The 134,017-nt window shown below is 43.3% G+C and overlaps 3 protein-coding genes across 3 annotated transcripts; all 3 read right to left on the reverse strand.

Annotated features, from left to right (window-relative positions):
- Window positions 1-53,496: 53,496 nt before the first annotated feature.
- asb1 (ankyrin repeat and SOCS box containing 1) lies at window positions 53,497-60,620 on the reverse strand. Its single transcript, XM_056289678.1, has 5 exons — window positions 60,315-60,620; window positions 59,542-59,680; window positions 56,667-56,969; window positions 55,867-56,249; window positions 53,497-54,844 (listed from the first exon to the last, which is right to left on the reverse strand). Exons 1-5 carry the CDS (start codon window positions 60,412-60,414, stop codon window positions 54,714-54,716), a joined length of 1,056 nt encoding a protein of 351 aa, XP_056145653.1. The 5' UTR covers window positions 60,415-60,620; the 3' UTR covers window positions 53,497-54,713.
- Window positions 60,621-66,002: 5,382 nt separating this feature from the next.
- Window positions 66,003-121,434, reverse strand: traf3ip1 (TNF receptor-associated factor 3 interacting protein 1). Its single transcript, XM_056289970.1, has 15 exons — window positions 121,223-121,434; window positions 117,783-117,851; window positions 104,321-104,482; window positions 102,834-102,962; window positions 97,828-98,271; window positions 97,662-97,736; window positions 93,016-93,091; window positions 91,552-91,572; window positions 86,347-86,434; window positions 84,247-84,339; window positions 83,626-83,761; window positions 83,490-83,526; window positions 83,329-83,405; window positions 67,387-67,604; window positions 66,003-66,500 (listed from the first exon to the last, which is right to left on the reverse strand). Exons 1-15 carry the CDS (start codon window positions 121,343-121,345, stop codon window positions 66,335-66,337), a joined length of 1,914 nt encoding a protein of 637 aa, XP_056145945.1. The 5' UTR covers window positions 121,346-121,434; the 3' UTR covers window positions 66,003-66,334.
- Window positions 121,435-132,105: 10,671 nt separating this feature from the next.
- On the reverse strand, window positions 132,106-133,977 carry LOC130120891 (trace amine-associated receptor 13c-like). The gene is made up of 2 exons (XM_056289700.1): window positions 133,805-133,977; window positions 132,106-132,925 (listed from the first exon to the last, which is right to left on the reverse strand). The coding sequence occupies exons 1-2, from the start codon at window positions 133,975-133,977 to the stop codon at window positions 132,106-132,108; spliced, it is 993 nt and encodes a 330-aa protein (XP_056145675.1).
- Window positions 133,978-134,017: the final 40 nt, after the last annotated feature.

Genomic DNA, 134,017 nt, shown 5'->3' on the forward strand with positions numbered 1-134,017 from the left:
TGCACAAGATGTTATAGCCAAAGCAGCCATCAAATTGAGAGCAGACATTAAAAGTCAAGATGTTCCTCAAACCTGGCCGCCTGAAGTCAAACCAGAAGCAGAATGTCCTACCATTCCAGAGTCGCTCATTATCTTCCTGTACTCTCTACTCACAGGCTCAAATGATCCTGATCATGCATCCCAGAGAGTGCAGTGCCTTCTGCAGTCATTTGGCCATGACATAGTATATGCAGTGACATGTGGAAATACCAAGCCTTCCAAGCACATTGTTCTGCCATTCAGTGTCAAATCGTTGACAGGAAATGTAGAGTTGATAAACATCCTCAACCGACTTGGTCACAGTGTGTCCTATTCACAGATGGAAGAGATCAACACTGCCCTGTGTCTCCAGAAACTCTCATCATCAGGGAGTGGCATTGCCCTTCCAGCTAACATCCATCCTGGCATATTCACAACTTTAGCCTGGGACAATATCGACCGTCTTGAAGAAACTGTCAGTGGTGAGGGAACATCTCACAGAGTCAATGGGATTGCTGTGCAAGCAAAGCCAGTCAACCCACTTCCTGTCCAACCCATGCCCACTGTTCCCAAAACAAAGAAGAGAAGCATTGATGGACCCCCACCAATGTTACCAACTTACAATGCTGGACAACGGGTAGGGCCACCACAAAGCAAAAAGTCAGATGCCGATACTGCAGCCAATACTAAGCTTGCCAGAGAGAAAAACCTTCTTTGGGTCCTAGCACGCATGTCACAACAAGAAGAACAGTCAGTCAGCAGCTGGGCAGGCTTCAACATCCTGACTCGAGGAGAGATGACGGTCATCCTCGACAATATAGGCTATCTGCCTACCATCAATGCTCCAGCGACACAAATGTCTACTGTCAACGAGGTGCTTAACCAGTCACTGAGCATCATGCAGTGCTTAGGCCTGAGGAAGATTGTCTGTGTCTTTGACCAAGCCCTGTATGCGGAGGCTGTCGAGATCACATGGAAACACCATGACAAGTTCCATGATATCATCGTTAGGCTTGGGGTATTCCACACCATCTGCACACTGCTGGCAATAATAGGAAAGCGTTTCCAAGATGCTGGACTCAAAGACCTCTGCATTGAGTCTGGCATGATTGCAGAAGGCTCAATTGCTGGTGTTATGGATGGCTGCAAGTACAACAGGGCAGTGCGACTACACAAGCTCCTGTATGAGGCTCTCATGCGACTGACCTTGAATGGTTTCCTGTCCTGGTTGGAAGAAACTCACAGGAATGACATGGTTCACCTGAATGAGACACTGAAGACCATTGACAGCCTTGGGAAAGAAGTCTCACAACATGCTTTGAAGGAGGTCCTCGAGAACAGCTCTTGTACACGCATCATGGATCTATTTGAAGTCTACCGTGAGTTCCTTAGAGGTGGAAACGGCAGCCTCTCGAACCTCTGGATGTCCTATTTGGACATGGTTGAAATCTTGTTGGGGCTCATCCGAGCATCCAGAGAGGGAGACTGGATGCTACAGTTGGCTAGCATTCAAGCAATGATCCCATGGTGCTTTGCTTATGACAGGATGAATTATGCACGCTACCTCCCCTACTACTACGCCCAGATGTCTGAGCTGCCCATCACACACCCAGATGTGTACACAGAATTCATGGAAGGAGGCTTCTCAGTCCAACTGGGCTCCACCAATCCCTTTGGCCGAATCCCTGTTGACCAAGCTATAGAAGAAACGGTGAACAAAGACACCCAAACAGCTGGAGGGACAAAGGGATTCAGCTTGAAGCCAGGAGCTGTGACCAAATATTATCTCACAGCTGAGTATAGAAGCATGTACCTCAGACAGCTGAGAGACCTGACAGGTCAAGGCAGGTGCAAATGGTCTCATCCAGATCTACAGAGTCCAAGGATCAAGAGAGATGAAGCAGATGTCCAGTCTCTCATGGACCTTATGGAGAATAACTGGCTCAATCCTATGTCCCCTGATGAGATTGATTTGGTTAGCCTCTCCACTGGCAACATGGCTCCACCTGATGTGACCATAGATCTCTTGAGAGCTCTTGAGAAAGGAGAAGAGGCCTACCAAGCATTCCAGCAAACAAGGTTAGATGCAGACCCACCACCTGTGAAATTCCACGACAAGATGACCAAGCAAAGTCTGAAAACATTCTCCAATGTCAGCACAAAACAAGCTCATGGAAAGAAAGCACAGGATGTGGTTCTGAAGGCAGATAGAAACCTTTTCAGTCACATGATCCTGGTGGCTGAAAGCAGGAAGGTGAATCCGAAGGATGTCCTTGCCTACCCATTGGGCCCACTACCATGGGCACTGGCAAATGCTGATGGGTCCTTACGAAAAACAAACAAGGCTGCACTTGCCAGAGAGCTTGAAAAGAATGTATCTCCTGCAGAAGACATCCCAATCCCATCTACTTCCATCATTGATGGGATGAGCCTGGTCCAAAAAATGAATGGCAACAACAAAACCTTTGCACAGGTGGCAGAGTCAGCCTTGACCCAGGTCCTCCATGAGGGAGCACAGAGTGGGAGGATTGATGTTGTTTTTGATGTCTATCACCAGACTTCGATCAAAGATGCTGAACGACTGAACCGGGTTGGAGACATCACTCTCCAGTACAAGAATCTTGCAGGGGGACACCACGTCCAGCAGTGGAGAAAATTTCTGTGCAGTTCCTCCAACAAGACCAGTCTCATCAAGTTTCTGGTGGAAGAGTGGAAACTCCCACGATACAGAGCTATGCTGCATGGCAAGGTGTTGTACATGACCTGTGAGGAAACCTGCTACAAGTTGACAGAAGATGGGTGTGAGGAAGCAGCAGAACTGCACTCCACACATGAAGAAGCTGACACCCGTCTGCTCCTGCATGCATTGCATGCAGCAAATGCGGGCTCAAAGTCAGTTATCATCACAGCTGAGGACACTGATGTCATGGTGCTTTGTCTTGGCTTCCAGAAGGACATCACCTGTCCCATCTACCAGAAGTGTGGGACTCAGAACCGCACACGGTTTGTCGACATCACCAAACTGGCAAGTTCACTTGGAGACAGCATCTGTGACAGCCTAATTGGCTTACATGCCTTCACAGGCTGCGACACTGTCAGTGCATTCGCTGGTCGAGGGAAGCTGAATGCCCTGAAGATAGTGAGAAAGCACACTTCCTGCCAAGAGACTTTTAGTCAACTGGGACAGACATGGAATGTGAGTGATGAGCTGTTCCAGAAAATTGAGCAGTTCACCTGTCGGATGTATGTTGCTAATAGCAGCACTGCTGAGGTGAACAAACTGCGTTACCAGCTCTTCTGCACCAAAAGGGGAGAGGTTGAGTCCAGCCAGCTGCCACCATGTAGAGACTGTCTCTTTATGCATGTTCAACGAGCCAACTATCAGGCAACAATATGGAAGTGCTGTCTGCAGGCTAACCCTGTGGTGCCAAGCCCTACTGAGTATGGATGGACAGACGATGAAGGCAAGCTGGCCATTTACTGGATGCGCTCCCCACCTGCACCAGATGTGGTCTTGGAAATGATAACATGCAAGTGTGTGCATTCATGCAAAATGCCAAGCTGCATGTGCCTGTCAAATGGACTTCCATGCACAGACATGTGCAGGTTACAGACCTGCAGTAACCAAAAACAGCAGGATGGTCCAGAACTGGACTTTGAACTTGGGGAGTCAGATGATGAGAGAAACGAGCAGTTTGATGAATGACAGTGTGATGATTCTGATGGTATTACTGTGGTAGTAGTCTATTGATGCACAGGATGTTGATTCTGGACTTGGTTACCCAGAGCTTGATAACAATAATGTAACCATATTCACATATACCCATTACCCTACCCATTACCATTACATATACCCACTAATGATATGGGATTACATGTATCATTGACTAAGTATATGTAAATGTCAATGTTGTTTAAAATATTAAAATAGTTCATTACCTCACTATGGTATTCCTTTTTATCATGTATTTTGATTGTGTATTTAGACAAATGTATAGAGACCAGTTTGTGACCTAACTGGCTTTGGTCTAGTTCTCATTTAAGGCTCACAATCACCTCACACAATGAAATAGTATGGGTATATTATACATTTTCTGAATCTTTACAGCCCTGTGAGTATTCCAGTTTTTGTGTTTTGTGTCCCTGATATTCCTAGATGCCACAGGGCTAAAAGAAATATATAGTTTAGGCGAAAATTGCAGAAAGATGTGTGTTATTGACGGGTTGAAGAGCTCAAGTGACCTCTATATTTGTGAGAAATATCCACAACAGGGCTTGAATGAAAGCTAAGAAGGTCCCCTTTAAAATGATACCAAAGACAATATTATAGAACATTGAAAAATGTCCTGACCATGAGGCTAAACCAGGATATGCACCAGCGTCTAAAATGCAATTTAGTTTAGCGGGTGGTTAACTTCATGAGCTGATAACTGTGATACAGCTGCCACTCAGGAATGGTTATCATAACAAAATATCATCTACAGACATGGATCCTTTCAAAAATTATAAGTAAGTTTTGCCACCTTGAGTGTACCGAAATATCGTCTGGCCCATGGACTATGTTGAGATATGACACCAGTGTATTTGTATGACTATGTGTTACTGTGTACTATTATTTTGTTTACGACTTTGTCCACAAGTGGGCGGTGTTGCGCTTGCATGCGCGGATTGATTACGTCACTGAGACGCCGTTCATTTTCTTCTTCTACAAAAACTACCGAATAAACGAAGGCTGCATTTTTTCCCTCCAGCAGAAGTTCGGTAGTCAGTACGATTCTTTATAACGATTTAATAATCCACTTCATCTGCGCGGAGATAGACATAAAGTATTAGTCTAGTCTTCTAACAGGTTATGGGCCCAGATAACGTTGGATTATTTAGTGATTTGATAAAAGAAGTACACGAAGTGTGATAACCTCGGATGGCGGGATGCGCGCAGGTTAGCACGGAGTAGCAAGTTAGCAAGTGTGAAGCTAGTTAGCATCGAGAGAGGCTATTGGGAAGCTAACGGAACGCTAAGCTAAGCTAACGCTACCTAGGGAGATGGAGCGAAAGAAGAGCAGGTGGCCCACATTCAACGGACAGGCCGATGAGTATGAACTGTGGGAAGAGCGAATGCTCTGTTGCATTCATGGTGTGGGGCTGAAAACCACCATTCTTACCGAGCCCGTGGGACCTTTGACAGTGGAAGAGCAGGCCCTAGACGAGGAGCGGAACGCGGTCGCCTACTGCGCATTGGCGCCTTTATTGGACAACCCAAGCTTGGGACTGATCTTCAGAGAAACGAAGGACAAAGGTAGAGAGAGTCTACGGGTTTTTCGGGAACATTACATTGGTAAGGGCAGACCCCGGATTGTCACTCTGTATGTAACATTGACTGGGCTAAAGAAAGCTGATAATGAGACGATAACCGAATACATTATCCGAGCTGAACAAATCATTACGGCTCTCAAAGGGGCGGGAGAAGCACCGAGTGAGGGACTAATGATGGCCATGGTGATGAGGGGGTTACCTGAGAGATATAAGCCATTCACTCTAATGGTGACACATGGCGACAGTGTGTTGACATTGGGACAATTTAAGGCCAAATTGAGAAACTTTGAGGCGGCAGAAGATGTAGCTAATGCTACAGCATCGGACGAGACGTCCGAGAGGGTGATGAAGGCCCACGCAGCGCCTAAGAAAAAGCCAGTGAAACGCTGTGAGGGACATGATGAACAAACGGTGTGCTGGCGATGCGGTGACAAAGGCCATCGGAAATCGGACTCTTCACACAGCCTGTGGTGCTGCTTCTGCCGGGTCAAGGGTCACACGGACAAAGTGTGCAAGAAGAAGGACCGCGCTGATGGAGCCAGGTGTGCACGCGAGCAAGGTGGCGGCGGCGGCGGTGGTCACGGAGCAGGTCAAGGTCAGGGACCGGGGAATGCTGCGGAAGAAGAGAACTACATCTTCAGAGTGCAGGCTGGAGAGACCAGCTCAGCAGGACCAGGACGACGGCAACAGTTCAAACCAGGATTGATTGTGGACTGTGGGGCTTCTTCCCACATAGTCAATGATAAGAAGAAGTTCAAGAGCTTTGACAGCTCGTTCGAGCCAGAGAAACACTGCATGGAGCTGGCGGACGGTAAGCGCACCTTTGGTGTGGTGCAGGGCAGGGGAGATGCTACGGTATGTCTGCTCGACAGTGAGGGGCGACGGTGTAGAGTGACACTGCGGAACGCACTATATATTCCATCGTACCCCCAGGAGCTCTTCTCTGTGAAGTCTGCGACAGCACACGGAGCCAGTGTGTTCTTCGAAGAGGGCAGAGGTGCCCTGATGTCACCGGATGGTACCGGGTTTGACATTTTTGTACAGGGGAAAATGTACTATTTGCAAACTGAATGTGTTGTTGAAAAGTGCCATGTGAGCCATGATATAGAAACTTGGCATGAGATAATGGGCCACTGCAACTATGACGATATCATAAGGCTACAGGATATCACTGATGGTATGCATATAAAGGGTAAAGTGTGTAAACCTGACGAAGAGTGTGCAGTATGCATAGAAGGGAAGTTTACCCAAAACAGGAACAGGAAATCTACAGACAAAGCCAAGACACCACTGGAGTTGGTAAACACTGATTTAGCCGGTCCTGTGGCAAACGAGTCCATTAATGGTTTCAGGTACATGCAATCATTTACAGATGTGTGCACAGGGGCTGTGTGTGTTTATTTCTTAAAAACAAAGAGTGACACAGTGCAAGCGACCGAGAAATTTCTGGCAGATGTAGCTCCCTATGGGACAGTGAAATGCATAAGGTCGGATAATGGAACTGAGTTTACAGGCAAGGAGTTTCAAACCCTGTTGAGAGGGAACAAAATAAGACATGAGACGTCCTGCCCATACTCTCCCCAAGAAAATGGTGTTGCAGAGAGAGAAGGACGCACACTATTCGAGATGGCAAGGTGTATGCTAATAGATAGTGGTCTACCAAAGAGCCTCTGGCATTATGCCGTACAGGAGGCAGCCCACACCAGAAACAGATGCTTCAACAAGCACACAGGCACTACGCCATACACGGCAATGACAGGAAAAAAGTGCAACATGGCTAGAATGCAAAAGTTCGGGACAGAATGCTATAATTACCAGCAGGACAAGGGAAAGTTAGATTCTAGATGTGAGAGGGGGCGTTTTGTAGGACACGACAAGAACAGCCCGGCCTACCTAGTCTACTACCCTGACCAAGAGAAAGTACAGAAACACAGACTAGTTAAATTTGTACACAAGGCAACTAGTGAAAATGAGACTCAAACACCAGGTCTGCACCCAGAAGACTGGGTAAGAGAGAGAAAGTCTGTTGAGACAGCTGCAACTCAGCCTAGAGTACAGAAAAATGTACAGACTGACGGTACACAGTCAACACCCGAGGATGATGACGAGGAGCACCCAAGGGTGACGTCACAAGCCTCAGCCAGTGGGAGGTACCCCCAAAGGGAACGCAACCCTCCGAGATACCTGATTGACTATAGTCAGGGTGACAGTGATGACAGCTCACTCACTACTATAGATTATGCATACAGGGCAGTGTGCGGTGTCCCTCTGACCTTTAAAGAGGCTATGGAATCGCCAGAATCAGAAAAGTGGTCCAGGGCAATGGACGAGGAAATGGAGTCTCTAAGAGACAACAAAACATTCACCCTTACGAAATTGCCAGAGGGCAAGAAAACAGTGGGAGGAAGGTGGGTGTATCCGATAAAGACAGATATAGATGGACACGACAAGTACAAGGCTAGATTTGTAGCAAAGGGATATAGCCAAAGAGCTGGGGTGGATTATGGGGAGACATTTTCGCCGACAGCCAACCTAACAAGTGTTCGAGTGCTTCTACAGAAGGCGGCTCAATATGACTTGATTTTACACCAGATGGATGTAATGACGAAGCCCGCATCCAAGGTAAAACTGAAGACATTTGCTAAAGCAATGTTTGGTGTGTGAAATGTTAGTGGTATGGGTTATACCAAGTTTTTTTTTGTTCTATGAATATGAAAATGTATACAGTAAGCTCATGATTCATAAGTGGGAGTGTTGAGATATGACACCAGTGTATTTGTATGACTATGTGTTACTGTGTACTATTATTTTGTTTACGACTTTATCCACAAGTGGGCGGTGTTGCGCTCGCATGCGCGGATTGATTACGTCACTGAGACGCCGTTCATTTTCTTCTTCTCCCAAAACTACCGAATAAACGAAGGCTGCATTTTTTCCCCCCAGCAGAAGTTCGGTAGTCAGTACGATTGTTTATAACGATTTAATAATCCACTTCATCTGCGCGGAGATAGACATAAAGTATTAGTCTAGTCTTCTAACACACAGTATACACAGCCGAGACTGTCCTCCACCAAAAAAACGACCCACAGGTCGTTTGTACAAGCAGCTTATTACGACCTACGTACACTTACGTTTTAAGCTACTTCCTCGCGGTCATCTGTAATTATAACACTGTAACGTGCACGAATAAATAAACTCGTTAGCCCTAACGGGCCAGACTCTTTAGTCGACTGGTTAACGTAGTCGCCCGTGGTGCGGGAGATCCGGATGGTGGCCCGTGGTGCGGGAGATCCCGGGAACTTCCGGCTGCGGCAGTTCCCGGGCTGCCCCCCGAATTCGCCACAATGCAATACGTTACTTTCGCTGTATCAATAAGCTATCTCCTTCCATAAGCTATCGTGAGAACGAATATTAATAAAAGCAAAGTTCATTGTCACACAGCGGATAAAATGTCCACGCTAGCTGCCCTTCTAACTTTTGGCTAACGTTTAAGTTAGTTCTTATAACGTTATTCATAGGTAAACATACTGCCAATAGCAATCTTAGTTAGTATACTAGACGGCGAAACAACACAAAAACGCACTGACTACATATTCTATTGTTCTCAAATTGTTTTAAAAACTCGCAGTGCAGAGGTGAAAAGTATCTGTGGCATATCTCCTGCCGCCGGTAGGGGCGCTAATGTAGGAAACGCTCCTGTGGGTCGTATTAGAGGACAAACGACCTATGTGGTCGTATGGGTTGGGGGACTTGTTATAACAGCCAGATGGCGATTTGTTTAAAAAAAAAATCAGCGGGCATGGTGGGGGACAACTTGCCCTGCTGGCAGGTGGGGTTGGGGTAGGGGGTGTGTGCTTAAAAAAATCTCAATCACCTTTTAAACTGTAGCCACAGGGCTACATATCCCGAACCATGATATATATAAAAGAGAAATCCCGAGGGCAAAGCTATTAGCGTGCAAATCTCTGTGGATAGAATTTATGTATGGATAATATATTTCTTCATATCTTCCAACATTTGGACATGTGCGGAGAAGGGATGCTGCATGGGAATATTGGGAGAAGGATGCTGAATATGGAGCTGCCAGGGAAGAGGAAAAGAGGAAGGCCAAAGAGGAAGTTTATGGATGTGACGAGAGAGGACATGCAGGTGGCTGGTGTGACAGAGGAAAATGCAGAGGACAGGAAGAAATGGAAACGGATGATCCGCTGTGGCGACCTCTAATGGGAGCAGCCAAAAGTAGTGATAGTAGTAATATCTACCAACATTCCTTGATTAAGATATATCACATAGCGCCATTAACCCAAAGGGGTTGGAGGGGGGTAATGGCAGTTTTACAAAGGGCATGTTTAACAGGTGAGATAGTTTCCCCCTGCACCTCCCCTCAAATTGACCCCTGATGACTGCAACTCCATGCAGAACTGCTGACTTAAGGGCCTCCTGACACCCTGGGCCTCTGGGCCTGGTAGGCCTATTCAGTAATCCATCCATCTTTACAGCTGTACATTGACAAGAAAGTGGACTGATGTGTGAAGGTTGTTACACGCTTTGGCTGGATATTGGCTTTGCAAGAAGACGGGCAGAGTGTGCTCAAATGATGAACACTGAATGCTATTTCCTGATTGCAAAGTGTAACAACAAAAGTTTTTTCATTCAGCGCAATCCATTGATTGACACGCCATGTTTCTTTGTGGAAAAATTAAACAAACTCATAAGGCCTTAGCAGCTATGGTCCTATCTAAGAGGCATTGAAAAGTCAAGTGCGTTTTGGAAGCGCATGAGGCCACATGCTCGCAATTAACAACCTGGTTTTTGAAGTCATCTCCCACCTGGGAGTTACAGTGAAGAAAACAAAGGGAGTCAATGCAACTGCGAATCAAAAACTTGTCCTGGAGTTGATCCACACCTGTTCTCTAAAGTTCCTTGTAATATTATTTCATATTTAATTAATGGCACATTTTTTACTGTATAATTTTTCCTCACAGTGCGTGTGTGTCATTTCCTACAATTTATTATGTATAAAGTGCCAAACCGACAAACTATTTTTCTTTCATTTTCTGTGTCTGTGTCTCTCTTTACTCACTCACATCGAGAGACACACACCGAGGCCTGCCCAAGTCATTTTGGGGCCCCTAGCAAAATTTTGATTTGGACACCCCCACCCCTTTATATACATATATATATATATATTGCTTTTACTCATGTGACTGCTTGCAGCCTGACTGCTTGTGGCCACGGGGGCATGTGCACATGGCTACAGAGCCCTAAGCCAACATATAGTTAGTTCGCTTGTTCCTCCAGCCAGCCCTGACGCATGCCCACACCAGTACAGAGAGACTCCCCAAATATACAGTGAATTTGTCAACAATGGACTTGGGGAAGTTCACATGATTTCTGATGGAAATGTAAACAGAAACATTAACGTATAAGCATTCTGTTCTGTAGTGCAAATGCTGTGTGTTTGGACTGCTTGGGTAACAGGGCTGATAAACATCTTGGTACTTAATGCCTCTGGGATCCACTTGGCTGCTAGGAGAATGGCATGGCAGCCAAGTGTAATCTTCAGAGTCAGCCACAAACAGCTCTTTCATCTGGGCTGAGGCCGGGTCATTACAGTGTCACGGCACAGTGAAGTGATAGCTCACAGCAGAGGTTAACCTTGACCATAGATTAGGGCTCAGATTACTCCAGGCCTTTACCTTTAAAGGTAACGTACAATCAACAGTAATCCCATGTATGCACCTAGCATCAAAGACGAGGCTGGTCAAACGGGATGAAAATAATGCAGGAAATGCCATGACTGATTGCATGCAAGTCGTTCTTATATATGTGAATTATCTAAGGGTTGGGGGTACAGTTACGATACATAAATCGCTATTACATACCTGACAGTTAAAGGGTATGTTGTCCCTCTCTTGTGTGTCTATATGCATTGTGCTATGATATAGTTTCATAATATAATCTATGCACCACTGCCACAAACACAAATTCCTGTCTTTTTATTGTAGTTGGCCAATAACGTGAATCCTTTTTTTTTTACATTTGGAAGCAGCTTCCTGGCTCCATGCCCATTCCTGTCTGCATTTCTAACCCAGGTCTCGTCTGGAAAAGGCATCACAGTCGTAAAGTGGGCCTTAAGCAAACACCCCTTCTGAGGGGGGCACCACCCCTCTCCACAGAATCGCAAGACCCTTTAACTGGCTCTTGCCCCATAGTTTGGTGAAAACACAGGGCTGTCACTGCTTGGGTGAAGCAGAATTTAGTAAATAATGTGACAATATATTTGGGCATTTGTGTATATAGTTTACAAATTCTAGTTCAATTTATTCAAGCTACAAATCAATCCAATTTGCACAAGATTCCCATTCTGCAACTGTCACTTACCAATCTTAATTTCATTCCCCTTGCATCATGATTTATCATGGGACTTTTTGTGTGAGGTCTCTGTGGTTTTTGAGTATATGTTAAAAGATACTGAAATTCAGGAGAGGAAGCCATTTCCAAGCGAGTTTGTAGCCTATCACAGTCTAGCCTGTCATGAGGACACCTGCCAAGTACCAGATGTGAATACAACTCCCTTGTCACCATTGTCAGACAGAAACTGCTAATCTGCAAAGAGTATGTTTTGTTTTTTGTTATTTTCAGGAATGCAGAATGCATAATTTTTCCTGTTTGTTTTCTAATATACATTTGGTTTTGCTTTGAGTTTGAAGTAGCCGTCAGTCATGGAAGTTACCCGACAGACAAATGGATGTTTAAGAATTTAAATTATATTGAGAAAAAACAAGAACTGTTAACATTTGTGGTTGTGTGATTTCATTTGTTTTCAACAGCAGCAACACTCTACTGGAGACATAAGAGGGGATCAGTAGACCATTTCCAACACAGTAAGCAGCCTGTGGGCATCATCGAACCAGACACTTGTTGAGACCAGATGTGAATATAACTACCATATAGTAGTACACTGACTCCACCTCAGTGGATCACAGCACTAACGGGGTTGGGACCGAGTTGAAGCACACAGGTGCACCCGTGACACTCAGGAGATGGCCTTAACAGCTATGAGGGCTTCTAAGGTCACAGCGGAGACATGCCGGTGGACACATTATCACTAATGACCATCTGCTAGCTTTATTGGAGGACAGTTGTTTTTTTTTCCTTCTCTTTGTCCTGCCTCTGTTTTTTATGGAGATGGAATGTTGCACCAATTCCCCATTCTAATAAATAGAGAATTGCTGAAAGTAAAAGAAACACGTCTGCTCAATCTCCTCTAGAAGCAGTTTGAGCAGCGTTTATAGCTTCTGTTGTGAAAACAATCATAGCCGAAAAGAAATGCCGTCATTTATAAGGACGAGCCTCTGTATTCACAGGATGAGTGGTGTATAGGATACTGTGTCCTCCGAGGGCTGATGAAAGAAAATAGCTGTTTTAATTCATGCAACAATGCCGAGTGGAAGAGGAAAGGGTGAATACATCATTGAATGCTTAGAGACTGCTGGGACAATACAAAGTATGTGACCAGAGAGCATCTCTAACCCAGGTCTGTGGCAAACTGGGCGATTATCTGATAATTAAATTACCTCTATTTTCCCTCGGTTCAAAAAATGTTCTCCTTTAGGTGACAGATGCTATTGGGCTCTAATGGATTGATCCTTATGAAGTGAGAAAGTGACATATAGCTATCCTCCTGGTTGGATCTATTCCTGTTTCACCCTTATCAAAGATCACAACTGATCTTTCTATTAACAAATGCAGAATAATTTCACAGGACCACAGGACAACATAATATGATGCCCTCCCCATATCTATTCAAGGCATAACCCCCTTAGGATTACCATATAAACAAACATGGCTGTTCTGGTATTTAACGGACCCAGCTAACTTTGCTAGTAATTAATTTAGTATGTCTTTATCCTGGTTATAAGGCAATACTAAATGTTTACACAGAAGTCAATAATAAGCTGTGGTTAAACCTCTCCTTAAAAAAACACATCACAATCCAGGGTCTTTTAATAACTATTGACCAGTCTCTAATCTTCCATTCTTTTCTAAAGTCAACAATTTTTGACCCATATAGAAGAAAACCATCTATACTTAGCACAAAAAGTAAGGAAATTTGTGTTTGGTAGATTATTTCTTTGTTGTAACAATGCTTCTTGGCAATAAATCTTATACCATTGGAAAGCCCGTTTATTTCCCTTTTAAATGGTGCCACATTTGTAAGGAACATTCATTTGTGGGATGAGCAGCAGGGCTGAGTATGTGGGTTGCGCCCATGAAAAATTTGCCAAATCTTCTCTGCCAATGTCAAACAGCTTATTTTGCTGTTGCTATTGACTCTTGTTTTGAGCTTCTGGTACCCCAGGTGCTGACAATCAGGTGTCTGATATAAGATTTATTGCCAAGAAGCATTGTTACAACAAAGAAATAATTTACCGAACACAAATTTGTGCTAAGTTTATATGAACCTTTTCAATCAGCTTTCAGGGCCTGTCACTCCACTGAAACTGCTCTGACCAGAGTGGTGAATGATCTTTTACTAGCTGTGGACTATGATTCCACTTCTGTGCTTCTACCACTGGACCTCAGTGCAGCCTTTGACACCATTGATCACTGTATACTATTAGACAGATTAAATTGTATTTTGGTGTCTCTGGCTTGGCTCTCTCTTGGCTTAAGTTCTACTTATCCGGAAGAACACATTGTGTCTGTTATACCAATATTAAATAAAAATTGTCTGAAGGTAAATATGGTGTACCTCAGGGCTCAGTTCTTGGCTTTCTACTTTTCTCTCTTTATAGTTGACCTCTTGGCCAATATGCCGTTATGGAATAAACTCCGATTGCTATGCTGATGATACTCAGCTGTATGTTCCTATAAAGGCTGATGATCATACTCAAATGACTAATTTAGAGGCCTACTTGGCTGCTGTGAAAAATTGGATGTCACTTAACTTTCTGCATTTAAATTCAGATATAACAGAGTGGCTGGTCATTGGCCCTGCTAGACACAGACACCGATTCCATCAAGTAACGATATAAACCGATAACTCTGTGATTTCACAAGGTGTGGCAGCCAAAAATCTTGGTGTTATGTTTGATCCCAGCCTTTCCTTTGATTACCACATAAAAGAAATCATCAAGACTGCCGTTTTTCACATACGTAACATAGCTAAAATTAAGTCTTTCCTGTCCATGGTTGACGCAGAGACTCAAATACATGCATTTGTTTCATCCAGACTTGATTACTGTAGTGTTCTGTTTTCAGGTCTGCCACATGCTAGTACTAAAAGTCTTCAGATGGTTCAGAATGATGCAGCTAGAATCTTAACTAAAACTAGAAAAGTTGAGTATATTACACCAATACTTGCCTCTCTTTATTGGCTTCCTATCCATGTTCATTCAGACTTCAAGGTGCTTCTGCTGATGTATAAAATCGTAAATGGGCTTGCCCCATCTTACCCTTAAATCGTACATTCCATCTCGAGCTCTTCGCTCTCAAAATACATGGCTCATGTGTGTACCCAGTTAAACAGAAGTAAGCTGGTGGCAGGGCCTTTTCCTATCGGGCCCCGTTCTTGTGGAATAATCTGCCTGCTGCTGTCAGACAATCAGAGTCTGTCAAATCCTTTAAATCCAAAATTAAAACTCATCTTTTTGCCTTAGCCTACAATTAGTTGCCTTTAAGTTGAGTGCTTCACAAACTGTACTGCATGGCGGGCTGGTTTCTATCTGAATTAATTTACCAACCACTGTTCTGCCAATGAGATTATAGCGTATAGATTATTGACTATTGCAAATTGGTCTCTTCTCTCACATGTATTTTTTCTCTCTTTGAATGATGTCTTCCCCTTTCTCTTCTTCTGTGTGTGAATGGTGTGATGTGAGTCTCCCTTATGTGCATGCGCAGTCTGTCCTCCTGTCATGTCTCCATGGTGATGGTGGTCGCCACCTGGACACTGCTTGGCATCCCCCCATCACATTTTCGTTTTATGTATCTTATAAATCCATATATTTTGTTATCCTGTTTTACTGTTATATCCTCCTCTCACCAAGATGTGTGACTATTTATTTTATTTTTTTACATGGTGATGCTGGTCGCATGGCTCGGGTCCTGGGCTGTTCCAGTGGAATCTGAACACTGCTTGGCATCCTCCTCATCATATTCTTCATATATTTTATAATTCCATTATAATTCTGTTATCCTCCTTCAGCGTTGTACTCTGTAAATTGTGTAAACACAACATCCATTGCATGTTGTCCATCTTGGGAGAGAGATCCCGCCTCTGTTGCTCTCCCTGAGGTTTCTTCCTATTTTTTTTCCCTATTAAAGCATTTTTTTTTAGGGAGTAGTTCCTTATCCGATGTGAGGGTCTAAGAACAGGATGTTGTGTTGCTGTAAAGCCCCCTGAGGCAAATTTGTAATTTGTGGTATTGGGCTATACAAATAAAATTGACTTGACTTGACTATGGGAAGTAATCAGTCAAAGGCCATGTTTCAAATAAAGATTTACATTGGTTAAAATAATGGGATTTTTTTTAACCTGGGTTTACATAGATTGTTTTAGATAACTGGACCAAAGTATGACAGCTCTTCCAATAGGCTACTTCCTGTTGTATCTGCCCTATCATGGTATTAACAGTCCCCCAACAAAGAATGCCCAATCAATTTTCCCCACCTGTCTTTGTATGCCCTTTGTTTATTTTATGTGTATTGCAGAATATCGTAATGTGAGTGTTCCTACTTGCCATCCTGGGTCTGTGTATATAGTAGCAGACAGTAAGCCATAGCAAACTGAGTGTGGCAGGACTTGTGCCATGGGAGGATTTAGAGATGGAGGGACGGACACAAGTTTGACGGTTTAACACAGGCGGTTTTATTTAATAGAGTCTCTGTCTCTTTTCCTCCCACTCCGCATGGGCCGGTGCACTCTGGTGCTGGAGGAGCCGCTGTCTCGCTTTCTTCTTTCAAAGCCCCAGAGTCTCTCTCTCTTGCTCTCTCTCTCTTTGTCATATGTTGTTCGCTCTGCCTGTGAGTGTCAGTGTCCATCAGTGTCAGTGCAGGACCCAGCTTCACTGCAGAATATAAAGGGACAGTTTCTTAGTTGGCATGCCTGAGGCTGATCACTAAGCCTTGCTTGCATGTCAGCTCTCCCAAAACCCAGGCCCCCTCTCTCTCCGCTTGCAGGCAAGGCTAAATCCCACTACCCCATACCCCCCAGCACCCAACGTAGACTGGAGCCACATCCTGACAACAGCAAACTCCCCTCGCTCCCCCGAGCAAGAGAGGACATCGGCCACAACCATCTGTGTCCCCAGCCTATTGACCACCTTGAACTTGTCACTCTTGTGGCCCCACTGTCTCCCTAACCACCTTATCAAACCCTGGCCAATCCTAGCCTAATAAAAGGGGCCGGGACAGGTGGGAACTGACTGCGGCCTGCACATTATGCTTTTTACCTTGATATCTAATTTCAATGGTCTCCACTGGATACTTGTGAATATCCCCATGCACACACCAAATTTCCACCCACAATGCCTCTACTAATGCTCAGGGTCGAACTAGGCTTTGGTGGATCAGTGTCTGCATGCTGCCTGTCAAGAACTCGAACCACCTGGCCAACCTCCACTAGCGGACACTTCTTCCACCAGTGATCTGGCTTCCTGGACTGCTAGCACTCCTGGCTTGCTATTCGAGGCGCCCCCTGTGGACCTGTGAGAGCTGAGGCTGAAGTTGGGCCCTATGGTGTAGGGAAGAGGGAGGGGTTAAAGTGGGGACAAGGTGTCAGGGTTATGGGCTGCCGTATGGAGGTGTGTATGAGTGTGTGTGTGTCTGTGTATGTGGGTGTGTCCCGCGCCGGTCTATTCTGCTGGCACCGGGATTGGATGGACCACCAGTGCGAGCTGGCCATCTCTGACTGGAAGGGCGAGGTGGTCATCTGCCAGGGTTACAGTATTGCCTAGGCCCTCTGGACGGTAGCACTGGACCTGGTCAGCAGCTGCAGGGGGCAGGCAGGTGATGAACTGCTCCAGTGCCATTAACTGGATGATGTCATCACTTTCGTCTGGGCCTGGTTGCACCCACCGTCTTGCGGCGTTGTGGAGCTGCCATGCTAGAATGAAGGGACATCCACCAGTGTCCTCCAAGGCGAGAGTCCTGAACCGGCACCAATGTCCTTTGGGCGTGAGCCCCCCCCCCCGTCTAGGGTGTCTCGCCAGACAGAATATTAGCTCCCCTGGGAGGACGTCAACAGACTGTGTGCGGCGGCTTGTGCCTCCCCGGTGAGCAGGGGAGCACCCATTCCTCTGGCCTCCCACACGCCAACGCTGTGCTCTCAAAGATGTCTAGAAAAGCTCCTGGGTCGTCGGTGGATGTCATCTTGGGGAGGGTGATCTGAGGCCAATAAGACAGGGAAGTGGCCAGATCATCCCTCACAGGCAGCTGGAGGGAGCAGCAGCTCCCGCAGACCCTTGACTTCTACCTGCTGGGCAGCCAGCCCCTACAGGACTTAGGTTTGTTGTTGCTGCAGTTTGGTGATACGGTGGAGGGCTCGCCCCATCGGAGACTCCCGTGGCTCCATCTCTGCATCCATATGGGCCACCACTGTGGCAGGACTCATGCCACCGGAGGGTTTTGCGATAGAGGGACAGACACAGGTTTGACGGACAACACAGGCCATTTTATTTAATAAAGTCTTTGTCTCTTTCCTCCCACTCTGCACAGGCTGGTGCGGTCTGGTGCTGGAGGAGCCGCTGTCTCGCGTTCTTCTTTCAAAGCCTCAAAGGGGTGTGTGTGTGTGTGTGTGTGTGTGTGTCTCTCTCTCTCTCTCTCTCTCTCTCTATGTCATATGTTGTTCGCTCCACCTGTGAATGTCAGTGTCCATCAGTGTCAGTGCAGGACCCAGCTTCACTGTAGAATATAAAGGGGCAGTTTGCTAGTTGGCACACCTGAGGTTCGCTATCACGTTGGCTCTCCTGTGACCCACGCCCCGCTTGCAGCTGAGGCTAAACAACACCTCACTACCACACTGAGCATCGGCTTTCTAATCACCTGTTATCACCATATACCATAAACCATTTACATGACTGTTTCTAAAGTGAGGGTGAAATTGGGCTTCATCAGTTCTTGATCAGTTTATTGGTTTGCATGTGAATATCCTCATTAACCCTGGTTTCACCTGCAACTGGGTTTGTTGATGCAGAATTTGACTAGGAAGACACCAAAAGAAGACAAAGAATTTGTTTTCGAGACCAAAAGCCATATTTTACCATCAAGCATATCCTGTGTGCATTTGTGCATGTGTGTTTTCATTGATCACTGTGTGACTCATTCTGATGTTTACTGATAGCAGTTGAATCATCTGTCCTTGCAACACTGTGTCCACTGTGTTCCATTGTCCAAAAAAGGAAGTTCTACATCAACTTAAAAGAAAAAGGATCAGTGCACATTTAGGTAACAAGTTCAACATACATGCCAAGCTTTGGTCTAGCTGGCTCTTATCAGGGCCATGCCATAAACATGTAGTTAACTTGTCAAGAATTTGTGATTGTGGTCCAAAGACTTGGTGACGCGCATTGTGGCAAGTCAACAAGCTCTATTTCAGTTAATTTTTCTATTTTTATTGTCTCTACCATCACAGTATCCCCTTTGTGATGAAACCTGTGATTTTTTTTTCTCCATGATTTTCTATTGAACCAAATCACCACCAAAGAAAAATGAGTTGGAAACGCAAAGTAATTCACTTTATCTCTGTTTTTGCACCTCAGCCAAACCATGCTTGAAGTAACTCCATCATGAAAAGCACAATTCTTTTGTGGTACACTGAAGCTCAAATTTATTGAGGTGTCTCAGAACTTGGCTGTGTCTCTCAACACTGCCTTCAATTCTTCTTTTCACTCATGAGATTTTATTCATTCGTTTAATGGATATTACAACATAATCCCTTGGTCAAAAGGGGGGAATACATAAAAGAGGATTTTATCCTTCTAAGCTGTCATATGGTTTCATATATGACAAATAATAGCACGGCATATATTATTAAAATATATAGTCTGGAAAAGCCTATTCAAGAGCAAGACAAAAAAAATTCGACGTCTTGTGCTTATGACAGTTGGCATATGAAGAAACCTCTCTCCCAGGGCAGATAGCCATGCATAAACGAGAAAGAAGGAGTCAGTGGGCAAGTAAAAGGAGTAAGTTCAGGCTGTGAAACGAATAGGAATTTATTTTTTTTCAACCAGGTCCCAGCTGAAAGAATGATCGCTCCATCACTTTTCCCCTTAGTTGCTGTTGGCACACTGAAGCCAAACCTGCATACCAGAGAGGAGTCACAACTGCACAGACTTCCTCTGAAGGAAATAAAAAAAAAGTTGACACTCAGTGGTCAGTGTTTGTCAAATTGTGTAACGTAAGAAGTTCTTGGCGATGTGATCACAGCAGGCTCCCTCAAGGCGAGTTTCCGTAAAACTAGAAAACATTCAGGTTAATAGCCAAGCAGTGGTTGACCAATGCTTCTGAGTGATCTGCCAAATGCCGGTAAGACACTGGACAGGTTATAGGATTTCACATGACAGTAGACAACGAGGTGGTTGATTTTCCTCAAACCTACATTAAAAACAACTTTGCTTTCAGGTGAAGTGCATATTGTCCAGTTGGCCGTGTAAAACACAAGGACATTCCACAATTCATTACAGATAAACTCTTGTTACATAATGACTATTGATCTATTCTGCAGAATACTGTATGCAAAAGGTTATTAATCTATTAAAAAGAGACTGTTTCAATATTTCCTCTCCAAATCAATGAACACCTAATTTTAGGGGGAGAAAAATCCTAATATTCCTCATTCGTTGTGTCTGAAATATTTAGGTATAAGTCTTAATTGCTATATCAAGTAATGAAATTTTGGGGTGTCCGGGTGGCATGGCAGTCTATTCTGTTGCCTACCAACATGGGGATCACTGGTTCGAATCCCAGTGTTACCTCCAGCTTGGTCGGGCATCCCTACAGACACAATTGGCCGTGTCTGCAGGAGGGAAGCCGGATGTGGGTGTGTGTCCTGGTCGCTGCACTAGCGCCTCCTCTGGTCGGTCGGGGCGACTGTTCGGATGGGAGGGGGAACTAGGGGGAATAGCGTGATCCTCCCACATGCTACGTCCCCCTGGTGAAACTCTTCACTGTCAGGTGAAAAGAAGCAGCTGGCGACTCCACATGTATCAGAGGAGACATGTGGTAGTCAGCAGCCCTTCCCGGATCGGCAGAGGAGGTGGAGCAGTGACCAGGACGGCTTGGAAAATAGGGCAATTGGCCAAGTACAACTGGGGAGAAAAACGGGGGGGAGGGGGAGTAATTAAATGTCTTACTGTCCTTTAAAGATACAACAACGGGTCTCTAATTTCATGGTCAGTTTGTAATAACAGGTGTCACACATGGTCTGAAATATATTTTGGATAAAAAAAAACTCTTTTTTCTTATTTGTCAAACAACTTCACTGAATTTCCTTCCTTTTCCAAAATCAATCAGTTCTACACAATTCAGATATTTGCAGTGATCCTTCACAACAGACCAAGCCACATAATGAATGCAAGAACCGGTATATGGTTTGTTCGAACATACCCTATATGAGCTTCACATGGACGTTTTCTTTAAGACAATACAATTAATGTTGGGCAGTTTGGACTTCCAATGGAAAATGATTGGAAGACATTTGAATATAACTGTGTGTGTTTTTCAGACTGAAATTGTCACATGTTTATTGCCCTGGTATGGCAAATCCCAACCAATGGGTACTCCTTGCAGCTTAAAACAAATAGCAAGTACTCCTTTGTTGATGCAATGTGACCCAGACCTGAGCTTCCCCCACATCCAGTTGAATACTCGAACCTCAAGCCTGCGAGGCACGCGAGCGTTTTAATCAACAGCAGTGAATTAATTCAACCTTTGAACACAGCAAAGTCACACATTGCGGCACACACCAAAGCCCGAACATCTGAGAACAATTAAACGTCTGGTTTCCATGAAAGGCTGATTTGCCGCATGACAGTTCCAGGAGGGCGGGAAGGGGGTGGGGGTGTAGGGGTGGGGGTGGGCAATGACCCCAAGAGTGCTCCTGTGCCTGTGCCAAATCATACCACCAGAGACAACATTAGCATTGAGGCTGGAGCGATCCATGAAACAAAGTGTGAAAGCAATGCTGAAAACAAAAGAGCCGGGAATGCAAACACGCCGGACCACGTGAAAAAGCGTGGGGGCTGAATTTCTTCCCGGTACACCATGCTGCTTCCTTCACGGCGCCACCTCAAAGACCTCATGATTACTCCAACATGGCACACGAAGAATTAAACTATGCCATTGAGCAAGAGGCTGGCCACTTGCACAAGTCTGGCCTCAAAATGCAATGTTAATTCATTTATTCATTTGGCTATACTTTAGGGAGAGCGAGCCGCATGGACGGAGCTTTTCATGTTGTAAGGTTCCTTTAAGAACCATTTCATCACACATTGACACAAACTCTCACCTGTCAAATATAATAACTAAAAAAACGTGATCTGCCTTTGTTGATCTGATTGTAGCCAAAGCTCTTGCTGGCTCCACATAGGTCCTCTTCCAACACCTCCCACAGAGGACCTTTACTCTCATGGTAGAACAAAGGCTAGTCTCCCATAGAGGCCATACAACCATAATTGCTGAACGCAAAGCCCCCAGAGACCTCTAACAAAAGGTCACGGTCCTTGTGGCGATGGTCTAATTTTACACTGTGAGAGAGAGGAGAGAGAAGAAAGTCCACCAAGAACTGATGATGGTTATGAGATGGTTACATATCTGGAACGTGTGCCAGGTTGGGATGAGACAACATTTCAACGTTCTCAAGTCAAGTCAAATTTATTTGCAAAGCCCTTTTAACAAACAGATGAACCCCCCCTGTGTGAACCATAAATCCACCAACAAAAGGAAACAAGTATCAGTTAAAGATTTTTTTTTTTACTCTAAATGAACAACAGTTCATTTATACAGGCTTATAAGTTCCACTGTGGGGGAGTATTAAAAGAAAGAAAGAAAAAAATGTTCACTCGGTCTCTGTGCAATGTGCTTTTTCCATTTCAAGCACCCCCTACTTCATCCCACTCCCAACATGCACATCAACACACATGCAAACACACACACACACACACACAAACATACACACATGCACCAACAGGAACATGTGTGCCTCCATCAACATGGAGGTATTTTTAATAGCGTGGATTAAATGGATCAGGTTGTAGGTGTTGCCGTTTCCTGACTGTTTTAACTACAGCCAAGGCCGACTCCCTCCCACCCATCCCACCCCTGCCTCTAAGGAGGCCTAATATTGTAACATTTCATATAAACAAGAGAGTGGGAAGGAGGGTTAGGAACCCAGAGAAAGAGAAAAAAACTGGGAAAGAGAAGAGTGGGGGCCCAAGGGAAAAAAGGATAAAAAAAAAAGATTATAAGAAACAGATCACTAAACATAAACACCAATCAGTTGACGGGAGCAGAAACAGGAAATCAGATTCCCAGGAGCTGGAAAATGCATCCATGAGAGAAAAATGAGATCAATGAATCATTGTGTTTCGCCTGCTGCAGTTGGGAGGGAAGGAAAGGAGAGTTTGGAGAAAAAGAGAGAGGGAGAGAATGAAAAAGGATGCAGAGAAAGAGAGGAATAAGACAGGGGGGAAAAAAAGACCAGAATAAAGGGCGGGACAGACACCAGACAGCCCAAGGCCTTTCCTAGCTCTTCTAGCTCGACCCCCCCACCCCAGCGGGAGCATTTGTCTTGGCTCGGCAGAAGCTGCTCCACCACCATGCCCTCCTGTCTTCTCCTCCGTCTCCTCCCCCTCACTATCTATCTTCTCGTCCCTCTCCCGGGGCATTGACAAGGAGATGGAGGATGGAGCAGAGAGGCACAGCTTGCCAGGCCAAAGTCTTCCAAGGACTGGAGGTCCTGCGGGGCTGCTGGATGATTTGGCATGGCAGAGCATCCTGTGAAGATGTTTCAAACACCCGTAGCCATGTTGTTTGCTGGATAACAAACTGTCAAGAATGCAAACACTTTGAAAGTGTCTCGCCCTTATAACCTGTCCAGCGAAGGCACAAAAAAAAATCAACACAAGGAATAATTTGAATGCTATGGCTGGTTTTCTGCTACTGTAAAACTCATTACAGCTTATAAATGGATTGCTTCTTGCAGTTTAACTGTTGCCTGGATCGCCAGACTACTTGCGATCCGACCACCTGTTTATGTGTTCATTTGCTTGTTAATCATATGTTCCATTTTGAATTTAAAGCCATAAATTGGCCTGGTTTGGGACTCCTTTGGGGAGGCGAGAGAAGTGATGTGATGCTTCTTAAAGCATGTAGGTTCCCTCAACCAAGGCACCATCTTCTTCAATCAAAATATTTGGAGTGTATCCTTTCCAGAGACAACTTAGAATTGTTTGTGATAATAAATTAAGTTGAGATTTGCCTCCTTATGATATGATGAATAATTACACTGTGACACACATCCATATTTCAGAGTACATCTATTGGCAAAAGGTTGCTACCACCATAGCTACTGTAGCCTACCTATTTCCAACCCATGTATGCTAGTGAGGTGTAGAAACTTCACCCATTTTACTCCTCTTACCTCTTCTACCTTCTTCTCGTCCTTCCCTTGTCTCCAGCATGCTTTTTCCTGGTAAGCGATGAGTTAAATAACTGATTAAAGGATGGGCGTAGAACCGGAGTGATGGATGGAGCCATTGCCACCCATCCTCTTGAGTGATTCCTGCTGAATCACCTGAAATACTGGAGCCACCTAGTGATGTGGATGATTCATGGCATTCATCCCTGAAGCCAAAGTCATCATGTGACGCACCAAGAATGAATGTGGCTAATCTAGCCTTCCAATTACCGGATTTACATGGAGAACAATTGGACTAAAGCAAAAAGAGAACAAAAACAAACCCTTTAAATGCTATGTCTAAGTTGTAAGAGGAAAACCACAACAAGTAAATGCACTGGTGGACAGTTGTGAATATTTGAAGTGAAATACTTTTGGTGAAAAATTCCCAGTCTTAAAAGCTAGGCACCAAAAAGACAAAGTGCAAGACCACAACACAAGACCCTCATTTCATGACAAAACCCCAGTGTCCTCTGCTTCAAATAAAACAAAACTAACATCAGACTTGACAAGAGTTCAAGCAGTGACCCGTTGTGGATGGATTGAACATTCCCACTGTTCCAGAGAAGTCAGGTTAGTACATTTAAGATAATATACAACCCGGATTTGCTCTATGGGGTGAACAAAGGTACATAGTATAGCAGTCGTAGGGTGGCCTGGGGGCCGGTGACCCCCCCCCACCCCCCCCTGAAGACCTGACACCACAACTACCTACTCCTGGGTAAGAAAAAGGAAGCTCTGGTTGACAATCTTGGGGTTAGCATGAGGAGAACTTGGCCAAGCTGGCGCGAGTCATAGTGTTTTTGGAGGTAATGAAAAATAATTTCCTCCTGAAGATGGGCCTCATGGGAGCCAGTTTGGCCCCGAGCAGAGGAGTGTGAGCCACGCAGGAGGAATTCTGAGGAAGGGTGACTGGGAATGTCAGAGGGAAAATGTCAAAGACAGACAGTGGCGTTAGGCCGCTGTGTGTGCCCCAGACCTGTTTATCCAAAGGCTTGATTACACTGCAGTATGAAGGAATTTTATATCTGCATCCAGTCACCCTGAAGCAGAGTGGAAAATAAGAGTCAAGCAAACAGACATCAAGTCACAAATGTGCGGTGCAGAAATGTCAAGTTGGAGAAATTCGCTTGAAATCCAGATTTTTTTTTTAGTTGATGGTATTATGTAATAAGCACATTTTTTGTAATACTGTAAGCGTTTGATAGAAACTGGAGTTTTGTTCGTGACTAGCGTTAGTCTCCAGAGGTTATGGGAAGGGAAGTATAAAAGCATCATGTTTGAGTGAAACAATTATCAATCAGCTTGACTCCATGGCAGAAAAATGCAGCAACTTTGAACGGGAATACTGTTTAGGTATTAACATGTATCCTCTGTTGCATTGGGTAACCCAATCAGGGCTTTGTGAAATCTCTTCTTGTCTTTGAAGTCTCAGCCATTTTAGCAAGACCCTTTGAGAAATGTCATGCCTAAGGAGACCTGTGTATTTTTGTAATACTCTCTGTTTTTACCCAGCAAAAGTACACTTCCTCTCCAAAAATCATCCTGCTTACTGTTCCAGTCACCACCTCTCCCATGTGCTTCTGTTCATTTTCCATGATGTGACACATTCATACGGCATCACACTTAACTTAAATCCTAACTTTTCCCACAGCCATGGAGATAAGACATTAGACTCCTCATAGTTGATGGTTTGGATGGTTTTCTTTTGTCACCCGATACAGTCTGTCTATTGAAGGGCAACCCTCAGTAGAAAAACCTCACCACCTGCATTTGTCATCTGGGGTCAACTAATGTGCACCCCATCTGCCTTTGTCTTTATCCATCTCTCTCTCTCTCTCTCTCCCTTTCTTTCTGCCCCTCTCTCTCGCTCCCTATCTGTTTCTCTCTCCCCTCCCTCTCTTCCTCTCTCCCCCTCTTTCTGCCTCTCTCTCTCCCTGTTTCTCTCTCCCACTCTGTCTCTCTCTCCCCTTCTCTTTCTGCCTCTCTCTCTCTCCCCCCCTCTGTCGCTCTCTCTCTCGCTCCCCTCTCTTTCTGCCCCTCTGTCCCCCCCCCCCCATCTCTCTCTCTTTGAATCAATATTGGTTCTATGATGGACGTTGCACTCTTTTTGTGCATGTTAATGTAAAGGAGCGACTATATTTGATGATGTCATTTGTTTTGTTTTTTCTTGTTCAATAAAGTGCTGTTGTAAAATTCAAATTCAAATTCTCTCTCTCTCTCTCTCTCTCTCTCTCTCTCTCTCTCTCTCTCTCTCTCTCTCTCTCTCTCTCTCTCTCTCTCTCTCTCTCTCTCTCTCTCTCTCTCTCTCTCTCTCTCTCTCTCTCTCTCTCTCTCTCTCTCTCTCTCTCTCTCTCTCTCTCTCTCTCTCTCTCTCTCTCTCTCTCTCTCTCTCTCTCTCTCTCTCTCTCTCTCTCTCTCTCTCTCTCTCTCTCTCTCTCTCTCTCTCTCTCTCTCTCTCTCTCTCACCAACATTGTATTACCAAAGGGGGAAAAATAAATCTGTTCAACTTAGACTACCTCACCCTTCGCCATCCTCATCTCTCTAACTGCATCCTCCTCTTGTTTACATCAACACCACAGATAGCACTACGTGTGCCAGTATTTTGATGGGTATTCCTAAACTCCTTTGGTCAACATGGAGATTTGTTAGCATACTGCCGCTCAAAAGTTGACACTCCATATTAAACACTTCAAGTATGTTGCTCAAAAATAAAGAAAATTACGTTTATTTTCTCTGTGATGTTTATATAGTTCTGCATTAAGGTTGTAAAGGGTTTTGGCGGGCAGACCATCATGAAGGTCGCTCATTAGATACTCTGCCATGTAGATATTCAGTTTAAATGAGAAATCTTGATTAAAAACAACACAAAAAAAAATCCCACCACAAATACAGCAAAGCGGTCTTTCTACGGCAATATGAAGCTGAGGGAATTTGGCAGATCCCAACTTCTGCACTGATGTGCCGTTCCGCTATTCGCCTCTTGTTAAATCAGCTGGACCCTGGAAGCTTGGAAAAAGACCATTGTGGAAAATCCCCCTCCCACTGAATGTCCATCTCTTTGTCTTATGAAAGAAAAATGCTAAATATTCTAACCGGGTCTCAACAGGGTGAGTAACTCTGACAAAAGTCTTGTTTGGGACAGTTTCAGAGTACTAGCTGAGAAACCTGTGGACTGTTTTTATGAAAAACAATGAATAAAGATTGACATTATGTATTCCTAATTTGGTGTATTTTGATAATCACAACTTTTCTTTCATGATTTGATATAGCTATAGACCCACAACCAATGTTCAATTCAGTATTTGTTAAGCTTGTTACTGGTGTACTATACTCTATATACCTACAATATGTCATTAAGGCCTCCCGCTTCAAAAGGACTTTGCAACGTTATGGGACTAACAAACTAAATTTGACTTCTCCATTGAAAAAGGTTCTCGGCTGTTTGCCCAGAATAATTTAGTGACTTATTTCAGGCTTCCTATGGCCCAACCTTGAGTTGTGACTCGGTCCTTGAGAAACATGGCTGTAATCTAATATGACTTCAATATATGGAAGCTATTTTAAGTTGAAGACATGGCTAGGTAAAGGAAGGAAAAAAAGAAGTGCCTCTAGAAAGATGATAACACTTTGAAGTCTGTTAATCTTATTCAAATAGCCATCAATTTAAACGTAAAATGAATAAATAGATAAATAAGTAACAGATGGACACTGCAGTCATCCATAATTTCATAAACCATTCATTCACTTCCATAACTCACAGCAGTTATTGACAAGTCTGACTTGTCTATTTCTAATAAAAATAGGAGTCAATGACAATATATGTTGAATAGTACACATGGCCAGCCATTGAAACTCTAGTTAATGTTAAACTCTTAGTTAACTAGAGTTTCGATGGCCATGTGTACTATTCAACGTATCTGTCAATACATGCTGTATCCAGATGAGCTGATTCAACCTTCATTGATTTTCTTACCTGGATTAATGAGCATGCATCAAGACGAGTCAGTGATATGCTATGTGACTTTCAACTCGTTATATTAATTAACCAAGCACAATAAAAATGTTACATACAGGGCCATCTCATGCATGAATTTGATGATTGTTTGCCACTTTTAAAACATTGCATAACTATCATTGGGGGACCATGAGACCGTTTTTTCCCCCTTGCATATAAAAACACCGAGACACGGCAAACCCATGACCTTTGGAGAGGCCAAGCGAGCTGTGCTGCTCGCGTATAAAGTGTTTGGCTTTCCCAGGCGCGTGTTTCGAGGCCAGACTTCAAAGAGCACTTGAAAAGGTAGAGATATCTACCCCGACCCCAAAGCCACTACCCGTTTCCACAGGGAGAAAGCAGAGCAATGTGGTTCTTATTATTTGATAAGCATCCCATATTTTCAAAGGTATTTTAATGACCTGCGGCTTGTGCTTTCATGGTGCGGGCCGTGGGACTCTCCAACGACCCTCTGAGAGCTTGTTCACGTCAGGGCTCTGATCAGAAAAGGGGTAGCGAGGTCTTTATTACGATATGACACCAAGCGCTTAGACATCACACAAGCGGGATGATGATCATTTTTCCTTTCTTCCACTCCACTGGTATTCATTATCTAACTTCTTTTTCCATCTGTCTGTTTATTTCTCGCTGTCTGGAGATGTCAGAGCAACCGCCTGTTCTTTCCCCGCTGTGACAGGACCAGTGTGTACTAATGGCCGTCAGAGGGAATGGATTGTGTATTGTTTTAGGCTGTGTGGCGCACTGGCTGTCATGGATGGCCTTGGACAAAGCCTCCTCAGGCCCCCGTGTCTCGCTGATCTCACAGGAACCGTCTGTGAGGTCTTTGTCAGCCACGTCAAACCGTGCACTGATAAGTTTATGCTGAAGAAATTGGCTACGCCACACCAGTTATTCCGCCACATCAGTGTGGAGATCCATATCAACCCTGACTCCAACCACCCAGGCACTGCAGTCAGTGTACGCGAGTGAAAAGAAAAAAAAAGCCTTTATAAGTATGTCAAATATACAATTTTTAGAGGCTCTCTATAAATGTTATACATTTTCATGCTAAGGATTTCACGCAAATTATAGAATTGAACTGATTAAGCGCACACCTTACAACAAATAGAGCACATGGGTTAATTCCAGAAATCAGATTAGATCAGATTGGATGATCCTTGCAAGGAAATTGAAATGTGCATCACTATATAAGATCTTTTGACTTAATATAGGGTTACTGAGCTGTGCCCTGTGATGAAGCCAAGTGATTTAAAATGAACACTCAGCAGCTGCAAATCTGTGAACAACCGTTTCACAATTTACAGCCTCGTTGATTCACATGCTATGTGGTAGGAGCGTTACTGTCTGGCTACTTTGAACTGACCGCGCAAATAAATATAAAAAATGGAATGCCACCAGTAAAATCACCGCAAAGCAAATTTCTCAAGATATTTGTTGTGTATGTAGCATCGGGATGCCTCACTTCAGTATTGTCAGGTTCTTTCAAAACTTCCTGACAAGTTCCAGTCTCCAGTGCCGTTACCATTGTCAGCATACAGCCGCATTGTTTGCCTCCGTCAAGCCAGACCGCAAAAGCCAAGTCTCACCCTTCAGGGGTTGGAGTTCGCCTCATTTACCGACATCAGAGTTTGTTTGTGTGGATGAGTTATGGACTTACTCCACTGGTATGTTCTTTTGTGGCGATCACAAAGGCCCTCACAGTGACTTGGAAGCCTGTGCAAAAAAGACACACAGCAATATCTTTGTTTTAGCAGGACTTTCAGGAGGTGGCTCTGTACACAGCAAACACCCCTATCTCCCAACAACACCCCCCCTCCACTTCCACTTCCACCCCCACCCCACCTCACACACACGTGCTGTAAACATGCTTCTCTTTGGATCTCCCCACCCTCCTGCACCCAGCCCCCCCCTCCTGCACCCCTACCCTCCTGCACCCCCCCCCCGACCCCCATCCCACTGCCGCCTTTGTCAGACTCAAAGTCAAACAATGAGCCTGCATCCTATTACAGTGTTAGGCCTCTAATAATGAATCTGGAATATGTATCGCTCACCCTTGAGGCCTTTGTGCACAGTGCGTATGTTTTCTGGGAGAATACTTCTGAGAATATGTCATTTTACTTTACCCTGTTGAGTTAGGGGGCTAGGGCGGGTAGGGGTGGGTAGCAACTGGGGGCGATTGAGTCATATTGCGGTTTTTCATGCAAAATCCTGACTCTTTGATGTGTTGCAAAATAGACAGAACAGTCAGAGTGACACTGCTTTACACTGTTTGATTCTGCCTCATGTCCGCCCGAGTTTTCTTTTTCTTTTTTTTTCTGTGACTGTGAAAATGTGTTGTGGATTCTCAAGCTGTAACGTATTGTAAATTCTGTCTAAAGCGACAGCCATGTGTATTATGGGGATGCATCCTGTTCTAGTGCATCATGCTCTAAATATGTGGTGTGTGCAAAGTAGTTTTTTTTTTTTAACCAAAACTACCCTGGCCTGAGGGAAATGAAACCAGGAGACCACGAGGGTGAGGCTATCGGTGCTGGACTGTATGTGTAACAGCCATTGATCATTATATCATAAAATGATCAATATGCTACTGCCAGATTAAATAGATACAGCTATATTCTGTGAAGGAGCGCCAGATTTTCAGGACAATTGATAGGAAAGAATGAACAAGCATGAGTGACTGACCAGTAAGCAGCAGACAGTCACTTCTTCCAGGAAAAAGGCCTGCTGAAGGGTGGGAAGTTGCGATTAACTTGTGCAAATTTCAAATAAATCAAGCGGCAAAGACACAACAACAGGAAAGGCAGATGCGATACCATATAGAAAAGCAATCAATGGCACAAGGAGACAGTGGGCAGATGTTGGACACACGACCTGACAAGGGAAATGAATTAGAAATGGTGCGTAACATATGAAGTCCCTGCCATTCTGGGTCTCTGGGCTCCTGGCACAGTGGCCTGGCCATCAACATCCTTATCCAATCCCAACCAGACCTGGGTCAAATGCTATTTGCAAATACTTTTCATGGTTCGTGTACGCCTCCGTTTGTACCAGATGTGCGGGGTTTGCCAGAAAGTTCCGAAAATCCAAGGAAAGTATTTGAATGCCTATTTAGCCTGTGTCTTTGTGAGTCACATCGTAGCCAACATCATCTGTGTCGAACCTGCGTGTGCTACTGCCTCTAATAATTGCTTGAAATTGTTTTTTGACCGACTTGAACAGGTCTGCTTCCAACAGCTCCTTCATAAACACACACCTGTGTCTGTGTACGTTTGCACACACATGTAAAGACACACAAGCCACATTCAACTACCGCACAGGGATCATTAAAGTTCTCATGTATCTATCAACCTATATGTGCACGGCAAAACTCTTGTGGAAATACAGCTGTACACACAAATCACATTGAAAAATACACGCAGTCATGTACTTATCCGCACAAGTGAAATGCAGGGGTGCTCAGTGTGTTGGTGCGCAGCTCAGAACTCGCAGCGCTCCGAGCTCGAGTCCAGCTGGTTTTCTCCTTTCTCCCTTATTTTTTTTCCCTCCCTCTCTCAGACATAGCAGTCCATCAAGAAGAAATGCCAGTACACTGATGTGTATGGCATGAAGATCAAATATGAATGCACTGTGAGTAGCCCGAGTTATGAATGAGATCTGACACATCTTTTTGATCAGACTCAACAAAAGGGCGGGAGGCAATAGACAGATGGGACGAGACTGGGAGACAGAAGGAGAAACACTGGGCGTCGGGAAGAGGGTGTGTGTGTGTGTGTGTGTGTGTGCGTGTCTGTCGAGGCCAATCCATCAAACAGCAGCACGCGCTGCCGCTGAGCCATTCCATGAGATACAGGGTTCAGGATGTGGGATTCAGTCTTTTGATTCCTCATCTCTTCATTACTCTTTCCTTCTCCTTTTCTCCTTCTCGCTCTTCTCCTTTCTACCCTTCCTTCCTTTTTCTTCTCTTCTTTATTTTCATTTCTTTTGTCATTTTTTTTTCTTTTTCTTTTTTTTTTTGGGTTTCATCTAAAATGCTGCTGCAGCCAGAAGGAACAGATTTGCAGAACCGCTTTGATCCTGTCATTGTGATTCTTTTTATTTGCCTCAGCCACATCCTTCTCTCCGCAGCGCTTGCCCCAAGATGCTTTGAATTAGGCCGGAGGATAGGATGAGAAAGGAGATGGGGGTGGGGGGTGAGGGTGGGGGGCATCCTTGCTGACTCCGCAGGAGGCGACACTGCGGTCCCAAGTGTGACCTGGGACAGCGGGGTGAGGAGTGAGATGTGGAGGAAACCAGTCAATCTTTAGTAAAAAAAAAGAAAAAAGAAGTAGCTTCTCTTTCTCATTCCTAACTCTTTACTGATGGACTTCTCTCGTGGTACACCATCATTGCAGGGACACATGAGTAACTGTTTCATCTATTGGCCAGGACTGATGGATTTGACCCTTGAACTCTCAGCCATCGGTTGCTTGATAAGTTGGAATTTAAGTGGATTTTACTGTAGCGCTCACGTCAGGTCTCTCTGGACACGAGTGACGGTTAAACGCATGCAAAAAGTGCATTTGCCCATTTTGTTCAGCCTTTGATGTAGTTGGTTTGTGGTTTAACTTAAATCTTGATTTTTGTTTGTTTGTTTGTTTTTTGTGGAAGTGCAGCAGTCAGTGCAGTGAAGGTGGAATTGGTTTTCCATTTCACAATCAGAGTTACAGATTAAGCCTAAATGCTTTGTTTCTTTTTTGTTTTTGTTTTTTAATGCGATGACAATTTTTCATCTTGATTTTTTTCTTTTCTCTCCTGAACTTGTTGAGCTAGCTAGAGTCTCCTGGATAGATTCTAGCGGTTCACTTATTTTCAACCCCTATAACAATTTGGTGTTTCTTTTCTTTCTTTCTTTTTCTTTAGTGATACATTTGCATTATGAGGGACTCTATCTTAGATGAAGAAATAGCGGGTTTTTTTGTTTTTAATTTTCTTTCTTCTTTTGTGATGTTTTTCCAATTTCATGTGCAATTTAGTAAAACTGAGCTGACTGAACTTGATGTGGATGGCACTTAGTCATACCACTGGGCTGGATCAAACACACCAGAAGCCAGTGGTATGAGTCAGAGGAGTATGTCAGTCATTGTGGTGGATAATGTTCTACTCTTTCGTGGTCTGTCTTTGGTTTGTATTTTGGTCGATGCTGCAGTCTACCCACCCACTGGCCATCGGCCTCATCCCGAAGAGGATGCATCTTAGCTTTGTGTGTGTGTGTGTGTGTGTGTGGTGTGTGTGTGTGTGTGTGTGTGTGTGTGTGTGTGTGTGTGTGTGTGTGTTTGTGTGTGTGTGTTAAAGCAGGGGAGTAAACCGCACGTTAAAGCATGCGTGGGTTTGGTCAGGTATGGCATAAGCAGCTTGTACAACTGTTTGTGAGTCTGTTTTAATGTAGCCCATAAGATTGTGCACTGTGTGTTGGTGCCACTGCCAGGTGTGTTTATTTGTCCGTCCATCTTCATATGTGTATATCATTATGTGGTTCTAATTAACTATGTCTGAATTTGTGATGGTGCACTGCATGTGTGTGTGTGTGTGTGTGTGTGTGTGTGTGTGTGTATGTGTGTGTGTGTGTGTGTGTGAGAGAGAGAGAGAGCGAGAGAGAGAGGGGAGAGCATGCATGTGCACCATAATAATCAGAACAAATCTTAAAATAGCCAAAGGCATAAGTCTTGCAGAAATTAACAGATTTCAGCTTCACTGCAAACACACCGTGTGTCTGTGAATCCAGGCCATAAATGGAGCCTCCTTACATGCAGACGTTACGTCTCACACAGTGCTATTTGCTTGCTTGAGATCTGGCTAAGAACAACAGGGTATTTTGTAAGAGAGAGAGAGCAACAACCAAAAAACATTTCACAAGAAAAAAATAATTAGAGAAGTCTGGAAAAAGAGGAAAAGGAATGGTTTTCAGCTTTAACAAAGCACTTCCAGTCAGGTTCATCTTCTTTGAAACCAACAACTATTTCCTTTTTCTTTTTTTTTTCTTTTTTTTACTTCTCATGAGTGGGCACTTCTAAACATTTTGTGTTTTTCTGCAAGCTATTCCGTCCAGATGTGTTCTTTACTTTTGCATTTTCCAAGAGAGCTCCATTAAAATTAAGCATCATTCAAAGATAAACCATGTAAATAAAGCGTGTCCAAGGAACCTGTGGTCTCGAGATTTTCCACATTATACAAATCGACAAATATTCAAATATAAAGCAAATGCACATCCTTTTAAAACTCATCTGCTCTGCAGTCAGGCTTTCATGAGCCCGGGTTTTACAACACCGTCAAGAAATTGCAGGTACAGTACTGTAGTCCAGCTTCTCTGCCAAAGGAGAATGATTTAGCTGTGCCTGATTACACATGCCCCGCTTACTTTTACAGTAAAGACATGAGATATATGGCTCTAGGCGTGCACAAAACCTGACAGTGAGAAGTGTGTGTGTGTGTGTGTGTGTGTGTGTGTGTGTGTGTGTGTGTGTGTGTGTGTGTGTGTGTGTGTGTGTGTGTGTGTGTGGGGCAGTCTATGACGTAGTGAACACCGTTATCTGTAAGTTATGGTGTGGAGGTCTTCAGAAAGGCTGCAGACATGGACTGCATTGAGAGCAGAGTGCAAAGCCTACATCAAACGGAAAAGGAGCCATACATCTTCAGAGTGTACTAAACATATGTTTTAGCATCTAAAGATACACAGACCACGACAATATCATGCATAAATTAAAGATTTCAAATTTTCAATTTGCTTCACTGCCAAAGTTACCTTACACTTCCACATCTGACAAGTAAGTGGAATGCTTAAAAATCTGGTCTTGGTGAACTGGGAGATCTTTAAGGCATGTTTAACTTGGGGTTCATGGGATAAAAGGCCTCAGCTGGCTGAAGATTTATGCTCGTTTCGAGTGGTGATGAGGATTTTTGAAATGGAGGAGTTATTTGGATGTCGGGATAACTTAACTGCCCGGAGTGGTGTAAATCAAATCCATCTTTTTCTGAGCTGCCTTTACAAGCCAATATGTACGTTCGCTTTGAGCTATGCCAGTTATTTGTCCATTTGCAACGTGTCAGCATCTACATATCACACACGTCTACTAGCTAACTGCCAGTAGGAGCAGGTATGCAGTTAGTAGAGGCTGTAGTTATGTGTATTGCTTTTGAAGCTGCCTGAAGGAGCTACAGTGTGAGCAGCACTCTGTAAGATATCCAATGTCTCTAACAATTATATTAAATTCGTTCAAACTGCAGACCACTTCTCTTCCATATGGTTTGTCTCCCGCCAGGGATCAACTTACAAACCTGCAAACGGCATCTGAACTTTGCAGCCTCCTGCTCCAATTATACATTTCTACAAAAAGTTTATTCTTCTGTCAGCAGTAAGAACTTTAAACTCATGGTGGTGAGATTCAAACCAGCACCGCGTGGTGCATCACTGCTGTCTTTCTGTTGCATTGATCTCAGCTGGTCTACGCAACAACTAACAACAAACATGAGTGTCTGTGCAGCAGAGACTGGTGTCAGATCAGTAACTCTGAGCTTGGAAAAGCCTCCATCTTTAGGACAGTTACACATCTGAACCGTAGAACTGTTGTCCTAAGTGGATATCGATGAGATCGATTTAATATGTTTTGTCGAACACGTCAGCATCTGTTTCTGTCCGTCTTAAAAGAAAAAAGACGTGTGGGCATCTGGGTAGCATGGGCGGTCTATTCTGTTGCCTACCAACACGGGGATCGCCGGTTCGAAACCCCGTGATACCTCTGGCTTGGTCAGGCGTCCCTACAGACACAATTGGCTGTGTCTGTGGGTGAGAAGCCGGATCTGGGTATGTGTCCTGGTCGTTGCACTAGCGCCTCCTCTGTTTGGTCGGGGTGCCTGTTCGGTGGGGGGGGGGCTGGGGGGAATAGTGTGATCCTCTCATGCGCTATGTCCCCCTGGCGAAACTCCTCACTGTCAGGTGAAAAGAAGCGGCTGGCGACTCCACATGTATCAGAACAGGCATGTGGTAGTCTGCAGCCCTCCCTGGGTCAGCATAGGGGGTGGGGCAGCAACTGGGATGGCTCAGAAGAGTGGGGTAATTGGCTGGATACAACTGGGGGGGGGGGGGGGACCCTTAAAAAAAGACTTGTAAACAGTGTCAACAATGATCAAAACCAACAAAAGAACTTCAGGGGTAAAAACCACATGAAATTTAGTTGTGTACATTTGCAAGTGTTTTCACACACACACGCACACACACACGTGATAATAATGCCTGGTTGCATTATAATTCATATTCTCATACCGGCACAGCAGCATGTACACATACTTACACAAACGCACCTCTTTTCATAGGTGTGTGAGCATGCTACATTAGTGTTGGGCTTGATTTTATATTGCCCCCATATAATTCTGTTATGGGGTGCTGAGTAAACATAAGCTATTACATGTTGAAGGAAAGAAGTATGCTAATTTTTTTCCCCAACATATCTCACACCCATGCATGGTCATGCATCATCAGATTCATAAATTCACAGCACGGCAAAGAGTTTTTGTTGCAACTGAAAAGAGAAAAACTAGCAAAAACGAAAAAAGAAACAGAATAAAAAAAAAGGGAAAATACGTTTTGCACATGTGCAGCCACTGACATAAAATCTAATCCCACACTCTCAAAACGTTGAAATCTTTTTCAATCTTGTGATAAATAATGAATTACTGGCACATTGATGAGGTTTTGCTGCTAGTGAATAGAGAAAAATGTGAAATAAAAAGGATATAATTGAACAAATACAGGAAAATAATAACCAAGGCCATAAATCATCCACATAAAATCTAAAACTATGCAAATCCAAATTTGGAAATGCTGCAATATTATCAACTCAGGGTTTTTACACAGCTTGCATGGGGAGGTACATTTCCAGTAAAACGAGCTGATCTTGTCCAGTTTTGCATAAAAACAAAAGCCCCCAAAAAACAGGACATTTGGTTTTACAAATAACTTTTATAATTTCTATTTTACTTGCTCAGAGTACCACAACAGTGGCGTTATCACATTAGATAGGACGGGTTAAGTTTTCTATCGAAGAGAAAGTACACAAGATTAACTTTCAGATATCTTGCTGGGGTTCTTTCTCTCTGGCACCTGTAACACAGCTCTTACACACTCCTTTGCCTTTAGGAGACACCAGGCTGAAAGGACAGTGAAGGAACTAACATGGGTTAGAGAGAGAGAGGGAAGACATACAAAACGGTCCTGGGCCACATTTGAACCAAGGATGGGACATTTTGGCCTGAGCCAGCGAGGTCTGCATCCGCTGGGTAAACCACAGGACACCGCTGGGACGACTGTTCTTAATGGGAAACCTCACCCAGCTGGCACATATGTAGTAACTACATATATAAAACACACTATAAAAAGCAAATACTACTTGATCCATGTCTGGTGAGAATAGTGGAGGAGGTGGTGGCGTTTGGTCCTGCTGGCGGTGAGTGAGCACGGAGAAGAGCGGGGAAGACGTGTGTATGGACCCAGACCAAGCACCCACATGTGGGACACATTTGACACACAAATACTCTCTCACACAATGACTCATTCACTCTCTCACTCATTTACCAAATGACTCATTCACTCACTCACTTGTTTACCAATTCAGTGACTTGTTGACTCACTCACTCACCCACCAACACCCACCCACCCATCCACTCACTCACTCACTGACTCACCTACCCACCCATTCACTCACTCACCCACTCACCAACCCACACACTCACTCACTCACTCACTCACTGATTCATTGACTCACTCACTCACTCACTCACTCACTCACTCACTCACACAAACGTACACACCTACACATACTTGGCAAAACTCCTGCCCATCAAACAATGGGAGAGGACAAACTGCAAACTGTATGCCACATTGCATGTGAAGACCCCCCCACACACACACACACACACCACCCACATTTCTATGCACACATAAGTGCATGTGCACACATGGGCATCTGCATCCACAGACATCATCTATATTTCTGTGTATATACATGTGCCCACACATACACTCATCAGCAGAACACACAACCCCATCAACAACTTCCTGGCATATGCACAAACACACATGCACACACATGCACGTGCACACACACACATACATACACACAAACAAACGCGCACACACACATCCTTTATTCTTGAAATGTGGTGGCCATTATCATAGGATGTGGATGTGTGCTGTGATAAATATAAAGGCATCAGAAGTTGAAATGTTTATGTGGCCCATGTTATAAAAGAGAATTAGAGCAGGCCAGTTTCCTACCTCCTGCTTCCAACACAAACCAAACTGAATACACAAAGTCAATCTGCAGCAACACAGCCTACACCAGGCCAACTATGCACAAATGCACCTACTGGCATTCACACTCTAACACACACACTTGCCCCCCCACACACACAGACATACATAAATACACACACCTGCAACAGACCAAATTAGGCACCTTGTCCTTTTCAACTAGCTTGATTTACTGTTGGAAGTTTGGAATCAGTTCAGTCACTTGAATCATCACGTGCAGAACATGGACATGGTGTCTGGGGGACATTAGTGCAAAGGTAAGTCGACAATTTAGACATTACACAGTGAAACTGTCACTTGGCACGAGGGTACCACATCACAGACAATGGATTTTAAAATGGCTGAAGGGTCAGCTCTGCACTTTGAGTGTGTGTTGGTTGTCAGGAGAGGTAAGACAGCTTTAGGACCCATGTGTCCCTCTGCTGATGTTAGCTTGTAAGGGGGTAACACAACACTGACAGGACAGTAGTAGGAACTGCAGCCTGCATGCAAGCTCACTTAATGTACTGTTCTGTTTTGTTTTCCCCCCTTCCTTTTCTCTTTGTTCTCTCTCCATCTTAATCTTACTCAACATGTTTTTCTTGGTGTATGCTTTCTTTCCTTCATCCTGAGAGTTCTCCCTTTTTTATTTCTGACTTGCTCAACTTTATCCCCCATCCTCATTTCTCTCTCTCTGACTCTATTTCTCTCTCACTCTTGTTTTCTCTCTCTCTCTCTCTCTCTCTCTCTCTCTCTCTCTCTCTCTCTCTCTCTCTCTCTCTCTCTCTCTCTCTCTCTCTCTCTCTCTCTCTCTCTCTCTCTCTCTCTCTCTCTCTCTCTCTCTCTCTCTCTCTCTCTCTCTCTCTCTCTCTCTCTCTCTCTCTCTCTCTCTCTCTCTCCTCGAGGGTGTGGATGTCTTGATCCTTCTCTTCTTCTGTGAATAAGTGTTTTTTTTCTTAAACACATTCTCACATTCAGTGGGTGGAGGCCAGCCTGGCAAATAAGTGAACAGGAATAGATCCAAAAGAGGAAGTGCTGTTTATCACAGGGCTTTCACATTGACTGGCCTGCTGATGGCTTGCTGATCATCTGTCTTCCATTGAAATCAGCAGACAGAGTTGGAATAGACATTTAGTGCTTAGCTATAAATACGTAGCGGCCCCCATAATACTATAGGTTTGGTAAATAATAATATTTGTACTAGTTTGGTAACTAATATTTGTGCTGGTTTTTGGTTTCGTGTCCAGTACACGTGTCAATGACTCTGTGTGTGTGTGTGTGTGTGTGTGTGTGTGTGTGTGTGTGTGTGTGTGTGTGATTTGTAAGCGGGCGTAGATAATCATGTTCACAGGGTGTAATTGACTTCACCACTTCTGTAATTTGTGTTTGTCTCATGTGTGTGTCTGTTTTTTCTCTCTTTCTTTTTGGGATCTGACACTTGGCTGTGACACGTCATAAGAAATGCACTTGAAAGTCGTTAAACTTGAAACTTGCGCCAGTGATTACGCTCACATCCATCATCTATGATAATGACTTTCCAACCGTGAAGGGTGTGGAGAAGAGCGAGAAGGGGTTTTCCAAACAGGCAGAGGACTAGAAACACGTCAAGAGGGGAATTAGCGCCGTCACAAAACAAACAAAAAAACATGCCAGTAGTTGTAACTGGTGCCAGAGAAAATACATACCTGCTGAAAAATAACTGCTTAAAGTGTTCATGTTAAGTACTGTACAACCATATTTACCACTAGACAACCCAGAACGAGATTCCATCTTTGCAGGGGTTAGCTTGACAAAACAATTTTCTCTTTGCATCTGCAGGGATTTGCCTTTCTTCACTCGTGTCTGCAGAACAGCCACGAACCCCACAGATTCATCTCCTCCTCTGCTTTCTCTGCATCGACGGTGCCACCGAGCCGCCACCTGTCCACCTGTCGCTGAGGGTTTAGGGAACCACGCTCCCGCAGAGTGGGCGGGCGTGTGGAGGAGAAAATGAAAGAGCAGGCCTAGCGCGGTAAACAGGGCGTCCTTCAGTACCTCCTCTGATGGGCTGATTACAGAGGGCTGCAGGGGAGGCCGCAGATCAGAGATAATACAGCACAGGAAAGAGGGAGCAGCTGCACTATCAAAAAAAACATGTTTTTAAGGATTTCCCTTTACTTGGCTTTGCCAAGGTCAGATATAGCCAAAGATCAAAATTTGGGGTTTGCTCATTTTCAATTCTATCAGCTCAGGGAAGGAATTTCCCTCGACTCAAAAATGTTTTCGTTTCATCCCTGCCCGAAAATCTTATTCTGACTCCATTTGTCAAATAAAACAAAACAAAACAAAAAAAACAAAAAAAACAGAGATGCTCTGCTATCATTTAGATTTCAGTTACAATTTTGAAAATTCACTGCAACCCTGTTATGCATCGCAGGTTAGGCACCTGTCATCTCCTCACCGTTTCTAACATGGATCTGTTCGCAGAAATGACATGAAAGCCCAGAGACAACATGCCAAATGTGGATCAAGAAACATCTCTCAAATGCAGAAATCAGGGAGAATGCTTGAAGACATCACACCTTAACGCTGCAGGGTAAATGTTGAAGGGCCATGGACGCAACAATTAGGCTGCCCTGCACACACACAATCCACTACTACTTTCAGTTGCTCCCGTTAGGGGTCGCCGCAGCGGATCATCCATTTCCATTTCTTCCTGTCTTCTGCATCTTCCTCTGTCACACCAGCCACCTGCATGTCCTCCCTCACCACATCCATAAACCTCCTCTTTGGCCTTCCTCTTTCCTGGCAGCTCCATATTCAGCATCCTTCTCCCAATATACCCAGCATCTCTCCTCCACACATGTCCAAGCCATTTCAATCTTGCCTCTCTTGCTTTGTCATGCACACACACAATAACAACACAAATACTGAGTCACAATCTCACCGAAAAGGTGAGATCGTGGATACAAGTGGCTGAAATTAGTTTCCTCCATAGGGTGTCTTGGCTCAGCCTTACAGATAGGGTGAGGAGCTCCGACATCCGGAGGGAGCTCGGAGTAGAGCTGCTGCTCCTTCGCGTCGAAAGGAGCCAGTTGAGGTGGCTCGGGCATCTGATTAAGATGTCTCCTAGGTGCCTTCCTTTGGAGATTTTCTGGGCATGTGCGACTGGGCAGAGACCCTGGGGTAGACCCAGAACTCGCTGGGGGGACTACATGTCCAATCTGGCCTGGGAACGCCTTGGGATCCCCCAGCAGGAGCTGGAGGGCATTGCTGGGGAGAAGAATATCTGGAGTACCCTACTTAGCTCGCTGCCACTGCGACCCGACCCCGGAGAAGTGGCTGATGATGAGATGAGATGAGATGTTGAGTCAAAATAGTTTACTATGTGTAGTGTAGGTTTGATCACTGCTGAGAGTGGCTTCATTCTATAGATTTGGTCATTGTGTGACATCTGAATTACTCTTTACCTTTCTGAGGTCTTGGGCCTAACTTGATATAACACACGTGGCAATATCTATGACATAACCACTCTCATCCTTTCCTCCAGCACCCGAGCCAGGTTTCTATGTAGGTACTAACCCTAGTTAAATGAACAACTACAACAAACAAATGGACAAACAAACATACAAACAAACAAACAAACAAACAAATCAACCAGAAATAGTCACATCATGTCCCATGACTTGGTACAACATTTTAGCCAAGCCAAGAAAACCAAAACCCAGGGTTTCTCCCATCTCCCATGTCGAGCACCATGTTCTCTCACGTTAGTCTCAGCAGAGTGTCACTGAGCCAGAGATGTCATCTGAAAACGTAAATCAAGTGCCCCCCTCCCACACAAAACCTCCACCCCCTCACCCCCTACCCCCAACTCTCTAGGAGTTCAGAAAAGCGTCGGAAACCACAAGAGCCGCATACGCCTCCATGGAATTCGCTGAGGACAGGATGTTGGCTTCACAGTCACGCAAGACTGCACACATCCCAGGCTAAAATCCCTTCCCATTAAACACTGTATGATCATAGTGCATCCAGTCATGCCCAGAAAACATATGAAATGAAACACTACCTTGTTATAGCCATCTGTATAGGCAGCTCACAGAGGCAAGAGGCTAAAACAGTGACTTTAAAGTTTATTAGAGAATATCAACTTGTTAATATGAAATTGTAATGAGTAACCTTTACTGGGTTAGACTACTTTTCATTAGATGAGGTGTTTTTTCTTCAAAACTACCACAATCTGGATTTCGAAGAGTTAATTTTGTCGTTATCAACTAATATATCATAACAGGCTCATCTATATTGGTCTCTATGATCTTGCTATGTAAATGCTTTTTTCCTTTCACCCCTTAGAGGGATGCTGCAGGAATGCATTGATAAGACAGCAGGACAATTCCTGATAGAATAGAATACACTTTATTTGTCATTGTACATATGTACAATGAAATTAATTCTCTGCATTTAATCCATCCTAGCTGTGTAGCTAGCAGCAGTGGGCAGCTGCAGCACCCGGGGAACAACTCCAGTTCATCTTTCCATTGCCTTGGTCAGGGGCACAGACAGGAGTATGAACCCTAACATGCATATCTAAATTGTCCTTAGGTGTGAATGTGTGTGTCGGCCCTGTGATGGCCTGGTGGCCTGTCCAGGGTGTCTCCCTGCCTGCCGCCCAATGACTGTTGGGATAGGCTCCAATATTCTGTGACCCTGAGCAGGATAAGCAGTTTGGATAATGGATGGATGCATGTCTTTTTGATGGTAGGAGGAAACCAGAGCGCCCGGAGGAAACCCACACAGACACAGGGAGAGCATACAAACTCACACAGAAAGGCCCTGGGACGGCCTGAGGTTCGAACCCAGGACCTTCTTGCTGTGAGGTAACAGTGCTTGTGTTGTGTGTACCTGTACATTGTGAAGGGTAAGCATTGAGTGTAAGGCTATTCTTGAAACAACATGGTGACACACATACACACACAGACACACACACACACACGTGAACATTCCTGTCCTATATGCCAACTACTGTAACAGAAGAATAATGATTATTGCACTCACTCAGACTCCTGACAATATGTCAGTCTCACCTCCAAGTTTTCTTTTTCAAAGCGTAGTGCAAATGGCTGTAGACTAACCATGGGGCTCAGCTGAATGAATCACACAGACGCAGATACTCTGAATTTCAAGTACATGCAGACCAAATGGTGCCCATGCACTATGTAAGCATCAAAAAGATCTACATCCCATTAAGAATCAGAATAAATCCAATCAGAGACAATAAACGCACAGGAATTTGACCTGTGCATTAAATCAAATTCCTTTGGTTTAACAGTACGTTAAACATTATCTCCTCAGTTCCTGGATTTTAGATCTTTGGATTTTCTGTTCCTGAGGTGGTAGTAGTGGGAGGATTACCTGACGCAATCAGATACGTTTTTGCTAGCCCTTGACATGGCAACAGAAAACGGAGAAGACTTAGAGTAAGGACTGGAGAGTCCAGCCAAATGTGGCCGTTGCCAGAACCGGTCCCCTGAATGTCTCCTCCAATCCTCTCTCTCTCCTCTCTGAGCCGATCTGGGAAGCCGCTTATCAGGGGAGGAAATGACTGATTTGAAGTAGCGGTCCACTGCGGCCTTGGAGCTGATGCTGCACAGGACAAGCACACATTTGTGTACATTCAGACACACACACACACACACACACACACACACACACACACACACATCGATGTGCATGCATGGAAACACACACTGTATAATTGGATGCAATTTTAAGTGAGTATTTGTAAACTAGAAAATTGAATCAGAGGCCATCTTTCTGTTACGACAATAATAACTTCACTATAACAGGTTTCTTACTGAAGGAACAGCGACTTCCTGAATTTTTCCTTGAATAGTTCTCTGGTTAACAGCTTAAGGGCAGCTTACAATAGAAGGACTATATTCCATAATATTATGTTTTCACTTTGGAAAAAAAAAAAAGGTTTCCTAGCGGTCAATGCTTAATGTTGGAAAAAAAGAAAGAAATGCTATCATAAGTGTTGTTTGAAAGGTTCAAATTGAACAAAAAATTCAACATCTGTAGTGATGATTTTTGTGTTTCATGACAGTTATCATTTTGCCAAAGCAGGTTGTCGCATTTATTAATGGTAGACATTCATAGTCACAGTGGACTGGAGCTGTGAAGGCTAAGAGTATTTCATCAGTGGATTGTGGACATAAAGAAGCTTGTCTGTTGGTTTGGGCGGTCATTGGGAGAACTCTGTAGGAATTGCAAAAATGATTTGTATAGTTGCAGAAAGCAGACATCTTTATGTCCATTAGTGATTAAGAGATGTGTGCAAGTGCATGATGGGTAGCTATGTACATGCATGTGTGTGTGTGTGTATGTGTGTGTGGTCGGGCTAACTGGGATTGTGGGATTTAAAATGTGGATGATTTGTGAGAACGAGAGAGACAGAAAGAGCTTAGGGGCTGTGGGCACCGTATGGGAGAGAGGGTCCAGGTGGGGATTTAGACCCGGGCCAGGATGGTGATTATATGACTTCATAACCAACAGCTGGGATTCAGGAGAAGGTTTGGCTTTAAAGATTGGATCTAATATCAATATCATTATTTTTAGGCCAGTAGGTCTCAGAAAGAGCATAATAAACTGGGAAAAACTCAAACTGTCAAAATACAAAGATATACGTTTTTTCGGATGTGAGATCTCAGGTACAAAGTATTACAGCAAATGTTTTTGTCAAGAGATTTAATTCAGTTCACTGTTTGCACTTCAGAGTACGATGTGTACGACATGGTACACAAGACATGCTTGTCTTCACTATCGGCTAGAGTTTGTGTGTGTGCATCTATCTATCTATCTATCTATCTATCTATCTATCTATCTATCTATCTATCTATCTATCTATCTATCTATCTATCTATCTATCTAACTGTCTGTCTGTCTGTCTGTCTGTCTGTCTAACTGTATATGTACTTATCCAAAAATTTTACATTAGGGAAAGTGTACCGTTGCCAATCTCACGAAACGGGACCTCCGTGATGTTGCTCTGGAGCTGTCATCTCTTCTCTCAGGGGATGCAGGCCTTTTCCATGCCTGCAGGTTCCAGCTCGGGTGTGGGATTCCCAAGGCCTCAGGAAAACACAGTTTATAACATTCCCACACTGATGGTCACTGAATGACTCTCTTCCTCCTCTCCCCTCTTCTGTTTTCCTGGGGTCTTTGCCTGCCTATGCTGTTGTCGGGCAGTGGTTTTGGGAAGCGGCCCAATAGTTCCTGGGGTTGATTCGTGTGGAGAGGGACGAGGAGGAGGAGGAAGAGGATGAGGAGGCGAAAGGAGGGGGGGGGGGACTCCCCCTACCACTGCCCTCAACCCCTCCAATGTTGCTGGCTGTGACAGCTCCAGAGCTTTGTTCCCCATCCAAGATCACCCTCTCAGCCACGGGATCTTCTCAGTGGCGGAAAATCCTTCCCATGAGCCGAGCAGCTCCGCGGAAGTAATTAAGCATGGGTAGTTTGCTGTAATGGACATTGTCACGCTGCCACTGCTTCATTCCCTGCCACCACGCCATAGATACAGGGCTATCACGCTCCACTGATAAACTCACAACAACGTGTGTTCCCACTGTTGGTTTCTGTTATGACATAGTGGTTGAGCTCAACTACAGATGAAACATACAATCAATTTTTTTATGTTTTACTTTTTTTTTCCTTCGGATGGAGGGAAGAAAACATTGAGAGTTTTGCTAATTCATGGCAGCATTTTCTGTAGAAGGAGATGGGACTTCACTCTACTGGTTTAATATTTTATAGAGAAATGTGTAATGGCCTTTAAAGCGCATTAGAATTAGACTATAAGCAAGTCAACTTTCATTATCATGCCACAAAATGTACACTCACCCCGTGTTTAAGTCCTGTTTTATTTGCACACTGGGGATAATGTGGCAAGTTCCGATTATGAGAGGTTTAAGGAACTCATAATAAGTACATTACAAATGGTTTTGCAGCCTTAAAAGCCCTTATCCAGCATACTTAGAAACTGAAACAAGACAAAGAACATCCCAGGATGGGGGATATGAACCCAGTAGGCTGATGGTCTTCTAGGTATGATGAGCAGTCCGCTCAGTCTCTCCTGCAATTATGAGGCCATTTTCTTTCCAATTTAGCTCTTTTTTTAAAGCTCTTCCATTGTGTTTTAATGGCACTGACTGCAGCTGTCTTCACACTTGAAAGAACAAATCCTCCTCAGTTTCAGAAATATCATCGCTTGTGGAAGGCCAACAGCGCTTGGCAAGTTACGGTGCATGTGCGTTAACTAAACATCACACAAATGCAAGGGAACTAATTAAGCGTGAGAGCCGAGTAAAAGACTGTGACAATAATTACAGAAGCAATCACATCCTTCCTTCCTTCGCCGCAGTTCATGACTGCCGGTTCCTTTGGAAAACAGTCAAATTACGACTCATTAAGCCCCTCTGTGGTTTTTAATTAGAAGAGACTTGGTTTTTTTAATAAGTAAATAAGATTCTTTCAAAATTTCCAACCCTATACGTCTTCATTATATCAGTAAAAATCAAGGACTTCCCTGTGTTTTTAATACTGGAACACTGAGTCTTTTATAGTGCCAGACAACCTTAATTGAGGAAAAATGCTTCCGGAAGTGCATTTGTAATCCATGTGTTAGGTTACAGTATGACACAAAAACGAAACGCAATCAATATTTTCATACGGTGTTCGCTCACATTTTTCTGTTGAATTGACCTGACACGACTACTATGGGAACAAAGTGCTTTTCTTCAGTGGGGTGTTATATTATTCAGTAATAAATGTCCGTTTCAGTGTGTCATGTAGAGCCACTTTGTGTAAGGCTAGCTCTACTAGTCACGCAGTATGTCATAATAAACAAAAAGTAACTTTATGGAATATGATGAATGTAAGTTGTTCCGTAGCAATGCCAGAATATGTACATGTGTGTCTGTGGATTGTCTGTGTGTATGTGTGTGTGTGTGTGTGTGTGTGTGTGTGTGTGTGTGTGTGTGTGTGTGTGTGTGTGTACATATGTGTTTGTGTGTGTGTGTATGCGTATGTAGTATGTGTTTGTGTGTGTATGTACGTGTGTGTATTTGTGTGCGTGTGCGTGCATGCATGTGTGTATATGTTTATGTGCATGTGTATGTATGTGTTTGTGTGTGTGGGTGTGTATGTGTTTGTGTGTGTGTATGTGTATGTGTATGTATGTGTGTGTGTGTGTGCGTGCATGTGTGTGTGGGGGGGTTGGTGGGTGTGTCCATGTGTGGCAAACAATACACAGCGGTGTGGTCATTGAATGAAAAGTAAGAGTTCCTGAATGCCTGTGGAATGAAATCACTCAAATAAAGTGCGTGGCTATTGGTAATACTTGCCAGTACACTTGCAAGTGCGAGGAAACAGGCAGTCAGATAAATAGGTAGACCACAGTGATTGTGTTGGAACTGCCTAATAACTTACAGGTGAGTGTCGCTCTAAACAAGCCCGAGTGGTACTCTTTCTCTCTCTCTCTCTCTCTCACACACACACACACACACACACACACACACACACACACACACACACACACACACACACACACACACACACACACACACACACACACAAACAAACAATCCCAAGTACACTCAATCCATGGAAACAACTTTAAACCATGTTTCCTACTTAACTAAATGTTGTGGTCGCATCATGAAGAGAATGCCCTTCTTAAAATAAGACTTATGGAACTATTAACATCCGTTGCATGTTGGCCTTAAACGTAAGCGGAACACTGCGGTGATATTAGCAGAGCCTGTTGAAATGTTGATTGCCGTTTGTGGCAAAATAAACTTAGGAATGAACAACAGAGCACACAACTTGGTGTGTGTTTTTTTTTCCAGACTCTCCCAAAACTATTTAAGGGAATAAACAAGCTTTGGGGGCATTTCCGTTGTCTTTACATGGGCATGGCTAAAGATTTGTAGTGTTTGGCATAATTTTATTGTATAACCAAGAGTAGAAATGACATGTTCAAATGCTCGCCATGTTATTTAGGAAAGACACAGTTCATTTGAACACTTATGATCCTGTACATTGATTATGTCAGTCACGGCACATGAGCAAATCCTGAAACGTACTATGTATATGTGACACTTCATTAACTCCTGTGCATTTGTGCTGAGGGGGGACAAGCATAGTCCTGCACATATAGCACAGGATCTGGACTAGGCTTGAAAGAGAAACCCCTCGCAATGGAAACTCCCCACAGGAAGATAGTGGTTTACCATCTATCCAGTTTCTGCTTCATTTTACATTGGGGCAGAGGAGTTTATTCTGGTTTGTGTGTGTTCTGTTAATGAAAGACTTCCCTTAATGAGATGTGAAGGGATGAGGCTCTTGAGGACAGATGCTGAGGTCTCCAGCTGAATTCCCAACACAGGACCAGGGGTTTGATAGAGAGAAAAACAGGGTGAGAAACAGATAGAGACAGAATGGGGGGGGGGGGTGTAGCAAAAGAAATACAAAGAAAAGATGGTACAGACGAGAAGGATGACTTGCATGCTCAAAAGGAAGACAGTGCCATCTAGAGACCTCATGGAGACAGTATTTTTGCAAACAACGGCGCAAACGGGCTTGTTTCCTCCCACTGACACTCACAAGCACACATGCACGCACGCGCGCGCGCACACACACACACACACATGCACACACACCACTACTGTTAATTATACTCTAAAATTTGCAACACGTTGTCAATCTCCTTTAAACCATTACTCTTTCAGAAAGCAACTAAGTACATCTTTTCTTCTCTTTGCCAGAAACATTTGGACCCAGAGCTCGCGCTCACTCGCGCACTCTCTCTCTCTGGTAGTCTTGTGGTAAATGCATTTGTGAAAATTTTAAATCTCACAATCCCAAAAGGGGGTCCTTTTTGTAATATGTTTGAAACTGTTTTCCCTGAAAATATGTAAATAAAGGTCTTTTTAAAATTTAACAACACTCACTCTCTCTCTCTCTCTCTCTCTCTCTCTCTCTCTCTCTCTCTCGCACTCATACCCCGGCTGGTTCCACTGGCAAAGTCCAACAGTTCCCAGGCCTCTGGTTTTCCATCGGGCGGTTGGGCTTTAACCAAGATGTGGTTTTCTCAACCGTCAAGACATCCAGGCTCATTCACTAGCTCCACAGTGATTAACACTCTCAGCCAGAATTCAGTTAGCTATCATTCCTGTGTTCAGTTTTATTTTCTTATTCTTTATGGGGCAATTCTCTTTCACAGGCAAACAGAGAGAATTGCAACAGGCACAATGAGAGACACAAAAAGAGCAAGAGGATGAAAACGTGAGTGACAGATATAGAGGGAGCTGTATGGTACTTTTCAACTCTTGAGATATCATTATGCCTCAGCATCAACTGCGCCAACATGACGTTTTGTATGTGTAATGTCACTAACCAGACTCTTCTCTTCTGTAGTTCCCCGGTGGTGGAATGAGTTATCAAGCTCCATTTGACCCGCTGAGTCCCTCTCCATCTTTAAGAGGAAGCTAAAGACCCAGCTCTTTCTCCAATACCTGTACACCTGATGGTAGCAATATAGAAAAATAAAAATGAAAAAAATCGCTATGCACCCTTTGCATTGTCTTTGTGCACTGCCTGTTGACACCTACGTCCCTTTGGACTGCAACCTGTTTTTTTTGGCATTTACTTGCATTGTTGTCTCCTGACTAGATACTTGCTTGAGTCGTATTAACTCTCAGATGTACGTCGCTTTGGATAAAAGTCTGCTAAATTACACTGTAACTGTAATGTACGTGGCAATTTAAGTGATTCTGGATCTTTAAAATAATGTAAATTAGAGTGGTTACATAGCCCTAAATCAGTTACGGTCTCAGAGGGCCTCAGAGCCATTTACATGACATTCTTCTAAAATATGTAAATATGACAAAATAGGTAAAAGACAATGCATGCCACGTCCTATCCTTTCTGATTATTGTTGTGTTATTGTTCGGGTGTTTGACTCGGACTGACTTGTAGGACCATGACTTGTAAATTCAAAATTTACCTTGTAACGTGAAGCCATTGTTCGGCAACCATTGGGGAGGGGCAGAATAAAGGAGCTCCCCTGGGGTTGTGCGGTGTACGGGACACCGGAGCAAACTGAATCCTTGCCTCTTGCCTCTTCTTTCCCGTCAGTTCCATTCGGTTCTGGCGGTGCGCTAAAATTGAACAGTGGCCGACTCGCCACATTGGTGTCAGAAGTCGGATTGAGCGAAAGAATGGAGAGCGATCCAGAGACTGGAGCGGGACATCGAGCAGACCCTTTGGCGCCTGGGAACCCTGGCGTGGCAAAAGACTGAGCCCGCCAGAGACGGAAGTTTTCCAGCCCAACCTGACCTGCACCGGAGAACAGCTTCCCGCCAGCGCCGTGGACCGTCGATCGCCCCCGGAGGCCAAGAGGACCAGCCCCGGAGAGCAAACGCCACCCGACGCCACCGATCGCCCCCTGGGGGATAGGAGTACCAGCGCCGGGGAACGCACGCTGCCTGCCGCCGCCGATCGGCCCCCAGTGGAGCGAGTGGTTGAATCATAGAGTCAGAAATAGTGGATTCAAGATCAGCCTGCATTGTCCGTGTTGTACGTTTGTACCATCAAACAACCACATCATTCCCAACAAGAGTGAGGAGCTGGAGGCACGATTTGCAGGTATCGACGACAGTTTTGGCCGAGAGCTGAAGGTGTTTAAGAGGCGACCATTCTACCACGCCGGCTCGCCACAATAATTTTGTTTCTGCTACTTACACTTCAAAGCAGGAAAAGCAGTTTGGATAATGGATGGATGGATGGACTTACTGTTATGTCTGCACACATCGACAGTGCTGCATTTGATTTGGTGCTGTTCTATTGTGCTGGGATCGATTGGTGATGCCTGCGGGCTCTGGGTTGTTTGATCGGGTCTGCCTTTGATGCTGTGTCAGTCTAAATAAAGAATGCCACGGAGAGGTTGTGTCGAGCGACAGCGCTGTGTCCTGAAGTGATTTAAAAATACAATACTTACAGTTCAAAAGTTATAGGCCAAAACGTAAAGTTTGTTATTAAAGCGCCGCCAACTGGCCAATCAGTGTATATTATATACTTTTCTCAGTAGTGGATGAGATTTCCAACCTATTGCCAAGTCTTCTTCAATTTTCCCGCTTTTTCTCCCCAATTTGTATCTGGCCAATTACCCCGCTCTTTCTGCGCCGTCCCGTTCGCTGCTCCACCCCCTCTCTGCCGATCCGGGGGCGCCACGGTCGACCAGAGGAGGCGCTAGTGCAGCGACCAGGACACATACCCACATCCGACTTCCCAACCGCAGACACGGCCAATTGTGTCTATAGGGACGCCCGGAAGTAACACGGGGATTCGACCCAGCGATCCCGTGTTGGTAGGCAATGGAATAGACCGCTACGCAACCCGGACGCCCCTGAAACCGTAGCTTTTACGGTTTTTTGAGACGCAGATACCTTAAGGGTAGAAGAAGCCTTAAGGGCGGATGAAGAATCAATAAGCCTCACCCACTTTAATCAACCATTACCAAATATTATGTATCAACTGCGTCATGACCCAATATCGGGCAAACCGAATTTCCACGAATCCATGCAACCAATTATGATAGAAACTTTTTGGATTTGTGGCTCCCCCTAGAGGTTATGAGCGATACACTTTAATACGTCAGTTTAGTGAAAACGGAACGTGTCTCAAATTTCAGGTTGATATCACAACGCGTTCATGAGTTATTGCAATTTTTTTTGAAATGAGCTATTTTGATAAAATGTGATTGGCTTGTATAATTAAATGGACATGAGATTTCCAACCTATCTGCCAAGTTTGGGAACTGTGGCTGTTCCGGTTTCTGAGACCCAGATACTTGTAGGACAGAATAATAATAATAATAATAATAATAATAATAATAAGCCTAACAGATACAATAGGGTTCCTGCAACTTCGCTGCACCCCTAACAAAATACACAACTGGAATTTCAGCATTCTCAGATGTATGTGCCAATCTTTAACAGTGTAATCATGTTGTCAACCAAATACACGTAACTGAGAAATATTTTTAGAAACTGGGTAATATTTTTATCGTTTTTGCGATCGTACATCAGTTAAGATATTTTACTCACCAGTGTTATTGTGGAGATCTCAGACACGGGACCACCGCTGGACTCGGCTTTACAGTGGAGTCTTACAGGGCCATAGATTGTCAGACATGCTTCAACAGGTCTGATTCAACCCACTTATCGTAGAATAAACCTATTTTCACAACAATTATCTAATTTTTCTACAGAAAAACATGAAGGTGATGACAAGATATTAGAGGGTGATAAAATCATGTAGAAATTCTACACATAGAATCTTTAAGAAACACCATCATGTGTTTACATTTTATGCCGTCAAGTATTTTGCAGTCGGACTTTTGGTGACTACATCTAGACTATAAGTAGCCTGATCAACTATGTGAGTTGAAACTTTTCAGTCAATTAAGATGAGGAAACTTCATGATCCTTGGACCTGAACGACTTGTACAAAATATGTTGCATTATTTAAAAAATGAAAGACCATTGGTGGGGTGAGCAGTCTAAACTCCTGGACTTTTTCCTCAAAGATGTGGATTTTATCTGACAACAGCGATGTTCTGCTTTTTTGAGCCAGGTTAGAGGTAGACAGAGGATATATGTAAGCCTGATCCACAGAGGAGCCATATTAATAATGGCTTTTCTCCGGAGATCCCAGGCTCAGATAATCAGCAGCTCAATCAAACCCAGTATTAGGTTGGCAATGATACAATGAGGCAGGTCCAAAGTATGTATATGTGAGTGGGATTGCCCTGTAGGATTGAGTTGGCTAAATAAAGTGTGCTGATGCTTGGCTGGATCTGAGGTTCCAACTGTGGAGTTACATTTTTGTTACATTTGTCATGTTTGTGGAGGTGTGTTTTCATTCACTAGCATTGAGGCTCACGAGAGTTTTAGTCCATGACAAAGGCTGAGACAATTTAGACTGAAATAGACCTTGGAAGAGGTTGTGAGAAAAACTGAGTGAGTAATTCTCTTATGGTCAATTCAGGAGATGGGTAACAGACACAGGAAGAAAGAGAAGGGATCCTACTTTGAGACAATTTCTATTTTCAGCTTACATCTCACTGAGTTCTCACTGCGACGAAGCTCCACGATGTTAATTAATAAACACCCCACACACTGGTGAATGTAGAATTATTGCACATTTATGCAAAATAAAACTAATACATCCAAAACAGAGTTTATGGACACTTCAAAACATCAAATGGTAAAAAAAAAAAAATATGAGGGGGAATGGCTTTGTCAGCAATAGCTCACAGAGAAGGCAGCTGTCTGGGTAATAAGTATGTAGCAATTCCCTTCTTGAGAAAAAGTTCTCATTCACATTTTAAAAACAATTGTTAGAGGGTGTTTCATTTACTGTACAGTAGAGAGAAATTTCTAGTCTTACATTTCTAAAATGGTCTCTGTCAAAAAACTTTTCTCCACTTTTTTGGTATCACCAGCATCCCCATGTTTGACACACAGTCACTTTTTTTTTCTTAAATCAGGATCCAGGCCCTTGAACTTATGAACCACCCCTTTCGTTTTGAATTTCACACTAGTGTGGCCATACACAGTATTTAGCTATATTTTAAGCACTTGACCTTCTCTGCTTCGAGGAAACCCTGGTGTCACAAGCAACAACACTGCAAGCATGGATAATCACTCTGAATGGGAGGGCAAGCAAAACACCTAAAATTCAACTGTGGAACACAAATAATGTGTAATTAGGTGATATGCTTCAGCTGAAATGATGCATAGTTATGTTTCAGCCATTGCTTTGAAATAAAGTGTTCTTTCTGTGATACATATGTGAAAAGTGCAAGCAAAACACTTCTAAGTGATGGTGGGCAATGAAGTTCAAATTAAGATAACTGGGACCGGATTTCCATGGTCCAGATTATAAGGACAAATTGACAGTCAAACTACAGTCTTTCCGATAGCATGGTCTGCAATTGTAGGAAGACGAGTATTTGACATTTACGAACCCAAAGGCCTGAAGGTGTCCGGTACAATAAAATTTCTTAGAAACTTTTGGGAATTTGGTTTTACTACAAAGATTGTTGAAGATTTACCATTATAAAACATGATTTTGGTAAGAAAATCATTACTATTTTTAGGCTTTAGTTAGTTTGGGGCTCTTAAAATGCCTTACCTTGAAGGTTTGGTTGGAAGATTCTGATTTATTTTTTGTTTCTCAGATTTAGCTGGGCTGAGTTCATATTGTCAAGCCTGTTTCGAGCTCTAATGAGAAGGTGGAAGAAGTTTGTAGCCTGTTAGTTTTGGTGATGCAGGAAGTTCTTGACTGGCTCAGGAAGTGGTAGCGAGGGTATGTGGTTCAGACGATTCTTGCCCATAGCTCTGCGAATCCTGATCCGACACAGGTGGGTAAGTCTACGAGGACATCCTTGGAAAAAGTAGAGAGATAGCCAATAAACATCAGCAATATATCTAAAACTGTATAAAAGGCTACACAACGGATCAGGACTATTCACAATTTTTTTTCTCAATGACGTAACAAAATTATTTTTTTGCACTTCTTGCATCTTATATGGACATTTTTATTATTGACTATTTTCAACTACAGCAGTGGCTTATTCTGTCTGTTTGCATGTCACGCTGTTAGCTATGTCAAATTCAGACTATTTCCTCACCTCGCCCCAAAAGGCTGGAATGAACTTCCAACTTATAATCAAGGCTGCAGACTTGCTTACTTTATTCAAGAAAGGCCCAAACCACGTTTTTCGAGGCCTACCTTGATCCCTTAAAGGCCCTAAGCATGACTGTGAAACTGTGACATTGTCCAGTTAATTTTCATATTATTGGCATAACTATTCGTAATTTACCTTTTGCACACTTAGACGATGATGATTACTATGCAGTGATCTAAGATTCCTGCAGGTTGACACATTATATGTGTTAATTGCTTACTCTCTTGTAAGCCGCTTAGTTCCTAGATGGGTCATGTGTTTCCCTATAGAATCTGAAAAGATAAGACAAGCTGGTCTAAAGCACAAAGGTTTAAATCCTTGGACCAGCTGTAAATATCTAAGCAGAGGAAATTAATATTAAACTCCCCTACCACAGCCTCTACTGTCAAGGTGCCCAAAAGTAAGTCAATGCATTTCCACTTGCCATGGTGGTGCTACTCAGTATACTCAGTGTCTAGCAGTAGACGACTGTGGGTGCACTGGGCAAGTGTGAATGTGTATAACTCTGTACTACATTGAAAAAGGACATGTGGCAAATGACATCTTAAAAGAGAAAGAGAGAGAGCGACAGAGCGAGAGAGAGACGGAGAGACAGAGCGAGAGAGAGGTGGATAGATAGATAAGCAAGCAAATACACAAATCAGCCTGCACAGACAAACTCCGTATTCGTTACTGACATCAGCTTTCAAGATGCTTTGTATTTGAATTAATAACTTACTCCTGGCCTCCAGATAGACTCTGAGAGCCTCTGGATCCACCTTTCCCCGGCTGGCAGCTTCCAGCTCAGCTTCCTCCCAGGGCACAAGGGCCGGGTTAGCACCATGGTCCAGAAGAAGCTCGACAAAGGCCGCCTCACAGCTGTGGCGCAGCACTGCATCCAGCAGGCAGGAGGCAAGGCCGCGTACCAAAGCCTCATGGCAGACTGGTCCCGTGTAGTTGTAATCGGGTTGGGCGCCGGCCTGGAGCAGCAGGCGGAAGCAGTGGAGGTGGTGGTAGGCGGCACTGATATAGAGAGGACACACCACCAGGGTGTTAAGGGTGCGGGCGCTGAAGAGCGGCCGAGGACCCAGCTGGTGGTCCACGTCAACATCCGCATGGAACCTGTAGCAAGGTAACCAGGAGCACATTTCTAACTTTGGCTAATATGGTGACTTGCTGATGGCAAAGGCATCAGCAAATAACCAGTTTTTGCATTGCAATGACAATTTAAGTTCTTTCCAGGATAAAGAAAGAAAATTAACTTATTTTTGTAGACTGGCCTTTTTGTAATCCTGTTTCATGATGTTGTTCTTATTCCTTTCCTTATTTTTATTCTTATTAACTATTTTTATTTTTTCCTTGTTTAATGATTAATTACTACATTTATTGTACTTTGTAACGCATATACAAAGTGTTTTTATTTTTTTAAATCTCGAAGTTGACATTGATTGAATTATTATTGCAGACCACTAAGCTGCCAGGACATTCCTTTCTATTCAGTTAATCTCTTCATCAGTTCAGTTAATCTCTTCATCTAACCTGATGAGTTCCTGCAGTATGTCCAGCCTTCCAACCCGTGCTGCGTGGTAGAGTGGGGTGCTGCGGTGGTGTCGGCTCCCGTTAGGGTTGGCCCCAGCTTCCAGCAGGATCCGCACACAGTCCAGGTGTCCATTCACCACAGCTACGTACAGGGCTGTTTGACCTTTGACGTCTACCAGGTCCACCTGGGCTCCCTGGGCAATCAGATAGGCTACACAGGCACTGTGACCAGCTGTGGCTGCGATCCGCAGTGGAGTACAAGGCAGGCAGCCACAACACCACACTGATTTCTCGTTGATTCGTCTGACAGGTAATGGGGAGAAGAGGCCGGTTATGCTACCTTAAGTACTGTACTGGATGAACAAGTGATGGGTTAGGAATTAACATATTGTCAGTCTTGTGAGTTATGAGCCATTAAGTACACATTTATGGAATAAAAGCAGACCCCACTTCTACCTAATCACACAGAGAAACAAGAGTTACTTATGGCTAGGGATGGGTACTGATATTTTGTAAGGTACTGGTAACAACGTGGAAGGCAGTGATGTGCAGTCAGGGGAGGCAGGGTAGGCACTACCTCACCCAGGCTAATAATAATAATTAAAAAAAAGAAATATCATGATAGTTACAAAAAATATTTCTTTTATATATTGATTTTTTTAACTTTAATTTGTTAAGATTGTTGCAAAAAATATTTTAAAAAAATCAGGTAAAACTTGTTGTTTTATCAATAAAAGGCATGCCCTATTCAGGATGGCTTGCTCCCAAAGCTAGCATTCGTGAATGCAGGCTGTTGGGGCAGAGTCTGCTCGTGCCTCTCTCTGGCGTGTGGCATGAAAGCAAACGGTTTAGGAGTTTTACAGTGTCTTACAGTCTTACAGTGTCTCTCAGTATCAACGATGAGGCACATTGCTAACCTGCCTCGCGTTTTGTGAACGGATGTATTTTGACTCCCTCCCACCCCCTGGCTTGCCGTCTTCTGCCTACCCAGCCATGGACCTCACTGCACGTTACTGGCGGGAGGTACCGCCCGGACCAATAAGGTCTGTACTTATGGTGCTTCTTATTGGTGCCACAGGTCACATAAACATACGTAAGTCATTTTCCACTTAAGGCAATACAATCAGAATAGAGGGGTCACATATTCTATCAGAAAGGGCTGATATACCTTTTTTTTAACATAAAAACTGCTTTGTCAACCAGTAATTGCAATGCTTGAGAACTATTACATGTTCCAGTACATTATTCAGTATGCTGCTGTTGTGCACATCATGTTGAAGTCTGGCTGTTGCCAACAATAAAAACAATCTCCATATCAAATGTGATGGCATTGTTGATATTTAGCAATTACCAGCAATAATAAACCTTTTTTTTTTTTTTTTACACCATGACAATAAAAGTCACCATTAAGAGGTAATGTCAAACACCAGTATTGATAACGGATACTGTAGTAATACCAATACTAGTGCTACTACAATCCCCCCCCCCAACACACACACACACTTATGGCCTAAAAAAATCCTAGTCTTGCTGTGCAGGGTCACACAATAACTTAAACATCTTAGTAAAGGAGATCCTATTCAATTTTGCTGTTATAATTACAGGAAGTTTAAAACTCGCATGTGGAGTGGGTGTTGAACAAGCATAAACCAGAGCAAATGGGATGGCTGCGCATGGACATAGGAGCAAGTACGAGCTGAGTTTCTTTTGTGATGAAAAAGAACTAGAATTAAAACAATGCTGGTCAACGATCAGAGCTATGCAAGGTCATAGTAGCTTTGACTGACGAGGCCATGGGTTCAATTCTCTGTGTAACTTGAAGGGATACAGCCTGGCACTGACACTGCCAGGGGTGTTGATTCCATTCTCTGTTTAGCAAAGTGCAGAGGGCATGCCCAGGTAAACGGTTTCATTTCCCCCAGGGTCACTCATTTAAAATGAGCAGCCAACCATCACGAGAGGATATTTTCACTTGTGGTACTGTAAGGAGATTTGGATGAAAACACCCACTGTATGGCATATATTATGTGTCCCATCGGTCAGAAGTGGTTTGTGGTGGGGAGGTGTAAGGACTTATACATGGCAATATGCATCTGTACTTCCAAGCTGCCAGTCAGTACCATCTCAAACCAAAGTCACAGAGCAGAGAAACCACAAGCCACCTAGTGCCACATATGAACAACCTCTGCATATCCAAAGCCATCTGGACTACGTTCTGCTAAATCTGTGGTATGCGGGTGGATACAGCAACCTGGTGAGGGAGAGCAATCAGTCTACATTCCTGAAGCAAAAGACAAATTTGGACGCAAATGGACAAAGTTTTAGTGCAGACTAACAGTCAAATTTCTTTTGACTGAACAAGTCTGAACATAGATAATGCTTATAAAATCTAACTTTTGCTTGAATACTATATAGGCTTATTCCTTAATGTTAAATAGAGCTGCCTGCACAATCTCTTTCCTGGAGCCAGACAAAAGCAATATTTATCACAGAGAAAGCAGAATACTCTATCATTTGGTTAAAACCTTATTGTCCAGAGTTAATTCAAAGGGGGGAAAAATTTTGCTCCTTGACTCTCGTTTCTTTAGCTAATTCTCTATCAAACCAATTGTTCAAAAGACAGAAAAAACATTTTGTTACATTGTTTGTCCTGGAACTGTGGTTTTGATGTATTTATTTCCCTGCGGAGTGTTTTCGTTAATACTGATTGAATTGGATTTAATTTCATTTGGTGGCACTGAGTTTAGGTCACTACGAAATCTAATAAGAATGTCAGTTGAATGTGTTGAAGGTAAACTGTCTAAAATGTAAATAAAATGGCTGCTGTGGTTCATTGCAACTGTAAAGTGGACATCTATGCAGGGGTCTCTCTCACTGTCTGAAGCTGTCTTCCTTTAGCAGGTTCCTCAAGGTGTCCAGATCTCCTACATAGGCTGCGTTGTGGAGCCGCATGTCTTCTTGCTCTAAAGGCTTGTCGCAGAACTGTTCCTGGAGCCATTCCTTCAGGTTACGGCCTACGTAGACAGGCAGATTCAGAGAACCCCAGTCACACATAAGAGCTGTTCATTCACCAAAGCTAATATGACACATACTGTCTTGATACATGCTCAATAATCCACGACGGGAATCAGAACACATTTATTGAGAGAAACATTTCATCACTCATCTCAGTGATCTCTTCAGTCCCAACTGACTGCAGGTATCCCCACCCTTATAAACAACACAGTTGCATAACCACAGGAACACCCATACATAACTCAGCACTATCAATTATACATAGTCCCGAACAAGCAAGAACCTTGCCCTAAAATGGACCAGGCAGTTTTTTTTTTTTTGTATCATCATTAACTATAGTTCAACGTTTTGTATGACTGCAAGGTTAATGTTTGTGATGGTGGCAAGTTTAAGGCTTTCATGCATGGCCTTTATTCCAAACATGAATTCTGACTGATCCGTGGAGCTCAGCTAAATCAGGCATCCACCCACCACCATGTCTGCTATTTCACTGATGTTACTGAAGCCTGACAACGCACTTTTTTTTCTTCTTCTTCTTCCAACCACTTTGCTCGACACTATTTGTGCTTGGGCCATATAAAACATCTCAGTAAGAAACAATTAATCATCATCCAAGCACCTTATACGTATTACCTGCAGCTGTGGCGCTGGGCAGATCACAAACAGTGATTAGCGGTGGAAAACTGACACTGGGTGGGTCGCCAACATCACCATCTGAACTGTCAGCAGCCATATGCTCCCGTTTTATTACACCTTCACCTTGAACGAGTGGTTCGATAATTCATCGGAACTGGTTGAGGATATCGGAGCAATGTTCAAAACATAAACTAAGGCTGTGAACATTAGCGACAGGTTACCATCGCAATAATAAAAACAAACGTGCCCGGTGACGCTTTCTGTGGGACCGTCTCCACAGAGATGCTCTCGGAAACCACGTGATTCAACGACGCACACCGAACACTATGATGTCGATCTAAAAAAAAAAACCCTAACCCTCCTTTACATCAACCACTCCCAAAACCATAACACTAAACTTAATCACTGTAGGTGCAGTTGCCGTCAATACTGAACGAAAATCGATTTTGCATGTATATTGAGCAACATCTGCAAGTCGTGTTGCGTGTTACTTGTGTTGTGTGTGACTCGGCAGGTCTCGCCAGTCATGTGGTTTCCTACAGAATGTCTGTTTAGGCTTTCCGGGAAGGATTTAAAGGTAAACGTCTTCAACATCAGCACCATCGTTTGAACGAACACTAATTATGCCGAAGTTCTCTCTTTAATTACCATACGGTTCTACAAGAGGAATTATACGGGCAAAAATGTGATGCCTGTGACATATACATACACGAAAAGCCCAGCATTTACTGTAAAAGGAAGAATTATGAGACAATTTAACCGATGTTTTTTTTTCTATGTTCATTACAGTCTAACTTGAGGACTTGCTCTGTTGAATTAATTTGAATGGAGAGTAATGCCCTATTATTACAAGGCATGGGTCGAAAGATACACGAGTTTGAGACTGCAGATGGATTCAGTGACTGGGAATAGCTCAAATTAAACTTGTGATATTTGTTATGCAATTTATGTCTTTAAGCCCTACTTCAGTGGCATAAATTGTTTGGTCTGCATTGTTTGGTCTGTAATTCACAACAGAACGAGATTATTTCCACAATTTCAAGAAGACTAAATTGACATCTCAGTTACTAAAGCACGTTAGATGTGTGCATTTTTTGGGGCCCAGGTGTAGATCAGGTATAAGACAGTCTGGATATTTGGTTTCAGTGTGTCTAATAAGACATTTTGCATAAGAGTATCAGCTGAATGCCTTAAATGCAACATAAATATAAGCCAACTATAAGCCACGAGGAAGCAGCCAGGAAGAAAAAAGATTCAAGAAGTAAGGGAGAACAAATTAGGTCTGCTTACAAGGACTCTTTTTTCTTTTTTCTTTTTTTACTTGTCTGCATGTTCCCTATTTTTACAATCATCAAAAAGGCCCAGCAGAGGATGTACTTTCTCTGCCGGCTCAAGAAGTTCAACCTGCCTCAGGGACCACTGATTCAGCTCTACACTGCAATAATCCAGTCTGTCCTCTGCACATCCATCACTGCCTGGTTTGATTCAGCCACCAAACAGGACAGGTACAGACCACAATGGACAGTTAAGTCTGCAAAGAAAATCGGTGGTGCCAACCTGCCCTCCATTCAGGACTTATACACCTCCAGACTCAAGAAATGGGCAGACAACATCACTGCAGTGCAGACCCATCACACCTTGGTCACAACCTGTTCCAACTCCTCTCCTCAGGTAGGCGCTACAGAGCACTATACCCTAAAACAACCAGGTGTTTTAAAAACAGTTTCTTTCCGTGGGCTGTCATTCAAATGAACGCTTAACGCTGTCAAATGAATCCTGCCATTTTGTATATACTGTACTGTACAGTGTACATATACTGGTACACTGTCATGTCCATCTACCTCAGGCATGTAGATAAGTAACCTGCTAACATTATTTCAGCATCTCTGATATATTATCTCCACCATTACACTTCATCACCTCTTATTTTCTCTGTATAAGTCAATCCTTGTGTATATATCTGAAGATTGTTGTGTTGTAGTGTTGTTATTCTATGTTAAGTACACTGTGAGAGCCACGAAACCAGTCAAATTCCATGTAGTGCAAACCTACATGGCCAATAAACATGATTCTGATTCTGATAAATTCAGCCTTTTCAACGTTCATCTGTGGTGGGTAACTGTCTTTGCTGCACCAGGGAATCATACAGCAATGGCTTTACTGCTGCCTGCTGACAGTTGAACCATGTACACTGGGGTTCTGGTGGTGGTCTAAAAATAAACAGACCGGTCACTAGTGCCATGTGTCACTCTCAGCGGACAGTGCTATGGAGACCCTCCAGCTCTGAAAACACATGGGGTGGCGCCACGATGGAAAAAGGAATACATCAATAAATGGCACTGGTTCTTTGTAAAAATGCAGCACTTTACTTTATACAAAGAAGGCAAATTCAGCTGATGTCAAGTATCCATAGTCCACGATGGCATAAAGTGTCTACCATGTTCTGTAAGTTTAAACAGACATTTCTACTTTCTGAGAATGCTGGGTGCAAAGTTAGCATATGTAGACAATCACAGTAGTCATTTAAATTGATTGATACATCTAAAACCATGAGTAGTTTTTGAATGCAGTATTTCCATACTCAGAGTATATATTTTGATGGAGTTGCTTCACTCCCACAATGGCCCCAAAGTGTGGCCATGCACTTTTTCAATAAAGTGTCAAGAGATTACTCACAAAATAATGACTGGGCCTTTCAACATGACCAACTGTAAGGATTAGTGGGCAAGTGTAGCGCAGCGCTGAGAAAAGGGTGACGTGTATTTTAGGGGCCACACACTGCACTCATTAGTAGTACAAATGATTCTAAAAATTGAAAGGCTAAAATTGACTGCCTTTCTTTTTTTTTTCTTTCTTTTTTTTCTAAGTGCAGGGGCCACTGTGTCCCAACCCATTTGTCACTTCTTGGGCTCGTTGGAGGAAGTTGGGGTATTTAGGCTTTCTTTGTAGAACTCCACAGTGAAAAGGTAAACGCAGATGGACAAAGTAGCTATGGGTGGATTGTATGGTGGTCTCCTTTAATCCCACTGTTGAGACTGAGTCAAGCGTCTTTGCTTAAAGCAGGTGTCTACGTCTTCGGCACAGAGCCTTCAGTCTAATCTCTGACTTGTATCACAAATACTCGGTCTAAATCTTGCCTAATAACCGTTTAAGGGCGCCCTAATACTTTCTGAGCGAGTTGCAGCTGTTTCATAGCTTGCCAGAGAGAAGTCACCACTGATGTTATATGAGGGTCTTTAAGGAAAATTGAAATGTTTTGCTCATGTCATGTCGGGCTGGGATTCAAAGGAAACAGGTCTCCCTATGAGTGTGACTTGGCCGTGCCAAATGCCACAAAAACTTTGCGTGAACTCACCGAAATCACAAACGGAGCCATTAATCATTTTGTTCATAACACAACTTTAACCATCCAGACCACTCATTAAATTGCCATTTATAAGTTTTACTTCACATTAACTTGGAGTTTTTGATATTCTCCTGACACTACTCAGTCAACACTTTGACTTTTCTCCATTTTGTTTTAAAAGGAGAGGCGACAAATATTTATTCAAATGTGGCAATTTATTTCACTCCACTACAAAAATCATATAATTATTTGAACTATGATACAGACTCTGGATATACATAATATACAGTTCAAAGGGCAACAGTGGAAATGGTACAAATAGTTTAGAGTGTAAATGGTCCTTTCATACAAAACATATGGAAAATCTCATTTTAAGAACACAGTTCAAAAATGAGCACCCACTTTCCAGGATACCCACTTTAAGTGTTTAAACTGTACATTTTTTAATATGTATGCTCACATTTACATTCAGTGGGCTAACTATAATACTGATCTGAAAAATCCAGTATAACCAGCAACACAATACTACAATTAAGACTGTTAAAACGGTTACTACAGAAAATAGCTCTCAATGAGCTCAAATTAACCTTACATAAATGTTGCCTATTTCAATGGTTCAATGTCTCACCTGCTATTTATTGGTGCAATTATCTTTTCCATCAAGTTGTAGTATAGGCCACAATAGATGGAGCCATGGCTGACTAGCTATCTCTTCTACTGATAAATTTCATTGCTGGGGGATTTTTGGGAAAACGGGGACATGGATTAGTTTCTTTCACATTTTCACTCCCAAAATAAAATCCATTCCCTTGTTCAACTGCGAGACGTGTATTGCTTCATCGAATGAAAACAGCGTTTGTGCAGCACTTTTCTATACAATCATCAAAAAGCGCGACACAACTTTTGTTATCTTTTACTTGATACTGTAAGCAGAATCATTATCAAACGTTAAAAAGCAGGCACTGAAAACACCACAGGAGCTTCTTTTATAACTGCTTGCTCTACTGACGCTACGTTACTACTTTTTTGGCAAATCAACCAATACAAATGCTGGACAGAGGGACCTCTACAGTGGCTTCTGTTTAAGTGGAATATAAATTGGTATTTCCTTTGATTGTTGTTGGAACTGTTGTAATTATGAATTGAGTGCACGTGAATGCCCCGACAAAGTGGTAAATGTGACAGTGAACGTTGTAAATTCCTCTTACATCCAAATTCCTGAGATTTCCCAAAAAGAAAAAAGAAAAAAAGAAAACATTTAAAAAAAAAAAGGGGGGGCTCCAAGTCACATTTCAAACACCAAAGACATCATGACAGAACTGGAGATAATTACTTGTCCCCATGTAATTACTTGTCACCTTGTAAGCTCATATAGCTTATGTCCAATTCTGTCTTTTTTCTGTCCTCTGGGAGGGAAATGCAGTTAAGCTTTTTTTTTTTCTCCAAGAGCAAATTTACTTTCAAGTACCTACATTATTTTTTGAAAGGTAGAGATAAAAAAAAAAAATCTGCCATTTTGCCATTTCAAATTGTTTCAGGTTTTCTTTCTAACATTGTGCTCTTGCAAAAACTTCCTTCTTTTTTTTTTTTTTTACAAAAGCATAGCATTCCTACCTCTCTTCCCAAATCACCATATGAAAAGTGCAGTAGTACTCTTGAAGAAGAACAGTTTGGGAAACACTACTTGACAGTTTGGTGGACATTAAGTGCATTGGTTTTTTACCGTCACAGAAGAAGTGTGCAGTCAACAGAGAAATGTGTTCCCGGTAAAACTCAACATAAAATTGTCCACAGAGTTTGTAGAACAAGCCCAGGACTTTTTCAAAGGTAATTCTGGCAATCTAAGCGGAAGTTTTCTCCAGTTTTTAACCAATTCAGTGTGTGTCATCTTAAAATAAATTTGACTGGTGTTTTACAGCTAGACTCCAAGGCTACCATTGCAGATGGATTTATCATCTTAAAATAGAGCAAATGAAACAAGACACGTGTCTGCTTACTAGTCCGATGAGAATCTCAGGGTCCTGTACTCAACAGTGATTAAGTTTCAAAGTTCTAGGAAACACAAGGAAAGAACTTTGAATAATGTGTGTGTGTGTGTGTGTGTGTGTGTGTGTGTGTGTGTGTGTGTGTGTGTGTGTGTGTGTGTGTGAGTGAGTGTGTGTGTGTGTGTGTTTCACTCTGTTCATAAAAATGATATAGAATTATATGAGAATTGAGAGTAGTCTGATCATCACCTTGCAGGTGGCAAACCCAATTTTCATCAGCATATTTGTTCACCTTTAAATGTCCCCAGGAATTCTCAAGCAGCATAACGTATAATGAACCATTTCTGAGTACGTGTCCAACTCTAGGTTTGTACAATGGCTCATTCCACAAAGGCACCATAAATTGAAAAATAGATGGTAAAAGATTGGGTTAGTGTAGTTCGCAGGGCAGGAAAATGTTGTCCGCCAGCCACAGTGGCTGATGTGTCTCAAAATTTACCCCTAGCTATGAGCTTTTGATAAGTCAAATGTCTTTTCTTTTTATTAGAGGATAGGTTCTCCAAATCAGGTTTATTTACACTCTAAATGGCTGGTAATATGTATATTAATGGGGGCCATCTCCTTTTCCCGAAGCCTTCAGAAAGTGCAGTTTTTGATCCCACTCCATTGGGCCTTATTTGTGTCCCTCAGGTTCCACCGGAGAAGCTAATCCCCGTCACCATCTTCTGGATCTTGTCTTCGTTCTTTAGGATGTTGGACTTGACAGCACAGATCTTGTCCTGCTGGTCTTTCATCAACTGCTCAAGCTCAGCAAGTTCGGCTTTAAGGGGCTCCACTGCCCAATCTGTAGCTCTATAACACACACACACACACACAAACACAAACACACACACACATAGATCAACTCACAAAACATTCGGACAACAAGGTGCCAGATTAACTACTACCAAATGCTATCAATTGTTTTCCTGTGGTCGGTAAATTTTCACAGCACTGTTCATGAAAATGATATAGGTACATTTTCAGCCAGTTCAGGACTCCAGCAGAGTACAGCATTCATTTCCATTTCATAAAAAGAACGTAATTTTTCTGGAACTCATTTTGTTTTTACTTTGAATATTTTGGTCATGACAGGATATGGCAATAGAAGCTAAAGACCTTTACAAAACATCACACCATATGAAATGATGGGATTTAGATGTACATTTTTGATCTGCTAGGACTGTTTAACAATGTTTTAGTCTTTTAATGACATTCCAAAAGTTTCAATCTCTGGAAAAACAAAATGTCATTAGATGAGCAAGAAAGAATGTGTGGGGCTGGATGATGAAAAATTATAACCTTCAGCAATGTGCCAAATCTTTCTAAAAATAAATCTATAAAATTTTTAAACATCAAAATGTGGTATTTTTAATGTTTAAATGTTTTAAACGTCATAATATAGTGTATAACTTATAACGTTTCCAATATCCAGGGCATACGCACAATGAAACTCATAGTACCAGAGATAAACTGCTATATGCAAATTTAACACAGTAAATTATTTTCGTTTCATATGCGATCATATTTCTTCGCCATAGAAAGGTAGCAAAAGTATTGATTTAGAAACCAGTGTTCAATGTTAGGCAGTGGAATCAGTGGAGTAGGTCAAAACATTATAAACAAAACCAAACAAGAAGCATTAAAGACTATTGGTGCTGAGGCTGTGTGTGTGTGTGTGTGCGTGTGTCCCACCCACCTCTGCTCCTCAAGCAGGGCTTGAGCGTGCTCCTTGTTCTCCCGTCGCCAGTTTAGCAGCTCAGCTTGCATGGCGTCCATGTCCTCCTGGAAATAGTCCATGATTTTACCCAGGGGCAGAGCGCTGCGGCACACCATCTGAATGGATGAGCGCAGCCGCTCAAGCTCCCGCGACACCAGGTCCCGCTCCTTCTTTCGTGCCGCCTCAGACACCACACTCTGGAAGTTAGGTGGTGGTAGGGGGTAGAGATATTGGAGACAAGGGGTCAACTGTAGATTTAATCAGGGCTCTAAAATTCACTGTTGCACTCAGTAGCAGTGATTCTCTCAACCTGCAAAAGGTTGGCAGCACTGTTGCCATTTGATGAGCGATTTAAAAATAATGTGATTGTGAGTGTGTATTGTGTAACAATTGTGTATTAAAACAAGGTCTATCCATCATATTGTGAAGCAAAAACCTTCTGTTATAGTTAAAAGTGTAGCATAGAAGATTAATTGTTCATCTTAACGCTCTGTACTGCAGCAAACAAGTGCAAAAATGCACACACAAACACAAGCACGCACGCAAAATCCCTTGTGTGTGTCTCCCTTGACCAAAAAATAATAAACCCTCTTTAGGAATTCTCCCCTTGCCAGCAAAGCATCAAGTGCTCAGAGCCAGAGCAGGGTTGTATTTAGTGGTTTAGGATTTCAAGGCTAAAAATGTTAGGCAGGAATTCTACCAACCTAGTTGTATATATATAAAGATCAAACGTGTGGCTGAATTGTGTTGGCTAATGTTGGGGGACTGGCTGACTGGCTGTAGAGGGCCTCCAGTGTATAGTGTGTGGTTGGAGGGGGTTCTGCTACATCCCAGTTACTGTCAGCCCCTTGATGGTGGGGGGAGGTATAAGGAGAGAGCCTCCATTGGCATAGCAAGACCCAGTCATATTTGCTCAGCTGGGCTCAACAAGGATTCTGAGTGTGTATGTATGTATGTGTCTGTGTGTGAGTGAGTCAGTGAGAGAGAGAGAGAGAGAGAGAGAGAGAGAGAGAGAGAGAGAGAGAGAGAGAGAGAGAACTAAGGCAGCACTAGTGCTCTCTATCCTAAAGCCACACGCATACAAGCACTTGCATGGACAGCCTACTACCTACCAGAGGCTTAAGCACTTGCATATACAGTTGACATACACACAGCACCCACCCACACTCCTGGTCCGAAAGCTTTGTTTATTTTAGTAACAGGCTGTGGCAGGGAGGTTATTTTACTACAGTACTGAGTAACAACTGCTACACTTATGGCCTCTTTCAAGTTCAACTCTTAGTCCAATTTATGTCATTCGGCCCAACTGATGGGAGCACCTGCCCTTGCAAAGCAGCAGAAATCACACTCACGACAGTGCATAAACTAACTGACAACTTCATCTTCAAAGCACACCAACTTCAATATAACCCACTAGGATAAGGGGCAAATATCACGTTTGGTGTAGCTGCCCCTGCCTTATCAATTCATCTCTTACAACAAACCCAACAGCTTGGTAATTACAAGGTTGAAAGGTGATTTAACTAAACAGGGCCCCACTATGCAGAATACACATCAAACATCACTATTTGGGCCTCTTTCCCTTCAGGAAGCTGACAGAAATTTCAGACAAGCTCTCTCTTTTTCACCCTTTTGCGGTTGCCCAAGGGTGTTAGGGTCAAAATGCCTTGGCCCATTGGTCCCCTATCGAGGTGGGTGGCTTTCCACTGAGCGCCCCTGAGCCCAGCAGCTAGACAAACACTCCCCAGCTCGTTCAGTCTGCCTGGCTATGGACTGGCCTGCATAATCCAGACAGGACCCGCCGCTTCACTCTGTTTGACGTCCCCTCGATGCCTCAGCCCCTTGTCCCTCTTGCTTGGAAAATGGGGGGGAAAATATATAAGGCCGGAGTGAAAACACGACCCCCAGTTCGTGTGCTCTCTGTCCGGGTGGACATAAATCACTGCTTTATAGAGGCCTCTGTCAGGGTCTACAAGTCTACGGCCACTCCTAGTTCCCTTCTTCTCACCGGGATCCCAGAACAATATTTGTTTAAAATGTGGTGGCTGAGGAGCAAGAGGGGGATACACTGCGAAAACGAAGAAGGCTAGCAGGTTTTCCCATTATCTCAGAGAGCAATGGAAGCACGGGGCAATAGGGGAAAAATGAAGGGCTTCAGGCCAATGTTCCTAAGAACAGGTGGCACATTCTGAAGATGCTACAGAGGAAGTCTTAAAGCCAGATATGTAAGTGGATGGCACCAGATATTTCTATCTACTTGAGGCACTTGGTTTAATACTATATTTCAATCTAATTTTCCTTGCAAGTTTAACTGGGCCCATATCTGAACATTATTATTTTTTCCTTAATTCTCTATATTCTTGTTTTCATCAGCATCGATGTCCTATGTTGCTCTGTTACGCACATGTTATAAGTTCTTTATGAATACAATTGCCTCAACTTTATAGGGTTCAGAAAAATTCAGTTCCCTAACATCTCCAGTGTCCTACAAAGTTCAGATCTGAGTAAAATGCTCATAGATCCATTTGCAAGGCTGCAAGCTACTAATTTGGAATTCATTTTGTAGTCACACACCCAATCAGCCTAATTAAGAGATTTATTCAGGGGGAAAAAAAGAGAGGGAGAAAAACATTCTTCAAAGTAATATTTGAAAAGAAAAATGACCAGCATGCATGAAACTGTCAGAAGCCTAGCAACCCCTTGTGGGTTGTTAACTGAAGAAAGTTTAATTTAGAAACTACTGGATGCTGACAAAGGATTAGCTTCCATCATGATTTACCAAGCTTGTTCATCCATCAACTTCCCTTTGGCAGAGTTCACTTTTTCACCAATGGTTTTCAATGACGTTTCAATGATCCCTCCGTAACTTTTATCTTAATTTCCATGAGCAAGAGAAACTAATTTTAAGAGTTGCTATTGAAAAGATGTTTTTAACACTATATGATGTGAAAGTCAGTCTATATTTCAAATACTGTAAATGAGCTATGCTATAGACCAGTGGTTCCCAACCTTTTTTCCTTGGAGCCCCCCCCCCCCCCCCAACTTGTTTCTAAGAAAAGCTGAGCCCCCCCTGGCCCACACACAAAGAGAAAAGTTATTCATTCCAAATATCTATTTGTAAAAATTATCATCAATTTTAGTTTTTTTCCCACCTTTATCTTCAATAAATATCTTGTTTCCAATCTCAGAACATCTGTGTTTAAATGTCTCTTGTCTTGTATAAGCTTAACATTTTTATTTTCTTTTAACAACCCAACAGAGTAGGCCTGTTGTCATCTGACTTGGGCTCATTGAAACAACAACATATTGGTACTGTTGTAATCTGACATGTGACGCCACATGCACATCATGTAAAGTTGTGGACACTGTTTTTTGACAGACAGTAGGCCTATGTGTTATTTTGGCTCTAACAGTAACATTTTTTACTGAGTCTGTACCATCCTGTTCATTCATATACTAATAACACTGTTGTTTTTTTGGGGGAGTTTTTTTGACAGGCAGTATGTGTTATTTGGCTCACACAGTCACAACAACAATAACTTTCTCCTTACATTTTTTACTGAGTCTGTACCATACTGTTCATTCATAAACCAATAACACTGTTTGTTTGTTTGTTTGTTTGTTTGTTTGTTTGTTTGTTTGTTTTTTGACAGGCAGTGTGTGTTGTTTTGGCACACACAATAACAATAACTTCTTCCTTACATTTTTTTTTTTTACTGAGTCTGTGCCATCCTGTTCATTCAGAAACTAATGGCCACCTTGGGCTTGCATGCCTTTGCCCAGGGATGGAAAGTCAGGTGCGGTGCTTGTGACAGCCAGCCTAAAGTCCTGGTGTATATCGAGTCTGTTGCGGGCTTCTGTTTTTATTGTTACAAGGGCGCTGAAGGCTGTCTCAAACACATATGTAGTGCTGAATGGGAGAATAACCCTTGTAAATAACTGTGTGTTTGGCTAGTCTGGGTACAACAGCGTGTCCTTTGACTATCCAAAACTTTTTGTATTCGTTCTCCTGGAAATATTTCCTTGACACCGAGTCAGCTTGAAGGTCAGCAAGCTCATCATAGCTGCAGTCCCACCCGTGCAGCATGCAACAAGTTTCTTGTAGGGCAGATTGTTGGATGAGAGATAGGAGTCCACAGCTATAAAAATATCCTGGTCTGTTGTTGTTGTGGTTAGACTGGTAGACATAAGAACGTCTTGTTTCAAGTCATCTCCGTCCGTCAACATATTGAACATAAATGATGAGCACAGACTCGTCTGACACTGTTGTCGTTTCATCCAACTGAATGGCAAAGGGAACATTCCTAAGCTTCTCGTGCAGCTGGTTCTGACAATCTCCAGCCATTTTATCAATTCTGTCTTTGACGGTGTTGTCAGAGAGTGGGACAGTTTTCACTTTATCAACCGCGTGTGGGCCACACAGCCTCTCTACAATGTTCAGACAGGCGGGTTTGATAAGCTGCTCTCCAATAGTGTGTGGCTTTTTAGCCTTGGCAGTTAATAGCCAACACTCAAATGACGCCTCCGTGGCTCTGTGCAAATCACTTCCTGCTCGTTCAAATGCTTTTCTGATGTCGGCGGATCTTCTTGATAGTGTGACACTCACAATTGTGTTGTCACAATTTAAGTTATTGTATTTGATATATTGTTAGTAGGAGCCAGATTTATTTCATTGTTGTGTAGACTAAGTATTTCTAATGTATTGCAGCTGCAATATGTCTCCACGCCACAAGGGGGCGCGCTGGTCTGGCAGAGTATTGTGTTTCTATAAGTGTGTTGCAGTGGGCTCGTGCCTTCAGACGTCACCAGCCTGCTCAACAAGTCAACCACGTCTCCTGTTTTATACTTTCTTTCTGTTTAAAACAGACCCACTTTCCTGTTACTGGCCCCGCCCTTACCTGGGACCTGTAACATTTCTTGGCGCCCAACGTGGGGCGAGCATCTGATGACCGGGGATGCTCGTCCGTGCAACAGAACCCAAGTGACCAGACCGGCTGATGATCACCTCAAAGACGTCAGGGACTGTGGACTGTGAAAGATGGCCGACACTGACAAGGTATCCGTAGGTGACGACGAAAGAAAGAGACTGATTTGGCAGATAAAGAAAGGACTTCACAAGCTGACTGGTGAGATCTTCCAAATCGTCGAAAACATCCCACGATCTGATGAGTATGCCAATGCCAAGAAGGGTGATGAGGAGAGTTTTTTTGATTATATATGTACTTACCTCCACAGTCAAGCGCTGTCTGAATTAGAGGATCAGGGGTTTGCTCAGTTACTCCAACTGAATGATATGATGAAAGAGTTAGTTGTTCTATGTCAGCCTACTACTGTAATATCTGAACCTATGAGTAATGTAAAGGAGGTTTTTGTGTCTGTGCCCGCACCCATAATCACCTCACCAGTAGTAACTCCTGTAGGAGCAGAACACAGTAGTGCTGTGACATCAACACCTGTTCATGTTGCACCAGTAACTCACCCTGTAAGAGCAGAACACAGCAGTGCAGACACATCTCAAGTTGAGTTGCTTGACAGACAAACACTGGAGTACCAGACTCTAATGGCTAACTATGAGGCTTTAGGCAGAAGGTTAGCTGAGCTTAAGGTGACACAGCCCACAACCGAAACACCTACTAGCCAACCCTCTCTTCACCAAGAGTCAGGTGCAGTTAGTGATAGTTACACGCCCACCCGCATCATGATTGACAATGTCGTCTCCATGAAAGACTTACTGTTACTACGCAGAGAATTTAAGATTCAAGGTGGTCAGGTTGGCGACAGTACGTCAGACATAGGGTTTAACAGTCTATGCAAACAGATTGATGAGGGGGTCGGAGCCAAACATACAGAGAATGAAATCATTCAAGGGGTGCTCCGTATTGTTAAGCCAGGGCAGTTTAAAGATATGCTCATAAGCAAAGACCCCCTGACCATCAATGAGCTTAAAGGCTTCCTGCGGTGGCATATGAGCGAGAAGAGTGGCAGTGAGCTCTTTCAAGAGTTAATGAGCACGAAGCAGAATGAGCAGGAGAGCTCCCAACAGTTCCTATACAGAATGATGGGCCTGAAGCAAAAGGTTCTCTTCGCGTTAAAACAGGCCAACACAGATATCCAGTATGAGCCTCGCACAGTGCAGAATGTGTTTCTACGCACGGTTCACCAAGGTCTTCTCCCGAAGTACAGTAATGTTCGTACTGAACTCAAGCCATTCCTGTCTGACTGTACCGTAACAGATGAGACTCTCATGAGACAGGTGAACAAGATATGCAGCGAAGAGAGTGAGAGACAGCGACGACTGGGCTACGGCCCCCACCTAAAGGTAACCAATGCTCACAGTGCACAGCTTGAACCGACCAAGCCTCCTGAACCAAAACCAAAGAGTAAGGAGAAAGACAATCTGCTACATGAGCTATGTGCCAAACTCGATGCTCTGACCAAGGTGGTTGACACCCTTAAAGACACAAGAGCCCTTCCCACCAGAGCCCCTCCTGAACATGCACGGCAGCGTCAGGCTGTCCCAACCAGGCCTGAGCACCAAAGAACACCAAGACAATTCAGCTGCCCTAGCTGTGTGGCACTGGGTAACAGTTGTAGCCACTGTTTCGTCTGTGGGGAGGAGGGCCACAGAGCCGTCGGCTGCCTCAAGAGGAGAGGAGGGCAGAGACAGAACATCAGTCGACCCTCTCTACCACCGGCAGGCATGCACGCTGTGAGCAGCCCCCATGTACAAGCCTCCACCGTGGCTGAGGGGAGGACAGGAGACACTGACCAAGTGCACGCTAGGAGTGCGGCCTCCAACCTCGAACCTCAGGAGGTACAGACACATGAGAGGCTGGCCCAGCTAGTGGGGAAGAAGTGCACAATCAAGTGTAACATTCACATCTACGCTGTGGAAGCTCTCCTGGACACTGGGGCCCAAGTTAGTATCCTAGACCGTCAGTGGGTGAAGACTTACCTCCCTGATCAGAAGATATGGCCTTTGGCTGAGCTCACAGGGCAAACATCTCTCGAAGTGGTAGGCATCAATGGCGAGCTCTTACCATACGATGGCTGGGTGGGGTGATGGTGAGCCTCCCTGGCAACAGTGATCCAGACTTGGCGGTACAAGTGCCCTTCCTTGTGAGCAGTGTGTCCATGGAGAGGCCCCTGATTGGGTTCAACGTGATCGAGCAGCTAATCCTAGGACCAAAAGAGGGCAACGACATCCTACCTGCCATAGCAAGCCTGCTCTGTGGAGCTCTGAACATCCAGGAGGACAAAGTCACGGCCTTGGTCAACTTCGTCCAGACACAGCCATCAGGTGATGGTGACAGGAGATATGGCGTGGTGAAGGTGGGACCAGTGGATGTCATCATCCCGCCTGGACAGGTCAAGCAGGTGAAGTGCAAGGTGCCACCCAACTTCGACACATCCAACCCACTAGTGCTCTTCGAACCAAATGAAGAAAACGCTCAACTACAGCAGCTTGATGTGGGCGAGGATCTCGTACAGACTGAGAGAGTGAACAGACCCTACGTGAGAGTCCCTGTCAGCAACCACACAAAACATGATGTCACTCTCTCTCACAAAACGGCCCTGGGAAGTATCCAGTCAATCGTCAAGATCATCCAGACAGCTGGGCAGGGAAAGGAGGAGCAGATGGGCGTGGAAGTTGGCAGTGTCCAGTCCTTGGAAGGCCCAGCAGCTGGCATAGGAGATTCAACAATGAAGGGGGATCCACCAGTCGACCTGAGCCATCTAAATGAGGAGCAACAGGAGATTGCAAGGAAAATGCTGCGTGAAGAGTTAAACGCATTCGCCCAGAACGACAATGATATGGGGTGTATACCCAGCCTGGAAATGACCAAAGATAACACTCCAGTGCAAAGGTCATATACCTCCATTCCAAAACCCCTCTACAGGGAGGTCAAGGAGTTCATCAAGGACCTGCTCGCCAAAGGTTGGATCATCAAGTCCAAATCGCCCTACTCAGCCCCAGTCGTATGCGTACGAAAAAAAGATGGAGCTCTCAGGCTCTGTATTGACTACAGACTGCTGAACCAGTGCACCATACCTGACAGACACCCCCTGCCAAGAATCCAGGACATCACTGACACCCTGGGCGGATACAGTTGGTTCTCGATCCTCAACCAAGGGAAGGCATACCTTCAAGGGTTCATGGCAGAGGGGTCACGCCACCTGACGGCCTTCGTGACACCCTGGGGACTGTACGAATGGGTACGTATACCCTTCGGACTAACCAATGCCCCAGTGGCGTTCCAAAGGAGTATGGAAGAGATGCTGGCGTCCCTCCGGGATGAGTGCTGCATCCCATACTTGAACAACATCCTGTGCTTCGGCCGAACCTTCGAAGACCACGTGGAAGGACTAAGAAAGGTCCTGAGAGCCCTGCAGCGTCACGGGGTCAAGCTCCGACCCGCCAAGTGCGAGCTGTTTAAGCCAGAGGTGAAGTATGTGGGACGACTGGTCTCTGCCCAGGGAGTGAAAATCGACCCCAAAGACCTGGCAGCTGTGAACTCCCTTAGAGATACACCACCAGCCACTGTGGGAGATGTGCGGATGATCGTGGGATTCCTGAGTTACTACCGCACCTATGTCCAGGATTTCTCTCGAATTGCTGCGCCCATTTACGAGTTGCTACAAGTGAACCACAGCCCTGCAGGAGAGGTGGTAGGAAGGCGCTGGAGAGAGAAGGGGAAGGGTGCTCAGTTACCGTCCAAGACACCAGTAGAATGGACTGTGAAGCACCAGGAGACCCTCTGTAAGCTCATCAACGTTCTGGTAACTCCACCCGTACTCGCTTACCCAGACGTTGACCTGCCATTCGTCGTACACACCGACGCGTCAGAGAAAAGACTTGGAGCTGTCCTGTACCAGCGCCAGAACGGTAGACTCAGAGTCATCGGATACGGTTTGCGAACTCTCTCACCAGCTGAAAGAAACTACCGACTCCACTCAGGAAAACTAGAATTTCTCGCATTGAAGTGGGCAGTCTGCGAAATGTTTAGAGATTACCTGTACTATGCGCTGCACTTCACCATCTATACTGACAACAATCCCCTAACATATGTTATGAGTACTGCTAAGCTAAACGCAGTGGGGCATAGATGGGTAGGCGAGTTGTCCGAGTTCAGATTTGACATCAAGTACAGGCCTGGCAAGAGCAATGTCGATGCAGACACACTGTCACGGGGCCCCTTAGACATCGCTCAGTATGTGACAGAATGTACAGAGGGACTGGCCAGAGAAGTTGTCACAGCCACCTGGGAAGCCTGCAGGGCCGGCAAAAGCCAAGATGTTGCCTGGATTGCTGCTATGACCTTGTCCCAGGGTGACCAGCTGGAACCCAGCAATGGAGCGCTTATGCCAGCCATCGACCCTGCCGAACTCCGAAGAGCCCAAAGAACAGATCCAGTAGTCAGCAAAATCCTGAGTCTAAAAGAGTCAACAGAAGCACTGACCGATGATGTGAGACGAGGCGCCACTGGCATGGTCAGAGAGATGCTGCATGAATGAGGCAAGCTCCAGGTTGAAGATGGACTGCTGTACCGCCGGACCGTTGGGAGACGTCAGCTTGTCTTGCCCGCCTGTTACAAGTCCTTGGTGCTCAAGCACCTGCACGATAAAATGGGCCATGTCGGCACTGAAAGAGTCATCACCTTGGCAAGGGAACGTTTCTACTGGCCTTACATGAAGCGTGACATAGAGGCCTACGTAACCAAACAGTGCCCATGCATAATGCAAAAGAAGCCAGTGACACATGTGAGAGCCCTGATAGCCAGCATAACCACCAGCGAACCACTCGAACTGGTCTCCATCGACTACCTACATCTTGAAACCAGTAAAGGAGGCTATGAGTATATTCTCGTTGTGGTCGATCACTTCACAAGGTACTCCCAAGCCTATGCAACGCGCAACAAATCTGGAAAAATGGCAGCAGAGAAGATATTTGACGACTACATTCCAAGATTCGGCTACCCCTCAAAACTGCATCACGACCAGGGCAGGGAATTTGAGAACGAACTCTTCCGGACACTACAGCAGCTGAGTGGAGTGGGGCATTCGAGGACAACTCCATATCACCCCCAGGGCAACCCGGCAGAACGATTTAACCATACGATCCTGCAGATGCTGAGGACCCTAGGAGACAAGGAGAAAGAGAAATGGAAAGAGCACCTACCTCAGATTGTACACGCGTACAATTGTACCTGTCATGAGGCGACAGGGTACTCCCCCTTCTTCTTGCTGTTCGGCCGCCACCCATGCCTGCCCATAGACCTGCTGTTCAGCCTGAGGACAGATGATGAGCCAAAGACTGAGAAGTGGACTGAACGGATGACCGAGGCCTACCGCATCGCAGGGGAGAACAGTCAACGATTGGGTGCACGTGGCAAGAAGTATTACGACCAACACTTGAAAGGAGTTGTGTTACAGCCAGGAGATCGAGTACTTGTACGGAACCTGAGCGAGAGAGGAGGTCCCGGGAAGTTGAGCTCCTACTGGGAGAAGACCATCCATGTAGTGAAGGAACAAGTTGCTGACAGCCCCGTATACAAAGTCGTCTCTGAAAGGGATGGATCCAAGGTGCGTGTCTTGCATCGTAACCTGCTACATCTGGTCAATGACCTACCTACAGACCTACCTCCACTGCCCAGAACAACAGCCATGCCACAGGAGAAGAGGAGAACAAGGCAAACAAAAGCCACAAAGCAAATGAGACCAGAACAAAGGAGTGATACGGATTCTGATGATGGAGATAGATACTACTGGCTCAGGATACCTGCAAATGGAGATGAAAATGGAAGGAATACCATACCTACCTATGATCGTGTGTGGAGCTCCGGTCCTGTGGAATCCACTAGAGCCATCCAAAGACAACCTGCAAGAGAAAGAGAACCTGTAATGGAGAGAAAATCTGTGAGAGAGATGGAACCTGTAAGGAGAAGAAGATCTGTGTCAATGGAAGGACTGATAAGAGAAAGACAAGCAGTCGGAGACCCCAGACCAAGTAGAGAACAGTCCTACACTGAGCCTGAAAGTGATAGGGAAGATACTGGGCCTGTTGTAGAAGATGCAGAGCCTATACTTACCCAGAATTGTCACACTGAGAGTGGTAGTGCAGCTGAAGGGCCTAGAGTAGAGGATCAGATTGATCATGAAAATTACTCGGTCAGAAGATCTACCCGTAAGACAAGGCTAAGATCTCAGTTTACTTAGGGCAGACTAGGTCAGCCTTCACTCCAGAGACAAGCTGTAGCCAACTGTATAGAGGTTTCTGAGATGCCACATATGCCACTTTGGGGCATGCAGCCATACCACTTTTTACCTTACTCTGTCCCACCACTATATGGCATTCCACTGCACACGTGACATACCCTTACACCTTACCTGCACCTTACCACATGCCAGAGTATACATACTAAAAGGGTAAAGAAAGTCTTTGATATATTTTTATTTGAATGAGCCAGGAGAAATGTCGGGAGTCACATTTTTTTTGTTGGGGAGTGTGTGACACTCACAATTGTGTTGTCACAATTTAAGTTATTGTATTTGATATATTGTTAGTAGGAGCCAGATTTATTTCATTGTTGTGTAGACTAAGTATTTCTAATGTATTGCAGCTGCAATATATCTCCACGCCACAAGGGTGCGCGCTGGTCTGGCAGAGTATTGTGTTTCTATAAGTGTGTTGCAGTGGGATCGTGCCTTCAGACGTCACCAGCCTGCTCAACAAGTCAACCACGTCTCCTGTTTTATACTTTCTTTCTGTTTAAAACAGACCCACTTTCCTGTTACTGGCCCCGCCCCTTACCTGGGACCTGTAACAATAGCGCCACCTGCTTATTCCCACTCAAAAAATTCCTGACTTTCCCCAATAGTCTCTTGATGTTTTGTCCCTTGGTGTCGTTTCATTTTGCTTGGCTGCATGCTGTCATGAGCTAGTTTCTCACCACACATGACACATTCTGGCCCCCTGGGCTCTCAGGCGCCCCCCCAAGGGGTATGTGGACCCCAGGTTGGGAACCACTGCTATAGACAACTTTTACAAGCCATATTTTGTACTTGTCCATTTGAAGCTGCTGATTGTTGAAACAGCACTTGACCAGTACACTGCCGAGAAGATAGCAAACTAAATAATACGATAGATAGATAGATAGATAGATAGATAGATAGATAGATAGATAGATAGATAGATAGATAGATAGATAGATAGATAGATAGATAGATAGATAGATAGATAGATAGATAGATAGATAGATAGATAGATAGATAGATAGATAGATAGATAGATAGATAGATAGATAGATAGATAGATAGATAGATAGATAGATAGATAGTGGAGGCACATGTGAGCATATCAAGACAAACTGTTGCATGCACACACAATGCAAATTCTTAAAATTGTATTTTCAAATTTACTAACTTTTCCAGGTTTTCCATGACTATATGGACCCTATTTTGGTCAGATTGAAAGGCATGACAGATTTATGAAACTAAGTGTAAAGGCTGTGTTGACCACCAGGTTATGGCAACTGTTTGGCAGGTCACTGCACATGCATAGTAAGTTTGTTATTTCAGTGGAAGGGCATGGTTATGTCCAACATTTAGCGGAAAACTAAAAGCTTTCAGGAACTTCAGTGATTTTCTCTCTCTCTATTGCTAAACACCAATATGAAGAAAACTCTGGTTGATCAGAGGCTCTATTACATCATGTGAGACCACAGAAACTACAAGAGGAAACAACTTGTAACTTCTGGAAACAATCTTCCTCCTGGCTACTGGTGTCCATTTGGAGACACTAATTCATATCCTAATAGTTTTTACAGTGCGTTCCCAGACAGAGTCTCATAGGTGGGCCAGGGAGCAACACATTACAGGATGAGAATCGGTTCTGGAGGCTGTTCATGGGCTTCTTCCCTATTTTTCATAAAAGGCTGTCCAAAGGTCCAGTCAGATCATAAAAATAGTTGGGAGTCAGTGAGGTAAAGAGAGACGCTGAGGGCTGAGGGCCAGGGAGGGTTACAGGATGTTGTTACAAGGTCATTGTAACCCCTTGGGGTCACAGCTGAGATCGCCGCCCTGAGATGAACCAAGGGGATGTCTCCAAAGGGACAACAAAGGGCTCTGACGTACTGACAAAGGGAAGTCATAGTGCCGACTAAAAAAAAAATAAATAAATAAAGCGGAGGTTCTGCCAGAAGTTTTGAGGGAGAGGCTTCGGTACTCTTAGGGGTCAAAGATGATTGGCTTGCAGTCCACTGATTGACTTTATGATTCATACCTTATGCTTCCACTGTGTTTAAAACATGTTGTCAAGGCTGCTAAAGTCTAGCCTGAAATCAGATCATCCTTGTCGCCAAGTATTTCTCAGAAAACCTGCCTCGATATCTTTGATATGTCAACATGGCCCCGGTGAAAGCAATACAGCTAATGGAATGGCATGGGGTCATTTCCTTATGCTTCCACAATTTTTTATTTTTTCAAAAAATTGATGTTTATGAAGACACTGGGCCTGCAGGGAGGAGTATTTATTTTCCTGACTATTCTGCAGCGTGTACTCTGGCCCTTCTCTTCCTCCGACTCTCACTCAACAGCCATCCATTTGTGTGCCACGGGGTTTATTTATACATTACAAACCTTCATCAAGGCTAATTTGATGGGGGTAAAGAAAAGGGAAAAAGTGTACACAAAAAATTCTTATGAAAACGCAGCTGCTGCACGGGGCAGATTCTGTCTAAATAGAAAGACGCCCTTCGAGACGTATCTTGGAATAATATACAAATGCGTCGAGGGGTCGTGAGGAAGGTCTAACCCATAAATATACAGCAAATTCTTCAGTTGCACACACTGTGGCAGGATATGGTAAAATACAATCACTCCAACTGTTCAAAAACAGCCTCTTGTTTACATCAGTGCAGCAATGCGGTAGGCAGGCATTGGTGCTAACAATAGTAAAACAGACCCAGGAAGGCATACATGACAAAGAACAGAAGTTCATCATGGGAATCTGCCAATGACTGGATTTCCCCCAAAATGCAAAAAACCGTCAAGACTCAAAGAATTTTGTATAGAACTTCAAGGTTAGTAATAAATCACATGGATCGTGACTCTTAAAAAGTCTGACTATTTTGATAAACACCAGTGTTTAAAATTGTGCCAGCTGAAATTTCAAACCTGTCACAGCACATGTGACAGGGAAGCTCAATATTTACATTTTTTAACCCTACATGTTTTGCCGTGATTACAAGAGAGAAACGACTCCATTACACTGACCCCTCCACCCTTTCATGTCAGGAAGGAAGTCATTACAGTCCTTTATACAGCTGACGAGGCAAGGCCAATAATGGGGGGTTAAGTCCCTATTTTGCCTACCTCCTACTCAGATTGTAGAGATTTCCAAGCTGCCTACACAGACCATACAGGATACTCAGAGATGAGAGTCTGGAACTCCTGAAAGCTGAGGAGGCCGTATTAAGTCAATTAGGATAAACCCTGTAGGCTCTGCTCAGGTTGTGCCAAAAACCCCAACTATTTTAGTTTGTGGATGCGGTCTCATGTGACTTTTTAGAAGTGTGTAGACCCTATCTTCCTTTTCTTTTTTTCAAAGAGAGAGAGAAATCCAAGGAATAAACCATGAGGTGGTACAGAACTACATAAGAAGTGACAATTCAGAGGCAAATCTTGACTGCATGTTGCCCTGACTCAGAGCTGCACAGCTAAACTACGTCTGTTCACCAGTGGCTGAGCTGAGACAACCTCACTGGGATGAGCGATGAAGGATGGGGGCCGAGGTCAGGGTTAGAAGGGGACAGACCGGGTGCCTTTCTGCATGAGCGACACTCCAAAACAGCACTTCCATCAGAGTCAGGGTGGTCAGCTGGGCAAATATGCCCAGCTGACGAATATGCTTCAGCAGAGAGGACCACCCAAACCAGACAGTGTACGCTGCCTTGCACCACTTGAGAACAGACCACACTTCAAGCTTCACACTGATTCACTCTCCAAATACTGACCATGAGGGAGTTCTCTCGTTCTCTCGCTCTCTTTCTGATAAACATGATGGCAGAGGCGAGCGGATGAGCAGTGGAAGCAGTACATCAATTTTAAATGGGATGATGGCGATGGGGTGTAAGTTCAGAATAATAAAGAATATATAACGCATAAAGCATGGTTGACAGATATTTAGAGTTAAGGTGTCCAGGAAGAGATGAGATTCGGGGAACTTAACAGGCACATAAGGCCATCATGCGCTGTACTGTTTAAAATGGAAGGCGTTCAGTGACAAAGTAAATCAGGACTGAAACTCTTACTGTCAAGAGAACTGGCTGCACATGGTCTGTTTTCCACAATTATCAAATGCTGTCACAAGACCACATATGGCAAGGGAGTGAAAACGGTCCAAACAATTGCTCAAAAAAATAGCTCCCCTGACAAGGAATATTGAAGATAGTAGAGCAAACAAAAGTTATAATCGCAATCTCTTTTAGGCATGTCTAGGATATGGCACAACTATCTGAGTCTTAATAACAAGTTTATCTACCCTCCAGACATCTTGATGTGCACCTCAATTGCATGTGGTCTGGTGGATACCATACTGGTTTGGTTGTTTTTATTCCTTCAGGTTGACTGAAAAGGTATTTTTGTTGTGGGTTTCAAGGCCTTGCAATCACACCTCTCCAATACCAATATCTTGCTAATATCTTTTATTTGATAATAACCAGTGTTGCTAGGAACTTTGCAGTGTGGTCCAAATGGCAGCCCCTTGGAGCAGACTTTCCAGGGAGAAATGGTGTGTGACACTGATGGAGAAGCTAATCATAGGCTCTGAGTCACAGGAGAGGAATGAACCAGACAGAGCTCAGCAGTTTTTGGACTTACAGTGCTCTCTAGTGGCAAAGGATGAAAACCAACACTACATACCTGGTCTTTCAATTGTGAAGATGCTGTTGATGTTTCATAATCTTTCTTGGTCTCAAGAATTTTTTTCACGAGCCCGCCTATGGAAATAAAAATAGGGTAGTTAGTTCTGTTTACTTTTCCAAACCAGTGATAAGATGAAAAAAATAACTCAGATTGCATACCATGCTTCTCTTCCTCATCTAGTTCCTCTGTAGGCCTCTGTAAGAAAAAAATAATAATCAGAAGACAAAAATTGAAAATTTACTTTTTCCATGTTGTTTGACCAACTCATTGCTCGGGCTATCTACGTCTACTTACGACCATCATCTTGGGGATCTCTGAAGGTGGAGGGGCAGTCTCTTCCACTAAAAACTGCTCATCTTCATCGTCCTCATCCTCAGACAGCTTTTTCCCCTCCATAATGACTGTTGCCAAAGGCTTGGCACTGACCAGCCTAGCAGACAGACAGAGGCTTTAGTCATGTTTTTCTAACAAATATCTGACATCTGAAATGGGAAAATGTAACGCTAACACAAACTAAACACGTGATTTGGGTGAAGTGCTTTCAAGGCACCTTATGGTGCCATGTGTGCACATATGACACCAGAAGGAATGTTATACCCTGCAGAATAAGTAAAATGCTCTACCTACTGAGCGATATAGGTGTGATTTTCTAAAGATGAAATCTGAGAAAAATGTGTTTTCACATGTTTGAAAAGTTTATTGGACTCATATAAAAACACTATCCTTTGTCCAATGTCCAAAGTGTGCTTTTTACTTGGTTCAATCAGCATTGCATCCAGCTCTCATGGAGACAGGAAATACATTGTTGGTTGAAGGCTGGGCAACAGACTCATCCCAAAAATGAGGTATTAGTCTGCTTCATAGAATGACTTGACTGACAACTGCAATGTACATTAATGTATTCTGTGACGTTACCTCTCGGGTGGGATAACGTCTGTGTAGCTCTCCTGTCTCTTGATCCGTGGGGGCGCTGGACGAGCGCTGCTGGGCCGTGGGATCCGCTTGTTACTAATGGAGGGAAGGACCATACATACATGTTGAAAAACCGAAAAGTGTCAAAACTTCATGGTGTTTCAGGAGTTTCGTGATAGGTTCTCTCGTTCATCAAAAGGCATGTTGAGAACACTACTACACAGAGGCATTTTGACTGTTTTCATACCGAACATGTTTGATGCAGTACAAACGAGCCCTGGTGCATTTACCTGTTAAATCCAGTTTGTTTGGACAGGTGTGAACGATATCATTCAATATCTGGTGCAGACCAAACAATCATACTGAGACCGCCTGGAAAAGTGGGTATTGATCCACTACCAGGTGAAATGAGGTACGGTTGTTTATGGTGTGAATGTTACCAGTACCAAACTCAGGAAATCATGAAAAATTAATAGCAATTTTTTTCCCCAAAAATTAGGCATTTCACCTCATCATCTGTCCATGTTTGCCCTCCTGTTCAATGTCTATTCATTGCGAATTGATGAAGGTCTGCAAGACCAAAACGTCACATGCTTTTACTTGGATAATAACAATAACTTATATTTTTATATGGACAGAGTTGCACTTCATTCCTAATGGACATGTTTGTCATCAAATCATTTTTTAACTTGGGGGTGACTAGATGCACACAGTCCAAATGCAAGATAAACAGTAAGATTTTGTGAGACAATGTGGGGTAGACTTATAACATCCACTCTTTACAGGTTCCCAATGTAAAAAATAATTTGACACATTCATATCCCAAAAAATATAATATGCTTGAATAAGATTAGAAAATAAACAGCTATGGGCATGACCAATGGTAAATAATGAGAGGGGTGTTCGACTATGTGTTTTGATTGTGTTTTTTTGGCTTAAGAGTGTGCTAATTTTCAACCAATCAAACAGCAATGTGAGAGTGACGTTTAAACAGAGAATGCTAGAGGTTATTGTTGGATAATAATCGATTTAATGTCTAAATGGAGAAATGTATACTTTTGTTATTGTGCTTTATTTAAGGACAGGACGCTGTATTGCTATAAAGCCCACTGAGACAAATTTGTAATTTGCAATAATGGGCTATAAAAACAAAATTGACTTGACTTCAAAGTGTAGGATATTCTCTCAATATGTGGGGCAGCCAGGGGACAAAGGGTCAAAATGTTGTACAACACAACATCAGGTAGCATGCCTGGTCACTCCATTTGTAGCATCAATTACAATAAACAAATCCCAGCAGTCATTATGCGTCTACCCTTAATTCCTTAGGTGCATTGCAAGACACCATCACAAAACTAACCAATGAAATTAATTACTACTGGACTTTTGATTTGTTAGCAAAAATACAGGAAGGACTTCCTTTTGGGAGTAATTTTGTTTTAAAGTTTTAATACCAACTCAATGCTGAGTGTGTATTTGTCATGTGGTGATCGATATGAGTGTTTGGGTGTGCATGTTAATGCTTCACTAGTAAATCTAAAAGTGGCTTATGTGAGACATGATTTAGTCAAAGCAGTTAGTGAATTTTCATTTATTCATTCATTATCCAAGCCACTTATCCCAACCGCAGTCGTGGGATGCTGGAGCCTATCCCAGCAGTCATTGGGCATCAGGCAGGGAGACACCCTGTGCAGGCCGCCAGTCCATCACAGGGACCACACACACACACCCCCTAGGGACAATTTAGTATGGCCAATTCACCTGACCTACATGTCTTTGGACTGTGGGAGGAAACCCATGCAGACACGGGGAGAACATGCAAATTCCACTCAGGGGACGACCCCCAAGGTTGGACTACCCCAGGGCTCGAACCCAGGACCTTTTTGCTGTGAGACGACTGCACTAATCACTGTGCCACTGTGACTTCTGAAATGTGGGACATGAATTGGTGAATATTGGACAAAATTGTTTTTCAGCAATTTTATGTATGTGACTGGTAAAATATGAATTAGAGCCGCTGTTGCAGCTAGAAAAGTGCTATATAAAATGCAACTTGATTGACTGACTGATTGATTCAAGAGTGTTGTCACACAGTGCTCAGACCTGTTGTCCATGTGGGGTGGCACTATAGACTCTGTGGCATCTCCATTCTCCTGGGGTAAAGGTCTCTCAGCTAATGGAGCATCTCCATCTGTAAAAGGAAAACAGTAAAACAGCGACTAGTGGTGAGCGTCACACTCTGATCTATGAGCAGCTGGCAAAACACAGGACACTCATCTCACAGGGCCACACCTATCGTCACACTTCATTTTGGCACTGTGCCAGCACTGGAGAAAGGTCTGGCTGAACCCATTATCAAAACTCTGGCTTGTTTGTATTTCTTTAAAGCAATCACAATCGTCTTGGGTGGTGCTAAACCCAGGATGCAGCAACAGTGTCCTTGCAAAATAGTTTCGGGGAGAACTTGTTTTGGTGGAACATTTACACATGGGGTGGCGAGCCCTGGCATTCATTCATTCATTCATTCATTCATTCATTCATTCATTCATTATCCAAGCCACTTATCCGAATTCGGGTCGCAGGGATGCTGGAGACTATCCCAGCCATCATTGAGCGGCAGGCGGGGAGACACCCTGGACAGGCCAAAATGGCTAAATCCCCACAAAAGAAAACGCCACATAAAATGGTAAAATATGCATGTCAACTATGTGATATGAATTTTACTGATAAAAAAGACAACGTAACTTGATCATCGATGCCCTAGAGGGAGAGCCTGCCTATACTTTAGCTCTGGAGATGCTCACTGGACTCGTTAAAACCACAGACGATTTAATAGCTGTATGTAGCTCTTGCAGAACATTATTAAACCGATATCACAGAAGCTCGTGTGAAGTGGGACGGAATCTGTACATTGGTCAAGTCGATGTCAGTGGCGCATGTTGCTGCCAGAGTTAAAAGATCTGCCAAATCAACTCCAACTGACGAGGGCCATGTCAGAAAACGGATCAACGTCAGGCATGAGACTCTTGCAAGACAGAGTCTGGGCATTTCCATGGTGCATTCACAAGTTGCTGTGGTCCTGCAACTGTAGTAAAATCAGATTCGATACATAGAGATTGATATATAGTACATACATAGAAGCGACATGTACGACTCATATAGTCCTGTCATTGATGATTAAACAAAGTTTTATGACTAGCTATACAGAAGTTTTTTTTCTATGACAACTTGCCTATATAACTACATTTATCACCAATTGTTATTCATGCTATGCTGTCCAGAGATGTATTAAGGTGACTATCTCGACAGCGCTAAAATTAAGTGTTCAGATAGATCTGGCCATGCAACAATACGGTTGTTGTTGTTTCACATAGCAACGGGGACACTGAAAATAGCAACACGCAGATAGTGGCAGATAGTGGAAGGGGAGGAGAATTTCAACTAAAATAGTTGGCCAAGGGGGCGTCCAGGTGGCTTGGCGGTCTATTCCGTTGCCTACCAACACGGGGATTGCCGGTTCAAATCCCCGTGTTACCTCCGGCTTGGTTGGGTGTCCCTACAGATGCAACTGGTCGTGTCTGCGGGTGGGAAGCCGGATGTGGGTATGTGTCCTGGCCGCTGCACTAGTAACTCCTCTGGTCGGTTGGGGCACCTGTTCGGGGGGGAGGGGGAACTGGGCGGAATAGTGTGATCCTCCCATGTGCTATGTCCCCCTGGCGAAACTCCTCACTGTCAGGTGAAAAGAAGCAGCTGGCGACTCCACATGTATCGGAGGTGTGTGGTAGTCTGCAGCCCTCCCCAGATCAGCAGAGGGGGTGGAGCAGTGACTGGAATGGCTCGGAAGAGTGGGGTAATTGGTCAAGTATAATAGGAAGAAAGGGGAGGAATCCAAAAAAAAAAATAGTCGGCCAACTGCAGGTTTATTATACCCACAGCCTACTTCCTGTGAGTCAGACTACAGAGACACTGACCGTGGAAGGAATAATAAATGGCAAGCTCATTTTAAAGTTTCCTTCAGTTTAATTTTTCAGTCAGCAAAACTTGTCAGGTAGCTGCTTGCTGAATACCTCAGTCACTAAACGGCAGGATGGGAACTACTGCGACTGAGTCTTGGGGACTTAAAGCTTTTGCACACCGGGGACGTGATGAATAAACAACACGAATATGTCAAATATTTGCCTGCGAATATTTCACATCAAAACTATTCATACCGGCAGCAATATGAATTTGTAACACAAATTTGTGACAGAATTCGCCTGTAATTTCATCAAAACAAAAAACACTGCATCCACCTGCATAAATTATGATAGGCGCACTTCACTGTGAGACTGAGAACAAATCTGATGTTCGGAGGAACAAAACTTCTTGAGATGAACAGAAATCTAAATCTTTTCTAACCAGCTGTCCACAAAAAGAGGAACTTGTTAAGTGACTGTACACTGTCATGTATGCGTAGGAACCGTGTTTTTATTTTATTCATATAATTTGTAAACAGATAGTCTATTGATTTTTATCATCTCGTCTATTTTTTTTTTATTGGAATTTTCCCCCTTTTTTCTCCCCAATTGTATCCGGCAAATTACCCCACTCTTCTGAGCCGTCCCGGTCACTGCTCCACCCCCTCTGCTGATCCGGGGAGGGCTGCAGACTACTACATGCCTCCTCTGATACATGTGGAGTCACCAGCCGCTTTTTTTCACCTGACAGTGAAGAGTTTCACCAGGGGGACGTAACATGTGGGAGGATCATGCTATTCCCCCCAGTTCCCCCTCCCCCCCGAACAGGCACCCCAACCAACCAGAGGAGGCGCCAGTGCAGCGACCAGGACACATACCCACATCCAGCAACCCACTCGCAGACACGACCAGTTGTATCTGTAGCCGGAGGTAACACGGGGGATTCGAACCGGCGATCTCCGTGTTGGTAGGCAATGGAATAGACCGCTACGCTACCCGTACGTCCTCTCATCTATTCTTTTATTGAAAGTTATTAATTGTTCATCATTCATATTAAGGCTACAATAAGGCTATATTTAGATGACGTCAACACCCTGCCCAGCATGATACAAAACAATTAAAAAGTCCACCATTGTCATCAGGAGTTGTGACGTGAAGTCTGTTCTGCACAGCGAGATTGGTTCATGCCTTCATCCGCAGTGCAAAAGCTCCGAAAAATCGACCTCGTTTCGGAAAAAAAATTACATCACTTTATTGGCCATTTAAAATTTGCTTTCTATGTGAAAGTACTCACATAACAAAACAAAAACAGTTTGAAAAAAACATGTTAATGTGCGAATTAATTGCACACAAAAAAACAAAACAAAAAAAAACAAAAAACCGCCCCTTGTGTGAAAAGGCCTTTAGGAGCAGTTTGTGGATATATTTTTGTATTTTTGCATTAATTCTCATATTTCTTCCAATCAACTGACCTTGAACACTTCCAGTAGTATTTACAGAATAGACATTAGATGTAGTAAGATGTAGTCCATCTGGAGTACATATGGCCCTTAACATGAACAACCTTTTGTGAAATTCACTTTGAACAACGACGATGCTATGAATTTGTACTAGGACTGTGCACTTTTGTATGAATGTATGTCAATAGTAGTTTTAAATACCTTAGTGTGTTGTTCTGGAGGATAGCTGTGACTGGAAATTGCCCCGTACTTCATTTTGTATTTAACCGACTACCAATTCTTAAAAAGGAGAAGCCAATGGTATTCAAATATATAACATAAGGAGATGATTGTCTTATCTGAAAACCACTGGTTAAAAGCCTCAAAAAAAAGAAAAGAAAGAAAGAATAAAAACAACCAAAGGAAATTAAATTGATTATAACAAATGCCACTGACCTGTGGTTCTATATCAAGGTGTTATATCTATATGAACCCTTTGACATGTGGGCATTTCTATCATGCACAGATCAGATAAGAATTCAACCCTGTCTCAACGGCCTTGTTCAGACTGCCAGCCCAATCCAGATTGTATCCAGATGAATTTTAGAAAGTCTGGACAGCAAAAAAAAAAAACAAAAATTTGTGATTCCACAGATGTGTATCAGTCCGGACACTCTGGCCGCCCAAATCGGATTTCAAACTGTCTTTTCCATCACTCGCAATGCGACACACGACAACGTCAAATCCATGACTGAAGCAAAGAATGCATACCAGCTCCCTCCGTCTCTGAGTTTGTCTAGTGCCACAGAGGAGTTCTGCACCACAACTTAACAGCGCGATTGTTTGGAGGGTGAGATGATGGCTCTCCATTTCTCATGCTTCCGAGTTTGTAAACTACGTCACCAGCATACATAGTTACTCACACCTACATCGTTACTACAGTAACCCGTGCAGATAGGTGGGTGGTGTCTGGAAACACAAATCCAATCTGATCACTTGCAAATAACAGTGCAGACAGTCTGTCTTAAAGATCTGATTTGAGAAACAAATTTGGTTTGCCTGCAGTGTGAATCTAAGCTAAAGTGTGAATACGCGTGCACGTGCTTGTGTGTGCGTGTCAGTGTTGTAGTCGAGTCACTAAACCTTGAGTCCGAGTTGAGTCTCGAGTCTCCAGTGTTCCAGTCCAAGTCCGAGTCCCCAAAGAAGAGTCCGAGTCGAGTCCGAGTCAAGTCCCCATTACCTGACTCCGAGTCTGAGTCATCAAGGTTTTCTGGGTGCATCCTTGACAGATGTCTGTTGAAGTTTGCGGTTGTCCTGGTCTTCTCCTCAGTAGTTCGTTTACATATCAAACATCTAGCAGTGCTCTTGCTGGAATTTGATGTAAAATTCATGTAAGCAAAGCGCACAATTTGGGGCGTCTCTTTAGGCATCTTAGCACTAACTGTTACTGAACATGAGGGTATGCACGTGAATCTGCATGTAGGAAGAACACACGTGCATGCCCTTGCACGAAATTGAATAATGTTACGGTAGCTATCAATATCTTATGCCAAATTATTAGGGCCTATTACAAAAAAAAACTAACAAAAACAAAAAACAGTCTTTATCAATTAACAAGTCCGAGTCCTCATCTCCAACTTCCAAGTCCGAATGCAGTCAATGCTCGAGTCTAAGTCCGAGTCCGAGTCCTCAGTGCTCAAGTCCAAGTTGTCACGAGTCCTGAAAATCAGGACTTGAGTTGGATTCGAGTCCGAGTCCTGGGCTCGAGTACTACAACACTGGTGTGTGTGTGTGTGTGTGTGTGTATTCAGCTGAATGCTGAGATACATGGATGATGACAATAGCACGCAGTATGTGTTTGTTAGTGTGTGTCCGTGAAGTAGCCAGGCAGAGAGACAGAGAATCCGACTTACCTCCTTCACTGTCAGACTCATCTGTAGAGAAGAACATAAAAAGAGAGAGGAGCATTAGTTTCTGTTATTGAAAAAAAAGACCACTTGGGCTCCACTGCAACTTCATACAAGCAAGGGTGCTTAAAGGCCTGCACAATACATTATGTCAATAATGTGATGTGCCAGTTCATATGGCTATCACCCATTAATAAATCAGCCAAGGTTGGACAAAACTTTTTTAAACTTTAACAATACCCTCCCCAAAGACATTTGTTTACACATTACTCACAGCATTTTTACCTATTTATCATATAACAATCAAGCCACCCACAACTTGTACATCTGCTTTTTGCTGTGTATCTTCCTTGGAGAAATTTACTGAGGTGGCCTTAAACCTACAACCCTTACAGAAAAATTCTGGCTTTTTACAACCTGGCTCTTGTAGTTTTAACCATTTTGCATATTGGTTATGCTAACATTTTACTTACCGGCTTCATTGTGGAGATTGTGGATATAGGACCTCTGCTGGGGCATAGGAACATGAGCATCGAGCTTGTTTCAACAAGTCCAATTTAACCCAACTATCTAAACCACTTATTTGAAAGTGAAAATTAAAGCGCAAGTTAAAAGTTATCTTTTGAAATGTTCAATATTATCAAAAATGTTCCACCACATGGCTAAGATACCTCCTGGTTCAACTTGCAGGAATGACAACCATACTTTGTGTCAGTAATTTTAACCATCGGATAACTACCCAGCCGGCACAACTGAGAAATCACAGATAATGAGAAGTAAGGTACACACTAACTGAGGCACTTTTTTGTGCAACTGTTGTAGTGAACAGGACAGGTTTAAGGCTGGTGTTCCAACGCCCCGTAAGATGCTACTGCTATTATGCAAAATTAAGCATTTGAGTAATGAAGACATTTGTTCACATGTAAATCATAAGGACTTAAGCTTTTCCACTGTAAAGCTGAGTCCAGTAGAGGTCCCGTGCTCAAGGTTTCCACAATTACACCAGTGAATTATATCATGTCTGATATGCACAATGGCAAAAACTATGAAAATAAGACCCGGGTTGTAAAAAACAGGAATATCCTTAAAGCTTTTACAGAGGTAAAAGTCCACAGTGGAGGTCCATTTAAACATCCTTATGGATTAATTAACAACATTTTGGAATTATTTCCATTTTCAAATCTTACAAGCTTCATCCTTAGGGGGACATTAATCTGTGATGTGAACTGCAACACAAAAGCGCTAATTAAAAAACCTTAGTATTCTATTGGAAACACTTTTATCCAAAATAGTGGAATTCCTGAAAAAAAAAAACCCTAGAAATAAAACGAAAAAGAAACTCATTACTGATTAATAGTTGATGGAAAAAAATGAAATTTTTATTTTTTTTAATTATGTGAGAGGTGCCCTAACTGTTAATTAGAAAAAGGTACAAGAATGGTGATGGTGCTGGCAGGAGGCTGTCATCACCTTGACCCCCGACTTTGGGCCTGCGTCTCTGCCCTTTGGCAGATGAGGGCCGAGGTATTCTGGCTGGACTGTCAGACTGGAAGAGGGGACAGAGGAAGGGACAAAAACAAAATGCATCCATGAGATAATACTCAACAAAAGTAGTTAATCACCTACACTCTGAATAGCCTACATTCTGGATCAAACTAACCATCAAAATATTGAAATTCCATGCCCTTATTTGTGACTGACGGATTTAACAGAAAATAATTTCTAATTTGTAATTTCCTTTGTGATCACACAGGAGAGCACGCAGGAAAATTACTTCACAACATTTCTCCAAATGAAAGAGGAGGATGTCTCTGGCATCTGTTTTTATTTCAGAAAAGTGATGCATGCATTTTGATTGTGAAGAACTTATCCTCCTTGAGTATTTCAATCCACGAAAGCACAGGGGAGTGGGCCTAAACAATGAAACATGAATAACTTGAAACTCAATGCTAAAAGAGCAACAGTGGAATAAGGCACAGAAAAAAAAGATGCACCCACTGATAGGCACTCACATACACTATCTCTACAGGCAAACTGCATTCTCAAAGCAGAGTAGGTAAGTTGACTTATTCCACTGAAAGTGTTTCCCCCTATATTATCATTTATAAGAATTAGGGCTCTATTTTAACAATCTAAGTACACAGTCTTAGGTGCATGGTGCAAGTGCATTTAGGGTGTTTCCAAATCCACTTTTGCTAGTTTAATGGCGGATAAGCTGAGCGTTTAAAGGGATTGTACTTGGTCTCTCAATTAATTATTAGTGTTTTTGGCATAACATGAAATAAACCAGTGTCATCTCCCATTCCGCTTAAAAGCCAGGTGCACTTGCACCTTGGCAGGTTGCTATTATAATGGCAATTTGCCAAATAGTATGAAAGAACGCTTCTCTGCAGAGGAAATGGATCTGATCATGTGGGAAGTACATCCGCCTATGTAGGTGGCTATTACTATTTCAATAATATGCCCTTAAAATAACAGTAAAATACTGTGCCACTAACTTACGACCAGGTTTTTGTTGGTCAATGGCGCAATTGCTTTCCGCAAATAGAGTCTAGCGGCAGACTGAGGACACCTCCAACTCCCCCCACCTCTACCTCCTCCCACCTCCACCTCCTCCCACTTTGGTTGTTTCACTTTCAGGCAACTGATGATGCTCTAGGCATTCAGTAAAGGTGAGTGGTTAAGGTTAGGGTTAGGGTAAGGTTTGGTGGTGAGAGGTGTTGCAGGAGGCGGGTAGGCGTTGGAGGATATGGCCAGACCCATCTCCTCTCCACTGCCTCAAGATAGCAATGCACCAACAATGTGCCTGACCACACCTCATTTTAAGACCAACACACCCATGGGCACTCTGGTGGGTGCAAGTACATCTGCTATTTAAACAACACGGGCGCTGGATGGGAAAATGACACCTGCATCGATCTGAAGCTAGCAAAGGCACTTGCATTGTACTTAGCACTGCATTGTGCCGGGTGTAAGATAGAGCCCTAAGAAGTTGTTACCTGGTTCTCCACTGCTTCTGCTGGGTATTAAGACAAAGAACTTAAGAGATAGAGCTACTAACATTTCATGCCAGTGTAAACTCTCTTTTGGCGTACTGTCAAGATTTATTGCTAAGTCTGCAATGGGCATTTTGTGTGAATGAGAGGAGGCAATGGGTGGGTCAAACGTTTCTGCACCTCAGCTTCATTGCATATAGGAGTTTCCCTTTTCAAAGCGCAAAAATATTGGGAGGAGATTATGAAAATAAACCCCAAATCTGACAGCGCAAACAAGAAAATTACTTCACAACCTCTCAAAATGAAAGAGAAGGAATACAATCGTGTTGCTATTTTACACCTCTGAAAAGCATGTCTTGCACCACTGACATGGCTGCGATCACTGTGACTCAGAGGAGACACAGCAGGGCACAGAGGGAACATGTCAGAAAGGGAAGAGTTTTTTCTGCATGTGTAAATTTATTCACAATGTCAGAAGAATACACCGTGCAAACTTATCACCTGCCATGTCACAATATTCTCAGTCTGGAAACACAAAACCAGAAGGAATCGTGCAATAATGAAACTCCTGACCAAACTATTTAACTGTCTCCAGTTATTTCCAGTGATGGTGGCATTTCAGAGTAGTGCAATTTTCTATTTTTTCAAACTATAAAACAAAAATCAAATTTAAGAAAGAGCCCAAAATCCCACCTCTTCACCTATTTAAGAAGCAAGAAATTACCTAACCCAATCCAATGTTCCAATCCAATGATCCAAATGATCCAAATTGATCATGATACAAATGATCCAATGTTATAATTTTCTATTATCATTTTGAAACAAGAATACTGAACTGATAAATGCTACACAGACTATTATCATACACGCTGTAGCACGTCCTTAATGCACTACTGTAGAGTGCAGAAATAAATATAGTTCCCAAACGACCACAATGCTGTCAATCCAACCAAACAGGTTTCATAATAGAGCAGAGTTCACAAATGTACTTGGAGTGACTGAAGGCACACATACACACAACATGTGCCAGTCACATTTAGATTAACATGACAACACCTTTGTTAATTATCCTGCCCAGTTTCAGGAGATACTGTGCTAAACTGTCCATCCCCATAGGGACTAACTGTCGGCCAACTTGCGTTAACTTACACTTATCTTAGTAGATATGGCCCAAACATACACTACCGTTCAAAAGTTTGGGATCACCCAAACAATTTTGTGTTTTCCATGAAAAGTCACACTTATTCACCACCATATGTTGTGAAATGAATAGAAAATAGAGTCAAGACATTGACAAGGTTAGAAATAATGATTTGTATTTGAAATAAGATTTTTTTTACATCAAACTTTGCTTTCGTCAAAGAATCCTCCATTTGCAGCAATTACAGCATTGTAGACCTTTGGCATTCTAGCTGTTAATTTGTTGAGGTAATCTGGAGAAATTGCACCCCACGCTTCCAGAAGCAGCTCCCACAAGTTGGATTGGTTGGATGGGCACTTCTTTGAGCAGATTGAGTTTCTGGAGCATCACATTTGTGGGGTCAATTAAACGCTCAAAATGGCCAGAAAAAGAGAACTTTCATCTGAAACTCGACAGTCTATTCTTGTTCTTAGAAATGAAGGCTATTCCATGCGAGAAATTGCTAAGAAATTGAAGATTTCCTACACCGGTGTGTACTACTCCCTTCAGAGGACAGCACAAACAGGCTCTAACCAGAGTAGAAAAACAAGTGGGAGGCCGCGTTGCACAACTGAGCAAGAAGATAAGTACATTAGAGTCTCTAGTTTGAGAAACAGACACCTCACAGGTCCCCAACTGGCATCTTCATTAAATAGTACCTGTTAGAGCCTGTTTGTGCTGTCCTCTGAAGGGAGTAGTACACACCGGTGTAGGAAATCTTCAATTTCTTAGCAATTTCTCGCATGGAATAGCCTTCATTTCTAAGAACAAGGATAGACTGTCGAGTTTCAGATGAAAGTTCTCTTTTTCTGGCCATTTTGAGCGTTTAATTGACCCCACAAATGTGATGCTCCAGAAACTCAATCTGCTCAAAGAAGTGCCCATCCAACCAATCCAACTTGTGGGAGCTGCTTCTGGAAGCGTGGGGTGCAATTTCTCCAGATTACCTCAACAAATTAACAGCTAGAATGCCAAAGGTCTGCAATGCTGTAATTGCTGCAAATGGAGGATTCTTTGACGAAAGCAAAGTTTGATGTAAAAAAAATCTTATTTCAAATACAAATCATTATTTCTAACCTTGTCAATGTCTTGACTCTATTTTCTATTCATTTCACAACATATGGTGGTGAAAAAGTGTGACTTTTCATGGAAAACACGAAATTGTTTGGGTGATCCCAAACTTTTGAACGGTAGTGTAAATTAGCCACATTTATAGTGTAAAAGCCATAAAACTACTGGCACAGACTGAAGGCAAAGTTGATCTGCTACAAGGTTAACATTCAGACACAATCATAGCAGGCCCTAAACCAAGACAGCCACCACAAACACATCACAATAACTACAACACAGTAGCACTACACCAACTACCCATCCCAAGATCTATGTTTCTACTGATTATATTTCAGTAAGTCACGTATACCTCTTCTGCTGGTACTGGTATCTTTCAGAAAAGGAGGAACAACATTAACTGACCCAATTCCCAAATTATGAACAAGTTAAAAAAAAAAATTACAAGTGAAGCTCATAAAAACTAAATTTAGTTCACTTGGTCTACATTAAGCCCTACAGAATGAAGCAATTTCAGGCATGAAAAGAGCATCAGCCCCTTCATTTGCAGTGTACAAAGTAAGAGGGCATGTAGCAAGCTAGGCTAGCAGGTACACACATGGACAAATACCTCAGATGCTTCATCGTCAGCCTAAAAAGTGTAGATAAGAAAAAGAGACGTGGGTAATATTTACTTTACTGTCTACGTATGTATGAAAGTAACACAATATTATTACGGCAGAAGACAGAATTTGGGTTTAAGGTTGGAGCTATGGTCAGACAGACTGTGGTCCTGAGCTCAGGGGATGATGAGTCATGTAAACTAAAGTAACAGTAAATGGCAGCCACACATTTGTAAATTGGGACTTTTACTGCATTAGAAAATAACTTACTGCTGACACAGGTTTGGCTGATTTGCTGGGCTCTTCTGGGTGAGTCTTCTGTCGTGGTTCTTCTGAAATCCTGGTCTAAATACACAAACAGCAAGAAACAAAATTTACTACCATCCACTGCTGACACGCTGGCTGCTACATGAAACTGAAATGCACTTCGATGTACCTTCCTATTGCCTTTCTCCAGAGCCTTGTTTCTTCCATCACTTTCTCTGTGTCGATCTCTGTCCTTCTCCCGCTCTTTGTCTCGGTCCCGTCGTTTCTCCCTGTCTTTTTCATGGTCTCGGTCTCTCTCTCTCTGGGAGTCCCTTTCTCTAGTCCTTTCCCGGTCTTTCTCTTTCCCCCTATCTTTCTCTTTATCTCTATCTCTGTCTTTCTCCCTTTCCCTGTCCTTCATTTGTCTTTTGTCTTTGTCTCGTTCGCGGTCACGGCTCTTGTCTTTGTCACGGTCTTTGGTGCGATCCCGCTCACTCCGGTGGTGCTTGTCAGAGCGCTCCCCGTCACGCCGGTGCTCCTTTTCTCCCTCTCTCCTCCGGCTCTCTTGTTCCTTATGCTGATCTAGGTCCTTCCGGTCCTGGCTCCCACTGTGCTCCGTGATCTCCTTCCTCTCCTGAAAAATTATGACGAGTTAAGACATGAAAACCAAATTAATTTTGATCAATACTGGTTATTGTTCCTACCAACCCTTTCCTGTAGAAAACTAACCATCATTTGGAAGCGGAATTCAAGATGGCAGCGCGCTGGACGCAGCGGCTACTGTGGTTCCCTGTTCAGTGTCGTGTTTTCTTTGTTATTTATACGTTAGTTTTAAGTTTACTAACAAGTGTAGGTCATGCGCTCTTCTACAACCGTCAGGAACTTTTAAACCTCAGAACGGATTACTCACTTCCCTCCACCATCACGGACAATTTCCCCACCGATATTATCCGCTCACCGGTCTCGCAGTGGAAACGCTGCCCCCGTCGGAAACGTAAACAAAAGAGGGGAAAACGTGGCGGGCTACATGCTAAGCTAAGTAGCGCTCCCTTCAAAGTTTCCCTCCCCAGCATCTTCATGGCTGATGTCCGGTCGTTAGCTAACAAAATGGACGAGATAAGACTCAGGCTGTCCTCTCAGAAAAGGCTGCAGAACTGCTGTCTGCTGATGTTTACTGAAACTTGGCTCAACAGCAACATAGCCGCTAGCGGGCCGCACAGCCTTCCGTGCCGACAGGACAGCGGACTCCGGCAAGATCCGCGAGGAGGTTTGAGTATTTATGTCAGTAACTCGTGGTGCAACAATATAAAGATCGTCGAAAGGCATTGCTCTGCTGATCTCGAGCTCCTTATGATTCAGTGCAGGCCTTTTTACCTGCCCAGGGAGCTAACGGCCATTACCATTGCCGCTATATACATCCCCCCACATGGTAATGCTAAGGTAGCACTTAAGCAGCTACAATGTGCCATCAGCAGACAACAGACCAAACGCCCGGACAATGCCTTTATCATAGGTGGTGATTTTAATCAGGCTAACCTCAGGGCTGTATTGCCCAAATTCCATCAGCATGTCTCCTGCCCCACTAGGGGACAAAACACCCTGGACCATCTCTATACAAACATCAAGGACTCATACAAAGCTACTCCCTGCCCTCATCTGGGGCATTCTGACCACCTCTGCCTGTTCCTGGTCCCAGCCTACAAACCCCTAATAAAACGGATCAAGCCAGCAGTAAAGACAATCACTGTCCGGCCAGAAGGAGCAGTCTCTGAACTCCAGGACTGTTTTGAAAACACAGACTGGAGTATTTTTGCACATTCAGCTACCCATGGCTCCCATACAGACATTAATGAACAGACATCTGCCATACTAGCCTACATTAACTTTTGCACTGAGAGTGTCGCAACAAAAAAATCAGTCCACACCTTTCCAAACCAGAAACCCTGGATGACCAGTGAGGTCCGGCAGCTGCTGAAAGTCCAGGATGCAGCATTCAAGTCAGGTAACTGTGAGGCCTACAGCGCAGCCAGATCAAACCTCAAAAAGGGCATCAGAACAGCCAAACATAAATATTCCCTACGAATAGAGGACCACTTTGACAATAACTCTGATCCTCGACGAATGTGGCAAGGCATTCAGTCTATCACACACTATAAAAGCTCTAATCGCAGTCCCGCTGTCCATGATGCCTCCCTGCCAGACAAGCTAAATCATTGCTATGCCCGCTTCGACAAGGACAATACTGACCCAGCCACAAAAATCCCCAGCCACCCAGAAAACCAGGTGCTGACTCTATCAGTCGCAGAGGTCAGAGAATCACTGCGCAGAGTGAACACACGGAAGGCTGCCGGACCAGACGGCATACCGGGTTGAGTCTACCAGGAATGTGCCGACCAGCTGGCTGAGGTCTTCATACCTGTATTTAACCTCTCACTGTCCCAATCTAAAGTCCCGGCATGCTTTAAGACCACCTCTATCATTCCTGTCTCCAAGAAACCAACATCCACATGTCTGAATGACCACCGACCCATAGCACTCAGCCCCATTGCCATGAAGTGCTTTGAAAGACTGGTTATGGCTCACATCAAAAACATTATCCCCCCCACATTCGACCCACATCAGTTCGCCTACCGTCCCAAAAGGTCTACTGAGGATGCCATTGCCACTGCCCTACACATTGCTCTGACCCACCTTGAACTTAACAACACATACATCCGGATGCTGTTTATAGATTACAGCTCTGCCTTCAACACTAGCATCCCCGACAAACTAACCACCAAACTCCTCTCCCTTGGCCTCAACCCCTCCCTCTGTAACTGGATCCTGGACTTCCTGACCAACAGACCTCAGTCTGTTAGGTTAGGTGACCACTCCTCCTCCACCCTGACCCTCAGCACAGGTGCCCCTCAAGGCTGTGTTCTGAGCCCCCTCCTTTTCTCCCTCTTCACCCACGACTGCCTGCCAACTCACCCCTCAAATGTTATAGTTAAGTTTGCAGATGACACCACAGTCATTGGCCGTATCACCAACAATGACGAGATGGCCTACAGAGACGAGATTGAGCACCTCACATCAAGGTGTACTACCAACAATCTTGTCCTTAATGTGCAGAAGACAAAGGAGCTGATTGTGGACTTCAGGAGTTCTAGAAGCTGCAGCCACACCCCCATACACATCAATGGGGTGGAAGTGGAGTGTGTTTCCAGCTTTAAATTCCTTGGACTCCACATCAGCGAGGACCTTTCATGGACATTAAACACCCAGGCCCTTGTGAAAAAGGCCCAACAATGCCTGCATTTCCTGAGGAGGCTGAGGAGTGCCCGTCTACCCCCCAAAATTCTCACCAACTTCTACCACTGCACCATAGAGAGCATCCTGACCATCTGCATCTCAGTGTGGTACGGCAACTGCACGTCAGACCAGAAAGCTCTGCAGCGGATCGTCAAGGCGGCCCAGCATATCACCGGTACCCAGCTCCCAGCCATAAAAGACATTTATCACAAATGCTGCCTTCGAAGGGGTCTGAGCATCAGCAGGGATCCCACCCACCCCAATCATGTACTGTTCTCCCCCCTGCGCTCTGGGAGGCACTACAGGAGCCTCAGAGCCTGCACTACCAGGCTCAAAAACAGCTTCTCTCCACAAGCTCTTACCCACCTGAACCTGGCCACCCACTGAATGTCTGTAGATATTTTTAATATTTTGTACTCCAGCTCTTTTTTAACTTAATTTTAGGTTTTGGTCTTCATGTGTGTATATCTTATACTGTGTTTGCTGTGTTTGTCTGTGTCTGTCTTGCACTGTTTGGTGAAGCCACAGCCCTCATTTCATTTTTAACATGTGCCTGCACATTGTTTTTAATTACAATAAAATTGAATTGAATTTTATTTCAGAAGTGCTTAACAAAATAGCAAGCATGCTAACAAATTCTAGGACTTGTTAGTAATTGGACCAGAAGTCAAAATCGTACGTTTCTTTCCCTGGATACACTACCCTTGAATCAGTCTTTAGGGCAAAGAGAACAAGAAGGCCCAAATAACCAAAAGGGTGATAACACAGGTAAGTCATCTTTGATTTGTAATACAATTCCTAGGGCTGACTCGAATGCTTCAAAGCCATTTTTTTTCCACCAGGACACAGTTAACAGCAGTTGGCCATACGGCATGGGAAAAACAAAAAACTGCAACAGAGTTGACAGGATGGCAAAAAACAGCACAGGACAATGGGTTGCTGTGGTGATGTTGTAATTTTTGCAACAAAAAAAAAAAATATTGGTACAAAATTGTTTTGTGTTTGTTTTATATAATTATATTACATACTCATGCACACACATGCACACACACACACCACATAATTAATATTGTGTTTTACTTTGTGTAGAAATTAAAAACAGCTACTTTAATAATAATAATAATAATAATAAAAACAGCTATTTTAACTCTGGATGGCAGTGCCGTCTGCCATTGTTGGGATGATTTGCCGGTGTCATCTATTTTATCGTCCTGCTCTCATCCACAATAATGGCATCTGGTGCCCACGTAAACACAGTATGCTTGCTCTCATATTTTTTCTTTTTTTGATTTTCCCCCCTTTTTTTCCCCCAATTGTACCCGGTCAATTATCCCACTCTCCTGAGCCGTCCCGGTCGCTGCTCCACCCCCTCTGCCAATCTGGGGAGGGCTGCAGACTAATATATGCCTCCTCCGATACATGTGGAGTCGCCAGCTGCTTTTTTTTTCACCTGACAGTGAGGAGTTTCGCCAGGGGGATGTAGCACGTGGGAGGATCACGCTATTCCCCCCAGTTCCCTCTTCCCCCTGAACAGGCCCTCTGACCAACCAGAGGAGGCACTAGTGCAGCACCCATGACACATACCCACATCTGGCTTCCCACCCGCAGACACGGCCAATTGTGTCTGTAGGGACACCTGACCAAGCCGGAGGTAACACGGGGTTTTGAACATGGCGATCCCCGTGTTGTTATGCAACAGAATAGACCACCACACTACCCGCATGCCCTGCTCTCGTCTTTTCTACGCCCAATACAACATCATAGGATGTGACTTATAGCTAGTTTGGCAAGATATCCAAAAAGTCAAGCGTTTGGAGTAACTTCAAAATTTGTAAAGATGACACCAAAAAAGATAAGCCCCCCCCCCCCCCCCCCCACACACACATTTTAGCAGAGGTCTCTCACCTCTCTGTCGTGGTGACGTTCACGTCCCTCTCTGTTCTCCTTGTCCTGAGATCGGGAAGTGCTGGCCTTTGTTTTCATGTCCAGCTTGTCTCCCGCCAACACACGCTTCACTGCTTCCTCACTCGGCAGCTAAAGTCCAAATATAGGAGAATTATTCTGTTTAATGTGATGGGGGCCAAGAGAAAACAGAATTTCTCCATTGGGGATAAATGGAGCATCACAAAACAGTGATCACAAGACAGTGATGCAAGATTGCTGGTAATGTTTGGACCTGACCAATTCCACTCTTGGTATACTTCATGGGAATTATCAGCAAGGCTGTAGCACCTCTACCTTTTTGGCTGACATTACCGGTTGTATAAAATTGCACTCACCACCAAAATTGCACTCACTACGTTTCCAAAAGGTTTTATAAAACTCTATTTTAGTCATTTCAGATCTTCAAGGTTCTAAGATGTGGCAATTTCAACATATGTTATGGCTAATAAGATGATTAGCACTCAATTTGATATTTCTGGTACACATCTGATGTTAATACATTCTGAGAGCTGAGATAATTGATTTTGAAATAATGATTAAAAAAAATCCTCTGTTCTTAAATGATGCTCTTCATAAGACTTTACATCGCTTTAGCAGGTGTTTGCTCTTTAACGCTTTGTTTGTTCTATGCTGTTTATACAAGGATTTATGTTTTCTGTTCTCCAATGCACTTTAGACTAACTTTTCTTTTCACAAGAGTATGCAGCAAAAACATGAACTAAGCACTTACGGAGTTGTTATTCTAATATACTAGAACCTAGTGATATTTTCCTACAAGTTTTTTTTCCCTTGACACCAGTGTTATCAGTTCCATCAATTAGATCAAAAGAATCAAATAGTGGAGATAGTCATCTTACAATTGGAAATCACAATCAAACTGCTAGTTTGCAGTTGTAACTTTAATACAACACATTTTTGACAATTATATGACAATGTTTCTCCAAGCACCAACACCATTGTTCAGACACTGCCTCTGGGGTTCAATTAAAATATTTCAGAGCCAAACAAGCTCTCCTCAGAGTGAGATCACTTTCCCTGGAGTCTATAGTTCGCTGTGGAAAACAGCACATTGACTGTGCATCCGTACCTATGTGTGTGTCTCTACTTCAGTGAAAGTAATGTAACACAAATGTGGGTCAGTGATTGAGTGAATGACAATGTTATGTATACATACATATATATATACCAATTGTCTGTATGGCATCAACTTTGGTGAAGTTATCCTTTCACTATTTCCAGTATCAAATAGTACTAGTCAGCCAGCTCACTCTCAAAAAGGCAGGCTTCGTGGCTTTAGGTTTATTCGAAAGAATATGTAGGCTAAATGTGATGTCTATCCTCAGATAGACCTCCACGTTCTTTCTATGCTCTACTGAGCCTGGCAGAGTTAGGCCTAGTGCTGAAATCAGTTTGTGTGTCTTTGTGTGCTTCTTTCAGGATAGACAGACCTTGTTGAGACAGCACTTGGCAATAGCCTGCAGTAGCTCATTGGTCTTCTCAGGCTCATGACCAGCCACAATGCGTGCCGGCTTGGCTGCCAGGGGCTCGCCACTCACCAGCATCACTACATCTATCGCCTTCTGAAGGAAGGCTATCTTTGAATCCTTGTCCTAGAAATTCACAAATAGAGAGAGAGAGAGAGAGAGAGAGAGAGAGAGAGAGAGAGAGAGAGAGAGAGAGAGAGAGAGAGAGAAGAGAGACAGACAGACAGACAGACAGAGAGTGTTTAGGGTAAAAATAAGGAATAAGGTTTTTGTTTTGTTTTTTGGTGTTGGTAGGTCATGAAACTTTTTTTTAACTTAAAATGCTAATTTCCATTGATTTACCTTGTTATCTCCACTTGATAACACAAGAATCAGAATCAGAATCAGAATAACTTATTCATCCCCGAGGGTAATAGTGTAATGGTAAGCAACCTAGAATCAGTGATCCATTCAAATGTCATTGTGATCTGTTATGGCTGGGGCCAAGTGTGGTCCAACCTGAGGATTTGCAGTGAGTATGACTAAAAGGCCATTCTCATTTTGAACTTGAGTTGTGTATGTTTTCCTATTCAAACTCACTGAGTAGCAGGAAGAAAAATATCTTATTCCAGTTGAACACACAGACAGTGATATGACTAAACAGTGCTTCAAGTCTTATCAGCATGTCCTAACTGAGATGCCTGCCAGCAGTTTAACATGGGGGCTTGTCACCAAGTACAATACCTGATATCAGGTTGGCTTATGTATATATCTAGCTCTTTTATTCCATGACATTTCTACTTGGCAGTATGTTCTGACAGATTAGATCTCTACTCCTATACTTCAATCACATAGCAGACATTAAAGTACCTTCTGGTGTGTTAGGTAGGAAATTGTCAATAGTATTAAAAGTAAAAGGAGACTGTATGTGTTAGCATTTCATTGTACATACCCACAACCAGCTTCCCACCCACAGACACTTGTGTTAGTAGGGATGCCCGACTAAGCCAGAGGTAACACAGGGATTCGAACTGGCGATCGCCGTGTTGGTAAGTAACAGAACAGACCACCATGCCACAAAGGAGGTTTTTTTTTATCTGCTACACCAACTGTGTCTGTGTTGCATGTGGCTCCACGCCAGCCGTGTTTTCGGATGAGTTTTTGGAGATTTCAAGTAGGCTACTTTGGAAAATGGGTAAGTTAAGTGGCAAATGTTTTAACTGGTACTGAATTAATTAAATGAGCGGCACGCACAGTGGTTAGTGCGGTCACCTCACAGCAAGAAGGTCCTGGGTTCAAGCCCTGGGGTAGTCCAACCTCGGGGGTCATCCCGGGTCGTCCTCTGTGTGGAGTTTGCATGTTCTCCCCGTGTCTGCATGGATTTCCTCTGGGTGCTCTGGTTTCCTCCCACAGTCCAAAGACATATAGGTCAGGTGAATCAGCCATACTAAATTGTCCCTGGGTGTGTGTGTGTGTGTGTGTGTGTGTGTGGGCCCTGTGATGGACTGGCAGCCTGTCCAGGGTGTCTCCCCACCTGCCGCCCAATGACTGTTGGGATAGGCTCCAGCATCCCTGTGACCCTGAGTAGGATAAGCGGTTTGGATAATGGATGGATGGATGAATTAATTAACTAGATCCTTTTAACTACAGGATCATGAATGCTCATTTATTTGACTGATTTAGTGTTTTAATTTGCAATAAGAAATAAAACCCACAAAGTTGCATGTGCATGCTTAGTGCCGGTCCCAAGCCCGGATAAATGGGGAGGGTTGCGTCAAGAAGAGCATCCGGGGTAAAACCTATGTCAAACCAAATATGCAGATCATAAAGCAGATTTCCATACCAGATCGGATGAGGCCCAGCTTACCAATGGCCGCCACCGGCACTGTTGGCCACCAGGGTGCCAGTGGAAATAATGCTACAGTTGAGCGAAAGAGAAGGAGAGGGGGAAGGCAGGTCCAGAGGCAGTGGGAGAGGAGGAAGGGTAGGAGTGTGGTGGTGAGAGTCAGAACTTTGAATGTTGGCACTATGAATGATAAAGGGAGAGTGCTTGCTGATATAATGAGAGAAAGAAGGTAGATGTACTGTGTGTGCAAGAGACCAGGTGGAAGGGGAGTAAGGCCAGGAGCATCGGAGGTGAATTCAAACTCTTCTACCATGGTGTGGATAGGAGGAGAAATGAGGTATGGGTAATCCCAAATAAGAGTATGTCTAAAGCAGAGTTGTGGACTCGAGTCACATGACTTGGACTCGAGTGCGACACAAGTCACAAATTTGATGACTTGCGACTTGACTTGCCAAAATTAAAATTACTTGAGACTTGACTTGAGACTTGACATCTATGACTTGGACTTGGACTTGAGCTGGATGACTCGAGAGAATTGTTTGAGTGTTTTCTCAATGTTTATGCGGGATGCACCTCTCTCGTATTTTATCTATTTTATTTTGTAATCATTCTTCATTTCCAGTGCGCACACAATTACCTACGCACACGCATCGCGTAGGGCCAATCAAACGTTTAAATGGGCGGGAAAACAAAAATACTCAAATCTAATTGGAGGTACCATCATGCTACTCAAAAACTAACGTCAGCTCTACTCAACATGAGCGCTGAGAGTTTGCAATCATGGCAAGTGCAGCTGCTGGAACGATTCCAAAAATAATTATTTACGGCTATAAGAACTTCGAAGTTGTTGGGAAGAAAAGGACTGCTGTTTGTAAAACATGTGCAGCAAAATTATCAGATGGGATTTCAACAACATCAAACTTTGTGCGTCATCTGAAAAGCCACAAAGAGAAGTAAGTTTGTTTGCTAGCCAGTGTTGTAGTACTCGAGTCCAGGACTCGGACTCGAGTCCGACTCGAGTCCTGATTTTCATGACTCGTGACTCGACTTGGACTTGAGCACTGATGACTCGGACTTGGACTCGGACTCGCGAATTTACTGCATTCGGACTCGGAAGTTGGAGACCCGGACTCGTGACTTTTTAATTGATAAAGACTGTTTTTGTTAGATTTTTTTTAAATAATAGGCCCTATTAAAATATATTGATAGCTATATTAATACTGTAACATTATTCAATTTCGTGTAAGGGCAGGCACGTGTGTTCCACCTACATGCGGATTCACGTGGCGTGCATACCGTCATGTTCAGTAGCGCGAAGATGCCTAAAGAGACGCCCCGAATTGTGCGCTTTGCTTGCACAGATTTTACAACAAATTCCAGCAAGATCACTGCTAGATGTTCGATATGTAAACGAACTATTGAGGAGAAGACCGGGACAACCTCAAACTTCAACAGACATCTGTCAAGGATGCACCCAGAAAAGTAAGTGATATGCAGTCAGCTGATGATATGGTTGGTGATCAGTTAACGTTAGCTAGCTAGCTATCTAGCTACGGTAACAATAGCCTCTGAAGTAACTCAACCACTGGTCCAAGATGTTGGGTCAGGTCGTGTGGCGGGTATATCATGTCACTAGAACCGTTGGGTTCGGTGGTATGGCGGGTATATCATATCACTAGAACCAAGTGAGATTGTATAGGTAAGTTAAGTAACGTTACTGTTAGAATGCTAATGCAGCATTGCACAGAAAAGTCACAGTACGGTTCGCTTTCGGTACGAGCGTGCCATCGATCTCACTAATGATGAGTTGGTAAGTAACACGCAGCGTCTTCGTGTTATAGGGAGATTAAAACTGATTTTTCTTATTTATCATTTAGCTAATTACCAAGTAGCATACACTTAACGGAAAAAACACACCACTCTGAACTACCGTGTTAGCATTAATCTTAACTAGCAATAACAAATCCGCACATTGCAGATCTCCGCCATGAATATTCTCCAAGTGCGGAGAAGGAAGAAGTCTAGCCTATATGCATCCACAAATAATGTTGATAAAATGTGCACAACTTTACAATGCAAATAAAAATAATTGTAGGCTATCACTCGCTAAATGGACTAATTGAAGAAAGCTAATGTGGATGCCGCCACTGGTTTTCTTGAGAGCTGGAGACGGTACAAGATTTGACGGATGTGGCATCCCCCCCCCCCCCCCCCCGATGTACCGAAAACTACCGAACCGTATCGTGATTGGTGACACCGCATAGGCTACTGTAAATATGGGGCTATTTTTCTTTGCATATATGCAGCATTGGCTGTGCCAAATTCTAAAAATAGACACGCGCGACGTAGCTTTTGAACAGTACTATGAACTGGCTCTATCTTCTAACAAAATCACACCCTCCCTGACCCATACAGAATAAACATACAGACTCACGGAGGATAGAGAGTTAAAGCTCAGCTAGGTAGCATGTAACATACTTAAATCAATAATTAAATGACTGGGTTTTGCTAATTAATCCCTGTCCTGTTAGTCTCATAAATTATGTATCTTTTCTCATACTTTTCATTTATCCAGCTTGCTTACATTAGTTAATCTACTAATATGGTAATGTTAGTTATATAGATAACTAAATATGTAACTTAACTGGTTATGGTTCAAACCACTATGTGTATAATGTGTAACATTTGTATTGTTATTGCATATTGTTATAGCTATAACGTTACACATTTTTTGCTGTGAGAAAGATTACTTGAAACAGTTTGGCATCAGCAAGCTAAAGTGTGTATCCTATCTTCCCCTAGGTTCCAAGAATACCGTGCCTCCACTGCTTCAGATGTGATGCCAGCTGCTCCAGGTCAGAAGACTATCACATCATTTTTAAATGATGGACAGCAAAGGATGTACGACCTCAAACATCCACGTCAGAAGGCTATAAGTGATGCCCTTGTAAAAGATCTAATCATTAAGTGCTGCTTGCCACTCTCCATCGTTGACAACGAGGACTTCAAGCACTTCCTGCATGTCCTGGACCCTCAGTACTGGCCCATAGCAAGATCCACAATTTCCTCTGTGACCATTCCAGGAATGGTGGAAGTCAAGAAAGAACAGATAAAGAACCAGCTGGCAGAAGCATCGAGTGTTGCTGTTACCACAGACATTTGGAGTGATCGAAAGATGCAGTCATTCCTTGGAGTGACAGCACACACAGTGGCAATGGATAAAAAAAACAGGAACTCAGCCTTCAGTCATATCTTCTTTCCTGCAAAAGAGTGCATGGGAAACACTCAGGAGAGAAGATTGCAATGATGTTTGAATGCTGTGCTGAAGAATACCTGATTAAGGACAAGATCAACTTTGTCATAACTGACAATGCATCCAACATGAGAAAAGCTTTCCAGGCCAGCTTTCCCCTAGAGGATCCTTGTGATGCTGAAGCTCATGATCCCAGCACATTTGAGGAGGATGATGAAATATGGCAAGACCTGATGCCAGAAGATCAACAGACAGTCAATGACACTTTGGCTGAGAACTGTAAGATGCAGAGACTATCATGCTTCACACATTCACTGCAGTTGGTCATAAAAGATGGTCTGAAAGACACCAGTGGGCTGTCAAGCACCCTAGCAAAGCTATCCCGTGCAGCCAACCTCCTCCACAGTGGCACCTCGTTTAAAGACTGCTTTGAAGCGTGTTCTGGTGATGCAACAATTCCAACAGCGAATGCCACACGATGGAATTCCACTCTGAAGCAGGTGAAGGCTTATGTGCATTTAGACATGCAAAAGCTGTCCAGTGTGTTGGAATCAGTGGGGCACAAAAGCCTTATCTTATCCCCGCGAGAGTATGCTCAGCTTAAAGAACTGATCGAAGTTCTTGATCCGTTCTTAGAGGCAACCAACCTAACTCAGGGTGAGACTACTGTCACCGTCAGTGTGATTGTGCCCTGTGTCCTCACTCTGCGCTGTTACCTGCAGGAAATAAGAGGAAAAGCCAGATACTGTGGGCCTCTGGTGAGAGCTCTGCAGAGCTCCTTGAAAACAAGGTTTGCAGACGTTTTCAGTGCAGTCAAGATACCAGGATGTGAGCCGGCTGAAGGAAGAGGCCCCACCAAATTTCCTTTCACCAATGCCTACTTCATAGCATCTGTGTTGGACCCAGCATTTGGCTTCCAGCGGCTAGAACATGATGTGCAGCTGGACAGTGACGTCAAAGATGTGCTGAAGACTGAGATCAAAGGTGAGAAATGTTTTGATTAACGTTAGTTAAGTGATTAACTATTTGATTGTTGTGATGTTTATATCATTGAAGGTGTTACAATAAAGCACATAGGCGTGTCATTTGTCATGTAGGCCTAGTCAATAACATATTTGTAATGAGTCCCCCATGCCCCCTCTCATTTCAGAGTATATAAAGGCAGAGGGTGACAAGCAAGCGGTATCAACAGCAGATGCAGCGGAAGCAACAGGACCAGGGGAAGGTGAACTTTTAGAGTCTCCTCCTGAGAAGCAGTTGAGAATGTTCTCCCACTATAGGAGGACTCCCTCCTCCACCGAGAAGAAGCCGTCTGGCCAGGCTCAGTTGACTGCATACCTCAACTTGATCGCTGAGCAGGACTCTGACTCAGTCCCGTGCCTCAGGTTTTGGCAGCAAAACAAATCCAAATTCCCTACCCTCTATCAGATTGCCACACAGGTATTCTCTATCCCTACCTCCAGTGCGCCCATTGAAAGGGTATTTAGTCATGGAGGCATTTTGATGAGGCCTCACCGTGCAAGGTTGAGTAGTTCCATGCTGTCAGATCTTATGTTTTTGAAATGCAACGTGTATGCTTAAAACTAGTGCCACCAGCCTTTTGTTCCTAACTATTCCTGAGAGACAATGTCTTTTGACTAGTTTTTATGAATGTATTGTATGCTGTGGAACTTACTTCTGTATACTGTTTCCACAATTTGCTAATAGCATGCTATTCACAGCTATCAAATGTGTTTTGAAGCACATCCAGTGTTCAGAATGTCAAAGAAATTCAGACTGTTCTAAAAATGTGTGTGTGCGCGCATGCTTGCGCGTGCATGTGTGCGAGTGTGTGGGTGTGCATTTGTTTGGCTATCGTGTCACAAAGTAAATAAACTCCCTTTGAAATGGTGACAGCTGTGTCATTTTTGTTTAATGTAGACCTTTTTTATTTGTATGTCAGATCTTTGACTGTGCCCGAGTGGATCACTGGAGCCATCTTGGAACTCGACTCAGACTCAACCTTGATGACTCGGACTCGAGTAATAGGGACTTGACTCGGACTCAGGTAATGGGGACTCGACTCGGACTCGACTTTTCTTTGGTGACTCGGACTTGGACTCGAACACTGGGGACTCGAGACTCGACTCGGACTCGAGGTTTAGTGACTCGACTACAACACTGTTGCTAGCCTACAGGTACAGTAGCGTGTGAGTGGTCAGACACACAGACACAATCTGCCCGTTTGGAATACGCCAGGCTATATCGCCCAAACATCGTCCCAGTCTCATCTCAAAAATACAATTGAACGTACTGTTCTGTTTCAGAACACCTAACAGCGAATATTCAGTTATGTTGGCCCAGTGGGCAAACGATGTCTGGGCGATGTAGCAGTCACCGGAATGAATTAGCATACCCCCTGTTGCCCCCTGATAATTAGCTAATCAAACACTTTTTCAGTGCATAGTTTCACGTATCATACTATAATATGATATAGTTTTAAATATGCGTAATATAATGCGGTTCTCGAGAAAATCAGCCCATTTCGAACGGGCACTGAACTAGTGGTATTCAATCGTGATTATGTTTACACTGTTTCTAATTGAGCATTTAGACTTGATGCTCCGAATTATGTGCTACCGATGACTCCTGCCGAGGGACTACAGACGCAAATTAGCTTATAGCGAATTCTGGTGCAATATGTTTATTGTGCATTGTCCCTGTCAAATAAACAAATAAATAAAAAATATTAAAGTATCTCCATGATTCAAATTAATCTAGTTATATACTGTCTTTGGAAAGATTTTTCTCCATTGAATTATAAACATTTATAAATACATTTACTTGTTTCATGAAACCAAAATTAATACCTATAATTTCCTATATTACAACACTTTTTGTATGGCACAATGGCAATTGAAATAATGCTCAGAGCATGACACACAGTGCACTGCACCCAATATGAAACATAGCCTACTAAGCATAGGCTTAGATTAGAGCCATGGGGTAGTAGGTTATTTCACAAAGCTGGCTAACTAAGTAAGCCTCACTTCTGCGCAGAGTGAACCCTGGAACAGCTCTTTTTACTTCAATCCATGTTCCAGATCTGAAAGGTTTCCAGGGTTTACTTTGCGCAGATGTCAGGCATACTCAGTTAGCCAGCTTTGTGAAATACTCCCTTGTGTCTAGTCCAGTGGTTCTAAAACCTCCATGGCTGTGACCAAAAACGCACCCCTATATATTTTAATGTACGCTTATTAAGTACACATCGTCACGTATGTAACGGGGGCAGTCCTATGCTGTTCTATGCTGGTCAGCCTGCTGCATGCCCGTCACTCTCATCATTAGCTCTGCGTTGTGTTCTAGTTGGGTGGGGCCCCAGGTGTTGTGGGGGGCCCTCAGTCTCTCATCATCATCATCATCATGATCAAGGAAGGAGGGGGGACACACAGGACTCTATTTGGCCCACCTTGCCATTTATTTTGGTTCAAACCCTTCGACAAACGTCCAGTCCTCCAGCGGGAGCGGTGTTTCTTACGGACGTGGGGGTCGAAGTTCAACCACTGCCCGGACTTCACTCGTGTGCGTTAGAAGGAGAAACCGTCCACGGGACTCCGATGTAAGAAAGGATAAACAAGTATTTTATCCCACAGCTTGCAGTAGCTTCTTACAGGGATACTCAAGGTTACGTTCTCCTCAACCAGCAAAACTGTCCTACGGTAAGAAATACGTGTGGCTCGGCTCGATTGCTGCTTGAGACTCCTCCCACAAAACAAAAATGGCCTCTCCCGCGTTCCCTCTTCCGTGTACCCACAAGACCTCTCTCTTAAAGCGACAGTACATGTATATGACGGTCGTTGGAAAACATACATAAAAGTAAATAATGACATAAAATAAAATGTAGTAAACACAAATAACAGCACACAGACAGGATTTGGTGATATTTCATACTCAAACAAAATAAAATAAAAACATTAATTTTAACCTGGTTACACGTACATTGGTACTTAATAAGCGTACATCAGTAGGGTGCGCCTTTCGTCACACACAGCCCATGTATTTATTGAATTACACCAACAGCACCCCTGATTCCACTAATCTAGGGAGTCAAAATATTTTTTGCAATTCTCTTTACATCCCGACAGCAATCAATAAATAAAATGCTCTGACACTAAAATAAAAAAATAAAAAGAGTAATCTGTGGAAGTCGCAGGACCGTTACAAACCCATCCAATCATTTTAAGGTGTCCGGTTAAAATGATTGGATGGCCTACCTGCCTGTCAACCTATCTCCAGCAGTAGGCTAGTCAGGCAGTGCGTGTTTGCGTGTTTTGGAGGAGTGGCTTTGGAGGGAGGCAATAAAGTCCTAGCCAACTTGATATTTTGCAAGTGCAATGAATTGTAGGTCGAACTAGACAAGCAGAGAGAGTGTTTGTTTATTGTGTATTGGAATGATCAATATGTTTTGTATTGTTATTAAGAGTTGTGCGCTCATTTGTGATTTAGAGTGTGCCTTTTATTACTTCTTAAATGTAAAACAAAATCCAACTGTTGTCCAAATTTGAACACAATAAAATAACAATTATTTCTAACATTATCTGTGGTTTATTTATGTACTATTGTAATGAAACAATTTAATATTACCTGAATTTTAAAAAAATGTGTTAAATTGGTATAAAACACCCTACATTTGAGACTTGATGACTTGACACCTGAAATTACGGACTTGTGACTTGACTTGACCTGAGCTCGGTGACTTGGGACTTGACTTGAGACTTGCCCTTCATGACTTGGGACTTGACTTGAGACTCGAAGGTTAAGACTTGAGACTTACTTATGACTTGCATAACAGTGACTTGATCACAACTCTGGTCTAAAGTGTGTTGAATGTGGAGGCGTTCGGGTAGTGTGGCAGTCTATTCCGCTGCCTACCAACACGGGGATCGCCGGATCAAATCCCCATGTTACCTCCGGCTTGGTCGGGCGTCCCTACAGACACAACTGGCTGTGTCTGCAGGTGGGAAGCCGGATGTGGGTATGTGTCCTGGTCGCTGCACTAGTGCCTCCTCTGGTCAACCGGGGTGCCTGTTTAGGGGGGAGGGGAAACTGGGGGGAATAAGCATTATCCTCCCACTTGCTACATCCCCCTGGCGAAACTCCTCACTGTCACGTCAAAAGAAGCGGCTGGCGACTTCCACATGTATCGGAGGAGGCATGTGGTAGTCTGCAGCCCTCCCTGGATTGGCAGAGGGGGTGGAGCAGCAACCGGGATGGCTCAGAAGTGTGGGATAATTGACCAGATACAATTGGGGAAAGGGGGGGAAAGATCCCCAAAAAAAAAGTGTGTTGAAGGTGAAGAGAGTGCCGGACAGAGTAATGAGTATGAAGCTAGAAATCGAAGGTGTGATGATGAATGTTGTCAGCCCATATGCCTCGCAAGTTGGAGGTGAGGTGGAAGTGAAAGAAGAATCCTGGAGTGAGATGGATGAAGTGGTAGAGAGTGTACTCAAGGAGGAGAGAGTGGTGATTGGAGTGGACTTTAATTGGCAAGTAGGTGAAGGGAACGGAGGTGATGAGGAGGCGATGGGTAGAGTTGGTGTCAAGCAGAGGAATGTGGATGGACAGACGGAGGTGGATTTTGCGAAAAGGATAGAAATGGCTGTGGTGAATACACATTTCAAGAACAGGGATGAGCACAGTTTGACGTATAAGAGTGGAGAAAGATGCACACAACAAGTGGACTATATCTTATGCAAGAGATGCAATCTGAAAGAGATGGGAGATTACATGGTGATTCAGGGGAGAACACAGCTAGGCAGCATTGGATGGTGGTCTGTAGGATGACTTGGGAGATCAAGAAGAGGAAGAGGTTGAAGGCAGAGCCAAGGATCAAATGGTGGAAGTTGAAGAAGGAAGACTGTTGTGTGGAGTTCAGGGGGGAGTTAAGACAGGCACAGGGTGGTAGTGAAGAGTTGCGGAATGGCTGGGCAACTATGCACAATACTGCAACCAGGTTATTGCACATTTTGTATTTTTCTTTTTTCCCTAAAATATTTTTGATTGTTTTTCCACTTTATTTTTATTTTATAGGTTGCAATTTCCCATTAACAGTGGAAAAAGTTCTGACATAACTTGTCTTGGTTTCATTTTTTAGATCACAAAAAACTGCCATTTTAAAAAGGGTTTGTAGACTTTTTATATCCAATCAGAAGAAGTCAGGCTCGGATTGTGATTTAAATTCTACATTGTCCTGATACAATCCAGCCACAGCATGCACACTAGGAACTATCAATTAAAAAGTTTAAGAGAGTAGCAGAAGGACTAGACACAAATTTGAATAGATGCAGCCATGGTAAAAAATAATAATAACAATTTATTTTATTTGACGGGTACCTTTCAGGACACCCAAGGCCACCGTATAATACAGTAGTTCAATAACAACAAAATTTAAAAAATAAACACATTGAAATTAACAGCAATACTATAGGGACCGTATGAAAAGAGTGTACAAAAAAGTGGCAGTATACAGTGCGAACCAGGTAGGAGTGTTAGTGACAGGCAATGGTGAACAGGTGAGTTCTGAGTTATTTTTTGAAAAAGGGTAGTATCTCAGCATTCCTGATGTACATGGGGAGAGGTTTTAGGCTGGTTTTGATTGGCCATTGGGCTAGTTTTGTCACACAGACCTGGTAACCCTGCAAAGGCAGCCCACCTTTGAGTTAAATAGGCAGGGAAAAGCCTACATGTTAATTAATAATTTCACATTTAACAGCGATTTATTTAGTCTAGGAAAAATTGGATGCATTAGCGGTCTACTGTATGGTGGGAACATGTGTTGACCAACTGGACAGATGGGTAGTGGCTAGATAATTTTAGAATGAGGCAGGCTAAATTAATGGAGCTACTGTGTGACCATCCTCAGACCTCACCTAACCAGGCATAACACTGGGTTCAGAAGGCCCATACCATTACAGCAACATGTGGCAATATGCATTTGGAGACTAGCCACATATTACACGTCATCAGTGTTTACTTCCTGATTTTAGATCAGATAGCTTTCACACCAAATGCGAACCGTACTGGAGTTCAGGCAGGTGAACCGCACAGACCCTCGTTTTCTGGAGGACTCAAGTACGGTCCCTTGGTGGTACCTGAGTTCGGAAAACAGCTTTCACATCAACAAAACGAAGCAAACTAATGGCTCAGGTGGACTCAGGTCCACACCAAAAGCGCTAGTGTGAAAGCAGCCTGCCATCATAACAAAAGTCAAAATTTCACTACACTATAATATCTATTTTGGCTTTTTTTTCCCTCCAAAGAAAGAGTGTATCAGATTTCAATTTTCTAGTATATCAGAGACATAAATTAGTAATAATAAAACAATAACTTAGATTAGATTGTTCCTTATGATCTATTGAAAAACTATTGCGAGTCTGCACTGTCTGAGACCAAGTCAGGTCCACAGCATTATGCAGTGAAGTCAGAGATGAAAACAAGACCTTCAAAATGTGGACTTGAGACTGAGTCCATAATCAAGCACTGCAACTGCTTAAAAGCATTCAGCATCTGACATTTGAGAGGAAATTATTCAACAATTTATGCTAGATTTGATCAAATTGACAAAGACATGTGATGATTGGATGTGTGTATTAGAGTCCTGTAATCTTGTGTTTTTTGGAACTTTTAATTTAACTTGGAGCGGATGTTGGGTTTTAAGTACTAGTATTTATATTAAGTCAGCTACAGTGGCCCTGCTGCTTGCCTGATAGGCTTCTATCTATCTGGTATTTATTAGTGAGCTCTCATACGGGCAGGCTGTCCTTCACACTCTGCCAGATCCACTGGCTCAGAGAAGTGTGAGTGTCAGGGTGTATGTATAGAGACACACACACACACACACACACACACACACACACACACACACACACACACACACACACACACACACACACACACAGGTGCTCTCACATACAAGGGCATTTATGAGTGGCACACATACAGTATTCTGTGCACACACATGCACAAACAGTGCCAGCAAGCGTTAGTACCTTGGAGCAAGCCAGAAAAAAACACAATTTTCTGTTGACCGCTAAAGTGCTTCCCTGAAACAAAGGGGCTTAAGTCCTTTGGTCAAGGGCTCCTCTAAAAAATTTGAGGAATTAAGAAAGAGGTAGAGTTAGGCCCTACTCATTCATTGATCCCCACCCCCAGCGATTGTCTGGGGATCAAAATATGTATTAAATTTATGTTTTCTTACTGTCATGCACTTTAGATATATGGTGAAACTGTAAACTGGACATCTGTGTTGTCATAAAAGCAATATATTAACAATGGCAGAAGCATCTGGATTAGTTCTTTGGTAAGCTTACCTTAACATTGTCTGACTTCATATCATTCTCTCCATACAGGCCTTTCATGAAACCAGTGGTCCTGATCACCTGAAAGAGAGGAGACACAGATGGCATACTAAATGACTGGCAACAAGCTGAGTAGCAAAACATTTTTAGCTGACAAATTGTTACCATCAAATTCAACCTTCAAACTACAGGGAGGCTGTACAGTACAAGGTCATTATTAACAATGAATTCAGTGAATTGTATGACCAAATTCTCAGTTCTTCATTAGCTCTCTACAGTGTTTTTCACATAGAGGTTCTGTGATAAATCACTATGTTTCTTCTGTAACTGTTTGTTTAAGCTTGGTTGAGTATTATTTCTTGTTGTGGTATCACTTTGTTACTCATTTTGGTCCCAGTATCCTTTCTATTGTTCTTACTGGGATCATTTATGACTAGTACAGTGGTAAGACTAGCATTCTTGTAATTCTAAAGTTAACGTAACAAAAACTGACCTAATGTGGATGTTCAATAACTAAACAATTATTGCAACACCTCTCTTTGTTTAAGACATAATATACTGAAAATTAAAACTAACTTTAGTGCAATAAAAGCCTGCTTTGCTGCCGTTTCACTGGCAAACCAACGTTGAGTAAATGTCATGTCTTCATTACGCTACTGTAGCTCACAAAGGCCTGACAGTGACATGGTGGCCACAAAAGACAAGGAACTTCAGTTATTGCTGTTATTGGACATTTCATTTGTGTAGTCAGAACTACACAACTAACCAGAAAAAAAGGAAACTCACATACCAGCACTCTTCCCTTTATCGAATATACATGAGCCTACAGTGAAAGATGAGACTAACCAACAGGTGGAAGGGGGTAGATAACACCTCGCCTTGAAAAACAGACTCCACTGCACTTGACACCTGATGGCAAATAATTTTTGCATTTGTAAGTATCTGTATAATCGTAATTACCAATGCAAGTTTTGAAGGTAGACAACAACACCTCCTGAATGATTTTGAACCTAATAGATTTCTCATTAGCTTAAAAGCAAAACTTCAATGCATGTTTCCTGGTTGATGAACAGGATAAATGAAATGCAGCTAATCTGGATGTGATCAAAGAGGACAGGACACACATTTGTGGCCTCACTAGAAGTATTATTATAGTTGTAGCAGTGCTGACAGACAGTCGGAAACTTTCGTAGTAGTGGTGCTTTAGGATATTATTAAGTTTGATTTACATCCAACCCTTTATCTGAAATAACACAATCATGGTTTTTTTCAGCCATCACAAGTCTTTCAAATCTGCTACTTAAATTAACTAGATCAGGGGTCAGCAACCTATGAAAAGCGTGCCCGCAGTGGCATGCAAGGCCATTAGCATAAGCATGCAGAGCAATTCAATAAAAATATTTTTTAATATACTTTTTGATAAAAAATATTTTTGATATAAAATTTGGCCTAATGTGAACTAAACAAACAATTTGATTTAAAATAATACTGAAATAATTATCCATCCATCCATTATCCAAATCGCTTATCTTGCTCTCATGGTTGCGGGGACGCTGGAATTAATTGGTCTCAAAATATACCATTGTTTATGACTGCAAGAGAGCACATAAGTGACATTGTCTATCATTCCTCTCCTCTCCCGTCCCTCTGATCTGCCCACGAGTGCAGCATTACAGCGGTACTTAAAACACAAGTTAGCTAGCTAGCTTTCTTTTTTGCTTTATGTTAAGAACAACTGATGATGGCAGAAGCAATAGTGTCTAATATTCACCTCTTTCAGCGGTCTTGGACAAACGAATTCGGATTTATTTCACAAAAGGATCAAACTGTGTGCACTCTCTGCTGCAAAATAATGCATGAGAAAAACTTCAAAGACAAGGCTGACAAAGCTGAATCAATCCAGAGGGCAGTGGCTCAGTACGGGAAGCAAAGCAGCGTGTTTACAACCATATGTGCCGCCAAAAACCATAACACAGATGGCATCTATAAAGTCGCGCTGTGCATTGCTTAACAAGCCATTCTCCGATGGAGAGTATATAAAGGAGGCTTTCTTCAGCAGTTCGTAGGTCCCCAGGTGCTGCACAGCGGCTGCCCACTGCTCCTACCTACACAGCTAGGATGGGTTAAATGCAGAGTGAATTTCATCGTATGTATATGTACAAATGACAAAGTGTATTCTGTTCTATTCTATCTATTCTATTCTATTCTATTCTATATTTGTTGGGTTACCAAACAAAGACACGAATATCATCAGGGTGTGTGTGTGTGTGTGTGTGTGTGTGTGTGAATCTTTTGGCATGCAGAATCTAGACAGGGAAACAAGCAGCAGCAGTAAATAAATAGATAAATGCTTATTATGAAAATGAACTGGCTCATGGGTATGTGATTTTTCTTTACATGGCACGAGATTTCCATAAGGTTGCCAACCCCTAGATCATCAGCCAGTATGCTGTCTAGATAATCTCAGTTGAGCATCCAAACGGATGTTTACAAGTCATTTTGATACATTTAGCATCATTTATCTTCGAAGGACAGCACACCTGATAGCTATACTAAACTATACTTTCTGTATTGAGGATATCAGTGAACCATGGTCTAAACCTAACCTGTGCTACTGCAGCGGCCTATGGCAACCACAGCAGTACATTGTTGTGATGATCTTCAATAACAAGGAATCAAACTATTTGTCTAGTTAATTATTAAGCTCCCACAATGGCCTGAGTCACACAAAAGGTTTAAGATAGTCATATGATTGAAATTTTGCCCATTATATAAACAGCTTTCAAAATATTATTTTAATAGTTAATGGATTTCAAAATACAACATTAGCAAGGTGAGACACCCATTAACCAGCATTGAGGATAAGCTCTTTGGCAACAGTGAGCACAGCATAACAGGTGTGGGGAGACTAGTTGACGTTGGCTAGATACAAAACCCCTTGAACTCACAACTGGACACACTTATCTCAATTAGCAACGTTTCCCATTATTTAGTAGCCACTGATTTTGGTCTGTTGATAGGCAGGCTGAAGTCATGCCTAGCAACGTGACAATGATACTGGTGACGATGGTTACAAACACACCTAATAGCGCTAATTCAGCTGAGTGGTTCGGCGGATTAGCCTATCAGAAACTGCAAGCTCCGTAACTATTATTTCCTACTTGGAGTTGACAGTGATCTGTGCAAAGATTTGGGGGGACTGATTAACGTTAATGATAAATTATAGCTATACAAAACTGTACAAAAACAGGCTGCTCTAGGATACATCACAGCGCAATTTGGTTAATCTTTTTAGCATGTTAGCTTGCTAGCTCAATAGATTATGATGTGAAAAAATGCCAAACATCAGTTGTTAATAATTTACTACACGTGTATAACACGGATCCATGTCAGGTATAGTTGAACCAATACTACTAAACTCTAACTAACCATCGATGACCAATCTGTCTCACCTCACTGAAGATGTCGTGAAGGTATCGAAACGGTGGTTTGCTCAACAGTTTTTCCGTGAGTGGTGGTTTCTTTATCACTTTCCCCAGTGTATCCTGGGTTTTTTTTACTACCGCCCCATTCATGGCGGCAGTCTGTTAGTTTCCTGAGAATGTTAATGTTCTAACGACAAAGAAATCCACCAGTTAATCACGAGTATTATATCTTGAGAGGCTTTCTCTGTTGTTGCTATGTCAATACTAAGCAATCCCAGCATGCATCATTGATGAGGGACGCGCATGCGCCAAAGGTTAACGGTTGCTAAGCACCGCTTCTGTCATAGCAACAGGTGAGTAACGTTTACATTGTACATGCGGGAGTTACGTTTCAAACTAATTATAGCTAATCTTTATTGCTATGATTATTAATGTACACCATATAAGATATAGGGGAGCAACAGACTGATAAAAACCAACATAATAATAATAATAATAATATTGTTCACAATTCACCGATTTTAAACATCATCTCTGTCTTACCGCGACGGGGACGGCACATGAAAAACACATGCAATTCCTGATCGTTTCTGCGTCTCAGGGGTGTTTTTTTTTCCTGGCCGCCAAGCGAAGGCATCGTGACGTCGTTTGGCGGCAAGAAAAACTACAGCCTAGATACCCAGCAGGGTTTCTGATACGGACATGTATTTTAATCGAGAGGACGAGGATGTGTTTTGAGAGGATGAGGATTTTTTTTTTTAACAGAAAACACATCCTCATCCTCTCGATTAAAATACATGTCCGATGGCGGAAATGACGTCCCACAACACCAGCGCAGAAGATTTTATGGATGACGATGCGGACGTTTACGCGCAATGTGTGGCGTATTGGATCGAGCACCGAGTGCTCGATTGTGTTCGACTGTCACCACTACTGAGTTCTGTAATACACTGATCGAGCCTAGTAGTGTGTGACGTCTCAGTCAGTAAAGATCAGACTTGTGCCGCATCCTCGTCTCTGTGTACTTATATATATTAGTGATTAAGTTAGTAACCCAAGAATAGTAACACTACAATAGTGTACATAAGAGAAGTCACAACATGGTGTCAGAAGACGGAGTTACGGTATAATTCGAGGGCGGTACTTCAACGAGCTCGCTAAGTCACAAATACAAGCGATGCAGACGTCACATGTTGTCCAAGACGCCTCAGTGGAGGCATTGAAGAAAGCAACAGGGCAAACGCGCACGGGCAGCTGGAACAAGAACAAAACGAGCAGCAAGAGGCATGTAGCAACAACTCTGCCACAAGTGTGGAAATAAACATGAGCCCCGTCAATGCCCAGCTTATGGTGCAGTGTGCCACAAATGTGGTAAGAACAATCATTTTTCCAAGGTGTGTAAATCAAGCACTGAAAAAAGCGGCAATTACAAGACAAAGACAGTGCATAATCTAGAAAGTGAAATTGATTCCTTATATGTAGGCATGATTGGAAAATACAAAAACAAAGCAGCCCACCAAGCTAAAGGCACTGTATGGCGTGAAACAGCCACGGTCAGAGGCGTAGCAATTAACTTCAAGTTGGACACAGGCGCCGATGCAAATGTGCTTCCTATGCGCGTATTCCGGCAGCTACCAGGTCCCGTTCAGTTACGGCCCACAAAGACTGTGCTGATTGCTTTTGGTGGTGCATGACTACCCTCAGATGGTGTTGCATCTCTAGATTGCCGCACATACGGCTATATTGGACTTCCATGTGTCTAGCCGAGCTGACAAGCCAATCCTGGGTGGAGATGCGTGTGAAGAGCTGCAGCTGGTGAGAAGAGACGAGGCGCTTGCAGTGGAGTCCCCACAACCAGCAAAACCTCCGGGCACCAAAGAGGAGCTGCTGCAGAGGTATGCGGAGGTCTTCACAGGATTAGGCGAATTTCCTGGAGTTCATCACATACACATTGACCCCAGCGTCATGCCTGTGATTCACGCGTGCAGGAACGTACCACTCTCTATCATGGACTCACTAAGAGAGACACTCACAGACTTGCAGAACAGGAAAGTCATAACTCATGTCAATGAACCTACAGAATGGGTGAACAGTCTTGTTGCCACAAAGAAAAAAAATGGTGCGCTAAGGGTATGTTTGGATCCTTGCAACCTGAATGAGGCAGTCAAGCATCAACACTACTCCATTCCTACACCGGAAGACGTGCACAGCAGGCTAACAGGAAAATCCATCTCCTCCATCCTAGATGAAAAGGATGGATACTGGCAGATCAAGCTAGATGAGCCGTCGTCTAAGCTATGCACCTTTAACACGCCGTGGGGCCGGTTCCGCTTCCTCAGACTCCCATTCGGGATCAAATCGGCCAGCGAAGTGTTTCAACAAAAGAACTGTGAGACCTTTGGCGATATCCCAGGTGTGTACATTATAGCAGACGACATGATCATCGCAGCGTCATCAGAGCGGGAACACGATGAAATCCTGCAGAAAGTAATGGAGAGAGCCAAGACCGCACATGTGAAATTTAACAGGGACAAGATCCAGTTTAAAGTTGATACTGTAAAGTACATGGGACACGTCATCACGGCAGCAGGACAGAGAGCTGACGACACAAAGATCAAAGCGATTGTCGACATGCCAACCCCGGAAGACAAACAAAGTCTCCAACGTCTGCTGGGAATGACAAAATTCCTAGCGCAATACATACCAAACGAAGCCTCACTCACGGCACCCCTCAGACAGCTGCTCAAGAAGGATGTAGCATGGCAATGGTGCCCGCACCACAGCTCAGCGCTAAAGGCACTAAAGACCATCCTCACACAAGCCCCTGTGCTGAGATACTACGATCACAAGCAGCCTCTCACTCTACAAGCAGACTCCTCAAAGGATGGACTGGGAGCCTGTCTGATGCAGGACGACTGCCCAGTGTACTATGCCTCACGAGCGCTCACCGACACAGAAAAGAGGTACGCACAGATAGAGAAAGAGTTGCTCGCTATAGTGTTTGCTGCTAAGAGATTCCACCAGTATGTCTACGGCAGACCAGTAACTGTCCAGTCCGATCATAAGCCTCTGGAAGTCATCATGCGCAAGCCGCTGAGCAAAGCACCTGCGCGGCTTCAAGGTATGCTTTTACAACTGCAGAGGTATGATCTGAGTGTAACATACACACCAGGCAAGCACATGTACATTGCCGACACACTCTCACGCGCTACAGCTAGCAGAGAAGGTGACCATATTGATGAAAACCCTTGTGATGAGAGAGTTGTGTATGCCTTGGATGCCACAGATGCCTTGAGCGAGGAAACACTCAGCCAATTAAAGAGAGCAACGGCAGCAGATAGCGTGCTGCAAGCTGTGTGTGAGAAACACAAGAAAGGCTGGCCCATGAAAAAGAAAAGTTTGGACAGAAAACTACACGCCTATTGGGCAGTAAAGGACATTATAAGCATGGAAGATGACATTGTCTTGGTCGGAGACAAAATCATCATACCCCAGAGCTTCAGGAGCACGATTTTGGAGAAGCTGCATCTTGCACACCAAGGAGTGCAGCGCACAAAAGCCAGAGCAAGAAAGTCTCTCTACTGGCCTGGCATGGCACGAGATATAGAGGCAACGGTGGAAAAGTGCGTGCAATGCCAGCAGCTACAGCCCAAACAGCAGGCTGAGCCACTTATGCCGCATCAGGTCCCAGAACTGCCATGGATGAAAGTCGGAGCTGACATCTTCGAGCTACACGGTCAGTCATACCTGTTGTTAGTTGATTACCTAACCAAATATCCTGAAGTGCTCAACATATCTGACAAAACAGCATACACAGTAATCCAGAAGATGAAGTCTGTGTTTGCCAGACACGGGATTCCTAGGGAGATAGAGTGACCATGTCCCATTTGCCAGCTATGAGATGAAGTCATTTGCAGCTTCATGGGAGTTCAAGCTCACACACTCCAGCCCAGGTTTTCCCTCTTCAAATGGCATGGCTGAGAGAGCCATAAAGACAGTGAAACATGCGCTGAAGAAGGCAATGCAGACCGGCACTGACCCACATCTGGTGCTGCTGTCACTGAGGAACACACCGGTGACAGGACTGGATGTATCACCTGCACAAATGTTGATGGGGAGAGTTCTACGAAGCACACTTCCGTGCTACAGCGCTGTGCTGACACAATCAGTCCCACAGCACATTCACAGCAAGATCCGGAACCTGCAGTTCCGCCAAAAACAACGTTACGACCAGCGTGCAAAGCCCCTGCCAGTGTTGACCCCAGGAGACACCGTACACATGCAAACACGGCGCGGCTGGGAGCCTGCCGTTGTCATCCGACAGCGAGATGAACCACGGTCCTACACTGTGCAGACACCGGCTGGGAGGATGCAGAGAAGGAACAGGCGACATCTGAGGAAGATACATCCGAGCCTATTCAGAGACACGGACAGTGATGAACATTTTGACTCAGAGGTACAACCCTCACCCTCACAAGCGCCTGTGCCAGTCGACTCACCACCACATGACCTGCCACCACACGACCCTCCTCCGGTGACTACAGGCAGTACACCCACATGCTACACAAAGTGCGGCAGAGCAGTTAGGCGCCCTGCCAGATACAATGACTAACCTCAGGGTTCTTTTGTGTGATCATTCAAGTGTTTATTAAGAAAAAAAAGAAGGTGAAACAAAGAGTACAAGGTGTGTTTAACCTGAAATGTTGCAAGATTGCTGAATGTTCAAAATGTTTACATGCTAACCACCAGAATGTGAAAAGGAAATGGTTTATGTTGTTTAATGAGAGTCATCTGTCATTTAAAAAACATGCTTTATTAATCATTGAAGTATGCAAGTAGAAAAGACTTGTTCAGTGTTGATGCCATAGTGTTAATGGTTCGGTAAAGGGTCTACTGTTGAAGCAACTGATGAGTAGGCCACATCTCAGTTGGAAAAGAGGGATGTGGTGTATTGGATCGAGCGCTCGGTGCTCGATTGTGTTGGACTGTCACCACTACTGAGTTCTGTAATACACTGGTCGAGCCTAGTAGTGTGTGATGTCTCTGTCAGTAAAGATCAGACTTGTGCCGCATCCTCGTCTCTGTGTACTTATATATATTAGTGATTAAGTTAGTAACCCACGAATAGTAACACTACAATAGTGTACATAAGAGAAGTCACAACACAATGCATTCTGATATGTGTAGGCGCTGTGGGAAAGACTGTGAGCAGAACGCCGATTTACACAGTGAGGATTTTATTGCTTCAGTCGACTACATTACTCACCAGTACTGATTGCACATACACAAAACCATTGATGAAACTTCCCTTTAAATTATGGTAACTGGAGATACTAAATTGTCTGGTATAATGACTGAATGAATGAATGAACGAGCGAACACGAATGAATGAATGACTGAATGGATGGATGAATGAATGAAAAGCCACAAATGGATACAGACAGTTAAGATGTTATTACTGCAAATATTTTGACCAGATTTCAGTGCCACTTCAAGGAACATACATCGAGTGCCGTCATATTGAGGTCCAGGGTTCATGTCGGAAACTCTGCTTATCGTCTATCATACGACATCACATATCCATTATATATATATATATATATATATATATATTGTGTGTGTGTGTGTGTGTGCTTATGAGTTGTGAGGCAGTGCTCCTCAGGTGTCTGCTTTGGATCTGTCATGTATCTACAGGATAAGTGAATTATACAATGATCAAGGTGTATCTTGGTCTTCCCCTTTTATTTGCTAGACCGTAGTAACATTACAAAATGACTGCGTTAAGCAGGCACGAAAACACATGAGTGACCCTCTTGCTCTGTCTTCTTCCAAGGGCGTGCACCAGAGTGGCGCGTGTACATTTATACAACATACACAACCATAGACATCGAGGGTCAGAGGTCAAACATAAAATACATATTACTGCAAATAAAAACAATTGCTTTCGTGTGTATCGCCATACACTACACTCCTCCCCTGAAATCTGAACCCAGTACATTTACAGTACAACAACATTTCTTCTTTTTTTTTTTACATCTTTTCAACATTACATTGTTATAACAACAACTGGGTTCTCACAGATTTAATCTGTCCGGCAGCTTCACATGCCGCTGCGGCCTCTGGACACGCTCTGCAACTGAGGAGGGAGCGGTATCACTGGATCCTTACTGCACAACCCTCTCAGTGGATTCTGGAATGTTTACAGGCATTGCTACACATGCATGTGATACATTTGGAAAAACCCTCAGATCATCATCAGATTCATCTGACACATTACAGTTCTCAATCTCAGTATTGATCATTTGATTGACATGTCTCTTGTACACCTTTCCATACACTTTCACAAGATATGTGACAGGACCAAGTGCCTTTACAATGCACACAGGCACCCATTTAACACCTTCCCCTCCCCTGTGGCTTCAAACCAACACCTTCTGTTTTGGTAGGAAGTGTCTGACTTGTGCCAACTTATCTGCTTGCTTGGACTGTTGACTGTCCTGTCTCTTTTGCATGGACTCTGCAAAATTAGGTTTGGTGAGAGACAACCTGGTTTTGAATTGACGTCTGAGAAACAATTCTGCAGGTGTTTTCCCTGTAGTAGACTGTGGTGTACTCCTATAACACAATAGGAAATTGTGTATGCAGTGCCACAACGTCCTTTGCTACTCTTTCCCTTTTCAAGAGCTGTTTTCAAGTTCTGCATCAAATGCTCTGCAGCCCCATTAGAAGCTGGGTGGTAAGGAGAACTCTTAATGTGTTTCACCCCATTGTTTTTCCGGAATGTTTCAAACTCAGCAGATACAAATTGTTGTCCATTATCAGACACAAGTTTGTCTGGAAGACCCCAAGTGGCAAAGTATCCCCTCAAAACTTATATGGTCTTTTCAGATGTAGTGCTACTCGTCAAAGCTACTTCTGGCCAACGTGAATCGCTATCAGTGACCACTAGGAAGTTGAACTTTCCCTTCTGAGCATAATCTATGTGTATCCTCTGCCAAGGATGGTTAGGCCAGCTCCAATTGTGAACAGGAGCTGTGGCAGGTTGGTGTCTGTTTAACTGGCATGTCTGGCAACTGTTTACCAGTGACTCTATGTCAGAATCAAGGTTTGGCCATCAAAAGTGACTACGGGCTAATGCCTTCATCTCTACCATTCTCTGGTGATTTTCATGCAATTCACATAACATCTGTGGTCTTAACACCTCTGGTATGATTACCCGGAAACCCCACATCACATAGTCAGATTCAACAGTCAGTTCAGTGTTTCTTATGAAGTATGGCCTTAACTCATCTTCATTCAAATGCTTTGGCCAACCATTCAATGTGAAGTACTTCACTCTCTGTAGTACTGCATCTGTCTTTGTCTGTTTTGCAATCTCTTGTGAGGACACTGGCACTTTATCCAAGAATGAGACCCTAAACACAGAACTATAATCTGAGTCTGCCTCTTGAGTCTGTAGTGGTAAACGCGATAATGCATCCGCATTTGTATATTGTAAGGATGGCTTTTAACGCATGTCATACTGGTATGCTGCTAAAATTAATGACCACCTCTTCAGTCTAGCTGCTGCCAATGTAGGCACTCCAGTCTTGGGACCTAGTATCTTTAGGAGTGGTTTGTGGTCTGTAAGCAGAGTAAACTTTCGTCCATACAGATAGTCATTAAACTTGGTCACCCCAAAGATGATACTAAGTGCTTCTTTCTCTATCTGAGAATAGTTGACTTCTGTTTTAGTGAGTGTCCTAGACACGTAGGCTATAGGTTTCTCACTGTTGTCTGGAAACTGATGTGAAGTTACGGCACCGACAGTAGTGTTCAAAATAGCAATGTGTGTAAACAAGTGAGTAAAGCTCAAAATCCTTATAATAGCTTTTATTTCCATACACGCAAATGCATCGGGAACACTGCACATTCTATTACAAATCAAAACATGAACGAAAAAATTATCAAATGTGTTATTCCTTTACAGAAAGTGAAGAAAAATGAATATTAGGCTGTTAAAAAAAAATAGCAGTGTCTGCATTTTTCTTTACAAACTCAAACATTTACTGTATAAACTGAAAAATGCTTGAAGATTTAGCTTTCCTGTGAATCACTGAACTAATATTTAGTTGTATAACCACTGTTTTTGAGAACTACTTCACATCTGTGTTGCATGGAGTCGACCAACTTCTGGCACCTGTCAACATGTATTCCAGCCCAGGACGATTGGACTACATTCCACAATTCCTCTGCGTTTCTTGGTTTTGCCTCAGAAACAGCATTGTTGATGTCACCCCACAGGTTTTCTATTGGATTAAGGTCCGGAGATTGTGCTGGCCACTCCATAATATTAATCTTGTTGGTCTGGAACAAAGATGCTGCTCGCTTACTGGTGTGTTTGGGGTCATTGTCTTGTTAAAATACCCATTTCAAGAGCATTTCCTCTTCGGCATAAGGCAACATGACTTCTTCAAGTATTTTGATGTATTTAAACTGATCCATTATCCCTGTTATGCGATAAAGAGGCCCGACACTAAACTATGAGAAACATCCCCATATCATGATGCTTGTGCCACCATGCTTCACTGTCTTCACAGTGTACTGTGGCTTGAATTCAGTATTTGGGGGTTGTCTGACAAACTGTCTGTAGCGCCTAGACCCAAAAAGAACAATCTTGCTTTCATCAGTCCACAAAATGTTGCGCCATTTCTCTAGGCCAGTCAACGTGTTCTTTGGCAACCTCTTCAGCACATGTCGTTTTTTTCAATAATGGGACTTTGCGGGGGCTTCTTGCCGAAAGCTTGGCTTCACATAGGCGTCTTCTAATTGTTACAGCACTCACAGGTAACTTTAGACCTTCTTTGATCTTCCTGGAGCTGATCACTGGCTGAGTCTTTGCCATTTGGCTATTCTTCGAGCCATTCGAATGGTAGTTTTCCATTTTCAATTACTAGTGAAATGTGCAACAAAGCACCTAATAATCTACAGAACCAAAAATCTAATGTTATCAAAAGTGTGACCACACATTGTCCAAAGTCTAGGTCTTCAAAATTGTTAACTACTAATACAAAGTGTCTTATTCCAATTAATATTTCATCTATTGGTAGCTCTAAAGTTCTGGCTACTACTGATCACTTCAACAAGACGCTTAAATTTGGTTTCATAAATATCAGATCACCGTCTACCAAAGCCTTATTCATAAATGATCTAATTCTTGAACATAGTTTTGATATGATTGGGTTGTGTGAACCATGGCTGAAACCAAATGTTTTCTTCCCTCAAATGAAGTTTCCCCACCTGACTATACTTATACCTATGTAACTGAGGCAAATAAACAAGGTGGGGGTGTCGCCTTTAATATTAATACTTAATACTGAAAGCAACACAGTTCATCTGATATTATTTCAAAGTTTTTCTATAGAAAAGCAGTCACACCCACTGATCAGCAACGCACGAGTAGATGGTTTACAACATTTCACAGGATGAGGCCAAGGCACTAACGAAAGTGTGTGTTGCCGTTCAACATCAGTGTGAATACTGAGCAAAGACTGATGTGTGTTTATATATGTTCATGTTTTTTTTCCTGCCTTTAAAAGTGAATAAAAAGATTGAATAGGACGGCATTGAGGTGATTGTAGTTTTCCAGTGAAAACCTCAACACTTTAAACTTGCAGTTCCTCGAGTTTTCTTAACCTTTAATAACTGGTTGACCATGATGGTTCAGAGATTTCAGATGGCACAAAATACAATGTATATTTACTGTGAAGTCTTGGGAGAGAGATCCCTCCTCTGTTGCTCTCCCCGAGGTTTCTTCCTATTTTTTCTCCCTGTTAAAGTTTTTTTTTTTTGGGAGTTTTTCCTTATCCGATGCGAGGGTCTAAGGGACAGGATGTTGTATTGCTGTAAAGCCCACTGAGGCTAATTTGTAATTTGTGATAATGACATTCACTATGTTAATATCAATAATGATGGCTTTCACTTCATGTCAGATTTTCTTTTTGACTGTAACCAGATCTGCTTCTTACTAAAATAAAAGTAAGGACTATAAAAGGAGGAGGAATGTGACTTGCTTTATTCAAAATAAAAAAACAGAATAACAACAGGCCATCTGTTTAGCAGATTATGAAGACAGAGATCAATAGTCAGTGAGGTCTTAATTTTGTCTGGCTGAGATGTTCCCCTGTCCTTTGAGTATACACTTTCTAACTCATTTGTGTTACCTCTTAAAACATGTCTTTAAAAGGTGAGCTCACCCTTGTTTCAGCATGAAAGGTATGAATACAATCAGTTAAATCATATTATTATTTAGTATTACTGTTTAGGATAAGCTATGTCCATTTTTTCCATTTTCAACATTCATATTTTGTTTTCACACAAAAATGTTTACAAATACAAAAAAACCACAGGTAGAAATTGCATAGAATTAACTGTAGCTCTTCATTCCCCATTGAATAAAGGTCCATTAATAAATGAATAGATTGACAGTTGTATTTTCAAAGGACATTCACAGAGTTAAACAAATAATAACTCAGCACACTTTCTATAAGCAGTTGTAATATGTTGTGGGATGCATTTGTTTCAGAGTGTAGTTTTATGATGTTTGATAAACATGATCACAATAAATCAAAGTTCTACAGATGATTTGAAGCATTTCATTCTTTTCTATTTTGATAACTGTTGTCCTGAGCTCTTTTCCTATTTCAGTCGGCCCTATTTAAATATTTGTCAGTATTACAGCTGAGAGTGTATCACTACTATGTCTGTTTGCGTTTCCTGAAGCACATCTTCAATTTATTTTCAATTGTATCACTGAACATCTATGTTGTTTCTATATTATTCTAGAATTAACCTTTGTGTTATGGCCAATATGAAAAAATGAACTTGACATCCATAGAAAAAGATCTCACCACATTATGTCAACAGTCTCTTTAAATTATGTTGGCCTTACAGGAGTCAGGCTGCAATATCTGAAGTGAAGCTATGAGTTTAACTGTTTTTCTAAACCACGGGTAGAAAAACGCATAGATTACAGGGTTTAGACAGGAGTTACAGTACAAAAGGCAGGTCACAATGGCCACAGATGAAGCACTGCTCAGTGTGCCCTGGCCTGCGAAAGGCGGATAGTAATATGGACAGAAACACATCAGAAACACTACGATGACAACACCAAGAGTCCTGGCTGCTTTCCTCTCAGATTTCTTAGCAGTTACAGTCACTGTATTCTGCGATGGGACAGATACAATGTGGGACCTCATGGCACGTGCCTGAGACACAGCCACGACAAACACTCTCATATACAGAACTATGATGACAGTAATGGGACCGATGACGGTCAAAATAAGATCAACAGCTCCTGCAATGTAGTCGATCATCAAAACACACTCTCCATGGCAGGAATTATACTTGTCTGGCTGGTTAAGGAAGTCTTTTAGTACCAGGCTGTTGTAGAAAAAAGAACAGAACCAGCATATACACACACTGATTTGAACTCTTCTTTGAGTGACTTTGGTGGAATAATGCAGAGGGTCGCAAATAGCCACGTAGCGGTCGATAGATATCAGCACCATGTTCCCTACAGAGGCAGAAATAATGATGAAGCTTAGAAAGTGGGAAACTACACACAGAGAGTCACCCAGGAACCAGCAGTCTCCCAAAACGTGGAACCTATAACTTGGCATCAGGAGACCAACGAGTAGGTCAGAGATGGCCAGGGAGAGAAGGAGGAGGTTGGTGGGTGTATGGAGCTTCCTGGAGGGGGGGAAAAATCGGTACAATAACTTGCAATATTATTGTGTTTACAGCAAAACAATAACAATAACAATAGGCATCTACTAGAATGACTTTCATGTGTTGGAGTAGTGTGATTATGTATAGGCCAATAGAAAGTTCTCTGAGTTTTTGCAATTTGTATATTAATAGCAATTCTTGTGCTACCTTGTAAAAAACAAAAAAATACACTTCAATGGTTTTCACAGAGTCAAATGTCACTATCTTCAATATTATTATCATTATGACTGATAGTAATAGAGACAATAACAAGTGGTGCCAGGCACAACAAACCCTTGGACTTTTAACATTATCAGTCATGGAAAAAATGCATAACAATTGCAAGGAATATGTCTTTCAAATAGGAAGTCAAATATTTTGGTATTGGTTTGGATAAATCAGCCCGTTTTTGTCAAAGTTATGGCAGAAAAAACGATTGTGACATTTTTTTTTCTTTCTCTTTTTTTTTTTACCTTTTTGACCTTGACTTTGACTTTTACCCAATTACCTTCTAAATTTAATCAGGTCATCTGGGGAACATTGCCCGCCTTCCCTAAACGTTTCATACTGTTTGCCGCTGCTGTTTTTATGTTAAGTGTTGATGAACAAACAAACAGAAATAAATTGCACCAAAAAAAACAACAACAAAAAAAACAATACCACTCAGGGCGAGGTTAAATTGGTACTGAATTTCAAAACTGTGGCCTGTGTGGCAGAATTGGAGTAATACTGAAGAATCTGAACGTACTTATTAAAAGCCAATTGTTTGTCATAAAATTAACCAACCCATAAGCAATATCTCTTTGTAAGTTTAACGAATTTAATGAATTTTTTAGGCTATGATGAGAAATTTATTTTTGCCTGAAATGGGAGATGGAGATGATGACCAGGAGGTTGAGAGCCACCGTCAACAGAGAGATGGAGGACAGCATAATGTGGAGAAACACGGTCTCGGAGTGAGGACGCATCGGCTTCCTGCAGGAGGAGTTGGGGAGTTGTGGAAAGCAGAGCTCAATTCCTTCCGGAGTCTGCATCACCAGAGAGCGAGGAGGGGAGAAGCTGCTGAGGTCTGTC

This window comes from Lampris incognitus, chromosome 11 (assembly GCF_029633865.1).
Source record: "Lampris incognitus isolate fLamInc1 chromosome 11, fLamInc1.hap2, whole genome shotgun sequence".
NCBI classification, from domain to species: Eukaryota; Metazoa; Chordata; class Actinopteri; order Lampriformes; family Lampridae; genus Lampris; species Lampris incognitus.

Coding starts and splice junctions, on each gene's coding strand:
- LOC130120891 (XM_056289700.1), bottom strand. CDS start 133,977: ATGCAGACTCCGGAAGGAATTGAGCTCTGCTTTCCACAACTCCCCAAC. Junction 132,926..133,804: donor ATCTCCATCTCCCATTTCAG/GCAAAAATAAAT, acceptor CCCCCCCTCCAG/GAAGCTCCATACACCCACCA.
- traf3ip1 (XM_056289970.1), bottom strand. CDS start 121,345: ATGAATGGGGCGGTAGTAAAAAAAACCCAGGATACACTGGGGAAAGTG. Junction 93,092..97,661: donor CAGCCAAACCTGTGTCAGCA/GTAAGTTATTTT, acceptor CCCCTCTTCCAG/TCTGACAGTCCAGCCAGAAT. Junction 67,605..83,328: donor CTTCACAATTGAAAGACCAG/GTATGTAGTGTT, acceptor CCTAACTTCCAG/AGTGTGGTGTCTGAGGCGGC.
- asb1 (XM_056289678.1), bottom strand. CDS start 60,414: ATGGCTGCTGACAGTTCAGATGGTGATGTTGGCGACCCACCCAGTGTC. Junction 56,250..56,666: donor ATACTGCAGGAACTCATCAG/GTTAGATGAAGA, acceptor ACCTTGCTACAG/GTTCCATGCGGATGTTGACG. Junction 54,845..55,866: donor AGTCTATCTGGAGGCCAGGA/GTAAGTTATTAA, acceptor ACTTTTTCCAAG/GATGTCCTCGTAGACTTACC.